This window comes from Rhinolophus hipposideros (assembly GCF_964194185.1).
Source record: "Rhinolophus hipposideros genome assembly, chromosome: 3".
Taxonomy (NCBI): Eukaryota; Metazoa; Chordata; class Mammalia; order Chiroptera; family Rhinolophidae; genus Rhinolophus; species Rhinolophus hipposideros.
In genome coordinates, this window is record NC_138049.1 from 55,644,078 (window position 1) to 55,788,256 (window position 144,179).

The following is a 144,179-nucleotide window of genomic DNA, read 5'->3' on the forward strand; positions in this document are numbered from 1 at the left end:
TGGGTGTTTGTGCTGATGGGGATGATGAGCTAATGTTGGTTACTGATGTTTCTAATATACAAATTGAGGATGAAATGTCAATCATTTTTAAAACAAATCAAAACAAAACAAAACATAGAAAACTTACGAAGTCAGCAAGCTACTGAAGTATGTGAATCAGACATTGAGTAGAACATACTGGATACTGAGAGCACAATTCAGGAGAAATCTGATTTCAAGAATCAACACAATTCAACAAAGACTTTTGAACGTGGCAAGATGAGCGAGAGCTTGTCTTTGCCCCAGGTAGCTTAGAGTCCATTGAGGGAAAATTCACACTGGCAATGGCAAGTCGTGCTGTGGGCATTTACTCTGTAGCAGAATCTTTTGTTTATACTTTGGTAAATTCTTAGAATTCTACCTTTAAAGTGATGAGTAATATAGAAAACACACACACACACACACACACACACAGAGCATTTCGGACACACATGTAATTTTAAGGTGATTTCTAATTTTCAAAAATTATTAGAAAATATATTAGTAAGCAGGTTAGTAAGTGATTGGAAAGAGAAAAGAAATATTAAGCTTACAGGAAATATTACAAAAATGTATGAGAAAAACATAAATTTTGCCAAAGCAAAGGAAGTTTCATTTTGCTTAATTTTTGTAGGAGGAACATCTCAGTATTATTCTGAACTCCCCTTTTGCAATCGTGCTCCATGGAATACTATGTTAAAGGAGGTTTTGAAGGTGCAGTAAGTCTGGAAATACTTGGCTGAGCCAAGCTAAATATCTTTAAGACTTTTTTTTAAATGATCACATGCACTGTGAATCTCTAGGACAGAATGTTTCTGTCACAGAGCATCTCAATGAATGGCAGTTCCATGGAACAAAGCTTGGGCATGGCCACATTTGATGGTAGATGAGAACAAGTGCAGAGTCTTAGGTCCTAGCCATGCAAGGTGGGGTCTTAGAAGCCCAGATTTTTAATACACTCTGTAGGTGATTTCAATGTAACTGCCTGGCATTAGACCTTGGGCTAATATTTGAAACTCTCTGATACTTCCAAATTTACCTTAAAATGTTACAGGTGAATCAAGGTTCACAAGTACTAGTTTCAATATGATAGCAGACATTAAAATATTGTTGCAGAAAGACTCTCGGTGGGCAGCAGGAAGTGAATGCTTTTCATAAATACCCTCTGTTGGAAGAAGGAACATTTTGCATTACTTGCGTTGCGCCCTCCTTTACATCATGACAACGTTAACACTTTGGAGAGAACGAGGAAGAAATTCCTGAATGTCAGTTAGTGTTCAGGAGATCATATTGGTTATACTTAGCACAGTTATAACCTACCTTGCTCACTGCTTCTTTCAGACTAGGGTGAGAGGCACTGGGCCTTTTTATTATTATTTTTTTTTTTTTACAAAGTAAAATCACCTTCTATCTCTGTTCCTCTCCTGTGCTCGTAAAAGAGAAATGAGAGGAGATGTGTCACTGCTTTAGGTAGTACAAGCTGCGAGGTGTCCAAATAGTACTAAACATACCATCCTATGTCACTTTTTCCCACTGAGTTTTGTAACTAAAGATCCAGCAGGAAAAAGCCCATGAAGGTGATAAAGTAAAGCAGTTGGAACTGTCAAAGAAGGCCAAAGGCAAGAAGCAAACGGAAAAATGAGTATTTTCTTAAAAAGTCAAGTCCATAAATTAAATTGTTTTCATCTATATATCTCTTCCTAAAGATGTGATTTGTGGGACCAGCGTTGTCCACAGCACATAAGATGGTACTGACACTGATCTTTTTAAAAGATCAAGAGTAATGCCACTACTATTAATATTAGGATAATTTTATAAAGGAATTTGGGGGACATAGGTGTCATTGTCCTAATAGATGGTCAGAGTTTTCCATTCTACTTCTCACATTCTATATTTTCAAACATTAACAACATTATAATTTCTGTTCAGGGAATTATTGTCCTTAGGAATCAGTGTAATTCAGAGTTAAGGATAAATCATCACAGTTCAAAATCTGGTATTTCACCTCAGTTCTTAAAATGATTTGCAATGGTTTATTAAAGATGCACATTTTAAGCTCAGTTTCCTCATTTGTGAAAATAATTTTGGTAATGCCCATTTCTAAATACATACACACTAGGGAACTAAATCTTTTGTTTATAAAAATTCTTCAGTGTATATAACAAACAAAAATTCTGGCTGATTACATAGCCAAGTGATAAATGGATGAATCAATGAACGAATGAAGACAGCTAATACACACAAATAAAATTCCTCCCTCAATTACTCAGGTTCTAGCTGTGAATATTATCTTGATTGGCCACTGTGATGTAAAAAGTTTAAATTACGCTAATCTGTAGCTTTGTTGTTTTGTTGTTTCATTAGTATGTCTATATAACAAATTATCCTTAGTTTCAGTGGCTTAAAGCCACACCATCTTTCACATTTTTGTGGATCAAATCAACTCAGCTGGGTGATTTTCACTAGGGGTTTCTCATCGCTTTGCAAACAAATGGTGGCTGGTACTGGTGTCATCTGAAGGTTTGATGGACTAGACATTCAAGACGGTGGTCAATTCATGCGGGATGTCATATGGCAGCTTAGCTACAGCTGTTGACCAAAGCATCTATATGTGGCCTCCCCACGTAGCTCTTTCATGTAGCTTCTTACAGGTCTTAGAAGAAGCATCACAAATGCAAGTATACCAAGCAATCAAGGGGAAACTGTGAAGCTTTTTATGACCAGTTTGCACATCCCAGGACATCACTTCCTCATTCTATAGGAAAAGGCAAGTCACTAAATCTAGGCAAGATTTAAGAAGAGGAAAACTAGACTCCATTTCTTGATCTTGAAAGCAGAGTATACATGTGAGGAGGGGGCTCAGGGGAAGAGACTGATGGTATTTAGCTTTGACTATCACAACTTTTTAGTAGTTCTCTGTTCAAAGATATAAACATGTCTCAAAGTTAAAGGGACATCCGTCAGTGAAATCACTTCTTCCTTTTGATATAAAAAGGCTCAACAGCATTCTAACTCTTTCCAGGTTTATCTGTTTTTGAAGCAGAGGAAAAGTAGTAAAACACATAAATGGGAGTTACCTCATTGCAGTATAAACATTGCCAATAATTTATGCCCTGCCATAGATGTGGCAAATATGGCAAATACTCAAAATACTCAATAAACTATGGAGCACCAAGAAAATATCGTTACCCATCCTTTAGCTAGAGTAGCAGACATTTAAACAAATGGGATGAACAATCATATTTCTTATTTCATTTATATCTCCAAGGAACTAATATTAATAATCTTATTTTGCAGATGGCTAAGTGATTTATTTATTTATTCATCTATTTATTTTTGCCTTAAATTACACATTTGATGAGTAATATAATTGAGATTACAGCCTATGGATTGTCCTTTTTTTAGTACATATACTTCTTTGATAAATAGTTAATAAACACTGTGAAAAGTTATGGAAAAATAGGAGGTGGAAGAATGGAGGTAGGGAGGAAGAAGAGACAGTAGGAGTTAGGGAATTTGTACTGAGACACTTTTGTCTTATCCTTACTTGTTCCAACAAGTATTTTCTACAACCCTCCATAGTCACAGTGACAGTCTTATTGCAACCACAGTCTGGGAAAAATTAAAAAACAAAACAAAATTGTAGATGTGGGGAGTGGAGGAAGAGAGAATAATGTCATGGAGGTCATGGCACTGGCAGCCGGGACGAGGCACCCAGTGGCTGGAGATGGTGTGTGGGAAATACATTGACAAGTGATGAACAATGAGATACATGGAGAGATGCGAGAGGTGACCCCTTCCCTCGCTCAGTGCTCCCACCCCTGCTGCTGAATAGTCTTTTGGGTTTGTATAGAGCCTGAGGAAGACTGTGAAAGAAAAGATGAGAACATCCATGCTGCCGGCTGCATGACACTTTCTGATTTTTTTTTCTCTTTTCACTGTTTGAAAACAAAACAAAACAAAACAGCATGCCCATAACAAATGAATTAATTTAAAATTTCAGTTACAGCAAAGAAATATAATGTAATAAATGAAACACGCCACTTAATTCTATACTATGATGCTCCTATTCCAGAATTATGTTTGTAGTTCAATCTTAAAAAAGAGGGAAAACAGTATGAGCACAGCTACTTTATTTGATTCACTTCTATTTCTCTAAACAGTACAAAATTGTTCTAAAATAGTTAATTTTTCTTTAAAAAAGGCACTCTGACAACATTACAAAAAAAAAAGAAATACAATGAAAGTGTTAAACATCACCTATTATGCTATTATTCCTTACAATTGATTTATATGTATTACTAGTAAGAAGACTTATCTAGGCAAAATATTGTTCATAAAGCTTAAAATGTTAGCAAAACTGCTTTTAACCAAAGCAGGCCAAAAAGCAACTGTTCAGTTATATATTTTTTAATAAATTGATTCATATTTTTAGGGGTTCCATGCTCTCAAATTATTTTGATAACATTGATGTACATTTCAATCCATGAAAGAAAATGCATATGTTAAAATGATACCAAATTTAATGTCATTCTTTATTTGCTTCTAATTCTTATGTATGCATTCATCTATATTCATCCCAGCCAATTATGAATAATAATTTCTAGCTATTTATGATCCATGTTTTTTGCCGCAAAATGCACAAAACTAATTAAGCCAAATTGAAACAATTAGGAAATACACTATTCACTAACCAAGTTGCCAAAAAGTTTTACTGTACCCTAAGGAGGCAAAAAATAAATAAATGCCTATACAGCAGTAATATCATTCCACATGTTACATATTCCTGCAAACCAGCCAAGCTCAAATTAATTGTACTGACTAAACTTTTCTTCTTGGAGAAAATTAAAGATATGCTGTTGTCAACACTTGAGCACAACCTTGCCGACACTTAAACGCAGAGAAGGGTGTGACATCCTGCCCCTGCTGCCTTGCGCTAATTAATCACTCTGGTATTTAGGACCATTCAAGCAGACAAATTAATGGGGAATAATTAGTGTATCTTTGTTCCAGCTCAGCTTTGCACACCAGACACTCTCGGGGAGAGAGAGGAGTTTGCAGAGAGCAAGCCATTAGCACGTGCATAGTTTCACTTCTGTTCAGCAAGTTCTTGGGAGATTAAGAGAAAGGCCAAATTAGCAGACGTGTGACTGGGGTTAGGACACCCTTCTGGAAAGAAAGCCCTCTGTTTGGGTATCCGCTTTCAGAAGCAAGTTGTTAATCCAGATCCCGAATTCCATGAAACACAATTAAACCTCAGGAAAAAAATAATTTTGGAAACCGAAAAGAAGTATTTTAAAAAAGTATAGTGAATACATTTATATCATTTATATTTATTTATATATCACAGAGATGAATTGACCCTTAGATATTTCACACTTTGCCTTTATTGTTGGCTTTTATGCATTTTTATCAAAAATGGATTTTTATCAATAAATAGTAGTTATAAGTTTTGTAATTTAATAGTGTACACCATTTAACCTCTCTGCAGTTAGTGAGAACTCTCTGCAGATACTCCCTACGGCCATAAAACTTAATTTGTTTCTTCTGATAGGAATCAGAGAGCAGAAAGTGCAGGCAAAGCCTGCACACAGTACAAACACAGTACGAACAGTACAGGATGGATTAAACTCTGTCCCATTTTAGACCGCTGACTGGTTTCACTGTGCACGTGAACCGAGTTAAGGCACATTTTCTTGCCGAAATACGTTTAAAAACTAAAAAATAAATGTTGATGGTTACCAAATCAGGATAATTTCATGATTTGGTCTCAGTACTAAAAGTGAAACAGAGAGAAAACCAACTGATTCATAAGAGTTCAAATTCTCCTAGCTTAAATTCATCAGTTTTACTTTAATACGGAGAATCCTCCCTTCACCAGACAAAACACCAATTTTTCCACAAATATTACTTACTTGGAACATCAGATTTTATTCTCATGATAAATTATTTTTGAATTTTTCATTGAGTAAGTTTGTTATATAAATAACTTATTTAAACATACTGCTCATATTACATATATATATGTATATATATATTCATATACTCACATTTATTTTAATAGGATATGAGTGATATTTAATTACCTTCTTTTTTCACTTTTCTGTGTTTTATGTAAGGGAGGAGTTTGACTATCTAAAGTATGTTTTCTAGTTTTGTTTCTAGTATGTTGACTATTTTTGTTTCATTCCCTAAATCTCCAGCTTTGTCTCTGAACAATCCAGGCAAGCATGGTGGGGTAGCAACACAGAAAACACTCCTGCAAATCCCATGCCCACTGTAGGAAGGAAGGCTCAAACCCTGATCACCCTTCTCAGAGAGCCAGTTCCCTTGTGGCAGGGCAGGACAGAGAGGGTCGGAACAATATAAAGGAAGACCACACAGTGAGAAAAGAGATCACACTCAGCTTCAGGTTATCAATCGTTTTGTAAAGAAATCCCACCACCCAAAATACAAAGATGAAAATAAGCGTGGAACATCTGTGAATGGGTTTAGTCCTGTTAATAGCACGTCACATAATAATAGAATAAAAGAGATATGTCCCCACCTGGAATATGCCATAATTTGGGATATAGTTTTACCACACCCAGCTTCTAGGTTTCATGAAAACATATTGTTAGGCATAATGCTCTTGAAATTGTGCTGGTGGAGAGGGAGAGAGGAAAAAAGCCAGTCACAAAACCACACATTCTTGCAATTTCTTAGAGGCAAGAAATGAATCTCTCTCTAGTCTCCTCTGAGATACTAAATTACTGCCTACCATAAGCCCAGATGCCATTAGAAAGGCTTCCATCCTGGGAGTGGGTCCTCCTAGATCTTTGAAGGTGCCTAATCCTCATTAAAGGCAAACCCTGCGCGTAGGAGGGGCTGCGCTGGCATCAAGGCACCTGGCGAGGACTAAAAGCGCTGGCCCCATGTGCGGCTGCCACTGAGCAGCAGAATGTAATTTAGTCGCACCAGCGGGAGCAGGGGTCAATGATTTTATATTAATGGGGATCACGACAGTTCTAAGCTGTGGCGTGCTTTGAAATAAGTGTTGTACAAGGCAGCAAAGAGAGCTCGGCTGAGGAAATGAGCTGTGTCACTGTCTCCTCATGCCCAGCAGCAAACACTGGAATGTTTTTAGTTGCTCCACACTCTGTGCCACATAATATTTTATAAACAACAGTTACCTATTTCATTTAAAAAAAAATATCCAAACTCCTAAGGTAATGCTGCTTAAAGACACCACGAAAGATCAGAAAATTCCTCTCTAATCAAATAGAGTCCGCATGTGTGGCCAGAGAATGGACTATTGATGGGACGCTCAGAATGAAAAACTAACTTATGCAAATAAGTCTAGGCATGTTATGAGTAGTTGTTGTAATACTATTGAAAGATGGTATATTATTACATACCTTGACATCTCATCAAAGTATCCACACCTAAAACAAAAGAGATGGAGCGTTAGAGACAGTGATTTTAAATAGTGTTCAGTCTCCAATCTTTGTCTGCAACTAAAAGCACTATTATTACAATTTATCTAACATTTTTCTAAATTATAAAATTATTTCCAAATTTATTTTCAGAAATTCCATGTTTAGACATCACATTAAATTTTCAGCAGATCAATATTAATTTTCTTCCAATTAGCAATTAGATATGGGGGGCAGGGCATTTGTTTTGTCGGCATCTCTGAGAGTAAGAAAAAGAAGCAAAATAAGGGTTCTTCCAGGCCTCAGGGATGGTCAGAGGAGAAGGGGTGTATTGTATGTGAAAAACAATGGAGGTGTCACAAAGAAGATGGTTTCGATCTTCAAAATTTTCAAAATGTTCTTTGAAGTAAACCAATCGGGGTAAACATAGAAGCTGTTTCAAAAATGACTGATTACGGGCAACTCTATTATTAAGTGGATAGCAGCTATCTGATAGTTAGAAACAAATTCAGCCGTGAAAGGTGTACATGTTGATCAGAAAAATTAAATCTATTCTCATAAATTGCCACTTAGTGAAACAATGAATTTTCAATATTTCTCCCATGCACAGGAAAGTCTTGGGATCAGGGAGCCATTACTGGAGAACACAGTGGTGTCACTGAACACTGAATTACACATCATCTGAAAAACACTTTCTCTAAAACAAAAGCTTGAGTAGTGTGTTAGAGATGAGCTTTCCAAAGATGATCTGTGAAACAATAGTGCCATGACAGAGGTCCTATGCTAAAGCTCACACACATTCAGACATACACACAAAGATTCTGCAGTCAGATAATTTTAAGAAACATTGCATTCTATAAATTTTTTAATTATTCCTAAAGTATATTAGCATATTAAATGTTCTGAGAAGTCCTGAAATAAAGATTCTCTTTAGTTTCCTTCAGGTCTTTATCTATCAAACTAATTTGATTATTGTATTTTTTTCCCCTGAAAATATTAACATGCCCTTCTCTGAAACACACTTTGGAAAATGCCAAATAATGCCGAAGTTTTAGAGTTCACTAAGCTGGTGAATATGTATTTTCATAAAGTGCAACTAGTAGATGGGATCACAGCCCCAAACTTATTCCCTTGCACATAGAAACTGGTTAATGGAAGACTTGAGTTTTAATTATAATTTAATTAAAATTTCAGACTTTCAGAAAATGTGCTATAATCTACATGGTATTTATAAATTAATACACTAAAATATTGGAGAGACATTCGATCATTCCCAGGAATAAAAAGGCAGAGGATCATGGGCACATTTCTATCTACAAATGTGAGAAATGAGATGCAACAAAGGTTGGGTTTTGATAAGGGGACTTGGCTAATCCTTCATGCTTATAAATAATTTAAAATATAGAATGATTTGGATATTCTAAGACTGGAGCTATACGTAGTTTTGTTGGAATAATCCAAGCCAGGACCAAGTGAGGTCAATGAAGTACCCTCTGAACCAAAAAGTATAAGAGGCAACAAAAAACTCAGTAATCAAAATACATAATGTTTTCATCAATTTTAAAAAAAATAACATTTATGCAAATAAATCCATGAAAAACAAAGTATCACCATTTTAAATAAAGACTGGATTAGTGTTACAGATTTTTCCTTTTGCCGCAGGCTCCAATATGGCTAAGAAAACACTTGGGATAAAAAATGTACCTGGTGGCAAACGACAGAAAGAAGAAAGAAGAACTTAATCGGGAGTTCAAATTAGTTCTGATCCTTTGTGCTAATAAATAGCCATATAACTTTAGAAAAACCTATCAGTACACCATGTCTCTCTACATTCATCCATAGAGAGAACAGCATTTCTCAAAATGTTCTGAGAAGCATTTGTTCAATGAGATGTTAATAGGTGTTCAGGACAAAAGAAAGATGGGTAGTAATTTTGATATCAAACATGTTTGGAAAAGCTACATTGAATTGATCAGATTTCTTTACTATAGGACTTCCCAGAATTTTTAATGTTCTGATATATTTCATGACTGTCTTATAAGAAAATAAAATATGCAACAAATAAAACATTTATTATCATCTCACAGAGAGTATGCAAAATGCTGAACCAAATAATCTTCCTCCCTGTAAACTTTTAAAATTCTAAAGAGATATTTTAGAGTTCATGTGCATAGAAAGAAACAGGAATTTGGTACAAATTAAAACCTTATAGAAAAATATTTTTAACTATGCTTATAGAAATCTATACTTCTGCAAACATTTATAGCATAACTAAGTGACTTCATATTCAAGATCCCTAAAAATAGAGGATATACATGTTGGCTTCAACAGCCAAAGTAAATGTTAGATTAGGGCTAAAGTTTTCGTATTGAAACCTTACAAAAGACATGCGAAGGATGGAAAATAAACAGAATAGAAAATGAACCACCATAAGCAGATGAGAGTACATGGGAATGGATATTTTATGTAGAAGGAAGCATATATTTTTAAAGATGCTTCAATATATGAATATGAAGTTTGAGAAGGATTATCAATCATTTTATAAATATGTATGTATATACACATATACATAGACATAGATATATGTATATGAACACATGGGTATTCAAGCTTGAAAGGGATACTTTTAAGGCGTATAAAATGAACTCATAATCAGAAATGATAAAATGATGTCACCTTCAAAAAATTATATCAGTGGCTTCCAAAATGCTTGAGAAAAAAATGATGTAAAATAGATTAATAATACATTTAACAGAGGTTTTTTTGTTTTGTTTTGTTTTTTGAGGGGCTTGACATAAAGTAGCACAATTAAATATTGTACAAATTGTCACTTGGAACTAATGTCGAAAACAAACTACTGAATTGGAATTTTCATGAATCTCAGTATAGTTGTTATTTTTATCTTCTCTTCAAACTTTGTGAGAATTCCAATTGTTTTCTCTTATATCCCCATATGAATTTGTCAGTCTGTAACTACAACACATAATGTTTCAGCTCACTCTCTTAAAACTTATTTTCAATAACTCTTGACCCCAGAGGACCTATAATCCATTGATTCTACCAGATTTTCATGGTCCTCATCACCCTTATATCCCCACTTTCGTGCTGACACAGCTAACTTCCTGAGTCACTTATATTTACTCCCTTAAATATACTTGCAACTATTGTTCCTCTTTTGATTCATCCTACCTGATGGCAAACAATCAACATGGTTAAATCCAACTCAGCCTGTTCTGGCATCTACATTTGCACTGAATGAAGCTGAAGAAACACACACACACACACACACACACACACACACACACACACACACGCACGATGCTTTCTGAACTCATTTTACATTTATGATCACAAACTTCAATTTTGTGTTCTGAGCGCTTGATGGTACTATACTGTCATTGACTCTCTCCATCACCCAAAACGATGACTTACATATTCATACCTCATTCTCCTACAGTTCTCCAGTGTTAGTTTCCCCATGTTCATTTTCAGCAATGACTTTGCTTTCTATTTCACCAAGAAACTAGATAGGTGTAGAAGAGAACTTTCACAAGCTTATTCCATTTTCTTTGTAATTCTATTAACCTGCTTTTGTGATTATATATTTTTGCCTTTTCTTCTGTTATTACTATGTAAGGCCAACTTCTCCATTTGCCCATTAAATTGCATCAAATATGGTCTAATCAATTACATTATTCAAACAATTCTTTCATTTACTTCTTATCACTAATTTTCTTTTCTCTCTACAGCTTTTCCATCTCTTGTCCCCATTTCGCCTTCCAGTTTCTGCATAATTTTTCTCCTTTTTACACCAAAATTCCTGCGTTGAAGATATCTCCTCTCACTCTCTCCTCCCATGTCCATTTGAGACCACGCAAATGAAGTTTTTGCCACTATCCACTATACCAAACCTGATTCACCAATGTACTCTATTTTTGCCACATTTATTGGTCAACTCTATTATCCATTATATTTCAGATATAATTAATATTTGACAGTTTTCATATCCATCATTGCCTTAAGACAAATCAGCACTAACTCCCTCCTAGATTATTACAAATGCCTCTCAACAGCTCTCCTTGCTCTCACATTCCCCTTGACAGTCTATGCCTAACTGCAGCCAGAGGAATTCCATGAAAAGGCAAAATATACTATCACACATTCATGCTTCAATTCCCTGTCCTACTCATAGTAAAAGCTCCAAACTTCGTAATGTGGTAAGGCCCTATCTGGTCTGGTCCCTATGACCTTTCTGATCTTACCACCTGATCCTTCCCTCCCCTGCTAGTCCAGCTCATCACACCCGTAGCTACATGCCCTCCTCAAACAAACCGGACGCACTCCCAACTCACTGCCTTCAAACTGGCTCTTTCCTCTGCCTCTAGTACTCTCAACTTTAACAGTCACGTGACTTGTTTTCTCCCTTCCAACAGGTCTGTAGTCATCTGTAGTCATCTGTCACCTTTTCAATGAGAAATTGCCTGGACACCTTACCTAAAATTTTGTATACACACACAGCTCCTATTTCCTATATCACTACTCTGGTTTTTCACCACAGTACTTATCGCTAACATAGTATATATTTTACTTATTATTTTCCTTAACACATGTTTTATTTATTACTTATTATGTATTTCACTGATTGTCTATTCATTTTACTTATTTAGACTGTGAGCTGCAAGAGGACAGTTTTTCCTTCTTTGGTTCTATTCAGGGTTATATCCTTAGCACCTAGAACAGTGTTGGAACATACTAGGTGCCTGAAATATATTTGTTAAATAACTTAAATGAATGAATACTGACTTCATTTGAGTTGAAAGCATTCATCTAATTATAATAATTAAATAATTTATTCAAAGCTAATATATAATATTCTAGTGAGCCTGATTACAAACAATGTAAAATATCCTCACTTCTATTATTCTCTATTTATATTGCCTCTCAAGTTTTGGAAATCTATTGCTACCTAAAGTTTCCATTTTTATATTATTAAACATGCTTATCTATTCTTTTCTGGCAACTGGATTTCCATTCTTGTTTAATAAGGCCTCTCTCAGAAAACTAGGCAGTATGTGTAACCTCTAAGATATTTGCACAGACTCTTTTCAAAACCATCTAGATTTTACTTTGTACATGTTGTATTACAGCAGTCCAATGATTGATTAATTACTCCTATTTATATCCTATTTATTTAGTCCTGTGTATACGGTGTAAGATCATTTTGTCTAATTCCTGTAATAGTTCTGTTTGGGTACTAACTGGAATTTCATTAAATTTAATAATCAATATTTGAAGAATTAACATGTTTGCCATATTAACTAAGACTAATAAATGAGATGACTTCATAGTTTTCTAATTTATACTGTTCTTATCAGGTTTGGGGTAGATTTCTGCTGCTGTTTACAATTTGGAACAATTTTAATCACAATGAAATTGAATGACTTGGGTTTGAATAAAATTCAGCCATAAAACAATATTGTTCTGGTGATTTTTCTCCCCAATTTTATAATTATTAAACACGTCACACATGTAAAAGAATATAAACACCCATGGGTCCATCAGCAAGCTGGGGAAAAAAAAAATTTTCAAAACATTTGAAGACTACATTTCATTATATGCACAATTCCTTTCTTCCAACTCAGAAGTAGCTACTTCCCTGAATTTTGGATTTACTGTTTTATGGTTTTTCTTCATAGTTTTATGATGTTCACTTTTATGTGTAAGATATATTTTTTAACTCGTCATGAACTTATATATTAATTATAAATAATACTCCATGTATTTTTCTGTAACATGGTATTTTCAGTCAATATCATGTTGTGAAAGTCATTTAAATTGCTGTGCATATCTGTAACCTATTGATTTCTCACTGAGTTATATAGTATTGCACTATCATATTTTATTAGTTTCTTTAGGGGCTATTTTGCTTGTGCAAATAATTATTTGAGGCACATTGGTTTATACATATTTTGGTTGACAAATGCATAAATCTATGTAACCACAACCTCAATCAAGTTGTAGAACATTTCCATTTCCTCAAAAAGTTCTCCCGTGATCCTTTCCAGAGACACTCATTGTTCTGGTTTCTACCACCATAAACTAATCTTGTATGTTCCTGAATTTCATATAAATTAAATCATGAGAAAGTACTTTTTATGTCTGGCAATTTGTATGTAGCTTCTTCTCGGCAAAAAATCAAAAAATAAAAAATAATTTTTTTGATATTCATCCATTTTTTAGAATATTTCAGTAATTTGTTGCTTTTACACTGTTGAATAGTAAACCATCATATGAATATATCAGTTTGTTCACAAACTCATATACTATGAGCCATTTGGTTGATTGCAAGTTTTAGATGTCACAAATAAAGTTGCTATGTATATCCTTGCACAAGTGTTTTATGAATGTATGAGGTCTGACAATTAAGTTTGCGAACTTATTGCAACAATGTTGCTAAACTTTTTTGATATCAGAGGGATTATTCATTATGAATTTGTACCAACTGGACAAATAATTAACCAAGTTTACCGTTTGGAAGTGCTGAAAAGGCTGCATGAAATAGATGACCTGACTTTTTCACGAACAATTCATGGCTTTCGCATCATAACAATGCACCAGCTCACGTGGCACTGTCTGTGAGGGAGTTTTTAGCCAGTAAACAAATAACTACATTGGAACACCCTCTTTACTCACCTGATCTGGCCCCCAGTGACTTCTTTTTTAGCCAAAGATAAAGGAAATATTGAAAGGAACACATTTTGATGACATTCAGGACATCAACAGTAATACGACGACAGCTCTGATGGCCATTCCAGAAAAAGAGTTCCAAAATTTCTTTGAAGGGAGGACTACGTGCTGGTGTCGGTGCATAGCTTTCCAAGGGGAGTACTTCAAAGGTGACCGTAGTGATATTCAGAAGTGAGGTATGTAGCACTTTTTCTAGGATGAGTTCGCAAATGTAATTGTCAGACCTCGTATACAAAATGTTAGCAATGCTTCATACTCAAGGATGTTACTAATGCTTTTTAAATTTTTCTCTTTAGGCATTTTTCTATATTAGAAATTTTCTACAACAAAGAACCGTTACTTTGATATAAGAAAAATGTTTAATATCAGTAAAATTGTCAATATGAAGTGAAAATAGTTTAAAATCTAGAACATAATAAAACATTCAATAATTATTTATTGAATGAATAATTAGCTCTCAGTATTAATTCTTTTACATTTTATGTCTTTTCTGTTTTGCTTTCTTATAGTTTATTTCAATATCTTAATTTCTTGGACTTATTTTTTCCAGAGTCTCCCTAAATGCTTTTTATACTTATTCTAGGTTTTGTAAATGATTTAACCAATGACAACAATATAATGAGGGGTTTTATACACTGAGCTCTTCTTATCAAAGTTAAAATTGCAGCCCACTTTTATTTACATATTACTCAGTCTTATTAAAAAATAATCATTAACAGAAATTCCAAAGGAAAAACAGAGGCTGAGGACCAAGTATAATAAAAAAAACTATATTTAGGTATTTGCGAAGTTTTTACTCTCTAAGGAAGATGTGATGAACAGTTGAGATAAGATGTACTGGTTTTCTAAATTCCTGATTTTCAGAAAATAAAGTGATGAAAGAAAAAGCAAGAAAGAGGATACTACAGGTTGAATGCTTGTGTCCCCCTCAAAATTCATATATTAAAACCTAATCCCCAATATGACTGTATTTGAAAGCCGAGCATTTGGGACATAAATTGACCAAGAGGGCAAAGCCCTCATGAATGGGATTAAAGCCCTCATAGAAGACACCCCAGAGATCTCTCTTGCTCCTTTTGCCAGGTAAAGACACAAAGAGAAAATGACTCTATGAAACAGAAAGTGGGTGCTCACCAGACACCAAATTTACTGGCATATTGATCTTGGACTACCCAGTCTCCAGAAGCATGAAAAATAAATTTTTGTTGCTTTAAGCTGCCCAGTCTATAATTGTCTGTTGTAGACTCCCGAACAGACTAAGACAAGTGAGGTTTAATTTTTTCCTATGATCAGTTAGAACTATTTTGCTTTGAGCTCTACTTTGATGAAAAGTTCAAGTACCAGATTCAAAAGGATTATATAAAGGCATGCATTTTTTTTTCTTTTTTATAAAATTTATTGGGGAATACTGGGGAACAGTGTGCCTCTCCAGGGCTCATCAGCTCCAAGTCGTTGTCCTGTCGCAGTTTTCAATCTTAGTTGCAGGGGGCGCAGCCCACCATCCCAGGCGGCAACCAGCAACCTCATTGAGAGTTCGCCCTCTAACCAACAGAGCCATTCGGTTGCCCTAAAGGCATTTTTTGTTTGTTTGTTTGTTTGTTTGTTTTATTTAAGAATGGAAGCTTACCCAACTTTCTGGTTTTAAGTACACTAGATTAAACATATCCATGAAAGCAAGTTCCCTGCCTTGTCAAAATTGAAAGCAGGTTGGGCAAAATAATTTTAAGTTATTTTTAGAAATTTTCTTAAGAGTCTTCAATAAAATCATAGATAAAACATGGACAGTGGAGTTTACTGCAGATAAAAATATTTATCGAATATTTTCTGCCCCACTTACCAAGCAGAGGTAATTGATTTCAGTGCAGATGTGGTACTTGGCATTCCCCAAGCTGCAAATTCTTAATTATGTAGGAAAGTTGAGCCTGAAAAGTAAAACAAAGAAACATGTACAAAATAAATGTCAAATATAAAAGTAAAGCCCGTTTTATGGAAAAATAACTGGTATTTCTCATTTAATTAAAAAAGAAGCAAGCTTACAAATTGTTCTATATAACATTTCCCTATAAATATAACAAAGCACAATCATTGCCTTTAGTTTTTTTCCTTAGCTGTTCAAGCCTTAATCTGACAGATGTGGATTAAATGTGTCTATTTCATTTACAAAAAACAAATTCTTTTCATTGCTAGAATATACCAAAGACATTCATAACATTACCATTCGTCACAGTGTATCATGACATTTCTTTTCACTACCATTTGTATCTTGATACTCTAACAGTTTTTTCATTTGTACTGATACTACTCTAGCAATGTAATGTGGTGTAGTGGTTTTAAACTCAATACTTCGTAAATTAACTCCCTATTATCTACATGAATACTCCAGAGCATTAGTAGAATGCAGACTACATAACTTACAAAAATATTATTAGGATTATCTAGTGAAATATCTACTCTTTATGATATTTTCCAAAAGTATTTAATGTCACTTAATGATTCCTGATGGCATAGTGATAGAGGATTGTTACTTTAAATATATATATATAAAAATACAACGAAAGATAAAAATACTTCAATTTTGTGTGGTAGACATCAGGTAGAAAAATGAATTATAGCTATTTTTCCAGGAATATTTCAAAACGTGGCAACTTCTATTCCTTAAAATGAACATAGGTTTGAAATAATAACCTCAAAACAGTATATAAGACCTTTTCCTTTATTCAGAGGGAAATGTGATTGTGTGTGTGTGTGTGTGTGTGTGTGTATGTGTGTGTGTTAGTGAGCAAGAAAGAGGAGAGGAAAAATAGAAATCAGAAGAAAATAGAGAAAAATAAAAAATGGAAAAATAAAATGTTTGCAGGAAAATAAAAGTCAAAGAATATTAAACCAAAAAATATGTGTTTCATTGTTTCTAATTCATCTGTACACTTTATTTTACTTATACCTCTTGACAGAAGTCAGAATTTATCATCAACTATCCCAAACACTAGCCTAATATTACTTCTCATCGTGTCTTGAAATTTCAAAATTCCACAGGCATTTCTAGACTCGAGTCCTTCTAGGGCCCAGAAGCAACAGTCCTTCCCCATATCATTGAAAAAGAAAAGATTCAATGTGAATTGAAAGGAGATGAATATAAAAGGGAGAGCGAAATATGTCAGGTCACCTTGCCACTTTGTTGGGCTTATTTTCCTTCCTCTGGGTCAGTGGCCTCAGTGCTCTGCTACCATCAACTGAAATCGTCTAAGCAATACCTTTTCCCCCCAAATTTTTGACCCTTCCTCAGCTGGCAGCACTGACATGCCCTCGTCAAGTGCTTAGCAAGGAATCAAGGAAATGGGCGGCTGCCAAGGGAATTTTGCCATCCTTTTTGACTAACCACACACATTGTTTCTCAACTTACTTGTAATGGAGCAAAACACATTTTTAAAATTGAAGAACAATATTGATTAGTTTGAAAAAGCTTTAAATTGGTTTTCAAGATATCACAGCTTTATTTACTGTCAATGCCAGCAATGTGACCTTGTAAAATATTTGAGTCTTTTCTCAAAAACATTCAGGTTTTTGTACCCCAGTGTTAATACATACACCAGAAGGTAACAGTGAGCCAATATTTTTCTCAGAGGTTTTATAAATCTACATAAAAATTCTAAATTTTCAATAAAACACAATTACTGAACTCTGTTCAAAGAAGTAAAAGAATAAACTTTCCATCCTAAATTGAAACATATGTGAATTATTGAGATGCTGTTACTTAATCATTTCAGTTGCTCCAATCATTTTCTTTACTTTTTCAGACTCATCTTTGCAAAAACCAGTCAGGCGGTATATAGGGCATATGGTTTTAGTTCTTATGATGGCTAAACTACCAAGAACACATACCAGTGTAGATATGGATGTAAGTATTGGGTACGACTTATGTAGTAAGGTGCATGACATAATTTCGCTTGCTGATTAGTATTAAAAAGGGAGATTTCAGCCCAGGAAAGTAGTCTTTTAAAATTAAATCACAATATTTTATGTTAAGCAACTGCCCCAAATTATAAAGAAAAAGAACTGGAAATGGAGAAACTAGAAAAATGCCATTCAAAATTAGGAGCATTCCAAGGATTAATGTTCTGGCAGCAATTTGGCAAAGGCAGAATCCTTTTCCAGCTCTGTATCTCCAAACCCGGCTCATTGCGCCCTGCAGACTAAGGGCTGAATCAGTCAGAACAGGCAGGATTAGGGGCCAGCACGGCGCAGTTCTCTAGCTCTGGAGCCGGATCATCAGCCAACACTCTCGCTGCCTTTATTGCCAGCTTGATTAGCAAGCCCTGAAATGTGTTTGGTAAGGCCCAAGACCTGCCCTTGTCAGCAATGGGAAAGTATGACTTCATGAAATATATTCAAAGAGCAATCAACACAAAAAGAGACTGGAGCCTAATGTTTGATGCTGCATTGGGAAAATAAACCAGGGCAGATTAATGTAGAGCAGAGCACCAAGTAAAAAGTGTCAATGCTGTTGTCCTCGTCACAACAGACTAGTTATATGTTCTCTTAGTATCTGTTACTCAGTGAGTTCCAGAGTGGGAAAGAAGTTTTAAAAAGACCAAACTGAATGATAGAAGGCAGTAATAGTAAAACACAGCTGCAGAAGCTACAGTCAAGGCAGAAAGTCTTGAATTTAGAAACTGTACTTAAATAAATGTAGTGGGATGGGAGATGATCTAAAATCAAGATGGTCTTAGATAGGGGACTAACATAACGTTATTTTGAAGAAGAAATACATAAAAACGGCCAGCGTTTTATCTTTCATTGATCATAATGGTACACCATTAAGAGAAATAGTTAAAAAGGAACCATAATTCTTTAAAACACGTTTAAAAATAATGTACTTTGGTTAACTTTTGAAAATTCATATAGAGTGTCATTTGTCTTTTATATCAAGATAAAAGCTTCTGACAAATGAGTAAGAACCTTTAACCTTTTTATGTGTTTTTTTCCCCCACAAATATTCTAGTTCTGAGAATTTATCTTAAAGTTTCTTACAAAATATAAAGATGGTATCACAAATGTGTTCTTCACAATATTGTTTATGACTCATTCATTCATTCAACAAAATTTCTGGAGAACATTTAATGGACTAAGAAATGTGTCTGCTTTTTAGGAAAAAACCCTAAGTGTCATTAAAAGAGTAATCATTAATTATGGTACAAGCATATGATGAGCTATTATGCAGTTATTAAAATGATGTTTATGGAATGTTTAATGACTTGGGAAAATGTTAATGATTTAATATTGAGTTAAAAATGCATTTACAAAATAGCACTTAACATATTATCCGAGATGTAAAAATTGTATTATAAATGAAGGAATACTCCAAAATACAAACAATAATTGTCTTTAGATGGTGGAATGATGGAAGATCTTCTCCCATACTTTGCTTTTTATAAGGAACAGGTGTCAATTTAATAATTATTAACAAATATTCAGATTTGGGGAAATTAGAAATATTGAACCTGATCCAACTGATAATCTGATCAGAATTTTACTCTTGTAGGTGTAAGAAGTTAGTTGAGGCTGTTAGAATGCAAGATATTCAGACAGCTTTTATCAGCGTTTCCCTGGAAAACACGGTGCTTGATTTTGTTAATTGCCTGTACCCATGTTTCACTTTTTAAAAATACTTTATATTCCTAATAGCAAGCACATATGTTTAAGACTTTTTGCTAGTAATGAAAAGAGGTTTGACATGTTTCTTATTATGTCAATTTTATGGATTTATAGTTTACATACAATGAAATGCACCTGTTTTAAGCATACATTTAGATGCATTCTGACAAATACATACACTGAAACAACTATTTGAATAAAAATGCAGAACATTGCCATGATCTTCAAAAGTTCCTTTGTGTTATGCTATTTTGCAGGTGATCCTTAGCACCATTCCTGGCACCAAATACTGATCTGCTTTCTGCCACTATAGAGCAGATTTGCCTTCTAGAATTTCATATAAATGGAATCATACAGTATATACGCTTTTGTACATGATCATTTCACTGAACTAAAATTTTTGATATCTGTCCACGGTGTTGCCTGTGTCAGTATGGGATATCATTATATACACAACAGAATAGCTACAACTGAAAAAAAAAAAAACTGTGATATCAAGGGTTGGTGAGGAAGTAGGAGAATTCAAAACCTCATGCATTTTCAGTAGCGATATAAGATGGTTGAGCCACTTTAGAAAACAATTTGGAGTTTCTTATAAAGTTAAAACAAACAGTAATTCTGCTCCTAGGTATTCATCCAAGAGAAATGAAAATATGTTCACAAAAAGACATGTAAACAAATGATTATGGATGCTGAACTAGAAACATGGCAACATAACAGCCATGACTGGAACCAACCCAAATGTTTATTAACAGGTGAAGGAATAAACAAATTATGATATATGTATGCAATAGAATAATATTCAGTAATGAAAAGTTTTTTTAAAGCATAATTTTTTTGGAAGCTAGTTTAATAAAATGTGTTATCCTGAGAAAAAGGTTTTAACAATGGCAAAATCTTGTATCCTCACTACAATAATATACATACGACTACTAAGAAATAAGAAAAACTTTATTCATTTTTAAATAAGTTGTAATCAATTTTTAAATTAATAAATACTGTTATCAATTTGTCTATTATTCATTTTTACAATGAATAAAATTGTTTATAACATTTGTTATATATTTAAGGGAAAGTATTAAACTTGTTAAACCAATCAGGAACATGACGTGAATAGTTATTACACAAAATCTTGTAATTTTTAAATTAAGTCTCAAACTCCTACATTGCAGTCTTTGACAATCATCTGATAAAAATCTTATTTTTCTTCAAATGAGAAACTCCTACAGTCAGAAATGAAATTGTTTCATTTTTGTTTTCATTTAAAAATCAAGTACTGAACACAGAATTAGACACGGTCCCTGCTCAGTGGGTTTCATAATATACAATGCTATCCTGATTTTCTTTCTGCTCAAACTCTGTATTATAGCACACACTTGACAAGAACTTGTTTACTATTGCTAAGATAGACTCCTGTGCCCTGATATGCTACTGAGAGAAAGTTCACAGTCCTTTGAAAAATCAGGGCCCTGGGCATGCCGGAAGGCTAGGCACAACAACATACACTTTTATCAAATAAAGGCGAGTTCTGCGTCAAGAATGGAATTCTAATCATGACTTGTCGTTTTTTTGTTTTTTGTTTTATGTTTTGTTGTTGTTGTTGTTGTTTTAGTTTACTATTTAACAAAGCCTGTCAGAAATATTTGGAGAGCCAACTTTACTTATGAATGTGTGCAAGTTTGCAAGTCTAGCACAGTGCCTGGAATATGAGTATTTGTTGCATGGTGAAACAAATAAAAATATATATATATATATATTTGAAATATTTCAAAAATATATATATATTTCAAATATATATATATATTCAAAGATATATATATTTGAAATAAAACATTCTATGTCAATAATAATCCTAATATTCAGTCATAATCTAAAATTAAAAGTGATTAAATTCTAAAATAAAACACCCAAAATTACGATCTGTGATTTATCCACATCCAACATTTTCACAACACTGTTCAAATGGCATCAAAAATCTCTGGCCATTATGGAGATTTTTTACACGATTTCCCTGAACGTTTTTCTATCAGGAAACTCATTCTTGGCTTGTACATAGGAAACAATATAATACATAGGAAGAAAATATACTTGCTTGGACTATGGGAGAAAATGAGAGATTTCATATACTGGAACCTATTGTATCTTAAATACTGAGCTAAACAAATTAAGTAATTTGCTCAACAAATATTGTTTAAGTGCCTACTACATGGCAGGCATCATTCTGGTGCTGATGATAGAGCAGTAAACGATTCAGAAATGCCCCTGAGACTCATGAATCTTATATTTCAGTGGAAGGCACATGGGGATGGGGAAGGGGAACAGGAAGAGGGACAATAAACAAATAAGTTAGTATATAATATTATATCAGGTTGAGAACCTGATTTCATTCATTCTCAACACAAGCTTGCAACTTCATTATTTTTTAAATGAGGAAATTACAAGCCAGAGAGGTCATCTAACTTGTTTTTAAGTCATGCTATAGTATGGTAGCAACTTACTCAGGTCCTTCTGATTGGGAATCCCTTGCTGTTTCCACTTATTTTTAATAGGGAAAATAATCAGAAGACAATTGCTAAGTTCATAAATTATAACCAACAAGGAACAAAATGGAGGGAACTGGAAACGGACTTTAGAAGTAAACACTTATCTCTGTGTGAAAGCCATAAGAATATGCTTTGTGTGTTTCCCAGTATGGGAAGTACAATCAACCACGGGACCCAGGTGCTGCACTGTGAATCCACTGTGGCATTTGCACTGAGGCCACACTCCCCTTTGTCTGCTCTCAGCCAATGGTGGAGCACGGTGGGGATATTTAAGTGATGCCTCTTCCTGGGAGACATGGGACTCCTCTGATGGCTGACTTTGGTTTGAAGACTCTATAAAGCCCCTGCTGAAACTTCCTTTAGACAGTATCATTGTCGAGGACATTTCTCCCTGTCTCGTTTTTATTCACATTGCAGTCTGAAGGTGCTCCCAAACTGAAGCTCTTCCCTCACCATTTTATCTCAAAGAGGTGTTGTCTGTAATAAAATACTTGCATGTTCAATCACTTCTTGGAAGAACCATACAAGTGGTACTGAAATTGATCTGAGCAAATGAGCTGTAAGGTGGGGATTTGGGAGTGGCTCATCCACCCCCAGGCAGGTGAAGGTGACCTCATCCTTGTTAGTATGTAGAGCACAGATAGTCCTTGGCACAATGTGGCAGTTGAATTACTAAAGAATGCACCGTAGATGAGCTGGGGAAATGTCCTGATGGAGCAAAATGCTACGGCAGGTGTAATGATGTAGACGTTTAAAAGATAGGGGGAAACAACATTAACAAAGACAGTAGAGTGGAATGCTTTTTGGAAGGATAAAAAGACACTGAGGGTTGTTAACTAGGAATCTATGGCTAAGTGTGTGAACCAGAGAGTCTCAGTTGTAGCTTACAAAGAGGCCCTTATCACCTGTAGTGGAAGGGTAAACACAATTAAGTGACAGACTGAAGAGTTAATTGTTAGTCACAGAGCTTCAGATATGCGTGAATATTCAGCCAAGGCAGGTTTGTTGAAAGATAAGGGCCTTGTTAGGAAAAACCGAAGATTCTGAAAAATGGGGCAAAGAAATTTGAATGGATAATTATTAGGGTGTTGACTATTCAACCTGCTGGCCGCCCCCTGAACCCTCTGTGCTTGCAAAGATAGCTCATCTTTCCTTAGGGAGGGCTAGTAGCTCCCCTGGGCTAAAGGAGGATACAGAAGCTTCTCCCTCACAAGACAATAGGCACCCCCTCAGAAGTTGCCCCCATTCGTCTTCTGGATGCCAATCCAATAAACAGGGTTAAATTCAAGCATAACCTGGCTGGGAGTGTGCTGGGATTAATAAGGGAGGAATGAGATTATTTACTTTAAAAATTGCAAGAACTCGCTGACATATTCTGGAAAGAGTGAAGGGAGGACTCCTTGGATTAAATTTTGAGGGTGTTTGGTGAAGGGCAGCAGAATGTACGGCTGAATAAGCAAGAATTCATTGTCTTAGATGCATTTCTAAAGACAACAAATGTAATATCGTAGCAAGGACTCCAGGCAGTAGGGCAAACTTGCTGCTGGGGGGTTTTTAGAGGTTTGTGAAACATGATGGCCAACTCTCAGCAAAACAAGAGTGTAAATAGTTCCCTGGTGGATAGCATAAGAAGAAATAATGACACTGACAGAAGTGAGCATGCTGAATGACATGTTTTGTGAGCCAAAATACTTAAAAGGACATACCTTTGTCAACACCATCAGGAGTGTGCGGGTAAGAGCAGCACCAGAATAAATAAGAAGCTCAGTGATGATTCTTTATTGGCCAGGAATGATAGTAGGAGGGGAAGTTACAGATCTGGCTCTTTAACATCCACTGTGATAATGCTCTCCTCTTACTTAATAGAAAATAGATGATAGCACCTAACTGTCAGTGAGAGGTGGCTTCCATTACCATGATTATAGGCAAAGTTGGAGAGACAAAGGATTTAACTTGAAGGGACTTGTGGAAATGGTTAACAGAGCTTGTTATTCTTACAGGCAGAAGAGATGGGAATCCAGCAAAGTTGCTGCTTGACATCGAAAATAAAACAACAATAACAACAACAACAAATGGAGGAGGAAGAAAGAGCGCCGTAGGAAGTTCAGGCTGTGATGCAACTAGCCCCAGCGTCTGGGCCATATAGTGGCCCTATATCCTCTGACTCTATAGTGTCAGAGGATTCAACAGACCCTATAGCATTGGAAAAGGTACAATGTGGAACGTATGGTGAGCTCCACTGGAAGAATCACAACACAGGCTCCTGTATTTATAGAATAAGGCGCAGTAGAGAATTGTTCTTTGAGAAACATCTCTGTGTGTCACTGGGCTCTAGTAAGCACAGAAGACCATGCAACACATATTGGACAGGTATCTGAAACTGCCCATCATGATCTGGATTCTGTTGTACCTAACAAGTCACAATATCAGACAGGCAGAGACAGAGTTCACCAGCCATGAGAAAGTAGCTCAGACGAAATGTCACCCAGCACAGTTATACCAATGTCCCTCCTCTGCCTTGTATCTATGGTTGTATGGGAGTTCTTGCGTCACCATCTAAAAGAGCAGGGAAAAGTCTGAGCTTTATTTGTGGATGGGTTGCCTCACTATGTCGGTGCAAGTAAAGTATGGACAGTGCTGCATTGTAGCCACATACAGGGTTGAACGTAAAAAACTAGTGAAAACAAAACAAAACAATACAAAACAATGACACCAATGTTCCCAACGGCAGAGCCATATGAGCAGTGAAATTGGTCATCCATTTTGTGTGGAAAGAGAACCCCAGGAGGGAATACATGTAGGTTTATGGGCAATGATCAATGGCTTCACCATGGTAGTCTGAAAGGAACAAAACAAGAACACCAGAGACAAAGAGGTCTTGGGTAGAGGCCAGTTGATGGGCATATAGGAGTATGCATGGCCTTTCGCTTTCTTCCTCTTTTAAACAAGTACAAAGCCATGGGGGACATTACCTTTATTTGAAGTCATCCAGAGGCCAGACCCTCAGCTTCTCAAACAATCCATTACCATTTTTAACACATTCCAAAGAAGTCCTTTCTAATGATGCTGGTAATACCTTTGATAAGAGTAATCTAGCATTCTATGTCTTAGATTAACTTTTGCTCCAAAAGACACATTAGAGCTGATGGTCTGGCTAGGTCTTATTTTCGGGGAAACATGGTACTGCATCACTCAAGTCAGCCAGCTTCATAGAATGCTAGAATAGCCTTCCAAATGTGCAACGGGGGTACCAGTGCTGAGGAAACACTCTGAAAGTATGGAGTATGTTTATCAAATCAGAGACCTCAATATGGTTTTTGATCCTCAATAGGAAGGATACATGGCTTCAAAAACCAAAGAGTGTCCGTTAATGACTCATTGGAGGATTTCGTGCTTTCTGTCCTACAATCTTAACCTCTATGTCCTTTGGGGCACATCAAGGGTCCAATCAAGCTATAAGTTATGGCTAACATCTGGAAACTTGGGACTTCTGGTGTCCAGCGACCAACAGGAGAAAATAGGAGTCACTGTACCGGCGGGGGTAATTGACTCTGATTAGAAAAATGATGTAAGGCTGTTTGCACAAGAGTGGCAGGCTGGAAAGAATGTTGAACCCTTGTGATCCATTTGGATCCTAGTGCTGTCTTGCCCTCACTGTAAATATGAGCAGTCATATGAAGCAATCTGGACTGTGATGGGTATGATAATCAAGGGTTCAGATATTTCAGGAATGAAGGTTTGCTTCATACCGCCAGGCAAACCACAAAGAATGAAGGTTTGCTTCATACCACCAGGCAAACCAGTGATGCTGAGGGCATCACTGAGGATGAAGGGAATGCAGAATGAAGAGTAGAGCAAGGAGAGGATAAGTACTTGTTACAGCCCAAGTATCAACAGTAGAGATGGATACTATGGGCTGTTCATCTCACTAACCTCCCCCTTCGTAGGTTTCACTCAGGAAAAAGGGCCTATGGAAACCACAGAGGAGCTTTCCCTAGACCTTTGTGGAGGAATAGACCTGAACGGTGCGAGGGGTCATGAGACCGATCTTGTCTGACTGACCACTGCAGGGAGGATGACTGAGCCCTCTGGGGTCCATAGAGGACCCCAGGTGTTGTGCTCTGAAATCCATAGCCTCATAGTGCTCAGGTCACATGTTCTATGGGCTGCTCCGGTGCCTGAGCGTGGCAGGAATACAATGGCAGACCCATTCCTGGGAGACAGGGGACTGCTCTATGTGACAACTTTGGTTGGTTCTAGAGCACTCTCTGACAGCCTTCTGAGCCTCCCTTAGACTGCAGGGCTATGCCAACCAATGTCCCCTCCCTGTTCCCATCACTCAGGGTCAAGTTTGCATTGTGGTTTTAACATCCCACTTTTACCCAGCTTCATTCCTGTTTTCGTTCACACAGATATTTCTCCTAATAAAATCCTTGAACATTTAATTCTGTTTTGTCATCTCCTTTTTGAGGGCCTCAGTGACATCCTTATATATTATTAAGTGAGATTTATGGATAAGTTCTAGGTCCTTATTTAACACCACAAAAAAAAGTGCAACAAACTGGTGAAATGACTATCTTAAAGACACATGGCAAAAATATGACTAGTATAGCCTGCCTGTACAATGCATTTAAAAAAGAAAACAACCTAGGTAGTGATATTTATATTATTACAGTTGTTTAAACCATGGCTGAATGGTATCCCTAATGGATAAAGAGTCTAAGTATTCTTGTCTTTCCATAAAAAAAATAAGCAACCTCAGAAGGAAAGCTGGAGAAGGTGCAGACTGCTGAGTGTTGCAACCAAAAGTTAGTGAAAATTATTTCCCAATCCTTCATATCTTTAAAATATTAATGAAGATGGAGTTCACATTTCATATCAAAACTCGGTAAAACCTCCCACTCTGATGTTTTTGCCACTCCTGCTCCAGTCTCCCTTCCCACACCCCCCCTTCCCGTTGGTCCGCATCTGTCTCACGTGGCTTCCTCCTACCTACTTTCTCCCAGATTTCCCAATTTCTCCTCTGGGAAGAAATTACTTTCGTTATAACAGATGTTGGAAGGTTGAACATGTTTCTAAAAATTAATTTTACTCTTATCAAAGGTATTACTAACATCATTAGAAAGGACTTCTTCGGAATGTGTTAAAAATGGTAATGGATTGTTTGAGAAGCTGAGGGTTCTGGCCTCTGGACGACTTCAAGTAAAGGTAATGTCTCCCATGGCCTTTCACTTTCTTCCTCAATGATTCTAAGTCTTCCCTATGCAATGCGTGTAGGCAATTCTCTCCTTAAAAAGGGGGAATGATTAGTCACAGGTGTTTCTATAACAGTGTAGAGAATTGATTGTTTTTGAAAGTTTTTTAATTGGGTTATCATTTTATTTACATTTCCTTATTTTCTTCTTTTGCAAAAAGCTAAAGATAAACTTCAGTCTGTCAGGATTGTCATAAACTCTGAATCATCACTGTCAAAAATAATCCATTATATTTTTATGCATATAACATTTTTCTCTTTTGGTTATTCTTGTGTTTCCTGAAATGAGACTTTCTCATAATTCAGAATTTTAAAAATTTAGCATAATTTGTTTCAAATTAAATCATCACTATCAAAGATTTCCAATGTTAATATTTTTCTGTCAATCAAGAAATGTAAAGTTTTAGGGAATCATTCATTTTAGGTCTTCGTCAACATGAGCAGAAAACATGAAAAAAGGATACATTGCTTTTTCCTTCTCAAGCCAAACTTTTTATTCATGTTTTCTTTATGTCTGCACTTATCTTTTTAAAGTTCCACTTAAGGCGTAATGAAAAGGTCCCCAAGCAATAAGCTAAGAATTCTGGAACTTAGTCATAATTCATTTCCTTTATCAGATATCTCTTCTCAAGGTAGTTCTAAATAAAAAATAAATTTCATAATACTTTTATGTTTTCTGAAGTTGTTGTGATGACAGAAATTACTCTGAATTATTTTCATCTACAATAAAAATATTACATACCTTTTTCTTTCTTAACCAAACTTAACAACCATTGTCAATGCAGCAAAAGTTAGTACTAAATACTGTATTTTAACACAAATTTCACAGATGACACAAAGATGGTTTTAAACTTACATTTAAATTATTAAAGTTTACAAAAATGTAGTTTCTCAGATCAAGATTAAGTAGTATATATAGGTAATATGTATATGAGTTTTGACAATTAAGTTAGCAAACTTTTTGCCACAATGTTGCTAACCTTTTTTGATATCAGACGGATTATTCATTATGAATTTGGACCAACTGAACAAACAGTTAACCAAGTTTCCTATTTGAAAGTGCTGAAAAAGCTGCGTAAAAAATTAGACGACCTGAACTTTTTGCTAATAATTCATGGTTCTTGCATCACGACAATGCACCAACTTACACGACACTGTCTGTGAGGGAGTTTTTAGCCAGTAAACAAATAACTGCATTGGAACACCCTTCCTACTCACCTGATCTGGACCCCAAATACTTCTTTCTTTACCTGAAGATAAAGGAAATATTGAAAGGAAGACATTTTGATGACATTCAGGACATCAAGCGTAATATAACGACAGCTCTGATGGCCATTCCAGAAAAAGAGTTCCAAAATTGCTTTGAAGAATAGATAGGCGCTGGCATCAGTGCATAGCTTCCCAAGGGGAGTACTTTAAAGGTGACTGTAGTGATATTCAGCAATGAGGTATGTAACACTGTTTCTAGGATGAGTTCGCGAACTTAATTTTCAGTGTGTGTGTATGTGTGTGTGTGTATGTCATATATATATATATATATATATATATATATATATATATATATATATATATATATATATATATATATATATCATTATACAGAGGGTGCCAAAAAAAGTATACACATTTTAAGAAAGGAAAACTATTAAAATTGTAATGCTCAATATACACCGATAACAAAAGATGAACACAAATCACATTTGACTTCTGTAATTACAATAGGAGCTCAAAGTGGTTACCATCAGCCTCCAAACACTTCTGATTATGGCGAACTACTGCTTGAACAACGTTGACCAAAGTGTCCACTTGTAGACATCTTTTTGGCATCCAAGGTATATAGCTATATCTACATATCTATATCCAGACATGATTTTCAGGTGTCAAACTATGACATCCACTACAATATACGGACGTATATTCTGAATTTCTCAGTTGACAAAATAGATTGGACACTTGTATTATTTCCTTCCACTCTTTTTTCAAGAGTCATGTAAATACTTAAGGCAGAGAACTATCTAGCAAAACATCAGTTTCCTTTTTTTTTTTTGATTTGATATATATATATTTTTAATTTATTTATTAGTTTCAGGTGTACAAGACAAGGTAATACTTAGACGTTCATCATTTATATCCCTCACACTGTGAACCCCCCTCCCCCCATCCACTATCCCTCTGACCTCACACCGAGCCATCACATTATATATATAAAATTATAGTTGGCATTCATTAATGTTTAGCTTCTGGTGTACAATGCCATGATCAGGTATCCACAGTATCCCTGAGGTGGTCTCCCAAATAGGACGCATGTCCATCGGATACCCAACAAAATCTTTACAACATTATTGAATACCTTCCCTAAATTAATTTTCAAAAAACCCTGAGGCCATCTTGTGGTTACCAGCTGCTTCCTAATCCCTTCACCTTTCCCCTTATCCCCAACCCCCCCACACACCCATCTAACAACTCTCGGTTTTTTCTTTGTGTCCCCAAAACTGTTTCTGATTAGTTCATTCACATATTCTTTTCTTGAGATTCCACATATAAGTGAGATCATATGGTACTTGTCTTTCTCTTTCTGACTTATTTCGCTTAACATAATGTTCTCTAGATCCATCCATGTTGCTGCAAATGATAAGATTTCTTTCTTCTTTATGGCTGCGTAATACTCCATTGTATAAATGTACCACAGCTTCTTAATCCAGTCATCTACCGATGGGCATTTCGGTTGTTTCCATATCTTGGCTATTGTGTAAAGTGCTGCAATAAACATAGGAGTGCATACAGATTTTTGAATTGGAGTTTTGGATTTCTCTGGGTAGATGCCTAGGTCATCAGTTTCCTTTTGCATCACCTTCTTGATTTCCCCATGAAATGAAAACGTGTTCCTTCTAGATCATCCCTAAGATCCCTTGACATTCCATGTATTGTTTTGATTGTTTCTGAAATAATTCTGGGGATCCATAATATATCAATGCCTCACATCTAAAGATACATTGTACACATTATAGTTCATTTGAACACTTTCCAAGAAAAACTGCAATATGTATGCTTATAAAATGATATTGTAACAGTTTTTATGTTTTACTTATATAAGTCCAAAATTTCGAAAGCAACAGTCTTTAATGAAAAATGATTGATTCAATGTTGTTAAAATTACTTCTGTCTTCCCAAAGCAAATGTCATTATATTTTTAAATAGGACAGTAAAGATCCTAATGTAATAATTCTGTGTTCTCTTCAGTGCCTCCCCCACAAATGGGTACAAATCTTCTGAAAGTGTAAATATATCTATTCATCTCCCCACTTACCTGAGTTCCATTAAAATGAAAAAAAGAAAAAATGATGTAAACTCATAAATGAAGAAACAGGTGAGGGGCCTCAGTAATTAAGAAATTGTAATATATTTCTGGAAGATGTGGAGCAAATAGAGAAATGGAAAAGGGATAATATTTCCAAGGAAAAGTGAAGAGGAGGTAGAGCCAAAAAAAAAAAGGGGGGGGATCCCACTTCCTTTTTAGAATCTTAGATCATTGGAAACAAAGAAATACCAGCTAAGATGTGATCAGATTCAGATGGGAGACTGAGTACTAAAAGTGCATCAATCAGAAGCATACATAAGGAGGGCTCACTGTCTTGAACACAAATTATTCCCCTAATTTGGGTGCAGAATGCCATGCAGATAAAAGTCCACCTATGGATAAATAAGTCAATAAATTAAATCTTGGGAGAAGATTTTTGCAAATAACACCTCCGAGAAGGGGCTAATATCCACAATATATAAGGAACTCATACAACTCAACAACAAAAAATCAAACAATCCAATTAAAAAATGGGCAGAGAACCTGAACAGACATTTCTCCAAAGAGGACATACAAATGGCCAATAGACATATGAAAAAATGTTCAACATCACTAATTATCAGAGAAATGCAAATGAAAACCTCAATGAGATATCACCTCACACCAGTTAGAATGGCTATCATCAATAAGACAATAACAAGTGTTGGAGAGGCTGTGGAGAAAAAGGAACCCTCATACACTGTTGGTGGGAAAGCTGATTGGTGCAGCCGCTATGGAAGGCAGTGTGGAGGTTCCTCAAAAAATTAAGAACAGAATTACCATATGACCCAGCAATCCTTCTCCTGGGTATCTACCCAAAAACCCTGAAAACATTTATCCATAAAGACGAGTGTACTCCAATGTTCATTGCAGCTTTATTTACGGTGGCCAAGACATGGAAATAACCAGTGTCCTTCGATAGATGATTGGATGAAGAAGCTGTGGTGTATATATACATAATAGAATATTATTCTGCCATAAGAAAAAATGAAATAGTACCAATAGCAACAACATGGGTGGATCTTGAGATTATTATGCTAAGCGAAATAAGTCAGACAGGAAAAAAATCAAGAGCCATATGATTTCACTGAGATGTGGTATATAAAACCGAAAACAACAAAAGAACAAAACAAACAAATGAAGAAACAAAAACTCATAGACACAGACAATAGTTTAGTGGTTACCAGAGGGAAAGGGAGGTGGGGGGTGCTAGATGAGGGTATAGGGGATCAAATATATGGTGATGGAAGGAGAACTGACTCTGGGTTGTGAACACACAAAGTGATTTAGAGATGATGTAATACAGTATTGTACCCCTGAAATCTATATAACTTTACTAACAATTTTCACCCCAATAAACTTGAATTAAAAACAAATTAAGTTAAATCTGAAGTATCCTTCTCTTCTAAAAGTGGAAGAATCTGAGTGTCTTACTTCAGGCTTCTGTTTAAAATACCATAGACTCTGTGGCTTATCAACAAGAGAAGTTCATTTCTCACAGTTCTGGTGGCTGGAAGTCTGTGCTCAGGGTTCAAGCATGGTCAGATTGGTGAGGATTCTCTTCTGGCTTGTGGACTACTATCTTCTAGTTCTATTCTCACATGGCAGGAAGAGAGAGAGAGAGCTTTCTGGGGTCTCTTTTATAAAGACACTAATCTGATCCATAAGGGCTCCACCCTTCTGACCTAATTATTTCCCAAATGCCTTACCTCCTACTGAGTTTCCCTGAAAATAAGACCTACCCAGACAATCAGCTCTAATGCATCTTTTGGAGCAAAAATTAATATAATACGTGGTCTTATTTTACTATAAGACCAGGTCTTATATAATATCATAGTATAAGACCGGGTCTTATATTAATTTTTGCTCCAAAAGATGCATTAGAGCTGATTGTCCAGCTAGGTCTTATTTTCGGGAAAACAGGGTGATACCATTTCATTGAAAGTTAGGATTTCAACATATAAACTTTGGGGAAACGCAAACCTTTAGTGTACTTCATTGAGATAAACAATTTTTGCATTTTGGTGACTTCAGAAAATGGGCTAATTCTTTGCATCAACACATAAAGTAAACCTGCTTTTTTAAAAGTAAAAAATTGGGTAGTCTCATTGCTTCCACTTTCTAACTCGTCACCCTCTATGAAACAGATTTTGACAGAGTCACCAAAGACCTCTATATTTTAAAATCTGATGGTCATTGTTCAGTTTTCCTTTTTTCTTATTTTTATTTTTTCTGGGTCTCTTGGGAGCCTTGATAGTTGATCTCTCCTTTTTTCTTGAAACACCTTTTCTACTTGGCTTTCAACACCACATATACACTTTTGCCGGCTAACCTGCTATTTCACTAGACTCTCTCCATAGGTGATCTCATGTGGTCCCACCCAACAAACAAAATTGTGAAAAATTAAATTGTTTTAAGCCACAACATTTTGAGCTGATGTGTTTCACAGTAACACCTAACTGAAATACAGAATTAACTAAGGGATAGGATACATGAGTATTTGTGCATCTATGCCATGTATACAGACTTTTGAAATATAAAACTGCAATATCCTATACAGGTTGTCTTGCCAATTGCACTTTGCCATCTTCACTTTTTATAAATATGTTTTAGGACATTAAATATCCCTCAATATTATTCACAGTGGCTGCAGATTTATTTGGATATGACAACATTTCTCTAAATAATATTTTGTCATTGGATAGCACAGCTGTGTCCGTTTTTTCACTATTCTCAGTGACCATTTAATGAGCACCCTTATAACTAAGTCTTGCACTCCTTGGTAATTTATTCATAATAAACATTTGGAAGCACAGTTGTTAAATCGGTTAAGTTCAATAAATACTTTTGTCAAGTTCCTATAAAGAAAGTCTATAACCATTTACATAACTATCATGTGTAAGAACTGTATCATTAGTTTTTAATGCCTATGTTAATTTTTGGTATCTAGTACTAATATTATATAAGAAAATAAATATATTTGGAAATTGAACTTATAATTGTTAAGAAAAATATCACTAGAAGGCAACAAAATTAATCTTTATGATGAGTGAGAGAATATTCATTAAAAGACAAATTCTTTATCTCAGAATTTAAAGAAAATAGCACTTGAAAATTAGTTCTAACTTAAATTTGAATGGGAAAGAACTCTGTTACAGGAAAAATTCTGACTATATCACTTTAAGTTTATTTAATTTGAATCCTGGATTCTCTTTTTAATGGAAATACGTATATTAAATGGCATTAAAGCTCAGTTTAGCTGCTTTCCTGACATACATTGATTATTTCAGTTATACTGTCAAAGAACATCCTACTTGCTGATCTATCTTTATTAGATGAACAAACAATATTTATAAGACATTTGGCCATTTTTAATACTGATGTTTTAAAAAGTTTTATTGAGGTATAATTTTATACAATAAACCATATACAATTAATATGTACAATTTTATGTGTTGATATTCGTATAAACCTGTGAAAACATTACCAAAATTGAAATAGTGAACATCTCCATTACTCCAAAAATTTTCTTCAGTATTCCTTGTAATGTATCTTTCCCATCCCTTTTAGTACCACCCCTAACTCTCATCTCAGACAGTTACTTATCTGCTGTCACTATAGATTAGTATGTGTTTTCTAGTTTTATATACATGGAATCATAAATTATGTAGTCTTTTTTGTCTGGCTTATTTTACTAGCATAATTATTTTGAAATATCAATGGCTCATTCTGTTAACTAATACAGTTTATCTTCAAGTGACATCATACCACTTCATGTATAAGAACCTGACAATTTTTGTTTTACTTCAATTTACCTTTCCTGCCTTTTATCCTATTGTTGTAATATAGTTTACTGATCCATAGATGTAAACTCCACATGACACTGAAATTGTATCTGTTTATTTATTTATTTATTTTTTATAATATCATTACATTCTTTTTTTTTTTATTAGTTTCAGGTGTACAAGACAAGGTAATACTTAGACGTTCATCATTTATATCCCTCACACTGTGAACCCCCTGACCCCCATCCACTATCCCTCTGACCTCACACCGAGCCATCACATTATATATATAAAATTATAGTTGGCATTCATTAATGTTTAGCTTCTGGTGTACAATGCCATGATCAGGTATCCACAGTATCCCTGAGGTGGTCTCCCAAATAGGACGCATGTCCATCGGATACCCAACAAAATTTTTACAACATTATTGAATACCTTCCCCAAATTAATTTTCAAAAAAACCCTGAGGCCATCTTGTGGTTACCAGCTGCTTCCTAATCCCTTCACCTTTCCCCTTATCCCCAACCCCCCCACACCCATCTAACAACTCTCGGTTTTTTCTTTGTGTCCCCAAAACTGTTTCTGATTAGTTCATTCACATAGTCTTTTCTTTAGATTCCACATAAAAGTGAGATCATATGGTACTTGTCTTTCTCTTTCTGACTTATTTCACTTAACATAATGTTCTCTAGATCCATCCGTGTTGCTGCAAATGATAAGATTTCTTTCTTCTTTATGGCTGCGTAATACTCCATTGTATAAATGTACCACAGCTTCTTAATCCAGTCATCTACCGATGGGCATTTTGGTTGTTTCCATATCTTGGCTATTGTGTAAAGTGCTGCAATAAACATAGGAGTGCATACAGATTTTTGAATTGGAGTTTTGGATTTCTCCGGGTAGATGCCTAGGAGTGGAATTACTGGATCATAGGGTAGTTGAAATTGTATCTGTTTAAACAGTTGGTTATTTTGAAACAATTTTAAAGTAAAAGAAAAAAAGTATTTTATGTTTACACATGTAGTTACCATTTTTGATGTTCTGTATTCCTTTGTGTGGATCAATATTTCTTTCTCATATAATTTTATTCTGCCCCAAACAACTTTTGTTAACATTTCTTGTAATGTAGAAGATTAATACTTTCTGCTTTTGTATGTTCAAGAAAGTCTTTATTTTATCTTCATTTCTGAGAGATATTTCCATTGGGTGTAGAAAGTTAAGTTGCGTTTTTGTTTTTTTTAGTACTTGAAATATTTTGATCCACTGTCTTCTTACATTTTTTCCCCAATAAGAAATATACTGTTCTCTTTGTCTTTGCTTTTCTATGTGTAATGTGTCTTTTTTCTTAAGGCTGCTTTTAAGATTTTCTCATTATCAACATTTTTTACCAATTTAATTATGATATGACTTGGTGTATTTTTCTTTGTTTCTTGTGCTTGGATTTCATTGAGATTTTTGATTTTGTAGGTTTATAGTTTTCATACCCTCTTCACTATAGGTAGTCTAAGCACATATATATCAGGCCATATAAAGTTGTCCTATAGCTTTATTTTTTTCTTTATTATTATTTTTTTCCTATGTTTTGTTCCAAACAGTGTATTTTTAGTGTATATTATTTATGGTTTCACTTTTGCTAATCTTTTCTTCTTCATTGTCTAATCTTTTATTTATCTATGTCAGTGCATTTTTTGTTATGAGTTGTAGTTTTCACTTCTAGAAATTCAATTTAGAATTTTTAATAACATCTTCCATGTTTCTACTTAACTTTTTAAATGTATTAAATATATGAAATACAGTTATAATAACTTTTAATATCTTTGTCTGCTTATTTTGACATCTCTGTCAGTTCTGAATTGGTTTAATTAATTGATTTTTCTCATCATGGGTTGTGATTTCCTGCTCCTTTGATTATTAATTAGATTTGAGACATTGTGTGTTTACCTTGTTGGGTGGTACATAATTTTGTATTCCTAAAAGTATTTGTAAGCTTTGTTTTGGGATGCAGTTAGTTATTAGAAATAGTTTGAACCATCCTGCTCTTGAATTTAAGGTTGCTACTTCAAAACCAGGGAGTGTTTATCTAGGATAAATTATTCCCCACTAGTGAAGCAAGACTCTTCTGAGTACTCTGCCTAATTATGAGTTTTTTTTAATCTAGCTGGTGGGGATGGCACTATTGTAGGTGCTTATGAGTGCTAGGAACCATTTCCTCTCATCCTTTTGAGTGGTTATCTCCCAGGGCTGAGGTATTTTTCTTAAATGCATGCACTGATTGGTACTCTACTGACTACTTGAGAGGGGCCTCTGCAAATCTTGGGAGTTCTCTCCATGTGCATGTCTCTCTGTTCCTGTACCTTGCTCTGTGAACTCTAGCAACCTTGGTCTCCCTGAATTCCTCATTCTCTCTCTTCTTATCAGGGAGGCTGGCAGACTCTGTGTATGTTCTCCTTCTCTGTGCCATCACTTGGAAACTCTCTCAAGGCAGTTAGTTGGGGCAGTCATGGGGCTCACCTTGTTTGTTTCCTGTCACTTAGGAATCAGTGTCTTTCACTGACTGTCGTCCATATTGTTTTCCACATATTTTTGAATTTTTAAATATTTCTGGTAGGAGGTTTATTCCAATCCTTATGAGTCCATCTTGACCAGAATTGAAAGTTCACACTAATTTTTCAAAACTATTGTTTACTTGGCTTAAATGTTTTACTTTCTAGGGCTATTAATTAAATGAAGGTGATTACAGACCCATCTTCATAGTATACTGATTTTATTGTGTCACTCCTTGCTCCAGAACCCCCAAATGGCTCTTCTTGCTCACTAAGTTAAATATAAACACAAACACAAGGCAATAAAAGTAGTTGTATAGTTACATAGTTTCAAGTGTACAATTCTGTAATACATCACCTATACATCACATTGTGTAACTGTACTAACCATTGTCACCCCAATAAACTTTCATTTAAAAAAAGTAGTTGTATAAAGAAGTAAAATAGGGTTTTTATTGTTTACAGATTTCTTATGTTCTATCTTGATCCTAGGATATACTTAATAAGACTGGATAGACTATATAGTCTTTATTCAATCATCCATGACAAACATTACTGTCAAACAAAAGTTTTATAAGGATTGAACAAAAAGTTGTAAGCAGTATTTATAAAAATAACCTGGACTCCAGATAAGCTAAGTGTAAGACAAAAGAATGTTAACTTCATACCTCGTAAATGTAAAACTTAAGGACTCTAGCCAAGACATTTATATAAATATTTGATCACCTCACTTTTATACACAGTAGAGGAGCCTATTTTAATATACTACATATATGAGAACATCTTTCCTTGAGCATATACAATATGAGCTGTGATTTTTTTCCACAATGCTTACATATATTTGTAGAACTGTACCCTCTTTCCAAAACCACATATAAACATTATATAGAGTACCAAACTTCTGGAGTTATCACTTCTCATAACACTTTTCAAAAAGAAGAACTTTAACAGAGTCTTTGCTGGAGGTTTATTAATTATATATTAGAGAATATTAGAATATTAGGGAATGAAACAAATTATGTGGATTAGATTGTTCAGGAAACATTTCACAGAAGATATTTTAGTCTTAAAAATCCGTAGAATTTTAGTAAATAATGAATCATAGTGTTACCACAAAACTAAACTCATCATTATTTAGTTGTTTATTAGTCTATATATTATTCTGGGAGCCAGATTTCAATACACCATAATTGTGTCTTAATGGTGAATGCTTTATATACAGGTACAGAGTTGTTTTAGAATTTTTATAATTTAGGATATGCCCTTTTGATACAGTGGTGGAATCAGCAAAGTCAGTACCTATCAATGTGTCTATGTGGATGAACTGTACTTGATCAGTTCCGCTAAAGATTGCCATGAGCATGTGTATCAGCCAGCTATTTCCACAGTAGTGCTATATATCATACTGCTCCTAAGCTCCTCAGAGTCCATTTTTCCATGCTCACCAATATGCAGGTCGGCTGGAGGGCAAATGACTTAGGCTAGATTTGACTGCGCTTCGTACTAAGCTCAGATTGAGTTCAGGACCATTCTATCTGTCTCTAGTCCTCATCTCTTGCACTCTATTTTTCTCTCTCATTAACAGGGTAATAGAGGCACCACAGATATCTGTTCAGTGGTGAATTACATCATTTTCTCTACCACCAGAAAAAAATTTTTTAGAGACAATGTTGATGAGATAGTCTTCCAAGCTTATGGGAATGTTTGCATAATTTCCCCTGAGAACTTTCCATGCATCTTCACATAACTTTGACTGTGTCCTTCTAAATCTTCTAAGTCTTTGTCAGGAGTCTATGCATAAAGCAAGATGGCCTTTCTTGAACACTTGTTAACTTTATGTGTTGCAGAATTTTGTTTCCTGTGAGCCAAATATCATAATGCCTTCCATGGCCATAGCCAGTTGCCTCCCAAGTTGACTTAACACATGAAACCTTTTTCAAAAAGAAACATTTCAAACTTTATACTCCATAAGAAAATTTACCTTAGAATGTCCCATCTGTAGTCTGCGATTTTCAGTTACCTGTCAGGAACACAAAATGTAGAAAAAATTTATATTTGCATGGGAGAATAATAAACAATAATAAATAATGGCAGAGTTTTAATGGCTTATCAGTACCTGACTGAACTCATTAAGTAGTCTGTCTTTAGTCTTACGTAGTACTTTGAAGTTCCCCAATAGCCATAAACCTGAACACAATGTAAGGGCACTACTGCTCATTTGTTTTTCTCCAGCCACATCATTAGGAAAAAGTTTCTCTCTCTAAGAATCAAGATCATATTTGGATTGTTACTTCATTGAGTTTCTTTGGAAATATTGTCTACTACTAAAGTGTAAGCAGCCAGGTTCGTTATGAACACTGCTATAACAAAGGTAGGGAATTTGGGGGTCTTGTGCATACATGTGAGTTTTGCTAATTTTTTTAAAAGAAATACAGTATGGAAAATAACAATTTTGCAAACTTGCCCAATGTGTGAATTTTCTGCCCCCTGGTGCTGGCCTGTCCATTTTCCAGTTGTTAAGAGATCTTGCCTGGTTTCCATGCAATAAAGTAGACCTACTTACTCCTATAATTAGGCTGCCATTTGAAGGTAATCAAAACTTTCTTAGAATGTGGTAACCTCAGAGTCTTGAATAATGTAGCAATTTGGGAAGGTCTTTGGGAGACAATAAAGAGCACCGCTTTGGCAGGGGACAGCAAAACTCTTCTGCTCCAGTCATCTCATTACCCTACCTGGATCCCAAATTTCATGTCCTTGTTGGGATCCTTTTATAAAATGGTTCCGATTTCCCCTAAAGGTGACTTTTGAAAACGTATTTTTAATTATTCAGGGTCTATCATTCCCTATTGATATTGCTATTTCCTTCTAAGTTTTGTGTCTTCCCAAGGGAAAACCCTATATACTAGCACACTGGATCACTTCGACCACTAGGAAAGTGACTCTCACTTGTTCTAAACAATATCAAATGTTTTTTTATTCAATGTTTTAGCATTGCGGCAACATAGGCAAAATATTAGAGGCTTTTATTTCCTTCTCTCTGATATTGCTACATTTCCCAACAGGTCTCTATATAACGTTATGATTTTATGTGGCAATTGGGAGTATTCCCATTGGATTCTAACAGCCATGAACATTGATGTTTATCTATAATTGTGGTAACGTCTAAGCACTTAAGACTTTCACATACATTTCTTCACTTACAAAACAAATATTAATTGAGTGCAAAGAATGTTTCAGGCATTGGTATTACAGATGATAAATCATATATTTTTAAAAAAGAATATTTCTTGAGTTTTAAGAGGACAATAGAAAGGAAAAGGACAAAAAGGAAGGCAAGAACAGAATGAAATAAGGTAATACTTTGTGACTCACATGGATATGAGATGCAAAGATCCTCCTGGCTTCCAAATCGCTATGACCCTGTTGGTACCTGCTTCATGTCTAGTGTCCTCTACTCTCCCCTGTTAAATTCTTCCTCTATAGCCCATCACAACATACAGCGTTCATCCTGGTAACCCCTGTGACCACAGGTTAAGTCACAGTACAGACCAAGTAACTGAGATCTAGAGTAAAGGAAGTGGGAGGTTCTTTTACTCTACACATCAGCTAAATTGCTGCAGCTGCATGCCTGCTAACACAACGAATGCTCTTGAGTCCTGAACTGTGTCGAAGGCCTGGGAGGAATCAAGGCTATCAGCATTACACTGTGAAGACATTACTGACTACAACAGGCATCGTTTCACATCCTTGGGACACATATCATGCATAAGCATTTAAACAGGGGCCCCAAAGACATATACTTGAAAGAAGGAGTAATAGAGAAACACGGAGGTATTCTTAAGTGATATTTTAAAGTTTATAGACCTTTTTATCCTTTCAGATTGAAAATAAAATATGTACAGATTTCTGTACCACTACTACAAGGAATCAGTAAATTTCAATTACAATAGGAGTATTAACACCAGTCTCAACATTATCTTTAGCTAGAAGAGAAATTACTTCACTCAAATACTAAAAGGTCAAATGATTTCAACTCACAGATGACCTGGAAGAGCTCTCTTAGGGAGTTGAGAAAGGCAGTTAATACACGGGGACTTAGAAGCACTTTCTCAAGAATAAATCACTAATAAGAATTCTCCTTTCTATCACATCGTGTTGCCTCTTACAAGTCAGTCTACATACCGGTGCTTTTTTCTCAGACTTTGGAAAGTATTAGAAATACAGTATTATTCATTTCTGACTGATATCTGTCTTAATCTTAAAAAAGTTTACCTAATCTAAGGTATTACTAATATATTTAAGATAAGTTAATCATAATGATAATAAATAACTGGGGATTTGAAGTAACTTTTTCTATATCAGTTTTGTGAAAGCATCTCTTGGCCTGAGGCTATGTCTGGGACTTCTATACAGTCAGTGTAAAAACAATAGTATATTTCCCCCAAAGAATTTATAGCCCAAATATGTGCCACAAATCCTCAGGAAGAGTTTAAGCCATTCTAGAAATGTTACTAAAATGTTTGTGATGGCAATTGTTAAGATGAAACATATCAATTGTTAAGATGGAACTTTGAAGATTGATTTTTTTTCCCTCCATTATCTGAATGGTCTGGTGTCACACAGAGTTAAAAGAAAAAAATACATAATTCAGAGAAGGTAACATCACAACTATGCACAATGAACACATGTACTTTATCAGGAAACTAAATAATAAAACTTGAAAATTTCTTAAAGCCCTGAAATTAATGATGGGAAAAGAAATAAATGATAATATGTGACTTGAATTTTTACTAACATTTCTACTTTTTGAAAGAATGGCATTTTATCCTTGAATGCTCACTCTCCCTTATAGTCAGAAAATGTATAATAGCATCCTCATTAAAATGTACTTATTGGTTATCAATTTACATATAATGCTACAGTAGTCACTGAGCAAGAAGAACTTAGGCAGAGATTCTACCTTCAGCAGTTTAAAATCAGAACTGATGACATGAACTTGGATAAATTAGTGTTAATTGTATGGCAATAACTGAAAAGAAGTAGATACTAAAATATAATCATACATTTATCCAAAGAGAAGTAGCATATGATAGAGGTCATAAAAAGTTTGAGGGAAATGTGAGCAGAAGTGTGGGACGGGGAACACATCATTTCTCTTCTGATCACTTCACAAAGACTTTCTGGAAGATATGGGGTTTCCAAAGAGATCAGCTTGGGGCAAAGTGTCAAGATGAAGTTCCCTGTGTTCACAGAGTTATGGGACTGGCTGGAACCATGCTGGGCAGTGGAAGTGGGATAACAGAATGGAGGACAGCTAGCTGAAGGGCTGTGACTGAGCTTACTGGAAGGTACATGCAGCAAAATAGATAATAAAGCTGAAAGGGGGACAAAAAACCTGAGTGCACAGAAGCAAAATATAGCTTTCCAGGCTAATGAGGAGTCAATTTCACTTAGTTTTGAATCAAGAAACTGAATTAGAAATAATGGAAATAAATAACAAATCAGAATTATTCATTAAGACATTCCCATGTAGACAGTGTCTATTTCAAAACCACAAAATTCAGTGTGGAAAACATATAAATTAGAGGCAGAACAATGTTTAATATATGAATTATACAGAAATGATTCTAATAATAAAACAAAAATACAAGAGATAAGAAAATGCCAATTTTGAACCCATTATTCAGGACTTCCTCTTAAAAGTGAAGAACACCAATCAGATTTAGTTAAGACAGAAAAATACAAAACGTTTGTTTGTTTTTTGGTGGGTTTTTTATTTATTGCTCTAGTATATTCTTCTCCTTAATAGTTATTATATATACTAAACTAATACAGCACCCAAATCACATAGACTATTCTCCAACAACCCAAACTGAACTGTCCCATTCTGGTTTACCTCATTCTTATCAACATATTCAGCTTGCAGTTGACTTTTCAGTGAATTGACATTTGAGATTTGAAAAATAACCAGTCTTCTATTGTATAGAGATTATTAAAAAGGAAAGAAGAAAATATCAATTCATATTAGATAGATAGAACAGCAAATAATTTTTCTTGGAACATTATGCAACTGTAATTCTCTTTCTCTTGATAGTCTTCTCTCATATATGCATAAACACAAACACACGAAAAACAATAAAAAAACAATAGGTTGGCTTTCCTGAGTTGTAGACCACCCATTACAAAGGGACACACCTGTCCTCTCTTTTATCTCAAGAAAAGAGACCCTAAAATGGCTATTGGTTTGAGTCTTGAGAAAGCAAAACAGCAAAATAGCAAAGAGAGGGAAGGATGGGGGTGGGGGAAGAGAGAGAGAGAGAGAGAGAGAGAGAGAGAGAGAGAGAGAGAGAGAGAGTTCTGATCACTTGAATTTATTTGTATTAAAATTATGTGCATTATAAAGTTGTTTACTTAGGGTACTTATTACGTATTTACTTTTCTGAGGTTTTGTAAATTATATTATAAAGTGTGAATTATATTATAGTTGAGAAATAGTCACTGCTCAAATTAAATATATTTTTATTTTTTATTAGGAAACCAAATGGATTGAACATAGTGTCACATCTGAAAGAGACTAAGATTTGTTTGTTTATATGTATGTATGTCTGTTTGTTTAAATATACAATGAAGCTCAAATGGAGGGTGGATCACATGACCAAGGCAGTGAATCAAGGTGAGCAGTGGTTTGATGAGCCCTTGCAATATTATGACTGCATGGCACTGAATTCAGGAAATATTTCCTCTGCCTTTTTCTATTCCTTTTTCTTTTAGTCTTTGATGGATATATAATAATTATATTTTATAAGAATGCCAGTGGTGACGGAAGTGCTTCTCCTAATGCAGAAGCTGTAAAGCTATCAGAAGGGCTTTAAGCAAATGTTATCTGTTTTACAGAAGAAATCAATTACCCGCAGATTGCTTAAACCAGTGACAGGCATGGTAAGGAATAAAATGTGTTAAGTAGAAAAGTTACAGCCATCAACATGTAAGGAATTACATGATATATGAAAGCAATCACTTGTTCAATTTACCTTCAAAACTAAAACAAGTTCTTCTGCATTGGAAATAAACATGAACCTCACTTAGAAAAGGGAACAATTTCCAACTCAATGGAAAAAGTACTATATAAATTTTAACTAGCAATAGTCCTATTAGGAGCACACAACCAGGTTTTCAGAGATAAAGTATGTGAACTATTTAACATACTTATTTCAAAGTAGGCATCAGTTTGTCTTCATCTTCCTGCAATTCACCATTATGTAATTTTCCAGATATTCCTAGAATAAAAGGAGTCTGCTAAAAAAAATGAAACAGAAACAAAAAACTCTTCACTTTACAGCATTCCTTATATTTATATCAAACTGCAAAGGGTCTGAATTAAAAATACTTTTAGTATATTTAAGTTTTAATATTCGTTATTCTCTATTAATAACACACATTTTATTATCTATGTTAGCAAGAAAAGATTCTGCTTAAAAAAAGAAAAATAAGTGTTTCAAAGAGGCTCTGACAGTTCTTATGGAGGACATCATGGCTCAAAATGCTAATCAAAGCTATTAATTACTCAGGTGGAGTTGGCATCTTGCTTCTGAAACAAGGTCACCATTTTTAGTTCTTTATCCTATCAGTCCATTAGGAATTTTTGCATCGTATAATTTAATTTTTAAAGCAAATTAATTCAAATCACATGTAACATAAAAAGTGATTTCTTAATATTGCAAAACAGAAATCATTTTACCAGATGTGCCATTAGAGACATCACAGTACAACCATCATGTTTCTGCGAGTGTCATTGTCTGCAATGACAGCCATGACAAGAGATACCTGACTAATGAAGTATTTTTCTTTTTCACTTTTTTTTTCTAAACTGGGAAGTGTTTAGAAGAATTTGTTCATATGATATTTTAATAGAATCAGGAGTAATATACCAGCTGGTGCATATCATTCTTTTACAATATTCTGAGGGGGAGCTTTATACTGTTTTAATTTTCTTTGGAATCAAATATGTATATTCAGATTTCATGCAAGTCAATTGTCTTTAATGGACAAATGTTACTGATCAATTCCAAGAACTATATTTTTTGAATATGTGTAAGTGAACATTTTTAAGAAGTTGATACTGGTAGTTTTTTTGTCTACTCTGACACAGAAAACAACAATATTGTGCAAATTCTCAAATGAAAGACAACACTGCTAATGCTTTTTTCTCTGTAAAATTATCAGGTTGATATAATGGTGATGTCCTACTGATTATTCACCACAGATCTTCCAGCAGGATAATGCATTCTCAAAATATGAACTTGAAGCTAAAATATTAAATATGCATTTCCTCCTTCTGTAGGACATGGGGAAATGCCACATGCTGTTGGTGAGAATGACCCATAAGTGTTGGATTTTTCTCCCCCTTGCTCTTCTCTTCCATAAACAGTTAGTGTGGTGTGCAGTGAACCAAAGCAACAATGTGATTCAAGCTGTCTCCATAGCTTCTTGGTAAAAGAAAGGATCAACTATAAAAACTCCCCTCCTACAGCTTTCAGCTCTTGCTTCCCACACTTTAACATCTTCTGTCACCTCTGGCGCTGTTCCTGACCCATGCTAAGCTAAACTAAAGGATGATAAGTTTGCTGCCTTCGCCCTTGTCCTGAGGGGTTGCACATTATCCTATCAAGTATCAGTAGCCATTTCTGTGGGATATTTGTCACCCCACGAAGGCCTTTAGAACAAATGAAATGGGCACCGAATTACAAAAATGTCATTCTCTAAAGGAAATGGATGAAGGCTTTTGTTCTCCAGTAATAAATAGGTGCCATAGGCTTATAACACTATTTTTATATTAAATTTGACAGGGTTACTATTTCTAGTTCATTAAGGGAACAGCTTGAAGACTATTTCTTTCTGTACTTTTTAAAATAATGTTGTTTCCCTGTTTTCTTCCCAGTAATAAATATAAACAATACCTGGCAATAAATCCTGGAAATCACAGATTATTTATTTCAAGTTACTTTTGCTAATGATTATTTTAAGAATGTACAAAAGCCATTTTAGGAAGGGATATTGAGATTATAAATGGATTATGTAAGAGGTACCTATGAATGGATTTTAAAAGCCTGATTTATACCTATTCCTCTTTTCTTTATAAATCACAAATGCATTACTTCCTTTTCTCACACATTATAGTTTTACAGGGCATCATGATAAATATTCCATGGACAAAGGTCAAGCAAAGGATTATAACTCAATTCCTTAAATAAAAGCTTCAAAGTAAATCCTCTGTGTTTAACAACAGTATACAGGGGTCAAGATGACAATGTCCCAGACTAGAGCATAAAATGTGTGTTAATACCTTTCAGCCTCAATACGTTTGTTAAATGGGTATACTTGGACTGACATACTTAGATATTTTTGAAGTGGAGCTTGAGCAAGAGACATAATACGTGATAATACATAGCACCATAAGTTTTTAGATAGACTTGAATCGTGTGGTTTATCAGGTTGAACCGAGCATTTCCGTGGTAGCTAACTATTTCTAACATAAGAGGTATATTTCTTCTATAGGTTCACCTACCCCTACCCTATAATTTTAGAATTGGGCTACCTTTTGCTTAATAAGCTTATTTTGTTAAACAAAATTTGTAAGATAAGGTAGTGAAAATAATTTATGGGAATTTTTATTTGACTCACTAGTATACGGATGAAGACTACTAATAGCTGTGATATACTCTGTGAAAATTATGTAATCATGAAGCAGATTATCTGTGTTTACCTTTAGATTTTCTTATTCGTTTCAAATCATAACTCTTGGGTTGATATATCGTGTTGCATATCTTTTGTCAATATATGTCAATATTTTGACAGAATTGATTAGTAAAAACAGTACAAACTGGGTAAACCAATGCGACTTTTTAATTAGGTTAAAGTCGCCATTTTAGAAGCAAATGGCTAACAAAATTCATCTACATTTTATGCCTCTCAGTGGTCATTGGCCTTGTTTTGTATTTTTTATTTATTTTTGCTTCTCAACAGGAGAATACATGCCTGGTTTTGTGAACTCCCTGACTGTAGAGCTTTGTAAGGGCACCATGGGAGCCAAAAGTTCTTCAAAGAAGACCTAAGTAAGTCAGTCCACATCTATTCATTTAACATGTGCTCAAAGGTATTAATGAACATTTTCAACTCTAGATAGATCACTGTCATTTTGAGCCACCTCATACCGATCCTCTAGTGTCCTTTTTTCTGACAAGTTAGTCTCCATTGCTTGTAACTAAAAATTCTTTATCTTTAATCATTTAAAATCCTTGACTAAATCTAGCAAGTGATTTTTGCACATAAGTAAGGGGAAAGTGTTTGAAAAACACACAAGAAGAAAACCGTAAGAAGTGTTTTTTCTTGGCAAATGAAAAATGATGACTAATATTCATCCTAGTATCACAAATAGAATACGTTAAATAGAAACATAGTAGATAAAAAGAGTTTCATTGATAGAAAAGTTGTTTAAAAATTATAGGAGTTTACTCAAAGAGTCAAGTAATTTGTTTTTCTGTTGATCTTTAAAAAGAGAATAGATTCCACTTCATTTGATTCTATTTTTCCTGTCCCACCCAAATGAATTAAAGTGCAGACTATGTGCAATCTTTTTATCATCCAATACTACTGTTTAAAATTGGACTTCAATCTTTAACTGACTTCTCAAGTAAAGCCATTTCTCAAAGGCCACCAGTTTTCTCTTAATTACCCAATATAAAGACCATTTTAAAATAAATTGATTTTTTAATGTCCTTGACTTGTAGCCTTTAATTTAGTCAACAGTTCTGAAACTGAAGTTATATCCCCAAAATATCTCCCACCTGATTTCCTCATTATTATACCCTAGGAAGCAGTAACTAGAAGCCCAGAGCACATCAGTGCTATTGTGGGATAGGCCCTAGGAAAGAGCGCTATACTTCCTCCTAAGGAGGAAAAAAAAAGGGTGACACACAAAGAGAAATAAATTCTCCCACTTACTGGTGGGACTGAAGATAATTTAGCCACATTTGAGCCAAGGGCTTCAAAGTAGGAAAATCAAATGTAAAGCTATAGGTACCAGCAACAACTTGGCAGCCTATGGGCGCTACAAGGACAGGAGAAGGGCACACAAGTGTGTGGCTGCTTCAAAGCCATGGTAGCCTAATGGGAAGACATTCTATACACACAGCCACTTTAATCTAGGCGAAGAATAATGGGCACTCGGAAACAGAGGTTGACAGAACAAGGTGGGGGTGGGGTGCATGGCAGTGTATTTTAGCAGTTCTTTGATAATTTACTGAATTAATGATATTCCTGTGAATTACATTAATTTATTCTAGGGTAAGTGTATATGTCTCATGTTTTGGAGGACAGAGGGCAGAAAAAGTTACAATATGTCAATCTGGAAATATTTTATAAATCACTTAGGAAATGTACAAAAAACATGCCAAGTCATTTATATTAGAGGCACCTGTGGCACTTGAACATCTAATTCAACTAAACCTAGCTAGTGATTCTTACTATAAGAAAGGGGTACATGCTTGAAAAGCATCTAAAAAGAAAAACAGGAATAATTTAGAGTTTGAAGAAATACATTTTCTAGAATAATCAAATCAAGTCTAAGGAAGAAAATACATTTTTTTTTCCTTTTTCTTTTTTAACAAATGAGAAGCATGGTAGGTAAAAGAAGACTTTCTTTAAGAGAAGAGTGTTAAAACCTTGTAGTAGCTTACTCAAAGAACTTGAGTAATTTTCTTTTGTGTTGATCTTTAAAAAACAGAGTAAAAAAGTTCAATTTCGTCAGTTCTCTTCTGGCTCATTACGTACACTCCTCCCTTCAATTCCTGTCCAGTCAGTTGTCTAGTACTATTGATGAGGACTTGTCCATATTTCTAGCATCCATATATCAGTTTAAATTTATTTGTTTCTGTTCTGGTTTGGGCCCTCATGAGTGCTCTCATTTGTATTGATTGCTACCAAACAAAAAACAAATGTTTTTTTTTTTTTAAATCAGATTTACCTCCATTCTCTCTCCATCTCTATTGTAAATGAATTTAGTAAATCATCTCCTTCCCCCACCCCAACAAGTCAGAAAGCAAGAATTCCACTGCTGTATCTCTCATTAACTGGGTGAACGAGGCCACGTTGCTTTAAGTCTTTAAGACTCAGTTTCCTCATTGAGAAAAGCAGAACTAATAATAGTACCTCTTTCAAACAGTTGGTATTTTGAAATCACTTGAATTTTTTACAAAGTTTTCTGAAGCTATTTGTCATAGTATGTTCCCTTCCAAGACAGAGAGCTTTGTTGGGTTTGGTGGGTGTTTTCTTAAAACATTTAAATAATATGAAATGCAAAATATGCTATTCTTTGAATTTGCTGACATTTAGACATGTATCCAACAATATTTAAAATAGTATTATATTTCCAAAATGACTTATTTTCTTCATAAAAAGTATGGTATCTGCTAATTTTATCACCTCATGTTTATATACATATATGTATAAGTGGTTTATAAGTGAAAGAGCTTTAAAATCATGCGCATTGAAATGGATCTAGGTGATTTTTTTCTCTATAAATCATTTTCTTAGGAGATAGGAATAATTGGTATTTATAAAATCTGGACCAGTTTTGACTAAGACACTCAAGTGTTAGTAAGATATTATAAATCTAGCTACTTTAAAGCCTTTAAAAACATATGTATACATATATATATATATGTACATATGTATATATGTACACATATATATATATATGATGTGTGTGTGTGTGTGTGTGTGTGTATAGCAGCTTTAATGTTATTTTTGTTAAGAACACAATAACCACATTTATTAATTCCTGGGGAATAATCGTGAAGGTTGATTTTGATTGCCATCTTAATTTTCAGCTGATAATATTAAAGTAGAAAACTTGAGCTGTTAACAAAATCTAGTAAAATGAAATGTAATTTAAACCCATAATGCACGATTATAAAAGGGAAGTAAACTACTGCTTTTAAATGGCTCAGCTTGTAGTGATGTAAGTTGGCACTAGTGACTAATCTTTTTAAAGTTTACTTTCCAAATTTAACTTTGAGCTGCCACATAGCAACTATCACTGGTTAAAAATTGCTTTGCAAAATCAGCCATAAAATGTGTATTATATATACATTTAATATAAAGAGAAGTCTTTCAAATCATAATATATTAATTAGCTACATGATATAGCAAGCCACAATCAGATTACTTATTGAACTAATTTAATTTGCACAGTGGCAGCTAATTTAAAGGACGCATTCTCTTTTCAAGCTTGTTTTTAGAAATTGTTAAGCAAAAATTATTAGTCTGGGATTTGCAAACAATTTTTCTCCCTCCTATTCTCTTTTTCAAAGGGAAAGCTGGTGTAATTCTTACCTTTGATGGATAGAGATAGAAACATACATATATAAAAAGACAAGAATAAACTAGATTATGAAAACCCACAGGAAGAAGAAAATGAATTCTAGTTTCTAAGGTTAGCATCAAATTTTCATTGCTTTACGTCCTTTTCAGGATCCTTTTGGAATCAATGGATGATCTATACATTCAGGTGAGATAGAATACACTGTAAGTATGTTGCTGAGCTACTCTCAGGACAAATGGAAACTGAATCCTACTGCCCACAGGCTTACATGCTTGTTTCTGTGCTCATGTATTCTGAAGAAGCAAATATTCTGCCTGCCCCTAAGAAGCAGAATATCAGAGAAAGAACAAAGACAGAAAGGACAGTGATATAAATAAAGTGAACCTTAAACAAGGTATGATGAAGAAAACTGTGATGGAAAAGTTTTTTATATAATTACTCATATTTTGAGACTGATGTAAAAACGTCCATGAAAAGGCTTGTTGAAAAGAGCAAGTGATAAGGAACACAATTTTGTCACACAGTAGAGCCCCAAACTTGTGGAAAATAAAACTATTCCAAATTTTTGCAGGTATATTTTATAAGACATTCTGATTAAATAATGATATCTACAGTCCTAATATACCAATGGTTCAGTAGAGGAAGTGAACAATAAAAATAATGTAAGAAAACAGAAAAACTCAGATTTTTACAAATTTACTTTTGATATACAGAAGGTAAAACATGTCCTACTTCAACTAGCATTATCGCCCTCACCAATCTATAATCATCTGCTATTAGTATGGCTCTCATATTCTAACCACAAATTATTCAGGGATAAACAAATGCAGTGATCATTTAATTAAACAGACATTTGCTAAACTAGAAGATATTTGTCCATGTGAGATATACTGCATAGTTTTCAAATGATGGGAATTTGTGACTGTAGAGGCAAAACTCCGATCAAAATGTCTGTGACCATAGATATATCAATCATTTATTTTGTGTCAGATACTATTTAAAGCACACAAGTATATGTTCTATGTGTTTAATACTCTTCTTAAACCAAAAAATTCACTGAAATTTCCCTATAAACTCAGTTTCTGAAGTCCAGTGATAATTTTAGCCTAAAGTACAAAAACACTCATAACCCAAACCACGTATACATATCCTTGTAATAGAAGAATTCAGGCATTTTTCTCAGACAAATGTTTAATTCCAATTAATCTATTCAGGAATAATGAAATTGATTATTTTATTCTGGTTTAAATTTTTATTCTCTTAAAAACTGTTGTATTATGGCCTTCAATTTAATAGAAACTATGTAAACTTCATACATATATATATGTGTATATATATATATATATATATATATATATATATATATATATATATATATATATGTTTCCTGATTCTTGTATTTTACACTATAATGGACAAAATATTTTAGAATTAATTAAACAAATAAAAGCATAAAGTTTAGAAATGTAGGTAGAATGATTATTAATGAGTTATCTGGTTTTTGTTTTGTTTTTTGTTTTTCTTGCTGGAGTTACTATTTCAAGCTCATATTTTAATATTGGGATATAGAAACTATATTGAAATGAATTAAGTAATTAGTAACAGAGTTGGTAAAATGAATTTAAATATGAAACAGGCTGATTGTCTCATGTGACTTGTAAAATAAAATCACGTTACTTAAAATTTCAAAAGAAGATATTGTAGAATGTTTTGGAAAGTGGCCTTATGATTGAAATAACTGTATATCCATGTAAAATGGTGGCTCTTGTGTACAAGTTTAAATTTAAGGTAGGACATGATTGTCAACCTCACACATATATTTAGGCACTTAATGATTTAAGATGGTGTTGTCTTCCATATTCTTTTAAGAGCACATACCCTGTTTTTGTTTATCTGTTATCTCATATGTATTACGAGGTCAATCATATAAGAAGATACTTATTTCCCCTTCACCTATCATATCTGGAGGAAAATTATATGGTAAAAGCAAGGAAGCAAAATAGGAAGGAAAAAGAAAATATATATGTTATCAATAAAGACACAATCGAAACTATAAACAAAAAGATAAATAAGTATTCATAAATCAAGGATCTTGGTTTGCCTACCCACTTCTCATTTTCCTTTCCTTTCTCTCATTTCTTTTATGGTCAAAATGATTGTGAACAATCCCTAATATCCCTAGTCATCCATATCTCCTACTCTTTATTTTCTGCTTTGACCCAAGATGGGTATTTGCCATGCATTCAACTTTCACAAGTTTCACAACTCTACATGTATAGAACAACCTTTACTTTTCATTTCTGGCAATTCTCAGGTCTGATACTTCACACACACTGATACTTCTCCCCAATTAAATTGAAGTGGAATAATATAAATAATAACACTTCCCAAAAGTAATTACTGAAAGGAATGATGGAATGGGTTTATTTTAAACAGTAACCTCTGATTGTCTCTTATCCCTCTTGAAAAAACACACACAAAGATTTTCCATATGTTTTCCAGCCTCATGAAGTCGTTCAATCAACTAAAAAGGAATCAAATCATGAATGGTGTTGAAAAAAGTACAATGACTCTGTTACGAGGACAGTAGTTCTTACCGTAACAAATAGCAACAAGCAAAGAAGAACATGGAGTTTGCTATTGGTAGCTTCGTCTAGGCCCATTTAAGACAACCTAGGAGGTTTAACATTTTAGACACCAAACCTGGATCCCGAAATGGCTGAAATGGCCATGCTACTGGGAGGTATGGCTGTTTGAGCAGCTAATTTCATCAATGTGGGCTTTGAATAGTGCCTGACATACAATAAATGTTCCATAAATCTCTGATAACAGAAATTCTGATATGAGCTTTGCATACGCAGTTATCAAGTACTAGCTCTGTAGCCAATGATACTTTGCTTGGTGTTGAACAATTCAGTTACCACATTCACCAGCCAGACCATGCCCAGAGCAATTGACGGCCTGCACTGCGAGGTCTGATAACAAAGGAGAACTTTGAGAAACTCGAAGAATGTTTAGTTTCTCTTTATCACACCAGCTTTTTGAATATTAGTAAAAAAAGAAGAAAAAAAAAAGCCTACTTAATGAACAAATTTAGAAAAAATTAAAGATGAAAGCAAACATAAAATGAAGAGAACATATGCCATTTTACATGATATATGCTGATATTTTATAATATGTCTTCTATTATTCATCTTTCTGCCAGATTTACATATTTCCCCATTTATACATGGGGAATTAAGAACTTTGAAACGTTTTCCCATGCCTTTAACAGATGCAATGATGTTTGCAATTGCAGGAGACACCTGATTATTCTTTAATAAGAAATTTATAAGAAGGAATTTTGTTCTCAAAAATGCTTATGAATTTAGAATCATCTTTTGCTCTTCCATCAATAGATCTCCTACTGCTGTTTGCTTAACTTATTGGGAAGAAACTTGACATTATAATGCAAACTTTTCTGTTTCCATGTTTTCCCAAGCATGGACATCCTGAAGGGTGGGAGAGGGACCACAAAAGTTAATGCTAAAGTTACTGTTAAAGTACAAACAAGAAACTTTAAATTCTCCATAATGTTAAGAACACCCAGATTCTATACAGTCATCTTTCTCCCTACGCTCAATACTAGCTGTCCTAAATTTCTGCTTTTCAAGGTCACAGGAATTTTTTAAAATCTCATTTAGTCCATCAACCATTACAACTATTGCTTTTTCAAGATTTGTTTACCCATAAGCTAGGTTACACAGCATGCAAGTAGAATAAGAAGATGCATGTTTTTATTATTAAGACTGAAATAATTTAATAAGAAATTCCTGAAGTAAATGGGTTAGCCTTTTTACACCCTAAAGGATGAGCAGCTAGCAGTTCTGCCCACTAATGAGCTACTTTTGACCTGACTAAAACCATTTCAGGACCACTCCAGGGTCTACTCATTCACAAAGATCTCTCCCACCCCCATACAATTTCCATCCAATGGGCTGTGTGCCTGATCTGCATGCAATATTGTCAGCCAGCATGAACGATTTACAATGGGCACTTTATTTCTGTAATTTAAAAGGAAAAAGAGAGAGAAACAACTACTGATGCAAAATATCATTTTTTTTTTCTTTCTAATGGATGAGTAATAATCAGGAGATTCTGAAAAGCTGTCCAGGGTGCCTGTCAGCACTGGAAAAATTTCTGACCCAGAGAAATATATTCACAAACAGCCCCTGTGATTATGAGTTACAGGCCCTTTGGAGAAAGCTGCTTAGAGAAGCACTGAAGAAATTATAAAACTAGTTTAAATAGTACTTGGCACGCAGATTTCACCATTCATACATACATACCACTTTGCACAGACGAAAATATAGAAAATTATATGTTGTGAATTAAATTTAAAACAACATATAGAGAATATACGTTACACAGAAGTCTACAATGAAACCCTATTTTAATAGATGCCAAAGGGCTGGAAATCAGGAAATGAATGTAAATTAGATCAGATTTTGGCACCTTGCAAATCCATATTCCCATCAGCCCCAATCCTGCGCTCCAATTTAACGTGGTTCTGAAGATCCTCTTTGTGGTCTGATTTGGAACCTATTACCTCTCTTTTGAAAGGAGAACAATGAAGGAGGAGAAAAGGAATATGTGAAGAAAGGTAACAATAATGCACTTGAATTAAGGGATCATTTTGCTTCATGTTCTCTTTCAGTCCCTCCTGCCCTTGCATAGATCTTGGCAACGGTTTCTGTTACTGTGCCAATTTAGTGAAGGCAGTGGGCATCGTGCTGGAGGGAAAAGGAGCTGCGTAATGTCCCCAAACGGAAACTGTTTGCCAAACAAGCCAACAGAGGAAATTAGGGGTTAAAACCACTGTGATGATGTAAATCAGAGCTTTGTTCTACGCGGGATTTCTCTTAACAGGGGCTGTTCAGTAGCAGGCACCTCTGGCCGGTCCCTTGGGAAAATTCTGCAACTTGGGCATAACTTTCCTCTAGGCAGTCTCTCAGAGAGCTGTTCTCTTTGCAAAATGTGAAAAATGTGTCTCCAATAAGTGAAGAACTATGCACTTAGCAAGGTGTATGGGATCTACACATGATTATTTACGTGGACTTGAAATGAAAATGATTAACTCAGTGTTTATTCAATCCCCATACACAGAGTAAGGTTCTTGGATAAAAATCAGTTAAAGTGGCAATTTGGCATCCTGTGGAAGAAACATCTGGTTGGTTGACTGCAATTTCATTTATGAATCAGCAGTTTTGGCAATGTACAGACACAGTTAGAGATTATTTTTATGACGTTATCTGAGTTTATTTGTGCTTCATTTTAAAACTCAGGCAAATGTCCAAGTGTGATGGGGCGTAGGAGGGCTAACACAGTAATAACTTTGTGTAGTGAGTAATTGTGTATATCCTAATGGGATAAATCATATAAATAGTAACATGTCGTATTTATAGTCTGCAGAGTGCTTCATAGGTATTATGTCATTTGATTCTTGTAATAACCCTGGGAAGTAGACAAAGGAGATCTTTTCAATTTCACAGTTGAGGAAACTGAGGCCAAGGAAGTTAATCTGTTCAAGGTAAGAGTTAACCAGAACTTTAATTCAGGTCACCTGACTCCAATTCTAGTGCTAATTTTCAGCTCATTGGACTAGGGAGATATGCTAAGGGTAAGAAAAAGTGCTTTAATGGCTGGTCAGGGTTGATGTTTTGGGTTCAGAAGTGGAAGAGCAAAAGGGAAAGAAGCGCATCCTCACAATTCAGAATCTGTTGTAGAATAGCACTGTGTGTCTGTGAATATTGATAGAGTCTGTGTATATGTAAGTGCGCACACTTTCATTTTGTGTGTGACCAAGCCCTACAGATATTGATCAGTATTCACATGACTTGTAGGGTTGAAATGCATGGGTAAATCCGGGCTTCGTCACTTGTTATATGCTTTACAATAGTAAAGGTACTTCTTAGCTGCCACCATCACCTTGTTATCCTTTAAGAAGCTATAAAGTAGAAAGGAAGAATAGAAAGGTGTTTTTCACGGTAACAAACCACACCACCGTCATTTTCAGAGTGCCCTGGATAAGAGACACTGTCTGTCACTTCTGAATCTAAATTTTTTTTATGGATTCTTAATTTTCAGTTTGAAAAAGAGGCGAACCACCTCTTCATTCAATGTATTTATGAAGGTACCATTTTCAGTTTGAAAAAAATCCAAAATATTCACCTTCCTTTTTATTTTTTTTTTAAGATGCAGTATTTTATGTGGCACTCTGAACATGTTGTGAAACTCAGGGAGAGTGGAAATTTAGTTTTCTATCAGCTAATAACTTTTTCCTAGAAGTCCAGCCAAAAATTCAGGAAACTGACTCTTCGTGCGTGTGCCAGAAGCCCATTAAATAAAGCAATACCTGTGTGTAATGGAAATAAGGAGATCATGGGAAAAACTATAAATGCCACAAAACACGGTTAGTTTCATAGGCTTGGTTTTTAATTTCTGCCATTTATTTTTCCTTCTTCAAAAGTAAAACGAAGAACAACCTAACAGCAAGAGATTAATCCAGAAAATAAAAAGTGGCTCTTCCCCAAACGTTCTGCCTTTTTATCCCCCTGTCTGGAAAATGAATCAAGGTTTTCCAAACTAGCAGTGCTTTTGCATTTTTCTTCATTAGAAAGTATATTTGTAAAACAAGCTCCAAATTTTTGCCATTCATGATTCCTGGTCACAGGGTGATATTCTTCAGTGACACAATCTTCAACGTATATCCCTCAAAGGATCATTTCTCATTCAGGGCTCACGACGTAGTTCAGGCACAGCTGAAACCACCCCTCCTATACTCTCCACTTCAACCACAGCAGCTCATTATCAGAAGCACGTTGCAAAGGGCGGTGCAAGCACAAAAATCAATCTGATTGCCTGTGTAGCTCTGGAAAATCATTCCAGGGGAGAAAAAAGAAATGTCGGAGAGGAAGGAGAAAAAGGGCTGGGAGGGTGGAAAAGGGCTGGAATGAGGACATAAGCCCTCCCAGGCCCATAAGGACTGAAGTTTAATGGCTGAGTGCTTGTTTTGAACTGTGACCTGAGGTTTGGCTGGGCACTAACAGTGGCATGCCTCATCAGCCACTGTCATAGACACCCCAGGGTACACCTCCAGCAGGGAGTCGACTCCGTATCCTGAATTCTCAACTACCAGCTACCCACTGCCTCCTCCGCACGCACTGCTGAGACCCTGCCGAGAAATCAGCATGCAACCCAAGGAAGCATCCTTTCTCTGGAATAAAAATTAATATTACTTGTCATATTTCATGTCTGAGCTCTTTTCATGCTTTATCCTCTGGTAATGAGGGCTAAATTACCAATATTAGTAGATTTTCATGGCTAGCACAGAAAGAGCTGTTACCAGAATAAATGTTTGCCTTGCTTCTGTTGGACACAGGCTCTGCTAATGCAGCTTTGCTAATTATTTCTAAATAGGCAATAATCTGCATCCCCTAGTGCTGGATAGTGGATTGGCCATGTACCTGCTATTTCCCTTATTTACATGTTTTACAACTTTATCAACTACACTAATTACACTCTGAGCACTGTTTAAAATTTTCTGTTAATAGAGATACAATGATGCACCAGAGGATATGTATTTGTGCCATAATTACGCCTCTGTTCCGACGACGCAGTCTCCAATTAGCTGTCTACGGTGGCACAAGCAGCTGCCTGATATTCTAAAGCAGTGAAACATCTGCACGGCGGATGATACGCTCACATGGATTTTTTTTTTTAAGCCTAGAAATTTACACCCAAGGGAGTGCAGACAAATAGGAGCCTGTCATGTGTAGGGATGATTAGAAATCCTCACCATGGCAACATTGGAGCAGCCATGTCACAGAGTGAGGGGACACATGTCTAGATGAAGGCGCTAAAAACATTTGCCATTTTTTTTTTTTTTTAGCGTCAGTCTTCCAAACTTCCCTCCCTCCCCCTTTCTCTTTCTCATATTCTTCTCTTTGCATCTAAAGCCAACCAAAACAGCAGGTGAAAAGGCCAGAGTCTGCAGCCATGCAAGGCTTATGACACATGGGATTTAGTGTTAGGAAAAACAGTGTGCACTCAGAAATGTTAGACCCAGGAGATGCACAGGGCCAGGAAAGGGTGTGTGTGTGTTTTGTTTGGAAAATATTGTAATAATAATAATTATTTTTGTGTGTGGTGAATTGTGTTAAGAGCAAGAGGCAAGATAGAAAGTAAATATTAGACAGAATACAACAGTTGAGGTACCTTATTCAAAAGATGACACCTAATTTAAAATTTCCTTTTAACCCTCATTAACAGTTACAATTTCTGCATGAACAGTTGGCTAGCACACATTAGTGAGAGTAGGGGAAGGCACACAAATGTCTCCTAGTCTGATAGTGAATATATTTCTTAATGCTGCTGCTTTGATAAGCCTGCCTGGAGAAAGACAGAGCATGGATGCGTGTAACTATACTTAAAAAGGGCGTTAAACCCTATAGGCAAATATAGAGGAAATGAAAGAATACATCATCATATTTCCTAGAATTGTGCTCAGTTGTATATTATATGAATTTTAGTTTAGTTAGGAATAACATTATGCTATGCCTATGATTTGACCACAGAGACTTCAAAGGTGCACTCATAGTATTTATTGTTTTGCTCTGTTGTGTAACCTTTATTCCTCTATAAGAATACTAAAATGTAAGTTAGTAATTTAAAATTGGTTTTTCAAATAATTATCTTATCAGATGGTCATGGCAACACTTCACAACTAATAACAAAGACATGTTTAAAGGTATTTAATTAGCAGAGATCTGAGAGGTGAAGGGGGCTACTACTAGAGAAATAATTAGAGAGAAAATGCTTGAATATGAAGAGTAATTATAGGTAGGGGCAAAAACATAACATATGTGCTAAATTATAAGAGTACCATAAGCAATGTGAATTGCATGAAGGAGCAAACCTAATCAGTTAAAATCTGGGCTCGTTCTGTGACTGCAGTTTTGGTGGGAAGGCACTAAGTTGCCCATACTTGTGTTACTTAGCATCATTTTGGATTCTACCTTAGAATTTCTAAGATGTCAGGGGAAGGACCAGATTATTCCATCATAACTGGACTTCTCCTGGGAATAAATCCTGAGTGCACATTAAAAATATATATATTTTCTTTAATTTATTTTTTTGAGAAAGAATACACTATTAGGAAATGCTTTGGTTATTAAAAGTCAAATATAATACCTTTTGGTTAATGAACTAAATATTTGCATATATGCATAATATGCATACATGTATACAAACATACATGCATACATACATACATACATAAAGACTGGCTATGCTTTCAAAATAATTGCATAATACTATATGTCCATAGTAAAAAAAAATTCTCACACTTGAAGTTGTATGTTTTAGAAGCAGGTTTTATAATTCCTCAATGTGTTTAAAATATTTCATGAAATTCTACTCAAAATTTTAAAGAAAAAGTCATTTGAGTTAACAGACTACAATAGCATTATTTTGAGTTAATGGCAGATAAGTTTCCCAAGCCCAATTCTTCTAATTTCCCAACATTCTGATACCATTGGTACACGACAACCAATATTTGTCAGCCCCCTCAGGCTCCTGGCTTTTATCAGGCAACAGCACTAAGACACCTTACAGCATTCACCAAACATGATCTGAAAATATTAACAGTGGAAATGTCTTTCCTCTCCTTAACACATTAGGTAACAGGAATTAGTCACTTATTTAATTCCAGAAGAGAAACTGATAGTCGCCTTCATTTCCCCATGCCCAGCAAGTGAATACTGAGGGAAGTTGGGTAATGGCTACATAAATAATTCTAGTGACGCCTCTGGTCTGTAGGTCTCATCGTCCCTCACAAACCGCATTTTGTACAAGCTTTCTACTAGAGAAGTATGATACTGGAGATCCACCGTCCACCACATCTATCAGCGCTAGGATAGAGTTTATCTGATAAACAAGTCATTTTTGGAAGCTGCAGATGCTCCCACTGTGAAGTATTAAATGTGGCCCTGCTTAGATACATAGAATGGGGTTCCGGTCGACTGAACGCGGGCTGATAAGCTCTGCACAGCTCAAAATGCTGTTTGCCCACATACTAATGTTAAACAAAAGAACCGCAGACTGCAGAGAAAGGATGCGGGTCAGACCAGTAAATTGCTTAAACCCTTAGGCAGCCTTCTGAAAAGAAAAGGCATGAAAGAAGCTGATATGAGCTGTTATGCAGAATTCTTCTGTTTATTATCCCTGTTGAGGAAATGATGGCAAGTGTCTTGTTAAACTCCATATTCCCAATAAGGCAAGAGGACTGACTGACTCCCTCTAAACAAGATGCAATATGCCACTGGTCATCACATGAGAAACCATACATCTCTTCTGTATTATTTCTACATTATGATACAATAAAAAGACACTACTAAAGCCGTACACATGATAACCATAAATGCTGTTAAATTGTGTTCTAGTATTACTGTACCTGATTTGTCACTGTGCAGTCCAAACTAATAACAATCTGTCATGGGAGAAATCCATTTTATATAAAAATTTCACAATCTTCTATTAAAACTTTGTTAGTTTAATTGTGATGACTCAATTTCAAATGAATTGCTGAGACAGTTTAATAACACAATCAGAATAAAATACGTCACTGTGGCAACATGTAACCTTAAACTGAGTAGAGCAGGAATATAATTTTATTAGTAAAATTCTCCAGTGGATAACATGACAGTCACTGTTGAATCTGCCCCATGTTAGGGATTTGAGCTGGGGGAAGGGAAGGGAAGAGTCTTGAGTTTGCCAGACTTTCAATACTTCCCCTCAGGTCTGACCCTTCGAAACAGCATCTTTTCTGAAAGCAGATTTTTCTTTTGCTCAGTCTTGTCTCTTCCCTCTCCTCCCACAGAGACACTCCCATTCAGATTCATGTATTGGGACAAAGGAAATGAGGGAACATCTTCAGGCTTAAGGAAAATCAGATGAGAGAACCCTAACAGATAAGTAATCTATTCACCCAAGTCACAGAACAAGAAAAGATTTGGCAGAGGGCCACTGTCCAGGAGAAAGAAATAAAAGTACTTGTCAGATGGATAGTAGACATGGTGGGGTTATTATCACTTTGTGAGGTGTGTAGATGTCTAATCAGTGTGTTGTTTCGTACACCTGAACTAATAATAATAAAAATAAATAAATAAATAAATAAATAAATAAATAAATAAATAAAAGTACATGCAGAATAAAGAAAAACACACACAGGTTTTTCTATGTACTAACAATAAAAATTGTACTAACAATTGTACTAACAATAAAAAAAATAAAAATTACCCTTTGCTTAAAAGTAGTATAACATGTCATTGAGTACTACTTTGACATTTCCCTGTGGCTTTTCTCAACAGGAAACAGAAGAAAACATTTTTGAAACTGTTGTGCTGAGGGCTCAGTGCAGGAGGCCTGTCCATACGTTGTCATCAGATACTCTTATGATTATAGTCAGGCTTAAAGGCACTGTTACCTATAGCAGCAACAGGTTTTTAGTAGGAAGAACTACAGTTTGGTCCAAATCTTTAAAAAAGGAAACAACAGAAATTAAAGATACACACACACACACACACACACACAGAGACACTGATAGGATTCTCTCATGTTACAAACACCTTTTAAAGAAAATGGAAGTTGATTAGATCTATCCTTTAGGAACGTAGAAGCTGAGAAATATTTGTGAACAGAGTACTGAAGTAGTAACCCTGTGAGCCCAACTTGCAAAAGGGACGTGAATGTGGAGCTGTAGGTTTGCCCACGGACACGTGACTGGAGATTGTATGGACTCATGATGACCAGGAGAGAGCTCAGCTAACTACAGACAACGAAGGGAAAGGGAGAGGTTTACGGACATTCAAAGCAAATTCAGCTCTAGATTAACAAACAAACAAACAAACAAAACAACAGCTACACACACAAGATTCTGTGTGTCACACTGTGACATTGCAACTCTAGTGAACGGTCCATGGAGGGAGCTGTTGACACAAGTTCCTGTGTGGAGATAAAATGACACCATTATATCCATCTGAAAAGAAGACGGAAAAGGAAGAGAGCTTAACTAAATAGCATCTTTGAAACGATTTGGGAGACAAAAACTTTCCTTTAAACTACAAATCTGCTCTCCCAGGGCATCACCTAATGGAAATCCCTCCCAGGCACCTCGACTGGCCTGTCTGTGTGTGGATCAGAGCCCCGGTGTCACAACTTCTGTCTATTCAGAGCAGAGGCAGATATTCTCCAAGTCACACAAATAAATTCACCCCTCCAAAGAGCAAAGCCCAGGCGAAAGTGAGTTAACCCCTGCACTGCCAGCCATATTATTGTGGTACATACTTTACTATAGGCAACACAAGGTTAGGTAAATAGATTGGAGGGGTGCTATCATCCTACATGTTACTCTGACCCCTCAGAAGGGACAGAGGATGTGGGGGGAGTATCTTTCGGCATAACGTCTATCTCCAGAACGCATAATGGGAGCATTACTTCAAATAATGTTCATTTTACACATTTTCTTGTAAAGAAGTTTTGCAGAGTAAGCCTTTCTTTTTCTTCCAATTCCTTGGCAACAGACATTGGCAGGTCTCGGATGATAAAAGTGGAAGATTTATAGATGTGGACTGAGGACCCTAGCTGCTCAAGATTTCTTCCCGAAAACTCTCACGCACCTAATCTGGAGGATCCTTGGGGCACAGAATTCTGCCCTGCAGGGCCCTAAGAGCAGGCGGACTTCAGCCGCCTTCTGCTGCAGCTGAGCTGAGGAAGACCTATAGGCAGCAGCATACCTTCACAGTGCAGTCGGTAATAATGACATTTGTTGATGCTTTCTTTACAAAATTGCTGACTTCCGCCTCCTCCCCTTTAGCTCTTTAGACCTCTTTGTGTAAGATGGTGAAAGGCTCAAATCAACCAATAATATAACGTAACTTCGTAAACTTGAATGACTTTGTATTAATTAATGTTTTGGAAGATACGACTTTTTCTTTTTAACAACACATGCATATTTCCTTTTAGAAAACCTACCACAAAAGCTATTATCTGAGACAGAACCTTTTTAAAAGCACAAATATTGAAATTAGATATTCTTCTATTTTATAATTTCTGTGAAATTTATACTCATATTCAGGTATTATCACAAAGCATTTCATCCTTAGGTCATAAATGTTATATATATTTGAGGTGTGAAATATATATATATATATACATATATATATTTATATATACATATAATATATGTAAATATATAATATATAAACATATATGTGAGGTATGAAAGAGGCTCATGAATAAACATTTACTAAAAATAAAGAATATAAAAATAACGATATTAAAACTAACTTTGGCCCTATGCATATTTGGAATGGCTCTAAGATTTTTTTTGCGTTTGCTAGAGTCTTAATACTTTCCCATAAGTCTGACCCCTTAAGAAACAGCATCAATTCTGAAAGCAAATTTTTCTTTTGCTCAGTCTCCTGATTCATCGTTCCATTGCCTCTGTGTATTCAGCCCCCTCATCATCCAGAGTCTACTTTGTACAAATAGACCAGAGAAGTTCTTTTCCATGGAATTTTAGGAAAAAGTCACAAGATGGTGAGGTCCCTACTTGAGTCCTTCAGGATTATCTTGAATTAAAATGCACCTATGATTATAATATCACATTTATCCTCACAACCAACTTATGGTGTGGGTCGGAAATTATTAATATCAAGATTTTACATGGAGAAACTATGGTAAGAAATTAATATCCATTAATTAGTGATTTAATTAATTAATTAAGAGGAATGCTTTTTATTCTGTTCATAGTTTTTCAGTAGCTTTTGCTTTTTGCAGAGTAACTTCAGGCCTTGGGGTAACTCCCAAAGATTACTTTTGATGTATAATCTAAAGTTGGTTCTCAAAAACATGATGCCTAAGTGTTATTCATTACACAGCATTAAAGATTTACATGTTGATCCGTTAAATTGTGTTTATTTTTTAATAAAGAATCCTTCAATATCTGGCTTTCTTGTATCTGCATTGCTGAGGTGAAGTAAGCTAATTCGTCACTTTGCATTAGCATTAACTATTGCTCTTTTAATTACTTAAATTCAGCCATGCATAAAAACAGATGAGGAAACTTATACAATGAAATAATAAAATAAAAATAGGAAAAAATAAAAGGAAGAAAAGTTACTGATGAAACATGTGGTAACTTGCTGTCAATGTAAACTTGTTGTGACACCAAATATATTTCTAAAAGAGCAACAAAATGAGCAATATGTTTTAGGCTTTACTCACATTTATATATAGGTTGTGTTTACATAGGTTAATACAATATAAAGGTTAGTACTGTGCCTTTTGGAATCAGCAATATTTGTATCTTTAGCATATCCCCCCTTCTTAGCTATGTGCCCTCTTAACCTACTTGACCTCTCTGATCACAGTTTCCTCACGTATAAAATGGTCATGTGATACCTTACCCATAAAGCTGAATGTGAGAATTAATTGATTAGTTAATGTGACTAATACATGTGGCTAAAATTTTATCAATTCAGATAACTAAGGATTTCATACTAAATTAACCTGATACTTTGTTTTTATTTAGGACAGGCTATTGTAGATTAAAAAATTATTGGATCCAAAAAAAAACCAGAATTCATGCCTATATCCTTAACATCCTTGATTATTTTTGGAATGAAAAGTTTTAAAACTGTAATGGGAAAGATACAAAAGAGTTATCTGGCTACTTGGCTTCTGGCCTTAGTTCCTCCTTAGAAGGCTCCTGTTCCTCAGTGGCCTGCTCTGCAGATCCAGTGCTTCTGACATGCTTTCCGGCAATGGGATCTTCCTGCCAAGTAAGATCTTTCCCTTTCTGGCATACTCTGAATATGGGACAGACATATTTAGGAATCCATTATTTTGGTTTGTAGGTTTATCAGACAAATAGGAACCTTTAGGAATAAAAGGGGGCACTGTTGATAACTACGCTCTGATAGCAGGAGTAAATTGAGATTATTCTCTAGCAACAGGGACATGTAGTCCATCTATTTATAGGTATCACTCTATTGGTGTGTCATTTGTTTTAATTAATAGTTGAAATAACATGAAATGTTTTTCCCCTACTCACATGCTTCTCGCTTAAAAGTAATATGGAAATTCTCTTTAAAAATTAGTTTAAGTGGGGGCCACCGGTTAGCTGAGTTGGGTAGAGAGTGGTGCTCTTAACAACAAGGTCACTGGTTCGATACTCACATGGGCCACTGTGAGCTGCGCCCTCCACAACTAGATTGAAACAACTGCTTGACTTGGAGCTGAAGGGTCCTGGAAAAACACACTTAAAATAAATAAAAGTTTTAAAAAATTTATTTTAAGTGAATTTCAAGGAACTACCTAAACTGGTAAGTAAATACTACTTTAGGGTCTGAGGGACATCTTTGTGGTACAGAGATTATTTTCTACAATAGTATTTTTTTAAAGCAGAGACCTGTAAAGGTTTGTCTACATTAATTTGGTAATATTGATACAATTATTCATAGAAAAGGAGTTTGCTGAATTAAACTAAACACGAAAGCATCCTGCCATTTTTAGACAATTTCAAAAGGCCGTAAAAGTCTGACATTAATACTTATTGATTTTTGCCCTAATTTAAAAATGTAAGCCATTATAGAATATCGACAAGGCTTTTATTTTTATCTCTTTGGTGATATCTCCATTGCCTCTACTTACACAGAGATCCCGGACTGATGCTATGAAATTCTGTTGCGTTAGCAGTGATGCAACAACATACATTTCTGGCCAGATGAGGTTAACAGAATCAACTCATGTGAGCTGCAGAAGCTCTTCTAGTTGGGGACAGGATCATCTTGCCATCAAATGTGACCTGACACGCTCAACAACAGTTGATATATGTGCAGTAGTTACTAAGGCTAAACTCTTGATCAATATGTCAGATTTCAAAAGCGATTGCAACAAAGTAGACTCTGGATTATGAGGAAGCTGAATGCACAAAGGCAATGGAAGGACAAATCAGGCAGGGCTGCCTGCATTTTGCATGTCAAAGGACAGAGCTCATGGTGCCAGATCTGCAAATGCTCCCAGTACTTAGGAAGGCAGTAGTCTGTGGATCATTTGGTGGGCTAAAAATGTTAAACATTACAAGTTAATTATTAGAAAGAAGAAGAAAGAGAAGAGGAGCATGAGCACAGAGTTCTGTAAACCCCGGTAATTCTGCCCAGGCCTGTGACTTGCTCAGACCTCACCTAAGCACCCATTAACATGATAATGCGCATTAATCCCGCCAAACACAACTCATCTGTCATCCTCGGTGGCAACCCATCTGTGTGCATGTTGAGGGGGAAATTCACAGTTTTAGCTGTCGAGGGATTAGTTTCAGAGGAATGGCTGATTTTCTGTAATTCTTTGCTAGGAAAGCACTCACTTGTTTGCATTTATTGAAGCACCTATTTACTTTTCAGCTTTCATCATCTCACCACCATCTTAAGCAAAAGCTAAGCCCGGGGTGGATAAATGGCAATAAAAACATTTCAGGACGATCAAGCTGAAGCCTAATTTAGTTTTCTCTCCAAGTTTGATATTATTTATTCTTGTTTCTTTGGCTGATCTCAGATATTCCTTCTGTCAGAGCAAAGGAAAAATACGTGCATATGTTTATATCTGTATGTGTTGTTCATTAACAGGCTATGCTCTTTATTGCTTTTATCTAATTGATATAAAATGGGTGGAGAAAACTGTGTATGTTTTATTATCATACATATGCTCTGTTGTGTGAACAAGAAAGCGAAGTTACCGCTTCCAAAAAGCTAAGAATGAAAAAAAGTCCCCCCCCCCTTACTAATTGTTTAAAAGCAACACAGTGGTTTCTCTCCATGCCATAAAACCTTATCCAGCTGTTAAATGGCCTGTTCTTTGGGCTATATATACTTTGGACAAAACTATACATGTGTAATTAACAAACACAAACTTCCTTCTAATGCAAACCTATGAAAATATAAGAATGCTGACAAGAAAAATACCATTAAAATGTTTTGAGGGTAAACCAACTATTTCATTTCGTGAATTTGGTGGAAAGAAAAATCAGTCAGTCAGAAGGCATCATGACTGATTGGTTGATGTAATTGTTCACTTTTCAATGGGTTATATTGGAATGATCCAGCAATGACCTGTGTTAAGGAAAAGATGCAATTAATGATTCAAAAAATAGACACTATCATGCAACCAGTTTGGCTGATTTTTCATCAAAATGACCTGTCTTTTAAACTAACCAGTAAGTTTATTTTTAAAAAATCATACTATTCTATATTTGGGCACAGCCAGACATTTTGCTGTTGTTAACACTTATAAAGGCAGTTAATCTCATTTATTTTTGTTTTCCTAGTCTACAGTGTCCTAAATTGTGGCCTATGGGATGTTAAAAGATCTTACATGCAAAGTGCTCCATCATATAATAATTTTGGTAAAACTGGTTTAAAGTTAACCAGGTTAATTAATGATACGACCTCTTAGCTAATGACTTTCATGTATCTGTATATGGGAAAATCATGGGGAAGTTATTTTACATTTTAAACTGTTTTCTCATCTGTAAAGTGGGCTAAGAGAACAGAACCTCAAACTAATGAATGTAGGCAAAGCACAGAGTAAGCACTTAATCAGTTAGCTAACATTGTTAGCACATATATTTTTTCCAAACACATCTGACAAAAGTATCTTTTCTCCAAGTAACATTACTTAGAATTAAATTTGTAGAACTCACTCTTGGAAATGTTGCTTTAGACCAACATTGCAGTATTTCTATTGTAAGAAATATCAACTGGAAGATTTTTCCAACTAATAAACCCTTGATGTGAAAAGAGCTAACAGAATGAATGTTTTTAAGTTCCTATTTTAAAAAAAAAAAAAAAAAAAGACAGTTAAAGCGCATACATTCAAGGAAAAAGGATCAAACTACAAAACTTGTTACTTGAGCAACTTTCTTTTAGGTACCTGGTCCTGAACATTCATTACCACCTGTCTATCACACGGTTAAAATGGAACAGATGTTAGAAAGCTGACAAAGTAAAGAAAACACTACTGTTTAGCTTTCTTTTTCTTTTTTTCTTCCTTTCAAGATGCTACTAATGGAAATGACATAGAAATCTGTGTATGGCAGCACTTCTGAAAAAGAACATCTATGTAAATAGAGCATGGAGGAGGCATGAAGGAATCCAGCGAGTTCCATCCTAATAGCCCAAATTTGGCCCTCAGATGTGCGTGCACGCACGAGGTAATACTGAATTTGACAGAAGCTGTGCAAACAGTCCTAAAGCAAAATGAGTCCAATGCTTGATGCCTAAAGACTTGGAACTGCAATTTCCAGATGAGATAGTCATAGAAAAACTACTCGGACACAGAGGAAATGTCCTGTTTCATCCTCAGTTAGACCACAGTGACATTTTATAAGAAAGAAACGTTTAGAATTTTTAAGTTTTTTTTTTTTTTTAAATTTACTATTAGGAAGCTAATGACCAGATTTCAAATTTATGAAAATAGATTAAAAGTAAATTTTGTGAAATAAAGCACACTTCATTTCAATCTGTAAAAATACGTGGGTATTTGTGATCTATCAAAGTCAGGAAAAGATTTAAAACTTGTGTATGTGTACAGAACTTCAGCTCCACCAAAGTGAACTCAGTGCCTTTGCTTGAATATGCAATGGTGCAATCACTAAAATAAATGTACTTGCTGCACTCAATTAAACATTGTATTGTACATGTGTGTTTATTCAATTGTGTGACGATACAGTGATTGAAACACACACACTCGGTGCATTTGTCTCAATCTGTAGTGCATTTATTTAAATGTGAAATCAATCATAGGCCTCTGCTTTTAGTTTTTCCTTTGTATTTTTAGAGAATACTAAATAAAAACCATTGTGTGTATGCTGTGACATGGTGGAGAACTGAAATGCACATTAAATAAAGCAATACAAAATGGGAAATTTCAGGGAAAGAAATTATGCAACTAATATGTGTAAATGGGTAACTGCTGTCAAGTCTATTACATAAGGTCACAGTTTTATGTTCTGAATGCTCCTGTTGATAAACAGCTTGTATGTATGGTGATATTAATACATGTTTAACACTAATTAACAAAAATGATGTAAAATATATTCAAACTATATTCAGATATTCAATTCATTTTGTGTATAGCTTTGTTGAATCTTGTTCTATATCATTAATTATTTTAAGCATGCTTATTATTGTATTTATCAGACTATTCTATTGTCTGAATGTGTTGTGACTCTCTTCCTCTGCTTATGTCCGTGAATTCTTACTCAGAGTACAGTCTGTCACATTTTGTAACTCGCAGAGTAACGTCATCTCCTGTAGGGCTTTGTCTGTGCCTATTGTATGTGGTCTGAGTTGAAGGTTATGTCCCTCCAGGGCAATTTTTCCTGCCTGATGTTCTGGCTTGGGAGCCCAAGTCAAGGGTTTCTTATTCTCACAGAACGGTTTTCTCTCCATCTAATCCTGAGGCAGAGAAAGACCAACTTCCTGCGCATTCCATACTTTTGCGCATGCTGTTTTCCTTACCTAAAAGGTGTTTTCCTCTTGTGCTTGACATGGTCAACTCTTCTCATATTTCATCTCTCAGTTTATATTTCACCTCTTTAAAGAAGCTGTCCCGGAAGACACTTCCACTCTTTCTTTTTTTCATTTATATATTCATTCAATTAATATGCATTGGATGTTCATAATATTCCAGGTATTGGAAATTCAGGTTGAATAGGAGAGATGTAATCACTATATCCATGGAAATGATAATATAGTGTTATCTCCTTATTATATCCCTTATATAGTACACACTGTAATTTGCAATTTTTCTACTCGCTTACATTTTTTCTTTCTTGCTACATGTTTCTTAAGGACCATCACCTTCCTCTCTTGCTCACCTGTGTTCTCCTCAACACTCAGAACAGTGTCTGGAACATAACAAGTGGTTCAAAAAAAGTCAGATTAATTAATTAGTTAAGAGAAGGACACATGAATTTAGTCCTTGAAATGACCCAAAACAACCACTATTGTTGCTAGTTTATAGTTAAAGACACAAAAGCTGAGTGGCACCAATAGCATGTCCAAATTACACTGCTGGTCAGTTATGGGGCCAGAGATTAACATGAAATGCGTGTAACTCGGAGTTTGCACTCTTATTCATAGCGTTCTGAATTATTTCATTGCACATCTGTGAGAAACAGCAAGTAGTTAAGAGAGTAACCTCTGAGAAGAGCCAGGTCCAAACCTTTCTTAACCTTCCTCATCTATATAGTGGAAATAAGAATAATAATAATACCAGACTCATAGATACACTGTAAACATAAAATAAAACAATAGATGTAAAGTGCTTAGCACAGTAATAAATATCACTACTGTTGTAGTGATTATTATTACTTAGGAAAAAAACTACATAATTGTCAGAGGTGTCTTCTGTGTGGAAGTTATTTTAATTACATCCTTTCGATGAAAAGTCTAGAGGTCATTTCTTATATGTTTATTGTACCTAGATTAGCATGTACAATTGCATCATTCCTCAAATGGCATGTTATCTATATGTGTTGGGTAGATGGATAAATGGAGGATGAAGACAAAAGGGAATTCTTTTCCTGAAGAAAGAGGAGACGGCAAAAGATAAGTCCAAGCTTAAACACTATTTTGAAAATTATTAAGCAAGCACAGTGCGTTACAGTACGTTAAACGTACAGCCTTACAGTACGTTTAAATACTAGAGTGCAGTGTGCATACTGAGTCTAGACACACTGTCTATGGATCAGAACAGTCCAAAATTTTAGGCCAGAATCTCCTAACTTTCCTATGTAAGTCTTGTACTACCCAATGCCTATAAAACAGGGCTACCATTACAATCAGAAAATACAATGAGGATACTTAACAATGCATCTGACAAGGCCATTGTCATCACTGAAAGTAGATTTTAAAATGTAAGGCATTTTGAGATTTTAAAATACTATCCACGTTGGAGTTTTAATTGATAGCAAGTCTCTGACTTAAGATAAAGAGAAAAGGACCCAAATGTAGTCATGACTTCACTCCCACTTATTTGAAAATTTCTACTTCCTCTAAATTCAAGGAAGAGGGTAGTTAAACATGGTGGTAGGAAGCTCAAGAGAAGGCCGAGAGGGCACATGAAAGAATGGGACTTCAGTGAGGGTGATCCAGAGAGCTCCGAGGACCAAAAACTCACCTAGTCTCCTAGGAGCTTGAACTACTCCCTGCCATTCACTAAACCTCAAATAGGCATGAGATTATCCTGCCATCATCTGGCATGGGTTCATTATAGGCTCCTGGCAGAAAATACATGCCTTCTTCTGCATGAAGGACAGCTAGCTACCTGACCAACAGGACCCTGGCTGTCAAGCCCAGGAAGACCCTTATAAGTTTAGATAATGTCTGCCTTGCAGCTGGGGAGTCCAGGATAGAAACAGTCATGCTTGGCAGCTTATTTCCATCAGGACAAGAACTCCTAAGTTGACTCTGAGCTCCTTTATTTGTGAATCCTGTTTAGTTTCTGGACACCATCAATTTTACCCTGTACAGATGTTTACTGCTTGACTACATCATTGTTGCCTGATGCTGCCTACATCACACTACACTGGTACCAGAACTGCCTTCCTGAAATGCTTCTGCTCAAGTCTCTGATTACTGGGGTAATTATATCTTCCAAGTGTGTCTGAGACAGTCTCAAATTGCATCTATTGTCCCTGTGTGATACCCACAGCTCTCCTATTTCTCTCAAAAGAGTCCTGATTTGGACCATAAATTATATGATCATACTGCTATATCCTGACTATAAGGCATCTGCTTTCATATTCATTCAGTAGAGAAATGCAGCCATAGCCATGTATGTACATCAATCACTGCTTTAGGCTATCCAGGAAACTACCGATGATTAAAAACAACCACCACCACAACAGGAATTTGACTCCTAATGCTACAGCATTTATCCATAGCTGATATACTATATTTTCCTTGCTTATTTATTATCTATCTTCCCTAACTGAAATATGATTTCCATAAGGGCAGGAACCTTTTCTGTTTTGTATACTGCTGTATCCCCACCACTTAGAAAGTCAGCAATCAATATTTTTTTGGCTAAATAAATGAATGAAAGAAATGCAAGAGCTGAAGTAGCAGAATTTGAATCTTACCATGATCTCAGAATATAATGAGGTCTGTACGTATACTGTATTTTACAGTTCTAACACCAACTCTATAGTGTAAATATTACTTCTCAAGATGAATGAACCAAGGAAGAGCATAGATAAATAATTTGGTCAAGGTCACATGGGCTCAGGATTCTCTTGCGATTATAGTGCCCGAGCGATTAGATACCATTGAAGCTCAGTTGAACCATACATCCTATTTTTTCATTTTCACATATTTTGTATGAACAGAAATAAACGATCCCTTTTGTTTTGTTTTGTTTTGTTTTGTTTTAGCAGATTAGAGAAAGGTGACATTTAGGTAGAATTAAATACTTTGTTTCTGCAGAGATATATTTTGATTTTTTTAAAAATATCAATAAACTGAAAATCTGTCATGCTTCCAATTCTCGCGAGTAGTTAATGAAAAAAGCATATGCCTTATTTCAGTTTTTCTCGACGACGGTTAAAATAGCCAACACTAAATCAGGCAGTGTTGACTGCACTATCACCATCTTGCTGGTAGACAGTGGAAGGAGCTGTTAGTACATGCAGCAGCAAGGTGTGAGCAGCCTATGGCAAAGCGGAGGAAGCAACCAAGCATATACCACACTTGGATCTCTCCTCATTTAAATGTTCTGCCATTTTATTATGAACTTCTCCTACCCTGACAACTACTTCTAGTCAATTCTAAATGATATCTCTCAAAGATTGGTTTTGCATGTCATTCAGATGAAGTTGAAACTACCTGTCCAAGCCCCCAAGGATTTTCCCTACTCCTTTTCTTTTCTCTCTAGTCATTGTCTCTTCTGACCTCTTCGCCTCCTTCTCACAATCTCAGCCATCTGGAACCATTTTATTTTTCTCTGACAAGTGTCATATCTTACTTAAGACTCTCGTTAAAACTCATGTCTTCCGAGGAGACCATTTCAAGCTTACTTTGATAGATGTGTGGGCATTCAGGTCATGACATCTACCACTTCAGAGATAGCCAGGGGCTGATGGCATGAGTGTTCTGTCAATTGATCCTTCCTTTCTCACTACCTGATGTTCCCAACCCTCCAAAAAATACCTGATAAATCAAAGAGAATTATTTTTCCATATAAGGGAAGAATCCTTTTACTAAAGAGTTTAGGTACCATAATAGTCCACTACAAGAAGCATCAAATTTCTCCTTGAATAGTTGAGGAAACAACTATTCTACCTTCAAAGGGAGGCAGCATGTGGCATGAGCTAAATGCATGCCTTACATGTTTGTCTCTCTTTAAGTATCAGGAAAACTATCTCACTGAAATTCTTGAATGTACCATTTGAGTCTGTAAAGTTCCATTGCGCAGATCATTTAACACAGAAAACCAAGGCCTATTACAATTTCAATAAAGAATCTAATATGTATAGTGGGACAGGCACTAAAATAAATAGGTTTCATAAAACCCTGACACCAAAAGATGTAAAGTGAAAGAATTCCACGGCCACATGATAGTAGAAAACTCAATAAACATGTACTCTCCATCTTGGAAATGTAAAATGAACAGTAATAGAATAAAGCCCTGAGAAGTCCTCTCCAAAAAAAACTCTATTACTGTCTTACTCAATGTTTCCTAAATTTGTTCCATCAAAGAATCATTTTTCTTTAATTGACATAGCACCCAATGTTATATAGCAACAATAGCTTTCAACAGAACACACTTTAGGAAATATTGACTAAGAAAAGAAAAGCGGGAAAAGACCTCTAAAATAAATGAAGTCCAGCCCATTGATCTCATCAATAAGAAAACTTAGACATAGAAAGGACGTCTTGCAAATTCATGAAACAGTATACATTTTAGTTTATCAGCTTTCTTGAATCTCCATTCCCCGTGCCAATCAATCCTGCTTGAGTAACTTCTCATTGCCCAGCCCCCGTCATTTTATGTCAAATATCTCAAAATTACCTTATTGACATAGCTTAAAATGCACATTCCTTAGCATGGCATTCTATGGCTTGAGAGAACTGAACACGTAATTTCAGTGTCATCTAAACGTGCCCAATATTCTGACTAAAGTGTAGAGCTGCTTCCCAAAGACACAGTGCTTTCTCACTCCTGGCGATTCTGCTCATCTCCATTACCAAATCTTACCAATCCTTTGAGGCCTTTTTAATGGTATTTTCTTCATAGGGACTTCTAGGATTTCCCTAGCTGGGATTTTATATTCACTTGTTCCTAAAGCCCAACCTATGTGTACTTGAACTTATTAGATTTCATTGTGTGTTTAAGGTCTTGTCTGATATTCTCCGTAAGGGCAGGGTCTGCATTTGGTTCATCCTGGAATCCTGTTGCCTAAAGTAGGTTCATAGTAAATATCTGTAGAGTTAATCATATAGTTTACGGTCACGCAGACATGCAGTGACAGAGTGAAGACTACACCTTTCAGGATTGGTGGTGTTACTGATGAAATCTAGGAAAAGTAATGGGAATGCATATATTGGTATGATACTGTACTATCAGGTTTTCATAGGAATCATAACATACCATCAATATTAACATTGCTATTCACTCTACTTAATTTTGATAACACTTCAGAATGAAAAATAAAGATGTGTGAAATTACTATATAACTTACAAGATGCTATTTTGGGATGGATCTTATAAAAGCAGTAGAACTGTGCAAATTATTGTTTCTATAAATAAGCAATAGTCAAATGATGAAGAGAGTCCAGTGGAAGGCTTGGAGACAGACGTCAAATTTAATCCCTTCTTAGGGTCATTCTATGACCACCATTAACTCTTTAAGCCTCTGTTTCTTTATCTGTAAAATGGCAAACAACATTGATTGAGCATTATCCATGTGCTATGTTTCATGTATTTAACCAAAACTTAGCATATACTGTCTCATATGATTTTCGTAACAAATATATGAGGTAGCTAGTACTCCCATACTCTATGTAAGGAAACTGAGGCTCAGAAATCATTCAAATAACATGACTAACGATACACAGTTAGCTACTATGTATCAGAGGCAGGATTCAAATGCAACATCTCAGAGGTAAAAGCATATTCTGTTTCTGTATTCTCTACATCAAAAGTAGTGGTGAGAAGTAAGTAAAAAGATGCATTTGAAATTCCCTAATACAGTGTGTCTCACACTAGATTTGCTCTACAAATGTTCCTCCCCTTCCCATTTTCTTTTCTGCTCATGGATTAATGAGAATTGCCTCAAAACAAGAATGAGAAGACCTGCATTTGAGGACAGTTCCTATTACCAAGTGGGGATAACAAGACCACAACTATGAAAGAGCTTTATAAAACCAAAAAGCCCTCATGAATGCAAATTTGTGTTGCTCATTACATGAACGATCAATAGAGAATGTACTTGCTTGTTTGGCATTCTAAGATTTGGGTTTCCCAGAGCTAAGTGCCATTTTATGTTGAGGGTGTAGCTCTGCATAATATGCCTTAAATCAACTCATCTCTAGGCAAAAACTACTAAAATTAGAAATCATTATCTTGACTTTTTTCCTTGCCAACAGTTAAGTTCCTAAAGTCTAAACTGATTTTATCCAGGTGGTCTCTGACTAGCCCAGCAAGTTGTATAAGTATCCACTGATATTACTAGTTGAATACCACAAGAAGCTATCCTGTCTTTGACACTTTGTCATTCACATTCAGAAATTTTCTGTAATTTGAACTTAAGCTAATTGGTCCTTGAATCTAGATTTGGATGTTCACAGAAATGTAGAGAAATTCAAAGCTCATTGCTTTATTTTCTGGCTTGTTTTATCTGAGGGGTGGCATCTTTCCTTTACACACACACACACACACACACACACACACACATACACACACACACATGCACACAAACAAACACCACAGATCAATGAAGTGCCAAAGATATTCAGGTGTAATGTGAAAAACCCAGCCTATCATCTAAATGTTTAAAAAATATCCAGATGCTGGATATAATGCAGACAAAGCATCTGGCAGATCAGCTTAGTTTTCTACTTTACATCAGCTCTTGGACACGGAAGGACAGACTAGGGCTATACTTAAAGATGAACAACGAAAATGGTGTCAGAAGTATTGCTAGTCCTCTAGAAAACACTACCAATTCAATAGGTCCCAAGCATTGTTCATGTTCTTGAGGGAGGAAAACAGAAATTCCAGAGAGCAATGATTTTTGTTTGGAACTGCCCACTTTAACACACTTTTCATGGACAACTTTTTTTGTTTGTTTGTTTCCAGACACATATCGTCTTAAACAACACTGAAATTTTAAGTAATTGACTCCTGCTAGCAAAATTTTCGATTCAGATTTAGAGTCAATTATTTAATAGAAAAAAAAGTCAGATCAAAAAGAAGAAAGCAAATTATCTTTGACAGAGTGAAAGCGTGCGGGATCGTCCAGCACCAAATGACAGATCAAACAGTTTCTATGAATACCTGTGTCCCTCTCCCTTCTCCGCTTCCTCTCATGTGATGAGGCACCAGGTCGTATCCAGGAGCACAGGAAGCCCATCAGTCATCAGAAACAAGGCTTGTTTGGAGTCTATTGTGCAAAAAAGTAAATATTTCTAGGCTCAACTATCACTTTAAAAAATGTATAACTGAAAGAAATGAACAAGTCTTTTTCTTGCTAGCTAGTGTATCATTCACATATTACAGCACTGCATTTTAAATATTATTTTTCTTTCAAAACATAACTATATAATACTTTTAAAAATCTAATCAATGTGATAATGCTACTAATACTCCCCTCCTTAATATTCATAAGGCAGATTTGTTTGCACATTTAAAAGTTATAAGTGGTATAAAAATGTCCTATAACAAAGCAGTGAAAGGGACAGTGAAAAAGAATGGATACAGCAAAATATTATTTTGTTAACAATAAAGTATCCACAAAATCACAGTATACATACTAACCTCTGAAAAATTATTAAAGGGTGCCATGAGATAAAGCAGGGAAAATTGGTGAACAGAAAAATCAGACACTCTAGAAAAAGCAAGGAAAAAAAGATGGGCATGAAAATTTATAGACAGTTTGAGGGTAGGTTTTCAAAGTGGCATGTGACAGAGCCAAGCACAAATCCTCTTACTTATTAACGGGATTTGTCCCTGTACCTGTCACACATCGCTTTGAAAATATCTGCCTCTGTGAAAGGTATACTGCTTCTCTCCGTCAGTTTTACTCTTAAGAGACTAATGTATAATCTCTTTAGTTTCATCTTTTGTATTTCTGTGCATATGACAAATTGTTTTGAACACTCTTCATCCATACACATAAGAAGATAGGCACTAAGGGCTTATCACCAAATACTTAAAAATCCCCGAGATACTATTTTCCTCATTGGAAATAATTGTTCTATTAAAATGATCTCTAGATTTATCATTGAAAAATTTCCAACTAATGCATTCATGCCTGGATGCCATAAAGAAATTGTTCTCAACCTTATCAGACTCAATGCCTCTTTTTTTATAACAAATATTTTGTAACCCATTTACAATATACTGAAATAAAATTTGTAGATACTGTAACCACTCTAAGCACATAATTAAAAAAAAATCAAAACAATACCCCAAGTACAAAATAAAAGAGAAATAAAAAGAAGTTCTTCATAATAAATGGAACAAATTTTGAAGTGTAAATACCTGAGCACTGTTACATAATGAAGACTTAAAAAAGCTGAATGCTGATGTCTATGCAGAGAATTTTGTAAATTTATAAATGCATAATCTACCAGTGTCATGCAACACACTAACACAAAGCAACTGACACAATGCGACAAACACCATAAAGAGAGTTGCTATCCTTGACAAACAATGGGTAGAGTTCTCAATTTACATGATAAATTTTTGGAAAAATTGAGTGTATATTTAACAGTGTGAAAAAACCTTTCATAATTACATGAAATAGAATAGAAATTACGTAGAAACAGATTTTAATTGCAGATGATAATGAATGGATTTTTCATCTTCATGAACATATGTTGGATACTCAAAAGTCCAGCCCGCATAGAACTCTCCTGCAAGTTGCAAATGTCTGCCACTCTTCAGTGGTGGTTCTGGCCCCACTCCATCCAATTTTTGTAAAATCCTAATACACCCTCACAAATTACCAAAATGCTCTTTACGGTGTGACATTGTCCCCCAGTGACAACTACTGCTATAGAATTATAGAATTGCTAAAACAAATAATGGCACTCTTTTTGCTTTTATTTTATTTTGCTTTTTCTAAGGTAAAACAAAGCTTGTTTTTTAAAAAAATTCCACCAGACAATTCACATTATGTTTACACATTTTGTGGCAGAAGCACTCAAGAGTCTCCTGATCCTAAGTTTTTGTTAAATAGAATGGGCTTCGCACATTGATCGAATGAAACTTACTTAATGGAGTATCACAAATGATAATGCAGAGTACTTCACTTACAAATAGAATTAATTTTGTTCTTAGGAATTATATTTCATATGCATAAACAATTAATCCAGATAAAAAATGTAATTTATAAATCATAGGGAAAAATAAGATGCAGAAGGAAAGTGGGTGAAAAGAAATAATGGTGCAAGTAGTTGTTTCAATTAAAAAAAAAGCAACAACTTTGCCACATGACGTGATATGGTGCTAGATTTATTATTCCTTTTATCCATTTATCCTTAAAACAAGCCAAGCAGAGACATTTACCTTAGAAATCTAAAGTTGCTTATTTTTGTGCAGTACAGTTCTATAGAACCATGGATTGATGGTTTCATAAGGTATCAGTCACGCTTCCATAGCATTTGCTGATATAAATATAAAAGCTTCATTTTAAAGGATAAATAAAGCCACACTATTATCTAAACAGGGTAAAATTTAACATCCTTGTGGTTTGTGGAAATTTTTGATGTGCCTGCTGGCTTTTCAATAAAAATCAATTATGCCTTAAATGCGAGCGGTAGTCAACATACTACAGACTATAAATTCAATTTCATACTCAGAAATATGGATTAGCTGAACTTGATGCCCTTCCATTGATTTCAGAAAGCAAAAGCTGATAAGGTAAATAATAGTAAGAGGCTTTCTGACACTCCACATCAAGTTCCGGATTTCCATATTATTTTTGTAAGAACTTTGCAGTCACCACAATATCCTTCTTGTGAAATATGTATGATGAATAGATATTGTATGGGTTGCTGATTCATCTCTCCTTACAGAATGGATATTTGGCTTTCATAAGTCAGGAAGAAACTGCATAGGGAAAAGATTACGCTTATTTCCCCCGGCTCAGTGCAAGGTACGTATATGTCAACTGATTGTGAATAAATTTAGTGGGTAATTAGAAAACACACAAATTAAGCACTGAGATTCCACCTATAAATAAAAATAGTATAAACCAAGAACAAATGGATACTTTTCAATTCTTCAATGTCATATATATGTACACACACACATATGTACGTATATACATATACACACATGTGTATATTATATATACATACATATGTGTGTGTGTGTATATATATATGTATATATATATATATATATATATATATATATGTATGAGAGAGAGAAAGGAAAAAAAGGAAAGCATTCTAAAAACTGAAAAACCTCTAGTCCTTCTGTTCACTCAAAAGAGCACCTTAAATTGGCAAGAATCTCACGGAGGGGGATATCATAAAAGGGGAGGAAAATAAATGATTTGGTACTAAGAAATCTAAGGAATAATGATGATGAGAAAGAAATTTAGAATAGTTTTCAGCATAATAAGAAATCCAATCACATCTGCAACAATTTTCTTTTCTCCTCCTTTAATGTGCAGAACATTTAGGTTTTATAGAACTGTTCAAGTCCACGGTTTGAACATTTTATGGCTCCACCATTTTCTTCTGCAGTAAGCCTAGCATATTCAGCTTAAATCCCAGATAGTTCTTAGGAAGGTTTAGTCCACATGGCCTGGTCTCACCTTTTGTCAAGATGAGTTCCTGCTTTCCTGACACAAACAAGGTTTGCTTTGTCACACATTCAGCATGCTAACAGAGAAAAGCTATGGCTGATATTAGTCAAAGATATACGTTCCTTAAAAGAAGAGTTTCCTGTGGGTGGCTTCCCTAGAAGCCAGTACTTTTGAGAGTTCATATAATCATTTGGTAAGAATCCATGGCGTATTGCCTCTGCTCCTCCAAAGAAATTAATTAAACCTGAATTTTTCAAGATAGAGGTTAAAGATCGACTTCATGTTGTTTAATTTACTGACATACAAGTAGTTTTATTAAAAGATGTTAAACATTAAAGTAACATATAAAATGCTATAAATACTAAATGAGACATATCTTAAAGAAAAGCATTTCCAACACTAAATATTTTTTTATATGTTCATCTATATAGTATCTATTACTCATCACTATCGGTTTCTAGAGAAAACATAGAGAAAAATAGCACTGTGGTTATTCTGGGTTCCCTTCATGAATGACAAACTGTTCATACAAGAAAAACATAAAATCACAAAAGAAATGGTACAATCTCATTTCTGACTTTTTCAGTTATTTATTGTCTGTGAAAAAAGTCAACAAGCATTTCTTTCTTGCAACTCTGAGGAATCCATGTGTATGTATGTTTATTTATAAATATATATATATATATATATATATATATATATATATATATTTTTTTTTTTTTTTTTTTTTTCATAACAGGGAATCTAGGGGCAAACATATTTTTCAACAGTGTCTTTTCATGTTATTTAAATTTACGTAAAGAATACAACTAGAAATTTTATTTTTCTTATACCAATATATACTCATAAATCTGTAAAACATGAAGTTTCTGATAAAATATTTACTATGTGAATTATAAAATTTTAAGTTTCAGTGTATGAAATAACACTATCTTTGGAAATAATACAAAAATGCCACTACCAACAATTTTCATCATATGTTGTAACGTGACTGTAGCATATGAAGAAAAAGGCATCGCATTGTTTATGAAAAAACAATTCTTGTAGATACACTTGGAAAACTGCAAACATTCATAAACAGTTACTCTTTGGGGATAGAGAAAAACTGCCATTAAACAGGTGTTAGAATTTAAATGACATCTCATTAGTGACTTCTTTTTGCAGCTCTGAGACAAATAAAACCTTCATTTAAAAGCATTAGTGCTGTTCCTAAGGGTTTCTGGTATCATAATGTTTTGTTTTATGAAGATATTTAGTTTCTTCCAGCATTCTTGCTTATTTATACAAAATGAACCAATTGCATTGCCAAGTTTAGCTGAGGGTGAAGTCAGGGAGTGAATAAGGCCTTAGCAGGGCTAAATACCCTTGCCCCTCCCTGCACTTCGGTGAATCTGGGAGGTTGGAAAACAGTGTGAGAAACAAAGGTATTTTTGAGCATCACTTCCAAATAGTTAGTCTCCGTGTCCTTTGCCCTTTGTTAAAGAACAGTCAAAGAAAACTCACATTTTCTTGATGTCAAAGTCATTCACTATTTCTTCCTCTCAGTGTAAATAACATATGAGACTTTTGTTATAATTAAAGAATTATACCACAGTGGGTAGCTATTGAAAACTTACCTTGCTAATTAGAACGTTTACGCATATTGTCATTTTACACTATTCCCACAGAGACAATTATAGGTCCCTAAATGTGAACCCCCAAAATAGCACACAGAACACCAACCCCAATAATCAAGTGAGGCCTATAAGAATTCACTCATTTCATTGCCTTGAAAAGTTACAAAATTCACAATTTAATTCAGCTGACTGGGAACCTCGGAATGCGATTCATTATAATTCGATACTGTAATGGGGAAAGCATCTGCTAGGACAAACAGCAAGGAGACATAAACTTCATGTAGTTGCTTCCCTTTAAAAATACTAATTATTATTGAGTATTGGATATAGGAAAAGCAGTTACATGTTTTGGAAATGTAAAGACAGTTAGACCAGATCTGGCCCAGAAGGAGCTTAATAATAATTAAATGGGAGCAAACATGGTGGAAAAAGAAGGGATAACATAATCTGCAAGTATCTGTATGATTAGGACCACTGGACAGTTAGCAAATGCAAGGGGTGAAGTCACAGAAAAAAAAGATGACATTGGGCTCAGAGAGTCAGAAGAGGAGATGGCATTTGAAATGGATTTTACCGGGTAAGGAAGTGGATAGGCTCATGGAAATACAGGCTATGCTCAAGGAATTTGCGGGCAATAAAACTGCAAGACCCTAGGGGCCATCCTAAGAACATACCCTGAATTTGTTAGGGAGAAGGAATCTGAAACTTTTGGGAAGGACAGAGATATGAGGTGTAGGAAAATTATTGTAAAGGGGTGCAGCGTGAGAAATTAAAGGTGGGGGAACTCCTTGGAAGGCCGATTTTGGTGGCAAAATCGGAGGCAAGAAGTCTGAAGGCCTGATTCAGCAGATTAATAATGTGAGAGCCAGCAGGGGAGAAGTTATGGACTTTGCAGAGTTATATTCTACTCAAAGTGGCAAATGATTGAAGAGCCAGGAGCTCGTAGGGATTCTGAAGCTCCTTCACTGGGTGGCCTAAAGCAGAAGGGTGTGGTGGTTTATGGGAGATGGAGGAGACGTTTTGGATATATTGAGTACAAGACATTAGCAGAGAATCTAAGTAGATAAGTGTGATGTGACAATGCTGGTAAATTTCCCAATTAAAAGGTAAATGTTCAGTAGCTTTCAATGCCAATATATTAGATTATGAAAAATTATAGTGTCACAGCATACACAGAGGGATTGAGAAATAGGTGATTTCTGATTTAGAGAAAATCTGAGCTTTATGAGACTATTTTTAATCCAATATACAATGACAAAAGCGAGGCTACAGACAGATAATTCTCTGGGCTACACTTGCAAGCATATATTTGTGTAGGAATGAAGCCACAGGAGGCAACAATATCCAGAGGGAGAAAGTATAGAGATGAACAAAAGGAAAAAGGTGGAATCATGGGGACATACGTGTACACAAGCCACACCTGAAAACCTGAATTCAATTTTACAATGGCCTAGGATGTATTCAGTTACTGTTATATATTTGGTGAATAAAAATAACAGTAAGAAACGATGAAATTACTTATGTAGCATTGCTTATTGAAGTAATTGCTAAATATATCCCAGTTGATTTTGACAAGGTTATAACACTGTGATCATTACAAATTATCATCCAATTCTCATTTAATCACAGAGCTTAAGCAAAATAAAGAGGCCAGGAAAAAAGGGGGAAGAACAGAGAACCAAAGGCAGTTTAAACACAGTAAGTGACATTTATTCGAAAAGAACAAGTTGCAGGCTGCAAGAAAAAAGAGATGTTTCAGCTGAAATCAGCTTATATTACAAAATACATGACCCTGTGACCTAAACATTGGAACACTAGTCTAGGATAACTCTAGAACAGCAGAATATAAATATGTGTATGTGTGACATTTAAAACATATTCCCCTTTGAATATAATGAATAGGTATGCTTTCTTGTTCATTGGCTTTATTCTCGTCCTCATCCAGGAAATGAATTAAAAATTTATGGGAAGGATGAAATCCGAGAGAGAGAAGAAAGGTACATAATAAAAATGCTTTGGACACCTATAAACAACAATTTGATCTTTTTATTATGGCTAAACCTTAAAACTACTTCATCTTAGCTACCCTGGGTTTCCTCCTTGCATTTTTCTCACTTCCAGTCTACCTCAGGCGCCTTTACCTTAACACACCCATCCTTCTCTCAACACCAGTGCACACAGGTAATGATGGTCTTCCTTTATTGTTTACATATTTATGTAAATCCAAGTCAACATATAACTAACTTCTAATCCTCATTCACTTCTCTTGTACAGATAAAAGGAAACGTTAATCATTATTATCATGTACTTTAGTGTCTTCCAATCTACCATGACTTTCATATGCATTATCTCATTAGATTTGTAAACTGTGAATTAAAAAAAGAAATGATTCTCTCTGTGGCTATTCTTATTATTTCTTAGGTTTTGCATATGTCTATTGGTGAATAAGAGATTTTTACCCATTTCATAGCAGAATTCGAGGCGTCATGGACCGGATGGAGATGTTTGAGCAATAGGGGAAATAACAGAAACCCCTAACATATCTCAAGCACCACAGGCAACTGGCCAATCTTACCACCACATCTGATCCAAACAGTTCTTGGGAGAGAGGATATGGAGTGGGGAGACCCAGAGCTTTTCAATGGTTGACTGGGAAGACGTTCCCTATCTGGGTCACGGGAAAGGTGGCTCCAGCAATATGAGATTAAGCACCCCATCCCTATTTGTCCTAACCTCTTCCTCCTTTCACCTTCCCTCCATTAGGGAGAAATCTTAATTCTTCAATTTTTCATACTTCATGCTCTTTCTCAATTTACCCCTTTCAATATCTTAGCTGTTTCAGTCATATTCAATTGCAAATAATTGTAGCTCTAATGATTTGCTTAGTTTTGTGTATGCAAAACTCTACTGAGAGCTGGGACCTACTGATCCCCCACCTGGCCTCTAGGCTCTGGGACCCGCCTTACCTAATTGGACATCTGTAGTGAGGCTTGTCTCCTTAAATTTGACAGGCACCACCAAGCTGTCCTTCTGTAGTTCTGCTCTGACCTTGCATCATCTGTGCTTAAACCTCCAATTCCTGTTTCAGGATCTGGGTTCCTTAGTCCTAGCCCTTACACTGGTAATGTTTTCAAGCTAAGACAGTGAGTTACAACTAGTAACCTTGCAGCCATGAAAACTCACTGCCAGGTTGCCTGGTCACCTGTCGCCCAAGCCCCTGATGTCTGCTGCCCTCACCTGTACTCATTGCCCATTCTTCTTCACTCATATTTACAAATGTGAAAGTCAGATATCAAGAGTTTATATAACTTGTTCAAGGTAACACAGTTACCAAGCACGTGGCCAAGATTCAAATCCAAATCTGATTAACTGTAAAGTCCATAACCTTTTGCCATTCCTCCCACTCAAACGAACATGCATACACACACACACACACAAATGATATTTTCCGAAAAGTCTTTTTCCTAAAAAAAACTGCAAGAGTCAGCATCACAGTCCTCAAACAAAAATAAGCATTAAACAGAAGGCAATAAATGTAATAATGTTGCTGAAGAGACATACAAATATAGGGCCCAGCTAGGTGTTTAATTCCTTATTTCTTATTTATATAGCTTGTTCAGAAGCTATTTAAAGTATTCAGAAAGTTTTTTTCCTCACATTTCAAGATAAATATCTACGTTCACAAAGAGAGCCAATATCTGCCATTTTATAGTTCTTGACCTTCAGCCCTTATCATTTTCTTACATATGATCAAGTGTATTTATAAATACATTTTCAGATTTACATTATTCCCATTAAAGGGTTTTTTTTTTCCTCATTGCCATATATATGTCTCAATTTTATAAAGGAAAATCAAGTTTAATTTTTCTGTTTTTCTTATTTACAAGATAAAAAGCATAAAAGACAAGCTTGACCTGAAATAATTACTAGCACATTAAAAATTCTATACACTCTTACATGTAACCTGTTTGCTCCTTTTTGAAAACACTGCCCTGAATGTTTGGCGGCTGAGTGCCCTATCTGAAATGAAATACTGGTGGAAAGAGTGTTTTCCTTATTAAAGAATAAGATTCAGAACAATGCTTTTTAGACTGGGTCAAACTTTTAATTTTTAGACACAATTTTTAATTGCATCAAAGGGAACAAGACATTTTGTCTTTTAAAAGCAAAATTTAGTTTGCTATTTCATTGATTTTCAATAAGTACATCAAATATAATTTTCAATAATGTGTTGTAAATCAAACTAAAACTACAGAAAGCAAGAAAAGCAAGAAATCACTAAATTAAAACATCTTAAGCCAAATTTAACCCAAATTATCTTATTATCTTATACCTTATCATATAGGCAGTCTAATATCCCAAAATATATTTAATCATACATGTGCAGAACTTTAAATTGCTTGTAATAGGAATGGCCAAAATTCTTTTTATTTTTAAACTTCCTATAACAGTGTTAACTCTTCTCATTCACATTACTTAACCATTTACAATTGTTTAGAAATATTATAAGAGAAACTTCCTTAGAACAACTGCCACCACTGGCTTTCCAAGAAGCTAAAATGCTGCGTCACTTTTATTTTAATCGCAAATGCATTCCTCTGGACTAAATGCATTCTGTACCTCTGGTGTATACTCAAGGCCACCAAAGTTCTTACATGGGTCTTGTAGGAATATTGTTTAGTATTATACACAAATCAGAGAAGATCTGTTCCTAGCAGGCTTTTTGTTTTTCCCCCCCTTCCTTTCTTGCTTTTTTTTTAAAAGAGGGAAAAACTGTTTTATATCGACAACCATCTGTGAGCCTGTCTTTCAGGCCATCAAACTCTCCCATCCATTACAGAGCCTTCCTCACCTCCGCTGCATGACAGCACAATAAAGATGACATACTAATTCAATGACTTGTAATTTCAGCTAAACAAAGACAAGGGCTGCAGCTTCTTCTTTTGTGTTAACAGTGCCATATCGGTGAAGCCAGCTATGCAAACATAGCACTGGGAGGGTTTTATGACAGCAGTTGAATGGGGAGACTAGCTTGGTGTGGCTTTTTATGGTTTTTGGCTCCATAATTTTTGGCTCTATGCTGCTGGCCGTGGCTATTGTGTCTCGATTCTGTGTCAGCAGCAGCTAATTGTTCCAATAATGTTTATCATAGGGATCCACCAGGGAGCTGTATATGTGGAGATAAGCTACAGGGCAATGATACACACTATCTTACTGATCTCTATACACAGTGCTTTTGCCTCATGCCCAAAAGCTTTTTAGGATCCTTGTCTTACAAAAAAAAAAAAGAAAAATAACAGCTTAATCATCATGCCAACAATAGTGTCTAAGGGGATGTAATCAGGTTCCTCTGATAATCTTAGCAACACATGAAAGTCATGCGCAAAAGCAGTAATTGAAGCAGTTGGTTCATTCTACCTCCTGCTGTTGAAGTCACAGGTTAATCTAAATGAGGTCCCCTTCCGATGGAGCAGTATGCAAGGCGCTTTTTATATCATAAATGTGCATTACAGAAGCTTTACAAAATAATAAAGTAACAGTTCATTAAATGAACGGCATGAAGTATCCCAGCCTTGTCCAGCTTTTCCCGCTGAGGTCGGATGGCATATCCAAGTGGAAATCCTGTCCTCATATCTATACCCCAATGCACACTTCAGTTTGCATATGGTTCCAGACAATGGGAGTTCCTGAGACAGATGCCCAAATGTAACTAAACGTCAGGCAATCACGGGAATCAGCTGCAGGAAAGTGAAACATTTTTCTTTGTCTGCTTTTGATGCTATTTCCCCCAAGATTACTAAATAGAATGTTGACAGTGTAAAAATAGCCCTAGAATCAACAATTAAACAGCTTGCCATAGTCTGCATTAGCCTATGTATAAGGGATGAATTTTTCTAATTAAACTTTTAACACCTGATTTCCATTTAAAATTTCCCTCAACTGTTTTTCATGAGGTCTTCATCTGACAAACAATACTGAGATTATGTAGTATGCTGCTCTTCTAAGGGGCAATTTCTGGAACGAAAGGGATTCTTTTTTTTTAAATTATGGGAACTGTCAAAATAAGACTTTAATGAAAAATTTTACATATAGAAGAAATGACACCTTCAGATTAAAATATGTGCCTGATTTTATTTCACTGAATAATAATAACTACCATGTACTGAGAACCAACTCAGAATCAGACACTGAACTAGGTAACATTATTTTATTTAAGGTTCACAGCCATTCACTGAAATTGGTGTTATGTCTGGAAAGATGGAGGAAACTAGGGAGGGTGCATAACAATCAAAGTGTCTGGGTAAATAAGTGCTAAAATTGGAAACCAAGTCAGCCTGAGTTCAAAATATGCACTTTTCCCACCAAGATAAACTGATATAATGTATTCAGTATAAAAGAAAGGAAAGAAAACTGTGTTTCTGTAGAGAAAGAAGCCCCATTCTGAATTAAGCACCTATATTAGGGCCATAAGAGAATACATTTGTAAACATAAACTGGCATATTCCTGAATTTAGTAGTGAGTGGGATTGGGAGGAGTGGTAGAGCAGGTATTATTATAGGACCAGGAGCAATATTTTATAAAATAAACAACAGATTATATTAATTTAACCCAATTCAGCAGCATAAGGCAATAATAAGCAGTTAATAGAGTGACTATAATATTGAATGTATGTAATAAATGTTCACCAAATTATAATGGATGAACGAATTCATCCAATAATATTAATAAAGGCAACTGTAGAAGCTGCTGCATTTGAAGGGCTTACTCTATTATGTTCCAGACAGCATCTCAGCAGTTTACATATGTTTTGCCTTGCATCGTCACAACAATACGTGAAATTTAGAATTATTATCCCTATTTTATAGGTGAAAAAATGGAGGCTCTGAAACATTCAATCACTTGTTTGTGGTTACATTAGCAGGGAAGTGTGCGAGTCAATATTTGACTCTAAAGATGAGCTGACTCCTCAAAGCGCTTACCTAGACAAATTAATAATTGAACTTAAAAGTAATAAGAGCATTAACATTGTTTTTGGTTGTCAAACATTCTTCCGTCGCCTTTAAGGAGAGCAGCCCTCTTTCCATGGAAGTACTCAGAAGAATTGCATCAATATCCTAGGAATGATTTGGTTTAGGTCTTTGGTAAACTTTCTTAACAGCAAGGATTTTTAAGATCTGGAATGTGGTAGTCAAGAAAACTGGATAATATACTTTGAATAGTCTAGAGATCTTTGGAAACAAACTTTGTTTACATTTGTCTCAATTATTTTAAGTGGAGACGAGAAGGACAGAATAGGTGACCTTTACAGATATATCTAGGATTACGTTTCTGTAATAGCAGGATGCAAATTCTTCCAGAAATTCTTTCTGTGATAGATAATATATCACTGAAAGTCTATGTACCTGAAAAGCATTGTCTCTAGAAATGTCCATAGCTTTCAGTATCATGTTGAAATGTTTTATGCAACTGCCTATCACAAACGGTGCATTCATGAGCCTTGAGTATTAATTTTCTATTAATTAAGACCTGAAGAGGATTTGTAATGGCATTCTGTTTGGAGAAAGAAAACAAAACAAAACAAAACAAAAAAACAAAAATAAAAGGAAAAGTAAGACACTTTCCCCTAAACAGCTCAAGTTTCTTTCAGAGAGGTTTGTGTTTCTATTTTCCTTTTTGGTGATACAATGTTTTCAACATACAATTTATTTCAATTTATTTGAAACTATTTTAAAGTAATTGAATCATCATTTAAAGTCTACCTACCTATTACAACAGTTGCTGGAATTGATTAAATTGCAACATTCACAGAAATGTTGGATTATCTATAACTAATTCCTATGGATTTTCCCCACACTTTGAGTGGTCTACTCAACTTTAATTTGTAGATGAAAGATATGTTTGACAAAATTTAAGAAATTATATTTTGCCATTTTGAATTCTTCAATTTCTGTTCAGAATTAAACATATTAGCCTTTTACAGTACTACTAAAATCAGGGCGTCTGGTTTCTGGTCCAGGTGTAAGGAGCTTGGAAGTCATCACTCTGTCCTAACAATGAGTAAAAAGCTAAACAAACTTAAAAATCAGCAACTTTCTTTGATCCACAAAAAAAAAAAAAAGGAGGCTATAGGGCAATTCATGGACAGGAAGACTAAATATGGTCATGATCTCAGTTTTTCTAAACTTAATCAATAGATTCAACATAATCCAAATCAAATTCTCACAAGTTGTTTTGTGGATATCAACAAGCCATTGTTAAAGTTTATATACAGAAGCATAAGACCCAGAATAGCCAACTTCACATTGAAGGAGAAGAACAAAGTCAAAGGACTGACAGTACCTGATGTCAAGACTTACTATAAAGATATAATAATCAAGACAGTGTGGTAATAGTGAAAGAACAGACAGATGGATCAATAGAACAGAATAGAGAGCCCAGAAACAGAGACATATACATATTGCCAACTGATCTTTGACAAAAGAGCAAACGTAATACAATAGAGCAAAAATAGTCTTTTCAACAAACAGTATTGGAACTACTTGACATTCACATGCAAAAATGAATCTAGACATAGACCATATACTCTTCACAAAAATTCACTCAAAATTGATCACAGACCTAAGTAAATTCAAAACTATAAAACACCTGGATGATAGCATAGCAGAAAATCTAAGTGACCTTGGGTATGGGGATGACCTTGTAGATACAATACCAAAGGTGTCATCAGTGAAGGTAAGAATTAACAACATGACTTCATTAAAATTAAAAATTTCTAATCTGTCAAAAGAATGAAAAGACAAGCCACAGACTGGGAGCAAATATTTGCGGAAGACACATCTGTTAAATGTCTGTTACTCAAAATATAAATAGATCTCTTAAACTTAATAACAATAAAAAGACAAACAACTTGATTAAAAAATGGGCCAATGATCTGAACAGACACCTCAACAAAGAAGATAAACAGATAGCAAGTAAGCATATAAAAATATGTTCAAAAGCATACATTTTTAGGGAATTGAAAATGAAAACAACAGTAAAAGATACTACTACACAACTGTAAGAATGGTTAAAATCCAAAACATTGGCTACACCAAATGCTAGCAAGGATGTGGAACAACAGGAACTCTCACACAGTGTTGGTAGAAATGCAAAATTATTCAACCACTTTGGAAGACAGTTTGGCTGTTTCTTATAAAACTAAACATTCTTATAAAATTAAACATTCTTATCATATGATCTCGCAATTGCACTCTCTGGTACTTACTCAAAAAGTTTAAAAGTTCTGTTGACAGAAACACCTGTACCCCAATGTTCATAGCAGCTTTTTTCATGATTGCAAAAACTTGAAAGCAATCAAGATGTCTTTCAGTAGGTGAATGGATACATAAACTGTGGTCCATTCAGACAATAAAATATTATTCAGTGCTAAAAAATAAAAGAAATAAACTATTAAGCCATGGATAGATATGGAAAAAAATTAAATGCACATTAGTAAGTGCAAGAAGCCAACCTGTAAAAGCTACCTACTGGGTGGTTCCAACTATATGATATTTTGAAAAAAGGCAAAACTATGCAGACAGTAAAATGATTACTAGTTTCCAGAGATTAATAGGAAGAAGGAATGAATAGGCAGTATACAAGAATTTTTAGGGCAGTGAAACCATTCACTACGATACAAGATAGATACATATAATTTGCAGTTTTCAAAACCCATAGAATATGCAACACCATGAATGAATCCTAATGTAATTTATGGACTTTGGGTGATAATATTGTGTCAATGTAGGTTCATCAATTCCAACAAATGTACCACTTTTGTGGAGGGTAGTGATAGTGGGGGAGATTGTGTGTGTGTGTGTGTGTGTGTGTGTGTGTGTGTGTGTGTGTGTGAAGTGTATACATGGGAACTCTGTACTTTCTGCTTAATTTTTCTGTGAACCTAAAATTGCTCTGAAAAGTAAAATTTATTAATTAAGAAAAAAGTAAGGGGGGTGGAGGTGGGAGATGAGGTTAAGGGGAATCAAATATATGGTGATGGAAGGAGACCTGACTCTGGGTGGTGAACACACAATGGGATTTATAGATGATGTAATACAGAATTGTACACCTGAAATCTATGTAATTTCACTAACAATTGTCACCCCGATAAATTAAAAAAAAAAAGAATTAGAGGAAAAAAAAAGTAAGAGTTAAGAGTTTTGAAAAAAAGTTCATAGGAAAACCTATCCTTCATTTAGTTGTCAAGCAATCTAGTTAAAATGTAACTCCTATACCATTTTCCTGCACAAAACCCTTCAGGACTCCTCACTGCTTACCTGAACAAATATGGTGTGTGTTCCCTTGGTGGTTCCTGGGATGATTTTGAGCAATACATGGATAGCTGTAAAATTTTAACTATAATGCATTTCATGTAGAGTGTATTAGAAAAATAAAACTAGCATAACAACAACAAAAGTAGAAGTTGAATAACAATTTGTCGATTCTGAAAATTGGATTGTTTATATGTATGCAAAGGGATCCTGTACATTGCTGAATAGTCCATGAACAACTAAGTTCCTTCTAAAGTATTCTCTCCCCTCCCCATTATTATCCACTGTAAAATTAGGGGTATTTTCTGCTTTGGGGGGAGAATTTTAACAATTTGAATGTTAAAGCAGTTAATGTTTTCAAATGATCTAACTCATAGCCGAAGTTCCTAACATCAACATAAAATATTTTATAGTACTCAAAATATTTGAAAATGATTTAAAGTAATAATAAAATAAGCATTGCTGCAAGTAAAATATATTAGAGTAATAGAAAATAGAGCTCTCTTAACCTTGGTGAAATCAAATTAAAATTACAACTTTTCACCAGTCCTTTACAACTCAGTGCTTAAAGAAATCATATATAAGGTAATTATTTATATTTACCTTTTTAGCCTTTTTGTAGTTTTATCATATCTTTAATTAATTGGCCTTTTCTAATTGGTTTAACTGCAATACTATACATTATTATATAGTTGTAGCTTGATTTTTGCCCTTGGCATGGAAATTTGGCAGCTGCTAAAAGAAAGGTCTACCATTTCCAGTCTTTGAAATAAAGGTCCTCCACAGTGTCAGGAATGATCAGAAAGGAATAAGAGGAATATTTTTCTTCTTTCCCTGCATGATGGTATTTGCACATAGGAGGAGATTCCACCTATCTAGGACAAGAAAATCATCGGTAACTGAGCCTGGCAAAGTATTGACGGGTCTTGGACAACAAGTGGTTATGGAAAGTTTCGTTAACCACGGTAAGGGTGCCAGGGACTTTGAGCAGAGCTTAAGCTTTAGCTGGAGCGATGGCATCATGTAGAATCTGAGTCCAAGGAGTTGAGTCTTACAAAATGAGTTATCTATTAATTCTTCAAATTTATAACATATTATACAATTTTCACTAATAAGAAAGAGCTGCCTATATTTTACTTTTTACTCAACTTGTGTCTTGAAACCTGTGTCTCTATTTTTTTATGTAGGCATTAGACTGCACCACAGAAAATAAATCAGTGTCCCCTCCTTATCCTCAGCACATAGCCACATCTGCTACATAATAAATAAAAAAGCACAGAAATATAAACTTATTCCAGCTTTAAATATCTGACAATTTTATACATATCTTGTTTTTGTCTTATTGAAGTACAACAATTAGTAAGATGGCTGTATATATACTCGTATTCTTACATACACTCGATGATGTTATCTACTATGCATGTATGTAGTGTTTATGCAATGTAAAAGTCTTGTGAGAGAAATTACAATTGTGACCCAGAATATTTCATTAATGTTTTAAAATTCATGCTTGTAGAAGCAATGAAAAATATACTAGTTCTTGATTTTCCATTTGACTAAATGAATGTGGTACACTTCTCTTGTTTGTCACAGCCCAAAATCTTTTGTAAACTCTGTCCCTGTTTTCATAGTTCTCCAATTGTGCCTCTTTGTTAGTGAGCAGAATCCCAAAACACTATTTCCTGGTATGATAGATTTAAGCATTAGTGCCAGTGCTTCATTCCTCCCTTCAACAACTTCCTTTGCCATGTGATTTTGCAGTCCCTCCCATTATAGGTGGACTGTACTTCATCTTGACTTTGGACTTGGCCATGTGACGTGTATTAGCCAAAGAAATGTAACAGAAGTGAGAATTTGCCCATTCTGACCCAAGGCATAGGGACATTGTGTCCTTCTACTTGCTCTCCTATATTCTGCCATCACCATGAAAAGTGCTTCCCTCGGGTAGATGCTGTCCATCAGCTTGGGCCCCAAAATGAATACAATTGGATCCAGAATGAAGTCAAGCCATATTCAAAGAGCCAAGTCCAGCCAGGGATATACCACAAAGCAGAGACAACCAACCAAGGCCTGCCTACATCAGCTTACCTCAGCCACCTTACAGACGTCTGAGAAAAAATGGAGGAGTATTGCTTTAAGTCACTGCATTTTGAGGTAGTATGAGAATGTTACACTGCAACACTATGCTAGACATAACCCTTGATGCATTCGGTAATCATGCCACAAGCTTACTAGCTTCTATCTAATAAGAACTGTGGGGTTAGAGTGAAGATTGCAGAAGCCTGCACAGTTGTGGAGGCATGGTGTTTCTATAGCTGTTAAAATTGCTAGTCCTGTAGAATTGACATGCAGGCAGCAGCAACAGGTGAATTTCCATGAAACAATCTCCTGGTATGGTTTGGTGTCACTAGCTTGGTGGCATTCAAGCCTGGTACACTGGCATTCCCAGGAATTCTGTAAGCTAATAGATACCCTGAAATAAATATTCTTCCATTAATTAACTAGAGTGGCTTATGTTGCCTGCAACTAAACCTTGAATTGAGACAGTAGGTGTCTTCCTTTTTACAAAATGAGTGAATAAGTCATAATAATAGCAGTAAAATATATTGAGTTGGATCCCATGAATAATAAGAGATATTATTAAGAACCACAAACCAACAAATTTGACAAGTTAAAATCAAAAGTTTACAAAGTTGACGATTAAAATCTAAGTTAAAATTTGATTGGGGGATTTTGTCTTATTTGTCTTATTCCTTTTTAATTTCTTTCTTTTTTGGTAGTGAACTAGCAGTCCGACAGCCAGAATTTAAGGCCAAAGTCTACTTTGATCAATTACTCAGTCTTGGATAGGTCATAGAATTTCCCCAAGCCCCACTTTCTTTATTGGTAAAATATGGAAAATAACTAACACCTGTTTTGAAGAAGCATTATTACTAATAACAAATATTATTTAAAACCTTTTAAACACTTTCAATGGATGAATATATGCATACATATATTTACATATGTACATATACAAATATATGTGTATATAGTTTACTGTCACTACCAGCTCAGATTCACTGAACATAAATGACTCATGGGTTATTTCTATATCACTACTGTTTCCGATTCATATAACTTCCCAGCACAGTTTATGATTTCATCTACCATGTGGTCTATTCTTGCTCTCTGCTTTTAGCCCATGGAAAGGATATTATTGCTAAACATTATATAAAACATAATTAATTCACCAGGAAACAGTTAATTGTCCATGATATTTAATGTCAATCTTTTTCTCAGTTTACCATAACAGGGCATTTAAAAGTGACTGAGCTTTTACATGTGTGATTATATTCACATTTATAAAATAATCTATAAGTGTTTACTTACCAATAGAAAAAAAAATACATGCTTGATTGAGAAGTGAGAAAAAAGTCATGTATAACCAAACACTGTGTGAATGATATTAGATTATGAAAAACAAACCTTAGAGATGCTTTTTGATTTCCTTATTAATATTCACTTTTCTCCCATAGTAAATGTCTGCAAATGGCTGAAATTAATAATTAAACAAAATGTGATATCTTGTGACTACATGTAGGAAAACAGTTTTGAAAACCTGAAAACATAAACTTCTCATATGTAGCCAAAAGAGAATCATATTTTTTCATCTTTAATCTCATTTATATAATTTTCTAGAGGAAAGGGAGCACATTAATGGCAATCATTTTCAGCTTAGTTACTGAAACCCATTTGAAAAGCTCTGCAGCAAAGGAGGGACTAGAAACAAAACATAGTGCTCTCATACCAGGAGAAATGCAACCAAGTGTGAGAGTGATGTCCTCCCTCTGCTAATTGTCAGCCCAGTGATAAGTATCTGGTGCTTACTCATTCAGCCCCAACGTAGTCAGCCTTATGCCATGGCCAGGACCTAAATACTAGGGGAGAAGTGGAGTGAGTAGAGGAGGTTTCTTCTCTGAGATACCTTATACTCTATTAGAGAGAGATCACCGGGAGACATGTAAAGAAGTAAATAATATAAGATTAGATAATGAAAACTATTTTGAAGACAATAGAGTCAACAATTACTATCGAGTAACTGAGCAACAGTAGAGATGATAACCAGGGATATTCTCTTTTGCGAGGGTGATATGTGAGATATTAAAAAAGGAACTATGGAAAATATATAGCACATTTCATTATTTTCTACTGTAGAAAAACTCTCTAGAGGGAAAACTTAAGAACTGATTAAAACCAATTTCACTCAAAAGAAATTTGTCCAAGATTTAGATAGAAGTGTGAGGAAAATGGTCAAAAATGAATCAGAACATTTAAAAAGTATGTTAAAATGTCTAGAATTCTTATATATGGACAAAAATGCTTGGGCTCTGGAGCTTGACAGACCTGAATTTACATCTGTCTAGAGTGCCCTTGGGCAAGTCACTTCATCCCTCTGACAATACCTACTTCATAGACCTGAGTTCTGTTGGAGACATTCTTAGCCTTCTTACAATGTGAAAAACACTTCATCATACAAAATAGCAGTTTGCAAATGCCTGCATCACTAGAAAAAGAATTGGAGCATACGAAGTAGAAAATGCTAAGGTTAATTATGTTTTCAACGAAAGGTAAGGGATGAGCAGGACTTAGATTTTATATGGGAGTCAACAGGAAGCTCATGTAAGCAGAGGCAGGGGAGTGCTCTTTCCCAATAAACCTCCTTTTGTAGCTATTGGAAATACCTTCCAAACATCCTTGTTATTATCTTCTCAAATGGCTATATTGATATCTTTCCACCAGACTGAAACAAAAATTTTCAAAATACAAACTCAACAGTAAGGAATTATTTTGATTCTGTACACATAATTACTGAATAACAATTATGAGCAAAGCAGAGCTCCAGGAGACACAGGGATGAGTAAGCACTCTGAAGGAGTTGACAGTCTAGGTGAGAAAGCAGGAAGATGGTGCAGAAAAAGCAAGCCTACTTAGGATTCCAGAAAGCTGGTTAGGAAATCTATTACCCTCCGCATTTCTTTAGTATTTGCTTCACTCTCTCTGAGGGAGGTGTGACAATGAAATCACCTAAGACTGGACTTTAAAATACCTCAAAGCCCTTAGAGTGAACTCTTGAATGCAAGCTGAAAATTTGAGTCTTTGGACCACTGTGTCTTTCTGAATGCCTTATCTTCAAGGTCTCTCCCTTCTCTGCCTCTCTGGGCAACTTTTCAACAGGTGAGCCTTTAAAATGGCTGTGCACTCTCTAGCACTTAAAACCAGAGAAGTGGCTGCAACGCTTCTTCTCATTTTCTGGATAAACACATACTCTATAAAACCTGGCCTTCTCCACATACTTACAACACTTAACTGCAAAGGCCACAACACATACCTTTTACTGTTTTCTACTCAACACTGTCCCTACATTTTATTGTGCAGTAGGGCTGATGCCAGGACTGTAGCTTAGAGAGAGAGAGAGAGAGAGAGAGAGATAGAGAGAGAGAGAGAGAGAGAGAGAGAAAGAAAGAGAGAAAGAAAAAGTGGTTTCTTACTGACCCTTGAAGGTAAATTTAAATCAATTTTATTCAGATATAATTTACAAAAAAAGGTACCTATTTTAAGTGTACAATTTGATGAATTTTGACAAATTTATACACCTGGTTAACTATCATCACATCAAGATATAACATATTTCCATCTTTGATCACTTTTTTTATTCTTTGCTTAAAATAAATCACTAGTAGTGAAAGGTACATACATTTTTAAAGCTTTCAATATATATTGGCAGTTGCCTTCCAGAAAGTTGTTACAATTAGCTATGCTTTCAATCGTGGATGAGAATGCTAATTTAGGTAAGAAGTCATTGCCCTATTGGCAGCCGTGTTGTCCCTTCCTTTAAGATTTGAATTTTGATTAAAGGGAGAGAAAGAAGCTTTAAAAATGATTTCCTTGCTTTGACAATTAATATTGACAATCATTATAGAAGTGCAATCCTTAGGAGCAAATTAAAAGCATGTAAAGAATATAAACTGTTGATACGTGTTTAAGAAGATTGCAATCTAATATAACTGTTTTAAATTATATATATTTTTTCAAAAAGAGAAAAACTATAAGTGCAATAACATTTCCATGGGAGAATTTTCTCTCACAGCAATGCTATTCCAAAGGTAGTCCCTGGGCCAGTGATGTCAGCCGCACCTGGGAACTAGTGAGAAATGCAAATTCTCAGGCCGCATCACCTGAACTCCTGAATCAGAAACTCTGGGAGTCAGGCCCCTCTATCTGTTTTAACAGGCCCTGTACTTGATTCTGATGCACTGAGTACAAAAAGGAGGGTCTTTGAAGATGTTGTTAAAGGAGAAAAAAAATTAAAACCCTTTCTAGTACTCAGGAGTAAAAACAGCACTCATTAATCACTGAACAGTTTCTTTTCAGCCTTTCTGTTAAACTTTTAGATCTAGGTCTCTTATCTTCAATGTTTGACAGTACTCCTTATGATTGTTTCCAGATTTAAAAATTCATGATTGCCATGTTCAGAAGTCTGAACTTGGGGCTATGGCAGACACAAAGTAGTCATGAGTCATGATCTTTAACTTCAAAGAACTTACATTTGGTTGAGCAGCAATAACATAAGTAAACATACAGGCTCCTTTGCTAACTGTGAAGGGCATGACACAGATAGTAGGCCATACAGGTACCAGAGAAACATGGAGATGGAGATCTCATAGAGGAGATGAGCTTACTGAGGGCTTTGGTGGACAGCATGGGCTTCTTTGTAAAGATGCAACATGAGTTGTGCATAAAAAGTTGTGCAGATTTTGTTTCAGCGGAAGAGGATGAAGGAGGGCATTTATGGGGAGAAGGCAGGCAAATCGAAAACTGTATTTTAGGAAGAGTGGGTAGGTGTTTGACAATATTGGAAACTGCAGGTAGGTGCATAGCTTCAGATGAACCTGTAAAGGAAGGCTGAGTTCGAAGGCTATTGCAAAGTCACATTCTTTTTCTGGATATTTTGTGAAATACACAGTTTTTAAAAGTCGTCCCCTGGTCAGTATAAAATGAGAATCCCTATGTAGGATGCAACTGGCTAAGCAATCAGAATACAAGATCCATATTAAAAGAAAACCAACTCATTTAAGCAATATGCATCAAAATATTTTTGTAGTTGATGAAAAAAATGTAGACTCGAACTATAATTTTATTCTTAAAAACCTTTGAAATTCACCTACTCAGAAAATAAAACTTGAAAATTTGCATATTCTTTACAGAGAGAATTGTAGCTAATGTTTGGCATATTATTTTATAAAAGCTTTGTTATGACCATGTTTTCTTGTGCAACTAAAAAAACTCCAAGTATTTAATGCTAGTTTAATAAATTAAAAAAAAAAACAAACACGTTTTACTCTGCTGTGGGACATTGGGCTAGGCATGTGCAAAAATTAGATTCAATAACCTACACAAACTAGTCTTGGTATATTTATCCCATACAATTCTCAGGACTGTGTTTCTCTTTAGAGAAATTGCAATAAAATTAGAAGTATATGCGGAAAGGTCAATGAGAGTCTAATAAATGAAGAACTTCCCCTTACTAGAAAGTTTTATGCATAGGAATCTGATAAAGATTTGTAACACCATTTCAAATCAATCTCACTGGTCTACTAATTGATAGCTGTAAGTTAGCTGTGGTTTGTTGAAATAACTTACCAGTGTGGAAAATGTTGCATTCAGTGATATCTTTTGCAAACTCTTCACCTCTCCTGAGTATGATATTTGCATCTAAAGGCAAAGGATGACATAAAAGTAGGTGTAACAAAATACAGAGCAGAGGTTTTCACTTTCAAGTATACTGTGTTTATTAAATTGGTCTATAAGGTTTATGATTAAGTATCGACAGTGCCATGAATCATAAATATGTAGTGTATCCCACCACACATTGTAACGATTATTGTGGTGCTGATGATAGAATTTCATATTTAGAGAGTTCTCTTAAACTAAGGGGCCCAAAACATCTATGTAATTTTAACCTATATAGTATTTTCTGGAAGAAAAATTAGACTTGGATCGTGCCAATTGCTACCTTGTAAATTGGGGATTAACTAAAGCAAAGTGTGCAGCTTTGTCTATGCACTGTAGAGGCTTGACTACAAAATGTTCAAGTGAGTACTTGAATGTCTCGACTGATGCTTTATTGAATCGATCATCGTGGAAACACAATTTTGCCTTTAGATAGTCATTTGTTGGCCTCCCCTAGTCAAAATCACTTTGCTTTTAATAGCTCTTTGAACTAATAGAGTTTCTTAAAAGTTTCTTTGAAACCCTCCCTATTACTTATCTCTATAAATAATAACAGTATTTATAACAGCTCTCTCTGAGCTGTTACCTCATTTTCCTGTCTAATAATGTGACATCTGACATATTTATTTGAAAGGAAAAGTGACCAAGAATTAATCCGTGGTAAACCACTAGCACTTGAACAACTTTGCAAATATATGGCATTATGTAACAATTTCCTAATACTCTCCATATAGTACCTATTTGAAGCAGAGAGTAAATAAAACTTAGCTCTCAAATATCCCTCAGATATGTTTATTACAACTTTCACCAAAAGCATTTTCTATTTCACTATGTTATTTCTGGGTTATACATTAAAACTGCAGTAAAATGGAAAATAGTAGATAAGATTTTAGCTTTCACAGACAAAACTAAAAATTAAAACTAAGTTCCTACATTCAAAGATAGAATAACTGTAACAACATTTATAACAATTATGTACAGCAATGTAATTGACACTGCTAGGTCTCTGTATGTCAAGCACAAATAATCACATAATATCCAGGACGAAAATGTGAGAAACTTCCTAAATACCTCTTTCTACAGATAGGTTTTTTTCTATTATGTCACTGTGCAGATTCAAACTTGATGTTCTCATATTGTGACTAAAATAAACTCTAAACTTCAATTCCTTCTTAAATCACATCATTAGTAAGAGAAGTTGTATGTAAATAACAGTTCTGCTATTTGCATCTAATAACTTGCGCACATTTAATAACCTGTTATAAATATAATTTCAGTGATATCTGGGCAAGTAGTATTACAATTTGTATAATACACTGACATATGATCTCACCTGTAACCCTAATTAATTTGAGCCTCTGTGGCTCAGTCAATTCATGAAATCATATTCACAAAACCACAGTTAAACCACCAAATCATAATTGAAAAGAAAATTCAATCTTTGTCTCTTTCAAATAACTTTGAAAAAATCTAATCCATAATTCATATCTACCAACAGATTTAAAGCATACAAACCCAAAAGCTTATTCTCTCATAATTTGTAGGGACTTAAATTTTTTAAAAATAATTTTAATTAGAGACAATTTCAAATCTACAGAAAAATACAAGTAGACTAAAATAATATTTTTGCTGAAATATTTAAGAGTAATTTGTCGAACTGATGCCCCATCACATATGAATTACTATGTACTTCTTACAAATAAGTACATTTTTTCACATAGCTGCAATACAGTCAGGAAATTAACATTGATACATGACTACCATCTAATCCTCAGAACCCTTTGAAGTTTCACCAACTGCCTTACAGCGAAAGGATCTAGTTCAGAATCATGCATTGCATTAGTTGTCATGTCTCATTAGTCACCTTTAGTCTGGTACAGTTCTTCAGTCTTTTCTTGCGACCTTGACACTTTTGAATATCACAGGCTAGTTACTTTGTAGAATATCCCTTGATTTGAGGTTGTCTAATGTTTCCTCATGACTAGATTTAAGTTATGCATTTTTAGCAGAAATATCATATGTGATGTTGTATTCTTCTAACTGAATGCCATACCAAGAGGCACATAATTTTTATTTATCCTGTTACTGATGTTGACCACTTTAGGTTTTCTGCTTGTTTGTTTTTGGCTGAAACAATAAAATTTTATTGTCTCATAGTTCTGGAGGCTAGAAGTCCAAGATTAAAGTGTCAGCAGGGTTGGTTCCTTCTGAGGGCTATGAGAGATAATATGTTCCATCCTCTCTTCTAGCATCTGGAGGCTTGCTGGCAATCTTTGTCATTCCTTGGTTTGTAGAAGCATCGCTCCAATTTCTGCATTCATCTTCACATGGCACTCTCTTTTTATGCATGTCTTTCTGATCAAATTTCCCGATGTTATAAGGATCCCAGTTATGTTGAATTATGTTGAATTAGGGACCCACCATATTTTATTATGACCTCATCTTAACTAATTACGTGAGTAATGACTCTTTTTCCAAATAAAGTCACAGTCTAAGGTAGTGAGGGCTATACTTTACCATATGAATTTTGCAGGGGACACAATTCAACCCATAAGAGAGGCAGAAAAGATTGCTGCTTCCAGTCTACATCCTGTTCCTGTCAGCGCCAGTTGGTTCCAGAAAATAGTTAGTTCCTATTTCTAGGTGTTTTTTTTTCCCTCATATTCCTAGAAATAGCCTCATTGTACGCCCTTAAGTCACCAGTATCAGCTGGCTAAGGACACTCCCTCAGAATCAGTCTCAGCCCTATGGGGATCCTTTTCCAAATATCTAGATTCAACCTTTTCCCCCAGCATAACTGAGGAATAATTAACAAATATAATTGCATATATTCAAAATGCATAACATGATAATTTAATATACATACGCATCGTGGAATAATTATCAAGATCAAGATAATTAACACATACATTAAATTACATAGTTAACTCTTACGTGTGTGTGGTAAAATCACTTACCCGTATCATCTACTCTTAGTCACTTTCAAGTATATAATATCATGTATCATGTTATTAGTTATAGTCACCATGCTATCACTAAATCTCAGAATTTATAACTAAAAGTTTGTACCCTTTGACCTATATCTCCCTATTTCCCTCTCCACCAGACTCTGGCAACCACCATTTTTGTTCTCTGCTTTTGTTAAATTGGCTTTCTTCTCTTTTTCTTTTTTTCTTTCTTTTTTGATTTCACATATAAATGATATCATGCAGTATTTATCTTTCTCTGGCTTATTTCACTTATCATTATGTCCTCCAGCTTCATCTATGTTATCACAATGGCAGGATTTCCTTTTTCTTAAGGCTAAATAATATTCCATTGTGCGTATATACCATGTTTTTAAAATCCATTTATCTGTTCAAGGACATTTAGAGTGTTTCCATATCTTGGCTGTTGGGAATAATGCTACAATGAACATGGGAGTGTGGACATCTCTTTGTGATATTGATTTTATTTCTTTCAGATATATAACCAGGAGTGTGATTGCTGGATCACATGGTAGTATTATTTTTAAGTTTTTGAGGACCCTCCATACTGTTTTCCATAGTGTCTACATGAATTTACATTCCCATCAACAGTGCACAGAGGTCCTTTTCTCTCCACATCCTTGTCAACATTTGTAATCTTTCGTCTTTTTGATAATAGACATCCTAATAAGTGTGAAGTAATATCTCATATGGTTTTGACTTGCATTTCTCTGCCAAATGGAGATGTTGCACACCTTTCATGTACCTCTTAGCCATTGGTATGTCTTTGGAAAAAAAATTCATTCAGGTCTTTTGCCCATTTTTAATTTAATTATTTGCATTTTTGCTATTGAGTTATAGGTGATATAGTTTTACATTCAGAACACCCTAAAGACTCTACCAAGAAACTGATAAATGAATTCAGTGAAGTTGCAGAATGCAAAAATCAACATACAAAAATCACTTGCATTTTCAACACTAATGAACACTCAGAAAGAGAAATTAAGAAGGAAATCCCATTTACAATATCATCAAAAATAATAAAATACTAAAGCATAAATTTAACCATGGAGGTGAATAACCTGTACACTGAAAGAAATTAAAAACACAAATAAAAAGAAAGAAATCCTGTGATATTGGATTGGAAGAATTATCTATTGTTAACATGTCCATACTACCCAAAGTGATCTATAAACTCAGTGCAAGCCCTATACAAATTCTAATGGATTTTTTTTTACAGAAATAGAATAAACAATACTAAAATTCACATGGAACCACAGAAGACCATGAATAGTCAAAACAGTCTTAGAAAGAAGAATACAAATGGAGGTATCACACTTCCTGATTTAAAAGTATATTACAAACCTATAGTAACAAAGAAGTATGGTATTGGTATAAAAACAGGTACATAGACACATGGGACAGAACAAAAAGCCCAGATATAAAACCACCCACATATTGTTACTAATCTTTGACAAAGGCTCCAAGAATATAAAATGAACGAATAGTCTCTTCAATAAATAGAGCTGGGAAAACTTTATATATGCATATATATGCAAAAGAATAAAATTAGACCTCTATCTTTCACTGTTGACCAAAATTAAAGATTTAAATGTAATACCTGAAACCACAATATCCTAGAATAAATCATAGGGAAAGAGATCCTTGACATTGGCTTAGGCAATGATTATTTTGTTTTTGGATAAGACACCAAAAACACTGTCAACAAAAGTTAAAATAAACCGGGAGGAGTACATCAAACTAAAAAGCTTCCTCTCTTAGAGTATTTGGCAATGGATGATTTTTTTTTTTGTAGTCATATGATTTGATTCTTTTTCCTTATCATTTGTTTTTGCTTTGTGATTACCATGAGTCTTTCATAATGCATCTTACAATTATAAGTGCATTTTAAGCAAATAACAACTTAAATTCAATTACACAAAATGTTCTACACTTGCCCCATTCCACATTTTTATGTTGTTAATATCACAATTTACTTATTTTTATACTGTATATCTATTAGCAAAATATTGTAGTTTTAGTTATTTTAACACTTTTGTTTTAACCTGTATGCTAGAGTTCAAAGTGATTTATACACCACAAATGCAATATTAGAGTATTTTGAATTTGACTATATATTTACCTTTTGAAGTGAATTTTGTACTTTCACATACTTTCATGTTACTATTAATGAGTTTTCTTGTTACTAATTAATGTTACTAATTTCAGCTTGAAGAACTCCAATGGCATTTCTTTTTAGGCAGGAAATGTGGTGATAAATTCCCCTGGCTTTTGTCTGTCTGGGAAAGTCTTTATCTCTCCATTTCGGAAGGACAACTTTGCTAAGTAAAGTATTCTTGGTTGGCACTTTTTTTCCTTTGAGTTGAATATATAATCCCTCTCTCTCCTGGCCTTCAATGTTTCTGCTGAGAAATTTGCTGATATCTTTATTGCATTCCTGTATATGTGATGAGTCTTTTATTTTTTCTTTCTGTTTTCAAAATTCTGTCTTTGTCTTTGATTTTTGAGAGTTTGATTATAATGTATCTCAGTGAAAATTCTTTAGATTGAATGCTTTGGGGGATCTTTTTGAGCTTTGTGTGCCTGGGTGGCCATATCTCTCCATAGATTTGTGAAGTAACAGGTACCTTAGGAGTTCTACCTCCAACTCTGTCCCTTACTGTGTTCTCTATCATCCCTCCCTCCTCCATTAGATAGGTTGTTTTAGAGCCTCTCACTAATTTTTCACCCTGTTCCTCAGATTTCTGCAGACCTGCCTCTCTGTATTTAGTTTCCTAATTTTTGCATCATAGAAAATCTGGGAACTAAGCTAGCAGAAACTGTCCTTCAGAATAAAGGATAAAAAAGAGGTACCTTGGGTAAAGATGGATTGAGAAAAGTTCTATTTATTTTCCTTTGGTTTCCTACTTACTCACTTACCTCCAGTCCCAGCCTAGGGAGTATAATAGCTACTTAAAAGACATGTGGTTAAGAGTAGTAATATAGCTCATATAGAGGACAGAACATAATTTCATTTTTGATTTTTAACTGTCATAGCTGTATTTTTACTAATTTAGCTAGCTAGCCAAATCATTATTTTGAAAGCATTTAAAAAATAAACATGATCAATAAAATCTTAAAATCATATACTTATTCTACATGTGCTTTCTTCAATTTTCCCTTTCAAATAAGAGATGATATTGAATGTGTAAAGTCTTAATGTATATGAAAAATCTATATGCCAGTTATATAATTCCATATAGCAATTCCAATTATAATTATGTGAATGAAAGTAATAAATATGTATAAAGAATAAATAAATGCATACAGGAAAACACAGCAGTAGAAACTACTTCAAAATCAAATTCTATAGAATATTTTGAGGAAAAACTAAAGAGTGAATTAAAATTATAGTTGATAGTTAAAATTGATGGCCTTGAAATGAAGTAGAAAAAAATAAATATTTATAAAGTAACTACAAATAATTTTATTTAAAAGACATCATTAGGAAGCTCTTAAAACTTTATGATAGTCTCAGAAGGAGACTATCATAAAGCAAATAACAAATAACATAATATATATTCAGAGGAATGTATATTTCCTCTGAAGTAAACTTTCCTCCATAAAATGTCTCTGACACCACAAATTATGAATTACTGTGGATTTCACTGACGACCTAATAGCTTCAGTGTTTTTCATTTTCTTCTATACTAAATATTTTCAAAGAGAAACAATCTGGTTTGTTCACCAGAAGAACTAACTACTTCACTAGTTTATCTAATTTCTTATTAAACCTGCATGAGGTTTGAGTAAATAAAATGTTCCTTTTTACTGGCTATGTACTGGACTATTACTGTGGAATAATCTGAATATTTAACATAATATATTTAAATTTGAAGACATCATTTAATAAAATCTGAACTAATATATTAAAGAAAGTCCAAATAGAATAGGTGAAATGTAGATCAATTTCATAGTTCATGACAATAAATAGTGGAGTGGACTTTCAATACAATTTTGCTAAATGAATGGAAAAATTAAATACTGAAAAATATTCACTTCAAAACAGATATAGTTTAGTTATTCCCATCCATTATATTTTCTCAAAGCAAATAATCTTACTGAATTTTCCAACTGTAAATAATTATTTTATTTTTCATTTTTTTGGTAATATTGGTGACTATTCTGTCCCATCCCAACCCCCAATTTTTAAAATGAGAATAAAATGCATAGGATATATATTGTTTAACAATGTATCTTTCCTTATTTGGAAATAAGCAAAAAGTGCTCTATTTCCTACAAAGGTTTTTATTCACTCCATCTGTACTCTAAGGACAATCTCAAATTTTAGAAAATGGTTTGTAACCATATTCCCAAAGAGCCAGATACATTTATGAAGAGTCCCAGAATGCATATGGAAATAAAGTTAAATCTACTGGCTGAAGTTGTTTGTTTAACAGACACATACACAGAAAAAAGTCACTGAAATGTCTTATGGTGATTCAAGGAATCAGCTATATAATTGAATATATGTATATGTGCATACATGTGTACACATATTTGTGTATGTGTATATATGTGTATATGCATGTGTGCATGCACACTCACACACATGTGTGTGTGTGACTTAAAATACTCCTGGGTATATAGCAAACATAAAAAAGCATTTGCTAATATTATTTTCCATTGATATTTAAAATATCTTAAGAATGTTGGAAAGAAATGTTAAGTACTGACCATATGGATAATATCTGAACATTTGAAGATATTTTATAAAAACTTTCATTTTAAGAACATAAAGAAATTTAGTTTTATCTTACCTATTTACAAAACTATAAATTCATGAAGAAAATACAGAAATGCAACCTAAGTCACTTCTTAGTTTATATACCAATAATTAGAGTGAACATATTGTATTTATAATACATTCACTTCTGTTCTCATCATTTCCTACATTGATCATTGATATTCTACTTCAGAAACAGTAAAAAGTGGAGTTTTTAGTAGATTTCTAGTTGAGAAATTTAGGAAAGTGTAATCTGATGATAATGAATTTCTTAATACAGCTACCCAATCTAAGTGGCCAGAAGCCTCAATTGTTTTTTGTTTGTTTGTTTTAAATAAGTGCCACAAATTCCTAAAGTAAATAAACCTCATTTAGGACAGAAGGCTCACATTTTGGAGGAACCATATTGGTGTCATAAAAATCCCATATCACTTTAATTTCCAATACTTTTTCAATCAGAGTTCAGGTCTTGATTGAGATGTTTTTCTGCTATAGAAAGATTTCCAGGTAAAATTGACATACCTTAAGACAATTCTTTAATACATTTTGCTATTTGGATACTGTAAAATGAAGAGTAACACAAAAGATAATACAAGAGTACCCCAGCAAACTAAACAATGGGTGATTTTACAAAATATACACCGTATCTCCCCCAAAATAAGACCTAATCGGAACATAAGCCCTAGCATGATTTTTCAGGATGATATCCCCTGAACATAAGCCTTAATGCATCTTTTAGAGCAAAAATTAATATAAGACCTGGTCTTATTTTGGTCTTATTTTGTTTAAGGAATAATAATTTACAGGTAAAGTTGAAGCCCCAAATATTTTCCTCTCAAATTCTATTTATCTTCCTCCCTCTCTAAAAGATACCACTGCTATGAATTTGATCTGTATCTAGTCCACATTTTTATACTTTTACTACACATATGTATACTCATATAAATCTCTCAATAACTACCATATAAATTGCAAGTTCTGATATACAGACAGTCTATCATCAGATTTAAAATATGTCATTCCCATTGCTATTTTTTTAACGATGGGAGTGAGTTATTTTTAACCACAGGAAAATTTTTTGATATTTTTATATGTTTATTTTATTCATGATTTATTTTACAATTATATTTCAGTGAGAAAACTTGGCTTACAGCAATTAATTCCTTGAAATTTGTTGGGAACTACTTTTTGACCTACTAGATGATCACTGCCTTTTGTAACTGTTTTATGCGAACTTAAAAAAAATGTATATTCACTATTTGTTGGGGCTATATGAAATCCAACTTAAGTATTTTTGTGAATTATCCTAAGGCAATTTGGTCATACTCTACTCTTAAGCTGATTTTTGTAGATCTTTGTGCCTCTGAATTGAATTATTTTATTAATACAGATCATTTGCAGCAATCATTTTTACATAGCAATTTTTCTGTAAGTATCTTGAAGTCCAGGTTCTGTTATCTTTGGTGTTCCCAAAATACCTTGCTTGAGAGTTTCACCTGAAGCAAATGTGACAGTATTCCATTGCAAATTCAGCTGAACATATCCTAAAGCTGAACCATCTAATTTAGGGTGGCTTCTAGAAAAAAAGGGTTATTGTGCCGATGTGTGAGGAGTATACCCACGTACGGCAATGCCACTGATTTCATCAATGAGAACCCATTTTTAACATTCACAATGCTATTAGCAAGACTTGCATCATGCATTTCTAATACTCATGATGGTTAGCAAAGTCTCTGGTGTTGATGGGACTCAAAGGTAGCTGAAGCACTTTTAGAAGCCACTTCTCGAGTGTGGGATTTTTAGATTAAATGCTCTTCAACCACCTATGGAGTGTGAATTTCTGATCAAACAACTGATCTGAGCCCATAGAATATATATCATGATGAATACACCCATTTATACTGAACTTTGAATGTTGAAGTAATTTAAATCACAGCTATCAAAACAATCTTAAAGTTTAAATCATCTATATCCTTTTGACTTGAAATCTGACTGATCTATCCTTTTTTGACAGAAGGATATTTAATCTATTATGCTTGTGGATTTGTCCAGTTCCACTTGTAATTTTATCAGTATTTGTGTTACATATTTCAAGGTTATTTGATTAGCTATATACAGATTCAATTTTTTATATCATCTGGGTGGATTGTTACTTTTAGTGGTTTGTAATGTTTCTTATTAATTTAATAATGGTTTTGCTTTAAAAACCTGCACTATCCAATATTAATTTTGCTACAATATCATTGTTTGGGACAGTGTTTTCTCTCTGTCTCTCTCTCTTTATATATATATATACTTAAGTTATGAATGTCATTTCAATTGTATGTTTCATATATAAATATAAATATCACCAATCTTTCACTCTGTCATTTTAGTCAGGTCCTTTATATGTATCTCAATTAGTAATATATAAAATTATGTCCAGTCTCATATTTTTATTTTTGTTTATACTGATTTTTCTTTGCTTCTTCCTTCCTACCTCTTTTCCTTTTCTATTTGTGAACTGATAATGTTTTTCTTTTCCTTCTCTCTTTTGTGTTTTTTTCTGCTACTATGAATGTTACTGGCATTCCTTTTGTTCCCTTTAAAATTTTTAGCAATAATAATATTTTATTTTTGCTAACAATTACAGTCGTTTTATAACATTTTAATGCTATTATCTACACACCTCAACCATTTAATATAGATCAGAATTTCTCAATCTCATCACTATTGACATCTGGGACCGATAATTCTTTGTTGTGGGGTGCTGTCTGTGCATTGTAGGATGTTTAGCTGTATATATGGCCTTTATCCAGTACATACCAAAGTTCCCCAATGGTGACAAAAGTGTCTCCAGACATTACCAAATGTCCTCTGAAGAACAGAATCACCCCCCAATTGACAACCACCGATTTAGAGGCCAAATAAGACGGATAAGGATTCTACTTTGCTATTGTGTAAGGAAAAGAAAAAAAAGGTAAAATTTGTAAGCTGATATATACCTAACCATCTTGTACAATTAGCCTCTTAATTAACCGCTAGAGGAATTAAAAACCAACCACATGTCTAAGTTTTTAGACTTAGTCTTGCAAAGTTGTTTGATCACCACTTATTTTCCTATCTTCATGAAACATCATTTAAAAGCCAAATAAAAGCAAAAAGAGGTTTTTACCTTTAATTTTATTTTCCCCAAAGTATCTGTGTGCCTACAAAGATTTAGACAGCCTCTGGGCTGGATTCCCAAGCCAGGATTCCCATAGTGAGACAATTGACTTGGCATCACATTGACAACATATAAACAACAGTTTGTCAACAGGCCTCACATTAGTGACAGAACATTTTTTGGCAAAATAGAGGCATCCTTCTGGGCACCGTGGCAAAAACAGCTACTCGCTTTCATGTAGGAATCCTCTGTATGGAGTACCAAATTAATTAAAAGATTATAATTCTGACATTTGTTTAGAAAATATTTTTTATGGAAAAAATACAGCATAAGCAGAATTTCTACTGAAAAAATTGCCTCTAGCAATTTTTATTCATAGTCGCTATAGACCTATAAACTCTGGGTAACTGTTAGAAATTTGTATTTGTGTTGTGCTTTATTTTGATTTGATTTGATTATTTTCATAAGTTAAAATTAACACTAGGGAAGTCATTATTTGACCAAATTTGGGGAACATAAGTATTTTCCTATTGTGATGATCACAAAACTGTACTTTATTCTGCTTTCAAAGTTAGTTTACAGAAAATGAAAATGAGAAAGTAAAAGCAAAACTGCACATTTAACATAATTGATTCGAAATAAGTGTAAATAATGTGTTATAGCTGTCAAAGAATAAAGTGAACTGAGAATCATGGGAACCTGCAAATAAATGCTCAAAGTGAAACTAATTCTCCTAAATGTGTAAAGAATCAAAAAAATTCAAACTTGAATAAATAACTATTTCAGCACCCAAATCACTTAAGAAAAGTGAAAGTAGTTTGATCCAGTTGGGCATATGAACCCTGAGCATATATCTGTGACCAGAAATTCCTCAAGATAGACACAAAATAGACTCTGCTTAACCTTCTACACCTAGCTAAGTTCAACATTGTTTAGAGAATTTCGAAAATATTCACTACAGGTGCATGCTTGTGCTGCTTTAACCCAAAGGCAAAAAGTATTGGAAATTGATAGGGTCATTTAGGAAGATCATAAACATAAATATTAGTGAAGCTCGACCTACTAAACCTAAAACTCACTAAAAATTATTCAAAAAGCTATTTTAACATGCGGGCCCAGATTTTGTATGTGCTATTTGACCACATCAATATTTAAAATAATTTTTAAAATTCTAATAGATTATCATTTTCTTGAAGTCATTTTCCAGATAAATGACATCTCTGCCCTGTGAATGTACATTCTAGGTCCCTTAGTTTGATATTCTGTTATATAATCCTTTTTCCACAGTTCTGTGTGCCTAATCTATGCCAGTACTATGCTGAGTATAAAGGTGAGATACACTCTCGCCTCTCCAGGAACACATGGTCTGTAAGAGAATATCAGCACATTGACTGACAGTTACAGAAGTGTCCAGAAAATGATTAACTACCCCACACTTATGTTTGTGATTAGCCTGACAAAGTGTGGAGGGAGTCACTGAAGGCCAGGTCATTGTATCAGAAAGGCCAGAAGTAAAACAAAATGCTCTATGTTGGTACTTGCAAAGAGTAAAAGGAGATGAGGATGGAAAGGAGGTAGGACCTGTGCATGATGATAGAGAGTTTGGACTTTATTCCAAAGTCTTTTGGATGCTTCCGGAGATTTTTGAAGAAAGGAATGATGCGAGTAGTGTTGCATGTTTGAAAGTTCATGGTTATGACAATATGGATGGGGCTATTTGAAAGGGAGGGAATTCTGGGACGGAGACCAGTTAGCAGACTTTCTCTGGAAGAAAACGTAGAGAAAGGCAAAGAACTAGTTCCCATCTAGTAAAATGAAAAATAAGCCAAAAGGTGATTTAATTGAACATGGAAAGTTGAGGGGGAAAATAAAGGCTTCTAACATCAGTAACCATATAGGTTATATATAGTACTATAATTTGAGATAGCATATGTAAGGAAAGAAAAGATTGTAATCAGTTCCGCTGTGGATATTTGATATTTAACAAATATTTATTGAGCATCTATTCTGTTCCAGGAACATTTAGGAGCTACTGATATCACAGTGATCAAAATAGACAAAAATATCTGCACTTATGAAGCTTAAATTTATAGTGGGAAGCAGAAAAAGAAGGTAAATATGTAAAATATTTGGAATGCCAAACATTGATAAATAAGATAAAATAGAAAAGGATATGAACTGTGGATCTTGAAATTTTAGATAATACGAGCAAGGAGAAACTTCACTGAATAAATGACTTTTGAGTAATGGCTTGGGTTGAAGCAATTGTCATCAATATTTATGAAAAGGAAGAAAATTACATGACATGAATGTTTATTTGCTGTTAAAAAAGAGAAATCAGTAAGAATAATAATTACTTTTAAAACTGCAAAAGATATAAATGAACAATACCTATTTTCAAGTATATTTTTCTTTATTTTATTTTCCATTCACTTATTCATTTAGCAAAACTGTACTGAAAGCCTACTATGTATACAACGTGAGGATCTGTGGGATATTTTCCATATTATTGCTTTTACTTTAAAATATTTGTATAATACAATATAAACTTCATGTATTTACCAATATAATTGCTATTTCTGATGTTTTCCATTCCTTAGTATAACCCAAGTTCCATCTAGTATCATTTTCATTCTGCTGGAAAGAATTCCTGAATTATTATTATTATTATTATTTTTTTGGTCCTTTGACCACCTTTACTCATTTCAACCCCTGCCTCTGGCAACAACCTAACTTTTCTTTTAATGAGAAACTGCCCGTGATACATTCTTTTAGCTTTCATATTCTGAAAAAATATTTTGCTGCAGTTTTTGAAATATTTTTATTGGGCATAAAATTCTAAGTTGAAACTTAAAGTGAGTTTCTTATATACAGCATATGGTTGGGTAATGCTTTTTTGTTTGTTTGTTTTATTGTTTCCCATTGTGACAATCTCTTCTCTTTTGATTGGAGTTAATTTAATGTAATTATTGATAGGGTGTGGTTTAAATCTACCATTATTTTGTTTTTTCCTATTTGTTCTCCCTTTTTCTCTGTTTTCCTTTTGCTTCCTGTGAGTTACATGAATTTTTCAGAACTGAATTTTGATTTATCTATGTCATTTTTTAGTGTAGTCCTTTGTATAACTCTTTAGTGTTTTTGCTTTGAGAGGTAATTTACTATAAAATTTTGCTCTGTATAGTTTTTCAGTAGTTACCCTAATATTATAATACATATTCATAATTTATCACAGTCTGTTGGTGTTACCATTTTATCAATTTGAGTGACGGTTAGAAATACCGTGACTCTTTATGTCCTTTCCCTCTCCTTTTATAATTGTTTTACTATTTCCTCTACATACATTTAGAACCACATTGCTATTATAATTTTGCTGCAAAAGCCATTTATTAACAAAAAAACCTAAAAAGAAGAAGAAGGAGAAGGAGAAGGAGAAGGAGAAGGAGAAGGAGAAGAAGGAGAAAATATTTACCCATATTTCTACTCTTCCTTCCTGATGCTACAGGATTTCTTCTTTCTGTTTGGAGCACTATGTTTAATTATTCCTATGGTAGATCTGCTGGTAACAAATGCTCCTTTTTCTTCATCTGAGAATGTTTTGTTTCCCTCCTGTATCTGGAAGCATGTTTTCACTGAGTATAGGTTCTGGATTGACACTTTTTTCTTTCAGTATTTGAAAACTATTGTGCCTCTTTCCCCTGATGTCAATAGTTTCTGATGATAAATCCACTGTTATTTATCTGCTTTTAGGTAAGGTGTCTTTTTTCTCTGACTACATTCAACATTTTTTGTCCTTTAGTTTTAGAAGTTTGATTATGATATGTCCCGGTGTGGCTTTCTTTGCATATATCTTAACTGAGATTCACTCAGCTTCTTGAATCTGATGGTTGGTGACTTTTCCCAAATTTTGGAAATTTTCAGCTGTTATTTTTTAACTATTTTTTCAGTCCTATCTTTTTTCTCTTCTCCTTTGGGACTCAAATCACATACATTTTAGATATATTATGAGGGACCCATCTCACAATTTCCCGAGGCTCTATTTTTTTGTCTAATTTCTCTCTGTTGTTCAGTTTGGGTAATTTCTATGGTTCTATGTCAAGTTCATTGTGCTTCCCGTTCTGCTGCTGGGTCCCTTAAGCTTTCATGTCTCAGTTCTAAAATTTCAGTATTTTTCATATCTTCTCTTTCTTTACTGAGACTTTTTAATTTTTTCAAGTGTTTCAAGCATGTTTGTAATTACTTATTGTTTTAATATGGCTGCTTTAAAATTTTTGTCAGACAATTCCAACATCTTTTGGTGTTGGCTTCTGTTGGCTGTCATTACTTATTCAATTTGAATTGTTCCTTGTTCTTCATTATGATAAGTGATTTTCAGTTAAAATGAGGATCTTTTGTGTATTATGAAACATTGAATGGTATTTAAATTTTATTTTTAGTATCCCTCTGATACTGCTCCAGTGGAAGGAGTAAGTGGATATCCCAGTTCCCCACTAGGTTTCCACAGTTAGACACTGGTTGAGAGGGGTAGTTTGCCTTATTATTGCCCCCACATGGCTTCCACTGATACTATGTGATGGTGACTTTGTGACTGCTGGGTGTTGGTGAAAGTCTCCAGTCTCCAACAGACTTCCTTGGACACCATCTTACTGAGCAAGGTAAAGGAGTCTCCTATTACTCCTGGGTGGAGGTAGAAGTACAAACTTCCCATGTGGTCTCTACTAACTACACAGAAAAAAAGTGCTCCCTACTGCTAGGCAGAGGATGAAAGTCTTCCCTCTCCACTCAGCCTTGCTTGACACCACGTGGAGAGGAAAAGTGTTGGGGACCCTCATTACAGCCTGGTTACAGTATAAGTCTTGGTTCTGAATTTGACCCTGACTGCCAGGAGTGCAGCCATTGTCTTCTTTGATGTTTACCTGGAATATAGCAGTTATTATCTAAAACTTTTCTGTCTTAGTAGGCTGCCCCTTTTCTGACATTTTGACTTGAGTGATCAGCTTTCTCTTGGGGCCTTTCTCCTTCTCCTTCTTTTGTCTTCATCTGTTAGCATTTCCAGGTTGCCAACTTCTCCAGGACCCTGTCTGGAATAAATGCAGCAAACAGGAAAGCCAGGGACCTCACCACCATATTGTTCTTTGGGTTACAATTTCTCTGGGTTCATGTGTTTCCTTTTCACGGCAGCCAAACTCTGTGCTTTGTGTCAGTGATTGATCTTTCATAGGAGTTTCCTGTCCTTTTCCAATGAATGCAAATTTCTGCTTGGTGTCAATAAAGCATCTTGGATTCAAACCAGTTTCTAATCTCTGTCCTGGGAGTAGAGATTCTTTGCTTCTGCCCCTTTTCCAGAAGTACTGGATTTTTGTCTGTGTCTTAGGAAGGTGTGTACTTATTACCCTCCACCTCCTCAAAGATAGTGCACTTTGCTTCTTCTCCCTTCCCAGAAATAATGGAATTTTGCCTGATAACTGGTGACAAGAGTGCTTGCTGCACTTCTCCCAACTTAAAGCATTTACTATGTGCTAGAGAGAGGTTGGAAAGATGTATGGCTTTGGGCCTGTGGCCCAGTATCAGCTGACCATTTCCTGTATGCTTATGCCATTGGGCAGAATTTCCAGTTTCCTGTTCTACCTCCAGTGTTTCTTTGGAACACCCATTGGAAACCTTTAGAGAAGAACTTTTGAGTTAGTAGGAAATCCCATTGTGTCTGTGGCTCCTAGCTATTCTAAACTGGCTTGTTATTTTTCAGTAAGCCTTACGAAATCATTAGCATTTTAGTTGCTTTCTTCTTATCAACTTGAAAAATGACCACCTATTTCTCCTGTACTCTGCAAACTATGAAGCAGTTTATATGTTCTAGTTTTCCTTGGAAAATCTGATCACTATTTGGAACTCAGTTTAATTGGTTGTCTTGCAACCTCAGTTCTCTGATGGGCTAAGGAAAAGTGATTTTGGACATTATCTGTTTTTCTTTCTTTTTCAATTCTAGGGTGGGAATGAAATTATTTTGCAACTTTCTATATACTAATCGTAAGTGAAACCACAAAGGTCTTTGCATGCCAGCTTTCTAAAGACAATGTGTGGATTTTAATAAGAACTGGATCCAAATTACAAAAGAACCATATATACCTTATTATAATTACTGTATGCATATATGCAAATACAATAAATAATCTTAAGGCACAAATGTAATATAACAAAGACATTAATTACCAATGTCCCCTACACAGATTATTAGTTTAATAATAGTGTTTAGGATTGTGCTCTTTTATGGTTGGACTCCAGAGACATTTGCATCTATTGCCCATGTGGGACTATAATATGTCCACAATGGTTAGTTCCTTCTCACAGATGGTATTTTAAATGTTGAAAGTTCTCGGTCCCTTCTAACAATTCCACATATTACTTAGTCTCACAATGGTCAAATAATAAACAATAATTTTACTTGCATATCTAATTGTTACCATATAAAACATTCTAAAACTCTAAAAGATATCATTCTCTGTCAATTTTTTCTTCAAAATTACCACTGCTTAAGATCCTCATGCTCTTTATAGCAGCTGCAACAAGAGAATTGAGGTCTTTTTTCCTTCAGATTTTAACTATGTTTTAGGCTGAGACAATTTTATTCCCATGACTCAAAAGTCCTTTTCTCTACAGATGTTTACTGTGCCTTAATAATTCTATGTATCTCTTGCGTTATATAGTTTGTTATGGTTTTCTTTTATAGATGTTTTTGACTATTGACATATGCAGTACAAACAAAACAAAACAAAACAAAACACTGCTTTTCTACTACATGTCCTACAGATCAATGATTATTTGCTTTAAAGGATCTCCAGATTGAGAAACAGAAATAAAATAACTACTCTACACTATACAATATGATGATTATGATCTTAAGGCAGCGCTATCCCATAGAATTTGTAGTGATGATGAAAATATTTCATCTGTGCCGTGCAGTGCTGCAGTAACTAGTCATATGTGGACACTGAGCATTGAAATGTGATTGACACTACTGAGAAAATGACTTTTCAAACTTTATTTTACTTTAAATTTAATTTAAATAGCTACACGTAGCTAGTGGCTACTACATTGAACAGCACAGTTATAAAGTAAATAAACACATTGGAGGAGATTACTATCCAGAGATTAGTACTACAATGAGTTTTGAATAGCGACTCTATTTAGCCAGACGTACTTAGGGAAGGGACTTAAAAGTCTAGAGAAAGAATAGAAAGTTACAGAGGTGTGAGGGAGCATGCCAAGTTTGGAAAACTGAGTTTTTCCAATATGGATCTGCTAGTAATATATCAGATGTGAAGGCACAGTGGGAGGTTGAAAGAAATGAAGGGGATGAAGGGCTTTTCCTGTCATACAGGCAAATTTAGATTTCATTCTGTTAGCATGAGAGGCTAATAAAGAATTTAAAAGAACGCTGATATATTTGATAGGCATATTAAGAAGACTATCTTTTGAAATCAGATAGACCTAGTTAAAATTAAGTAAGGACTAGAATAATTGTATTATATAATAAATAAAATGATTTAAGGAGATTAAAGGAATGTCCATGCAATATTTATACATCCATGGAATACTTAAAAGAACCAATCAAATAACTGACCACACACACACACACACACACACACACACACTCACACACACACACACACACACACACACACACAAACTAAATCCAAATCAAATGTAGAAATATTAAAGCTTACAGAAATATTAAAGACTACCTGCCATAAATATTCTGACTATAAATGTATTTAAAAATTTAGCAAAAACGGTTTTTAAAAAGTGTTTCATAACATGCCATTAAAAATGTAAACTTATCATATTGAAAACATATGAATACCTCACTTATCATATTGAAAACATATGAATACCTCAGTTGAGCCCTGAATACTTTTTTCTACCTAATATTTTTAAACTCATTTACTTTGACCTTGTGGTCACAAATGTATAGACTGATACTGTGGCAGCTGTAATTGTAAGATTCTTTAGGTAATTACAATAAATAAAGCAATTATTCATGCTACATTAACAACAACAACAACAAAAATAAAACTAAGTACTGTTTACTGTCCATTTCAAAGTCTCCATTTAAATAAAAATAATATTTAATAAATTTCCATCATGCTCTGAAAATAATTCTATTCTTATTTGAGTTTTAATTTGGGTTTAGATTTTAATATCTCTCAAATTCTTTTTTGTATTCCTCTGATTGCCTAAACAGATGCTTAAATCATAGTTACATAATTAACCCACTTACTTTCCTTTTTTTTGATTCTTTCTTATTAATAATTCCTCTGTACAGCTTATGGTTTCTACTAAATCTATTCATTGGCAGGGTGCATAGGATAATCATAGTCTTTGAAAAATGGAGCAACTGTTTTACATTACAAAATAACAAAAATAATTTGATTGATTTTCAGTAGTCAGGTTTTCAAAATACTTCAAAGCCATATTATATGCTTTTAATCAATTCAGTGAAAGGTTAATATTTTGAAATATAAATGCTCCATATATTTCAACTATTATTTTGAATAATAGATACTCATTTCAAACAAAATGCATTTCAAATTTGTAGCATGTGGTAAGTACATTGTGTGCTTTTTAAAGAAATATATTTAGAATTTAGAGTACAGAAACATTTTTAAAATAAAATACTAAACAAACTGAGAAATACACATAAATGTACAAATCAAATAGTCAATTATTTTAAGTAGGTTAATAATTAAAATGGAATACTCCATAATAGTTTTCATGCATGCATTCAAGTATACTAAACTGGCTCTCTCATGACATTATTTTAGAGCAGTATTACTTAGCAGGTGAATACATTTGATAATTAAAGACCTAAAAGCAGTCACTATAAAATAATTTCATGGTATTGTCTCTGGAGAGAGCATTATGTGCAAGTCTGGCTTGTTTACTATGTTCATTCATTCTCAAATACATTTGTTGTACACCCATGATACCTGAAAAGAGACTGGCCAAAAGAATGGTGTTTCAGTGAGTAGCCAGTAGACAGGAATAAACAGGTGAACAAAGCATGCTTCAGGCCCTCAAAGTACAAAGTATTATTATTAATACTTACTGGTGATGAAATAAAGGGGTGGTAAGTGCAAATGTGGTAAATAAAGAATGCAGCCCAAACTGACTTGTTAAATGCATTTCTTACAATATCATCAGAGTAGTTAACTTTTCATAGCAGAGATTTTATAACTTTCTATTAAATTTTTACTATTTCTTTGCTGTGCATTACACTTAAAAAATAGATATTTCTAATTTCCCACAGTAAATAACTTTTATTAAAACAATTCTAATACCTATCTTCACATATCAACTAATAATTCTACTATTATTATTGGCTTCATTTGCCTGAAATTCCATTTTAAATATCAAATAATGATCCCTTTACTTAAAACAAAACAAAACAAAACCAAACCAAAAATAAACCAAAGAACTGAAGGGATAAGAATCAAGCAATAATTGATCTTAAGGAAAATTAAAGAGAGTGATTTCAATTATGTAATCTGACATTAGTTATTCAAAATATTTTTTAAAAGAGAGCTTAATTCTTCTGATGGACAACCATCTACTACAATCAAAACTATCTTTATAACCAGTAGAGAGTTTGTAAGACAGTAAACATTTATTGAGCACATATGTTGGCAGAGTACTCCAGTGTTAACATATTTGTTGACTGATCCCTTTATTATATGTTCACAAGTAGTTTTAAAATAACTAGAAAAATTAAAACCTGTTTTTGAAACACTATAAAAGCTATTTTAGAAAGAAGTATACATTTTATACATGACATAGAAATTGCTTTCCAAGAAGAATTTTGCAGTCTGTGTAGACAATGTCAGTCTTACTCTGAGAAGGTTGGTGAGTTCTTGTGGCTAAGAACTTTTCAAGTGAGATTTTCCAGTGATAATATGTTTTCCATACTGTAAATAGTGAGTGAAAATAGACACAGATTTTTCTGAGAGGTAATTTTACATTTTGCCACATATTTGTCACAACATTCCACCTTAAAATAATATTTCTGATTTCTTACCTTAACTGACCCATTAATAGTCTTCCTCCCAATTTCATGCTTCAGTGTGATCACTAACAAAACAGTCTACATTTCCTAGCTGGGAGATAATAACATTTCTGAATGACCTAAAATCCTTTGGAATCGTACCCTACCTGATTTTCAAGGGTGTTTAATCCATTTGTATGCTCCAAATTTTCTATTTGAATTTGCATCAGGTCATGTAGTATCAGTTTCTTCAGTGTCACCTGATGTAGCAATAACTTTATATAATGTGACACTGTGTAATGCACAGTTTTAAAAGCCCCTTTTCTTCTACAAGAGCGGCATCTATCAAATGCTGCATTTGTCCTACACCACTGACCTACTTAATGGGTGTGAGCACTAAATAAAAAATACCTAGCGAGTTTTGCCTATCTCAGTATAATGCCTACATACTGATCTTCCTAAATACCTGTACCATTTTATTCTATGAATGTATTTTTATTATATATAATTAAGTAGAAGGTAATACATCAAAACAATAAAAAATAAATTACTAAAGTTTTTTTCTCCCCTCTCACCTATGGGAATTGTCAGTTTGGAATGTAAGAAAGCAATATTACTATCATTGAATTTCATTTGTACACTCACTTGAGCAGTTGAATACTGGAGTGGGAAAATTATTCCTGCCTGGAATTTGGTCGGCAAAAGATAGTGAATTCCGTCTTTAAGGCCATACTTCTATATTATTTTCTAGATTAGGGATTGGCAAAGAATGGTTCATGGACGAAATCTGGCCCTCATTCTGGTTTTGCAAGTAAAAGTTTATTGGAACACAGCCACAACATTTTCTTTTTCATATTGTCTATGGTTCCTTTTGGCTGCAAAGGCAGAACTCAGTAGTTGTCACAAAGACTTTATGCCCCAGCATGTCTCTTCCCGCCCATCCTGCCACCCATTTATTCTCTGGCCCTTTACAGAAAATGTTTGCCAACCTCTGTTCTAGATTATTTATGAATTGTGACTTGTTCATTATATGTTGTTAAAACAGACACTATCAATAGAATCATTTGCCAAAATTTAAAAAAGTAAATAAATATGTTGAAACACTGAAACAAGTTTCCATGTAAGCACTAGGAAACAGTCATAGTTCATAGCAGGAGGAGTTTTTGTTTCTTATTTAGTATAACGTCCCATTGCTTCTTATGAGGAAAGCAAGCATTTGGAAAGAACAATCCACCTACTTCTAAGGAAAGTTAGTAAGGCAATTGGGATAGAAGAAACATGCCCTGAGTAATGAGACATGTGTGCTTCTAGTCTAATAAAGAAAGTCTTCAAAAAACAAAACAAAAAATCTTAAAGAGGAGTAAGTTTGACTGTTAGAAAACGATCAAAGACTATGTCTTACACACTGAACTACACACTGTAGTTCCCAAAGATGACTCCCCGATTCAACAAACTGATAGGCTACTCTGCGTTGGACCCTATAACAGAGTCTAGAATTGACTTTATATTGCTATAGCAACATCTTTATGCTCTCTTCCCTAACTACATTGGGTGGGAAATCTCCAGCTTCTTTCTGTCAAAAGAGCATCTCTGAAAAGAGTTATAGACTATGACATGACATTGGGCTAGGTGATAGATGGAAAATCGGTAGAAGGCAGCGAATAAATTTAAGAGCAGCCTACAGTGAGGATTACATATACAACCCACCAATGGATGATGATGAATAGATCCCATGGAATGGACCTTAACCAGCGGAAGTCCAGTGTGTTAAAAGGAAGTAGATACCAACATCTAGAACTGTGTATGGTTTGATGTGGAAACGCACTTTTCTTTCGTTGTTTTCTGATGATGTCTAAATGCCTTTATTTAACATTTCTGTTAGAGAAAGAATATGCTCTATAAGCATCAGTATTTGCTCTCCTGGGAGAAACACTCAGACACAGCTATTAAAGATCTCTAACCATGGCTAACTAGCACCCAATTACAAAAGCCACTTCTAGGTGACACTGGCCAGCTAGTAGAAGGGTGATTGTGACCAATTTGATTATTTTCTGTCTCTTTAAAAAAAACTAAAGTAACCTAGGTGTTCATTTATAGATAGATGAATGGATAAAGAAGATACACACACACATATATAATGGAATATTACTCAGTGATAAAAAAGAATGAAATCCTGCCATTTGTGATAACATGGATAGACGTAGAGAGTATTATGTTAAGTGAAATAAGTCAGACAGAGGAAGACAAATGCTGCATGATTTCACTTGTATGTGGAATCTTTAAAAAAAAATAGAACAAAACAAATGAACAAGTATAACAAAACAAAAACAGACTCAACAGAGAACAAACTGATGGTGGCTAGAGGGGAGGGGGCAGAGGAATGGATGAAAAAAATAAAGGGGAATATAATCAATGATAGTGTGATAACCTGGCACAGAGACAGATGGTTACTACTTAGCTTGGTGATCACATTGTAACCTATGTAAATGTCAAATCACTATGTTCTACATCTGAAACTAATACAATATTGTATACCAATTACATTTTAATAGAAACATATTGTCTTTAAAGAAAACACGCCCTCACAAGAACGTTAGCCAAATCCCCACTTCTATCCATCCCTAACCTTAACAGGCTGAGAGCAGCTATCTTGCTTTCACCTTTTTTGACTACAAACAATTTGCTGAAGATTTTGCCAACTTGCCTGATCCTGCCTGTCCATCCAGGAAACGCCATGCGCTTGAGTGCTGCTTCAAGCTGTTCAGAATCTCCTGGAAACACACAGCTTCCATCGCCTGAAGACTCACCTTTGTGCCTCTGCTAATCTAATTAGGATTCTTGAATTCTGTGTTTTATATCCTCAAAGGAAGCTGGCCTCCACGAGGACTCAGTTGTTGGTTAGGGCTTATCCTCTGGTTTTTTGTTTTGTTTTGTTTTGTTTCCTTTTCTGCAATTACCAATCTATCAACCACTAAGGTTCTGGAAAGATATTTTACTAAACATGTTAGGGTGATGACATTGCATGGAAAAATCCCCTTTTTCGCAGATAATAACCAATTTATCCTGAATGAGCCTTCAAAATAAACTGAATGTCTTGAAATTGTTTTGGAAATTGGAAATATGATTGATGTCTCTCCTCCTTTCTTAGCTTATATTGTACTTAAATTTTGTATGTGTTTTTCCTTGTATCACTTTGTCCTTTTCTGTTTGTTGTGTTTTGTTTTGACCCCTATATTGGTGGGTTTGGGTGTTTCCATTATAGCCATACCAAATGCCTTGGCATAAAATTCACTGGGCTTCACTTATAGTTGCCTGCTTGTATCTTTCCCACTCCTGAGGTTTCTTTCCACTCCCTGAGGCTCTCCAGCTTCATTAGGATTTAGTTATCTCCATTAGAAACTTCCATTGATGCCAGAACCAATAATCAGCCAGGACATGCTGATAACATGGAGTTGGGAACAGGCATCAGTAAGTACTTGACTATCACCTCTGTTACCAACCTAAGACACACTTGGGGTTCTGCCTCTGGCTCACTCTTTCCCTTGAAACACTTTCAGTTTTGTTCTGATGACAATATATGTAATCCACTGTCAATAATATACTTTGTTAGGAGATTAATCAGTTGTTTAAATTGAAATAGAAACTGAAATGCTCACACACTTTCAGAAATTGTTACTTGAGTGTACACAGTTACCTAATGCATTCTGTGATTTTTCATTGTTGAATTAACAAGGCCTGGGGAAAACTTCAGTCATTAAATTTGACTTTGCGTCTGGGACCTTTCAGGACACTACAGAGTCTCAACCTAGATTTGAAGTCAACAAGGAACAGTTTATGCATTAAATTCCCTTTATGTCCTGCTATCCGTTCTATTACTTTAATATGGCTACGGGACTAGGTACGCAACAAAAGTGTTATGTACGTTCATACAATCTTGAGACCAATTTCTTTGTGTACTTTCATCGAATTTAAATGACACACTTAAAAAGAGTGTCTTTTGGGTATCCTACCAGATGTATATAAGGCATTATATCAAAAACAAATAATTAAAGAGTCTATTCAGCGGTGTTCTTCAAGTGTATTCTACTTACATAATATGAAACTGAAAAAGCTCTCAGAAAACTCAGTTGTTTCTGCAGGAAACATCCAGAATTTTAAACCCTCTAAAAGTAGCTTTCTGGAGTAGTAGCTCTCATGGGTAACCTAATCAGTCCTTTTATCTTAAATGCTAGATAACTAGACCTCTGGAATCAGACAGCCTCGGAGACTGCACGCGTTTGTGTGCATGCATTTCCCAGAAACAAAGTTTTTCCTTTTTTAAAAGTGTTTGATTATGAAAGTCTATCAATCCCATCTAACCTTTGTAAAGCCTGTATAATTCATATTGATACTTTTGATCAAAACGGCAAAACGGCAGAATAAAGTGGAGTTGTACTACTAACTACACTCGGTGCTTCAGGGATTTCCCGGGAGTTAGACTGGAGACCGGTAAAAACACTAAAGGAACAAGAGGATTGCTGCCTTCCTTCTGAGGAAGACAATGAAGAGTGCTAGACCTTCTCCCAGTTAGTAGGCACCACAATCCAGACTCCACAGAACATATCTGGTGATGGTTTTGGACTATGTGGGCTTATACATACTGTCGGCAGCAGTCAAGAAAAGACTGTTTTTTCAAGATTACATTTAGTGTGGGCAAAAGAACATGAATGGAGTCACTCACAATCATGCCACAACATGCCCTAGCAGTCTTTAGATAATGAGGTTGCCAACTCTATGAGGTACTTATCAGGGAATCACTTAGGCCTAAAGGAAACTTGAGTCATAATTGTGATTGTTACCAACTATTGACTTGGGATAATGTTCTATTCCTAAATAACATTGATGAAAATGATTAAGTATTTTTAACAAAAATATAATTTAAATTGAAATTATTTTTTAAATGTTAATGACATTGAAATGAGCTTTTTAAAACTATATTTTGCAGTATCTCTACTGTCTGCCAGTAAGATATTTATAAATGAGATAATGCATTTGAAACCATCTTTTAAACTGAAAAGCATTTTAAAGCTATGAGAGTCTTTTAGTCACTTTAAAAAAAAATATTAGACTTCCCATCATACTATGGCTTGGCCTACTGTATATTTACTGGTATGTTTAATGTATTTGATGAGCCCAACATATGACCTAATTGATAGAGTGATTGTGCTATCATGTTGGATTCTTAAAATGGATTACGGGTGAAGGGGGGAGGTGCTTTATTGCATCAGTCATACTCCTGGCCAGAAGCTGGTGGCCCAACAGAATAATTGACAAAAGTTTAAGGAAGGTTATGAACAAGTTTAATGAAACTAGCTATAGGAGATAATGTACTCTCTGGCTAATAGTGGGGAGTTGTTGGCACCCCAGGTCTGAAGGGCAAGGGGAGGAAGCAGGTATTAGACCTAAGGGAGAGAGTTACAGAGAGCTTTGGCAGAGAAATGTATCTACTGTCATGTTTGAAAGGATTTCATGAGAGTAAAGCCAATCTCCCTCGTCTTCTACCCTCCAATCTTTTGCCTGTATTACTATCTGTTACACCCACTCTTAAGCCAGAGAGCAGGAATTAATGAAGTTCATAAATGTCAGCTTCTAGAAGCACTGAGCAGGGTGGATATGGCAGGGGAAAGTAAAGAATATAAAAAACATAGAGAGAACTAAATTCAGAATTAAACGAATTTGTGAAATAAATTTTCTCTGTTAAATATGAAAGTGTGTTTAAAAAATGAACTTCATTGACATGGATGAGGTTCCCCCACTTATTCAGCAAAACTTGTATGAACACCTACTACACACTCTGCTTTGTGCTAGGAACTGAGTAAACTAATTTGATGTGATTCCTCTTCTCACGAATTTTATCATTTCATCTGAAACATACATGTTAAAAATCAACTATTACAACTGTGTGCTATTGAGGAGGAAATCAAAGAGATGACAAAGGAACAGAGTAGGCTTCTAGTAGGAAATACAATATAAGGCAAGTGTCAAGGGAACATAGGAATTAGACAAGTGGACAATGGGCAAGTGGAAGAAGTGACTGCACAGTTAAAGCAAGTAGAACATGAAAAGATACAGCACTTGGATTCAGGAAACTGGAACTTTTCAGCTTTGCTGGAAGGAAGGAAAAACATAGGGCCGACAAGGTTGGCCTGGATCATTGAGGGTACTTTATTTGATAGGTTAACAGTTGTGTTTTATCCTGAAATGAATGAGGAGCCATTTTAAGCTAAGGAAGAATCTTAAGCAAAGGGAAAACCTGACAGATTTGTGTTTGAGAAATATAATTATGGCAAGTATATGGAAGATACCAGGGAAGGGTGAGACACTGACGAGCAATGAAGAGAGTACTACAAAATCCAGGACAAAAGTGCCAAGGGCTTTGTACTAATCCAAGTTCTCCAGAGAAACAGAACCAGTAGAATATAATCTGCAGTTGACAAGCTGGAGACCCAGACGAGTCCAAAGGCCAGTAGACTGGAGACTCAGGAGGAGCCAATGTTTCAGTTTGAGTCCAAAGGCAGGAAAAAACTGGAATTAGTTTAAAGGCAGTCAGGGAGGAGAAACTACCTCTTACTACTGGGAGGATTGATCTTTTTGTTCTAGTCAGGCCTTCAACTGACTGGATGGGGCCCACCCACATCAGGGATAGAAATCTGCTTTATTCAGCCTACTGATCCAATTGTTAATCTCCTCCAGAAACACCCTTACAGACAAACCCAGAATAAAGTTTGACCAAAAGTCCAGGCCCTTCTTTGTCCAGTCAAAGTAACATACAAAACTGACCATCACAGTCTTGAAATCAGAAACAATGACAATAGTGGAAAGAGTATGTGTAATAGAAATTGGAAATCAAATTCTATTTGACCTCTATAGCTCTCTGAGATGAGGGTCAAGCCTGATGCCCAAACACCTATCTTGCATGCCTGAGTAAAATTTGATGTCATTAACCACACATGAGTTACATCCGAGGAAGAGTAAATACAGCAGGAGTTCAGGTTTGGAAAGGTTGAGCTAGCACCTGTGAAGGCAAACCAGTACACGAGAGAGAAGTTTGCACTGCAATAAAAATGGGTTATATGGTCATTACCAACATTCAGATTTACAACTTTCATATAAGTAATTATTACTGTAGCCAAATTATAACCACTTAACACGGGCTTTTTTCACATGATCAAATATAAGAAAATTTAGAGCATTAAGGTGATCTACATTTCCCTTTGAAAAAGAATAAGTAAAATAAAAGGTCCATTTACACTATATATGTAGATTCATTATATCTTCAAGACTAATATGTTGGCATAGAAGAATTTTAGTTCCATATTTTTATTTAATATTTTTATTAGATGTTATGATTTTCTAGTTTTCTGTATCTTTTCAATTTTCTATATATATTTTGAAACAATAGTATTAACATTGTTTACTTTGAAAATAATTAATTCAGGTAAATAGCTGTTCAATAAAGGGTTAGAAATAATCCTTTCATTAAATTGCCTTTGCTCTAAACTTTTTTCTGCATAGATAGCATTTTCATAACTCTGGACTTTGGTACATATAAAATTAACGTATTTTTTAACATATCAAATATGTATTTATTAATGACAATCAAAAATTACCTAGTTAATTGTATGTAGAATTCTATGAGAATTTATGCTGTGTGATTGTATCAAAAAATGTATATGTTCAATGTCATTTACAAAAATATCATTTTCAATATCTGTTGCTTATTCTACACTTAATTTTAAAACATAATGTAACTGTAAGTCTCTACAGCTGCCATCAATTTGTCCTCATTCTTCAACTTCCACTCAAGTTCATCTCCTCTGAGGAGTCTGTTCTGGTTCCTATAGAAGTTGCCAAACATTCTTGTTTCCAAACTTCTCTAGAAGGTGAACCATACAAGAAATTTATCAACTTCACTTATAGTTCCTTGTGTTTGTTTCAATTTTAACCCTGAAAGCAGATGGTAATCTCTTTGAGATAAGGGGCCCATCTCCCACTTTAAGGGTCATAGTCCCTAGCAACCACGTTAATTACACATTTTTTGTCTTTTCTATGTTGGTAGATCTATTTATCCTGAGGTCTACATAGGAAAGACTGAAAGCAAGGAAATAAGATAATATTCCATATAAATTATTGCCAGATAACTTAAAAATGGAGCAGCAAGTTAAACTTATTGGACACCTCACAATTTTATATGAGAAAATAAATAATCTTGGTCAACATCTCAGATCTTAGATTAGCATAATATGTGGCAAAATTTTGAGGAGAATCATGACTTTTAACTTTGGATTATGATTGAAATGCATGTTGTTACTATCAATGTGGAAATCATTTAAAAATATAAATTGTATAAATGAAGTCAATTTCCTTATTGTTGAAAAGTTAAAAAAAATTATTCTCAGTAAAAAAATAATAAGCCCTCTAACCACACCAAATTTGTTCCTATTAAAAAACAATGAATGAGTTTATGTACAACTAATAAACCTATTTTTTCATTCTTTTACTTCCTTTGTAGCTTTTGTAGGATATTTCTGTGCTTACATATTTCCATAGATACTCATTTCTAAACATAAAGCATCTGCGTTCTCCTAAATTCATTACAAAGTAAAGTTCTATAAATTGAATTCCACTTTTTGGTTCTCTTCAGTAGGAAAACAACAAAAACAAAAAATCTGCTTGAAAGGATTTAAAGTTAAGAATTAATCCAGGTCCAGTAAACCAAGGTTACTGCTTCCTGGTGTGTAAACAGCTTCAGCTTTACCAGATTGATACTTTACATCCATAGATATGAATGTCAATCAATGATTTAAATCTCTCTGTGGAACACATCTAAATTCCACTGAAATTTAAGAAAGATAATTTATTTCTCATGTGTTGATATTTTAAAACACAATCTTTCATTTAAAAAATAGGTATTTTACCTTAATTCTTCTAGAATATTCTGGAATTCTGTCTCAGATAAAATTTTAGGGTAAAACACACTTTTATTATTTTTTCATATACAAACTGATTTATTGTTGTTTATTAAAATATTTTACAGAAAGATTATTTTCAAATAGGTTACATAATGCAGTGTAAAATTTAAATACAAATATCTAGATAGAGTTAGGTACCCTATTCCATTTCCACAGTCTCCATTTGTTATTAATCATTAATTCATCTAACTAACCCTTGCTAACTTGCCAAAGTTCAGCAGAAAAAAAAATCAAGCTCACCTTAACTGGAAAGACCCCATTTATCTTTCCAATATTTCCTGCTTTCTTTCCCCCTCCTTACCTACAACAATGATAGAGAGAGAAAAAAAAATCATATCACAGTGTGAAGCTGCTGGTGTGTATAAAAAACCCTTAACAGTCATTTTCCCATCAGTAGTTTCCCTGCTGGCCAGCTTCTAAATCTCCCTACTCCCCTTCTCTTCAGGTAGCTGACTGTTAGATGCTTACTGATTAATTTGCATCAAATGTTCTCCTAGCAACCAAGCTAGGATTGGATTAGGTAAAAGACTTTTCTGTTAAAGAAGCTTAGAATTTCTAAACACCATAAACAGAAACTAACAGTGTTTAAGCAGCTGTAATGTGATTCCCTTAGATGTTTAAAATAAATTTCAGCCAATTGCCTTTAATTGTTGCTTTTACTTAGGAAAATTAGCCATTTTTCCATTTAAAAATTTGCATTTTTGGACACACCCATTTATAACACAGTTATCTTGACAGTAGAGGAATATATATTATTTTAATAAATCCACAAAAAATTCATGTCATTTTGTAATTGTTAGTACATGACGTAGAAAATAAATAGCTCTTGTTCTAATGGCCAGTTTAGTTATATGAAGAACACAGTAAATTTTCTTATAAAATATTGTAATTAATTTTCATGTTCTCAACAAAATAATATGAAATCCAAAAGTTTCAATTATGATATGCTTTACTGGAAAGTTAATGTACATATATTCCTTTACTTCTCAAATACTGTTACTGTGTCATCAATTATGTGTAAATCCCAATAATAATCTTTAATATTAAAGTATTATTTGATGGAAAGAGCAGACATAAGAGAAAAATATAACATATATAATAAATCATCTCTAATAACATTAAACAACCTGGCCAATAGTACACGAATTATCTTAGCAGGTTTTTGAAAAAGAGGAGAAAATATTTTATTATGACCCGTTAAGATCCTAATTTAGTGGAGAACAATACCAGAGAAGAAAGTAAGATTTTTAGTAATATCAATAATAGTTATTAGGTTATTAAGATTAAAAGTGATAATCTTGAGGCAGTGAAACATTTTATGATTTAAAAAAAATAATATTAAAAATATAAACCTGTAGTTTAATCATTTGATAAAGATAATAGAATATTTTCCCTGAGGTAAGAATAAAGCAGCAAATCTTTCATAAGAAAATATATTATCAATTCAGTTATGATGACTATTACACCTAGAATATTGGAAGAGTGCGATTTCTGCAATTTATCTTTTTTACTAATAGTTTATTGTTTTCTATGTAGATACTTCTTAAACTTTACAAGTGCTTTTAAGATATCTGAATTGTAAACACCACCTACTTATTTCAAGACTTTTTAGTTTGGTAGAATATTAAGAATCTAATTCAAACTTTAGAAATTTCAGCTGCAGATACTGTAACTTTCAAGCATCTTGATAGATCATAGCAAAGCAAAGGTATTATTTACTTTAAGGTTGTAGAGAAAGAGGAACTCATATCTATTCCAGGTACACTGCAAGGCTTTTTGATAGAATACCTCACATAATCTTCTCCAAAACAGTTGAGACAGATATTATTATCCCCAAATTATAAATGCTGTGTGAGATTTAGAAATGGTAAATAGCTTGCCACAGATCATAGAGTAAGGCAAAGCTCAGCTGAAACTCATGACTGTGGGGCCCCCAATCTGACACATTTTCACTACATCCATCTGCCTCCTATAATTATGAAGGTGAAATGATTCTTCACCTTTCAAGTACCTGGCACTTTGTGGATGCTCAAGTTTCTCAAACTATTCACCCTAACCTGGCCAGGACTTTAAAATAACTATTTTCTTCTCTCTGATGGCTTATCAAAACTTTTCAGATAGCAGTGACAAAAGACTAAAGTAAACTACACAAATATATGCATGAGGAAAAATCAGCGTTAAGTGGTTACCTTCAGGCAGAAAATAAAATGGAATTTGAGGGGTGATTGATTGTGTGTGTGTGTGTATGTGTGTGTATATAAGAGATTATTCCTTGATAATTCACACACACACACACACACACACACACACACACACACACACGAATGATTTTCTTCTCCATTTTTGCATAGTCTTGTGTAGGAAACTCTTTGCTATCGTGTTTCCCTGAAAATAAGACCTAGCCGGACAATCAGCTCTAATGTATCTTTTGGAATAAAAATTAATATAAGACCCGGTCTTATTTTACTATAAGACCGGGTCTTATATAACATTATAATATAATATAATATAATATAATATAATATAATATAATATAATATAATATAATGTAATATAATATAATCTGGGTCTTATATTAATTTTTGCTTCAAAAGAAGCATTAGAGCTGATTGTCTGGCTAGGTGTTATTTTCAGGGAAACAGGGTAATGAGATTTGAAGGACACGTGTCTTTGATATCCATGCACTAGCCTATCAAAGGGTCCCAGATAAGCCTTTGGGTTAAGCCATTGGTCCTTGTTAAAACCATGGTTATATTTATAAGGAAAGAGAAAATGTAGAAAAATAATAACCTGTCGTTATACTACTGGGTTTTGATCCCCCGTTGAATAGCACTGAACAAGAGATTTACACAGAAGATTTTGGAAAATTTATTATTACAAACACACATGTTCAATGATGTCACCCACATTTTGAAGAGTACATCATTAAAAAATATGAGCTAAGTGTCTACTTTCAAAACATTGGTGAAAAATAATGGCTAAAAGCGCTACAAGAGGATGCAGCCCCGAAGAATGAAATGGTTTTTATATAAGCTTCGCTATCAATAATGAAAGGCAAAATTGAGAGCTAATGCTTTTTCTCCATATGATGCCCTAACTTAAGGTGGAAGAGCAAAATTACACTTAGAGGGAATAGGAAATGGAGAAAAACAACAAATACTAAATTAATTCTGGAAAATATGCTGTAATATCAAGAACTTGAGAATGCTTAAGAATTTGAGAGAGAAAAATAAGCAGAGTGTTGTTTTCATTGTTTATTTATGAACATGCAAAGGGGGGGGGGAGTCCCTCTGCAGTGGCCAGAAGATGTAGGACACCAGTACGCTATAAAACATATTATTTTTGAAAACAAGACATCCTTGCTACCGTCCTCAACTCATCAGCACAACTGTATTTCAGTTTTGTAAGAAAGTGTATAAAATTTAAGCAAATAAGAAAGGCTACAGAATGTCAAGCAAAGTATATTTTGCAAGACATTAAAATGTTTTTGCATTAATTTTTTTTTTCTTATACACTCTAACACTGTGTCTGTACCCAGTGCAGCTGTTATCTAAGGATGACATTGGCTGGTAAAATAGCCCCGACTGGGTTTCCACAGAAGCCACTCTCACTGAATGGTTTTCTCAGACACAAGGAACTGCAGAACTATTTGATCCAGCTTAATGCAGGTCTCTACTCCAACACCCACCTCACCCTCATTTCTCTCCTCGAACTCCTGTGTCATTCTCAGTTCTTCACTACAATTGTTGTCACCATCCCTGGTCCCTTTAGCCCATATTAGTAGTTCATCTGTAATCTAAACTTGTGACTCTTCTTTGAATCTCGCTGTATCTATGGTCATAACAACTTGAGCAAACTCATAAGAACCATCACACCCCAGGCCGAGAAATAGCTCTGTCTGAAATAATAAATTCCAAAATCCTATTATCTGATTGTAATTCTGCACTCTTCTTACTTTTCCTCTGCATCATTTCAGCTCCACCTCATTTCTGGTTCCACACTACCACCCTTTTCTTCCAGTACATTAGCTCCCTTTTGGATTCACTATTCTCTACAACTAGCTGAGACCTCAAGATACTCCAGCCCAACCACTCCTACCCCTCCCAACCAGACCCTGAATCCAAGGAATTCAACATAATACTTTTGCTGTTTCCATACCTGATTTGTGCGTGCGGGGTGCATTGCTTTTACAAATGTATTCCCTAACTTCAGCCCAGCCCAGGTGGCTTTGGTCTGCCTTTATCGGTCAGTAGTCAGCTGTTTCCTGTTGTTCAGAGTGTCCATTCAAAATACTCACTGTCTTCCTTAAAAGCTTTCCCTAATGATGTGCCAGCATATTTTCAATCAACAGCTCTTTGAAAAACAAACAAAAATGCCTTGATTTGTAGCATTTGCTGATTTTCAAACTGCAAATATTCCCACTGTGGCCCATATCAAAGTACCAATGTGACACCAAGGAACATAGCGTAGGGAAGTAATGTGTAGTCAGCAGCAGACCTTTTATGGTATTTCCACCAGATACAACATTGTATCTGTTCTCAGGAGCAACGGATTAAAATAACCTCAAGAGCATAAATAATAAAAGGTAGTAAAATAATTAGGAAGTGATGAATGCTTACTATTTATTACCTTTGTTTTAATAGAATTTACCTGTAAATTTATGTAATTTACATTGTAATAATGGCCAAGTTTAACAACTGACTCATAAAATTCCTAAAAAACTTAGCAATTAGTTCTTACTAGCCTCTGCTAGCTAGTGCCAGCACGTCCTCGCTTCACCCACTGCAAACTTTCATTCCTCTTTGCCCATGAGCCTGCCTCAGACTTTATTAAGAAAACACACTGGACGTGATGTCCTTAATTTTTTGCCCTTATAGCTACAAATTTCTTTGCAGTTTTACTCACTCTGCCCTCATTTACAGCTGCCTGAGAAGTGTCCATTATTCTGTTCAAGATGGATTCTGTCACGTTCGTTATTATAATTTCCTCCCACTAACACCGGAACTGTGTGTCCTTGGCAATCCCTCTCTTTCCTGTATTTCCTAATGCTCTCTCTCTTAGTTCCATCTGTATAAATATATTCAACATCCCCATTAATGAAATTAAAAATACCTCTTGACCCTGAGGCTACCTCTAGCCATCCGCATTTTTTATTTTTGCATATCATTTTAATCAGAAATTCCACAGGAAGTACAGTTCTTATTGTCAATTTCTTTCTTGTAGTCTCTTCCTTGTTCTTTGCTTTTTTTTTCTCTTTCATACTTTTTGTCCCATAGAAATGATGGCATTACCATGGGACAAAAAGTATGAATCACCCTGAAATACTGTGGGGACAAAGCCCCAAAAAGCAGTTTCCAGGCTCTCGACCTCACATAGAAAGGTGCTGGCTCCGGTAGTAAATGGCCATCAACTATAATCAGATGGCCATCAGCTGTGGCTAGTTGGCCGTCAGCTGTAACCTGTAAGCCATTGGCCACTAATATAACTGCTGTGGCTACGCTAGCAGAAAAAAATGGGGGCTAGCAAGAGCGGATTGCAGAGAGGTGAATGCCGCCAGCGATAATATAGCAGTATGACTCCCCTACCTATGGCTCCGTGGGTGTTCCTGTTTGGCCTCACCATGTCCTGCGTTCTTATGTGGGGAGCGGGAGCAGAGACCCCGCCTGACACCCTGCATGACAAATGGCGCAGTGAGCAGGGTCCCCTGCATGCATGACAAATACCAATCGTCAAAGCTATTTTTCCAGTTCTCAGACTGCTTTAAAAAAAATAAATCTTTCAGCATTTGACCCTGCAGTACCTTCCTTCTTAAATTGTCTTTCCCCTGACTGTCGTTTGGCCCTTGGCAATCTGCAAACCTGTAATAGAATGGGCAGGGCATCCTCTATGAGCATCCCTGCAACGACCATCTAATCAACCTGGCTTCCACACACCTGGAAGGATGCTGCCCAAGAACACTAAACATTTGCTGCAACTGAGGTTAGGAGAGCCTTAGCCTTTACAGATGTGTGGAGGAGAGAAGCTTTTTCCTGTTACCTTGAGAAGGATGACCGCTTGGCAAACCAACTGGTCCCTGTTCGTTTATCCTCACTTAAGGGATGCTGCTGCTTGTTGCATTCCAGTGGTTGCACCTGAGACTCAATACCTAGACCAAAGAAAAGAACACCATCCAATGGGATGCAGAAGAAGGGAGAAGATTTTCAAAATACTCAGACAGGCGACTCCTATTGAAATATAACAGAGATGGAGGCAAAAACACAGCTTGGAAACAAATTAAGATCACTCAAACTGATTCAAATGTAATATTTGTGTACACACCCACACGCACAAGATATAATGCATGCTTCCAAAACATTGGTGATTTGAAATTAGCTCATTAGTCCAGTTTTCCTACTCTAAACCAAACGCAGGAGATGTCTCAGAAGGAACAGGGACAGGAGTGGATTCTGGAACTTAATATGAAAACTGTAAAAAACCCTGAGAGAGATAAAAGTTGTTCAGGTTATAGCATCAGAGAAAGCCAGTAACTTCAGGTAAGAGAGGACCACATAACCCAGACTCATATGAATGGCAAACACCAGAAAGATAACGTTAAATGCTGCCCCAAACTACACAATAGGATAGTACTGAGTGTTAGTAGGAGGGCAAATGCTGGTTTAGACACTAATCTAGAAGGTTTTATGAAATCAAGCATTTAAACACCCAATGACTCAATAATCCTGCTTCTGAGTATATCAGGGTCAAAGGATACAGTTGTCACAGCTTGTATGCTGTGAAATTCCAGGGGTATCTTTCACGTGGGTAATGAAAATGTATGGTACGTAGGAAATTACCTGAGTCTTACAGATGTACACAGTTCAAAAAAAAAAAAAAAGTTAAGTTGTTACAATTATAACTAATTAAAAGATAGAATGAAAGTGTGAAAATCTGTTTGATATAAATACATATAATTAACTGAAATAGATGGTTATATGCATTCCTGATAGGGTAAAATACAGAAATACTTTATATCTAACCTGCTTTTCAATAAAAGTCATCTATTATGGTTACAAACTTTAAAAAATGTATGGAGGCAAAAATACATCTTTTTTTTCAAACGTACACATATACATAAAATCCCTTATCTTGTTTCTTAAATTATTTTTCTTGACCTATTAATGAGGATTTTTCCCCTGACCTCTCATAATTCAATACCTTAAAAATGGCTTTTTCCATCTGTTCCACTCAGAGTGATCAATATTTAGTTAAGTTCATGCATAATAATGAATATATATATCTCCCAGAACGTGCTTTGTCAAATTTTGGTTTATAATTTGGTCCAGGAGCAGGACCTTGACAGAAGGGTATCTGCATTTTCATTTTATTTTACAAGGGATGTGGGAATGCTGACTATCTACATTTTACTTTTCCCCTCATATTATTGCTTTGTAAAGGGAAGCATTCTGCCACAGTGAAATAGACATGTGTTTCAGAAAATTCTCCCTTTAGGCCCAAACATGGGCTAACTTCAATAAATGAAAGTGGCATAGTTTATAGAATTGGTTTCTCACTAAGTACTTGACTTGAATCAGCTTTTTAGATGCCTTCAGAATTCTAAGGGAAGCAAAAAAATATATATATTCTTCCGGCATCAAGAAAACACTTTACCACAGATAATTGCCCTATTTAATTTGCATTCCAATGCATACCAAAATGAAAAACAGCAATACTCAGGAGGCCAACCGGATGGAAGACTTTCTATTAAAGTAATAAAGTGATAGGTGAACAAGCAAGAAGCGCTGGGAGGAATGACTTGGCAGAGTCGATGTGTTGGCTGAAAATTCCCAAGTTCAAATTATCAACCTTTATTCCTGCCTTACTACCAGTGTCTCTTCTGCCAGGAAAAAACAAAAAAGAGAAAAAAAAAAATTCCAGACAGCCTAAGAAATCAGCAGACAAACCTCATTATTGATGGCGTCAGGTGGTAGATCAATGCTGGAGGAAAATCAATGGTAAAAATATTTTTCAGTAGTGCATACAGATGAAGAGCCTCAGCAGCATTTCTTGATGAAAACCACAAAAGTCCACATCCACCCCTAAGAGTAATCGCTTCATTACTCAGGCAAGAACTTACCTGGTGCTCTAGAGATACTAATTTGCCCTATATTATTTCCTGTGTTGTAAATTGCATAACTGTTTGCTACGAAAAGAAAAGAAAATGTGGAGATTCCACTGAAAGTAAAATGTAATTTTTCACATAGTGTTTTGCTTTAAAAATATTTACTACATACATGGCTGTTTTAATTAAAGACTGGAAAGTTTAAGAATTGGAAAACGTCAAAACTGAAGAGCATGTCAGTTTTTCATTTGAAGGGAGCGTGTAAAATCGACATTCATTGCGTGGAAAGGTAAAGTGCTAGAGGAAATTCCATGTCAAAGTTTGCTTATTCAAGAATGGGAGAATGATAGAGAAGCAATTTTGAAGAATCATCCTGATTTATAGCCTCTAGTACCAACACACTCTTACACTGTATGATAATTTTCTTTCCAAATCATAGTCCAGATCAGATCATAGTACTCTCCTGCCCCCAAATTTGTGGATCCTATGAAGAAGTTATCAAATCAAGAGTACTCCTGAGTGAAATGGGGAGTTGGTGAAAGTATCACTAGAGTCAGGTTTATTCTGTGGCTAATGAAACATAGGTTCTCATTAATGCAGGTGTCTTCCATGTTTCTGAGAGAAACTCTAAAAATTTCATATTCATAATTGTGAAGCCGTATTCCTAAAGAGGGTCTCCCAAAACTGTGTAAGCTTCAGGAGCTATAGAACTTGAATTTGCCCTTGGGTGTTACCCAGTTGAAGTCCACAGAGATAAAGATTCTCCCTAGTAAATACATGAGTACCTATTATTCTGCAGGATTGTATCCTCATCAGGAGAGAAAAACTATCTTTTTGAGATAGGTTATATGACTCACTGAGGAGAGGGAAAGGAGAGTCCCACTTTAGGGAAAACAGTACAGAATTCATAACAAGTTTTCATTTACCTTCTCAAAGGAAATGAAGTACACTTTACCAAGTATTACTACTGTAAGTAATTTGTAAACTTCATGGTTTTTATTTGTATTATACATAGACTATTTTTACATGTTGATTCAGAGTAAGACACCCACAGTTTTCTTTAAGGCTATGAAGAGCCAGGAAGCCTGTGTGCTTCCCAGAGACAAGAATAGGACTAGAAAAGGCAACGATAGAAACTTGAAGGAGGAAAATAAGCTGATGAAGTCCAGGGGTCTCAGGGAAGATGGAAGCAAGGACAGAAGCAAGATCAGAGTGGCTGAAAACCTTTGAGTCAGCATGAATACTTTCTCTAACACCTCACACTAGTTAGCCCATCAGGAAATCCCATTGGCTCTTACTCTAAATTACCATGTTTCCCTAAAAATAAGACCTAATCGGACAATCAGCTCTAATGTGTCTTTTGGACCAAAAATTAATATAAGACCCCGTCTTATTTTACTATAAGACCAGGTCTTTATACTATACTATACTACACTATACTGTACTGTACTGTACTGTACTGCACTGCACTACAACACAACACAACACAACACAACACAACACAACACAATACAATACAATATATAATAACGGGTCTTATATTAAATTTTGCTCCCAAAGATACATTAGAGCTGATTGTCTGGCTAGTTCTTATTTTCTGGGAAACACGGTATGTCCAGAACATTTTCTCTTGTCACCTCTTCTACCAATGCCATTCTGCTCCAAGCCATTATCCTTTCTTGTCTTATTATTTCATAAGTCTCCTAACTATTTTTCCTAATACTATCCTTCAGCTCCCCACACCTCTGTTTGTTCTCTGCATGGTTGTTAGAGTAATTCTTTTTTTTTTTTGATTCTTTTAAAATAGAAGTCATATCATGCCATTTGCTCAGATTACAATCTAATCCTAACATTGGCCCACAAGTTTCTTTGTGATCTTCATTCCCTACCTCAATCTTCTATCATCTTTCTGCGTTACTTTTTACTTTTTTTCTACCTTGATTACTTTGCTCCAGCAATACTGGTCTCGTTGGTGCTCTTTGACCATATCAGGCCTACTTCTACCTCACGGCCTTTCTACTTGCTATTCTCTCCAGATATTCACATAGGTCATTTCCTTTCTCCTTCAGGTTTGGCTCACGAGATACCTTTTAACCAATACCTTGTTTGGACATCATATCAAAACTTGCAATTTTTCCTTCAACATTGCAAATCTCTCTTACCTGATTTATTCTTCACATTAACATTGATTATCATCTATACCTGTGCAATTTATTTTATTATTTTATTTTATTATTTTATTTGTTCTATAATTTTTTTTTATTTATTATTATTTTTTTTTTGCTCATTGTCTGCTACTCCACACTAGGTTGACATGTCTATGAGGGCAAGGCATTTTGCTTACTGTTTAACTCCCAGTGCCTAGAATGGGAGTAGCACTAAGCAACTCTTCGATAAATACTTGTTGAAGAAATGCATAAGTTAATGAATGACTGAGCAGTAGAACAATATATGTGGGATTCTCTCAATTAGCATATTGTTTTCAGTATAAATTTAAAATCTTTGGCAAAGCAGAAAAGTCCTTCACAATGTGCCCTCAACTGATTTTCCAGACTCATTGCTTGCCATTCCCCTTCTATACTCTGCCAACCATTTAGGAAAAACTATCTATCCATTATTTCCTTAACATGCCAGGCTCTTTCATGCCTCATTCTCTTGCTCACACTGTGCCGTCTGCCTAGAAAGTCTCTTTATATCTTCTCTACATTCTTTCCTTACCTAAACCCTGCACATCTCTAGAGACCTAATTCCAATGGCTTTCCCTCTGTGAAGTCATCTGTGAGTCTCCTAGACAGAATTAATTAATCCCAACACAATGCTCCCTGAGTAGATTTTATGTGTCTCTTTTAAAACAATCAAATTATATCACGGTTATTTATAATCCCAGCATGGAATACAGTGTCTGACACATAATAAATATTTACTGAATAAATCAATATCCAAGAGCTCCATCTTTCTAGGCCCAAGACATCAGGTTTATCCAAAATGTTTTGCTATTAATTTCTAACCAGTCTGGCTGTAACCATACTATTGTGGTTATTAATAATATCCATTAAGCACTTATTATATGCCTTATGCTGTTTCAAACATTTACAAATATGATTTTATATCATCATCACACAGGCTTTCTTTATAAATCCTCCTTTTATTTGTTGTTAGAGTTGAGGAAACTGAGCCATGAAATGGTTAATAAAGGTCTGCTTCCTGAAAATGTGCTCTTAGCCATGAACCTGTAGCATCTCCCATAGGAATGGCTTATCCAAAAGACTGTGCAGAGTAAGAAACTATCCAAATATACAACATCATCCACTTTCTGAGTGTCATTAGTAAAACACGTATCTTCACAAGGCATATAAATCTCATTGGATTAAAGAATATTAGACTAAATAGTGATCCATTGAAAATATTTGACACTTCAAAATGAGTATAAATTCAGGAAGATTTGTGGAATTAACTAATGAAATACTCAATATTTCATAAATGTTAGAAGAATGGAAAAAGAGTTACTCTGATATAAATTTTTATTAAAAAAAAAAATCCATCCTACACAGGAAGCATTAGCTCCAAAGAAAGAATGAGGATTTTATCATTATAAGCATCAAAGCCATCATTACCTAAGTTGCCCTCATTGAACTCAAATAACACTTTAAAAGGCAGGGTTAATAAAAACATGAAAACAAAATCAGCGCGTGAAATGGGGTGATGGATTTATGAAGGTTTACTCTCTTACGGGAGTTGTAGAATGAAAGGGGAACATTATCACTAATATTTAATACCAAAAAACACACTTAGTTCTTAATCCCATTTTAAGGGGTAAGAAAATTAGATTTAAAAAGATAACTCGAAATTCCAGTTTCCAGACATCACTTTGTCCAAACAATAAGTAAAAACTGACCAAACCTGAAAATCAACAACTCTTCTTAGATGTGTCAAAGAAGGAAGCACACAGAGCAAACTTGCTGCCCTCAGAACTGGAAAGACAGAAAAATACTGAGAATCACAGCTTGCTATAGCAGAAACCCAAGAGCAGAAACCTCTGCAGGACACAGTATCAAGATAGGCAAACCAAAAGTTTAATTTACAAGTTGTTGCAGGTACAATGTGAACAACTCTGAGAGTTAAAAAATTCCAGGGGGAGCTAGTCAAAAGGGAGACTGCACTCTTTTGTGAATTTTACCTCCAGAAACTCTATCAGGTCCTCACTGTAAATATCAGAGAAAAATCCCCTCATGTTTCTGGCAGGGAGAAGGGAAAAGAAACAGTTTTGAAATATGTCAGAGCCTTCTGTTCTTCCTAACAAGGCCTGTCTTCAAAAGAAACTTTTTTATGAGGCCCTAAACTATTGAGATTTTTAAAGAACCTAACCAACATAGGGGAAGGAAAATACTCAACTCCAGCCCATTTTAGTTATCCAGTGCCACCTAAGGATGCAGAGAGATTGAAAAGCACTGGTGATGTCCACACTGCAGAGACACAGGCTCACAAAAAGTCTGACCTAATCATAGGGCTATAGAATACATCCTCTCCCCCTGCACTTTACCAGCACATTACTAATGGCCTATTTATTGAAGTTCGTTTTATTTCATGTCCAGCTATCAAGAAAAAAAAAAAAAAAAACAACTACAAGGCATACTAGAAAGTAAAAACATGGTTTGAAAAGACAGAGCAGGCATTAGAACCAGACTCGGATATGGCAGAGATTAGACCGGGAATTTATAACAACTATGATTAATATGTTAAGGGATCAAATAGATAAAGTGGTCAGCACACAAGAACAGATTGTGTAAGCAGAAAGATGAAAATTTTAAAAAAGAACCAAAAATAAATGCCAGAGTTAAAAAAAAAAAAAAAGATAGAAGTAACAAATAACTTTGATGGGCTCATTTGTAGACTGGACATTCTCTGATCTTGAGGATATCTCAATAGAAACTTTCAAAACTGAAGAGTAAAGGAAAAAAGACTTAATAAAAAGAACAGAATATCCAATGACTGTGGGACAACTACAAAAGGTGGGGCAGGAACATATTGGGAATACCAAAAGGAGAAGAAAGAAAAAAAACAAAGAAATATTTGAGGTAATAATTTCCCCAAAGTTAATGTTAGACACCAAACCACAGAACTATGAAGCTAAGAGAATACCAAACAGAATAAATGCCCAATAAATTATACCTAGACATACCATATTCAAACTTTAAAAAATCAATGATTTAAAAAAAAGAATTTGAAAGAAGCTAGAGTGCTAAGACATCTTACCTACAGAAGGGTAAAAATAAGAATTAATTCTGCTCCTCATCAGACACAATACAAGCAATGAGAGTGGAGTGAAATAGTGTTGAGAGAAAAAAAAACACCAAGCTAGAATTCTGCACCCTGAGAAATTATATAGGTGAGAAACTCAGCTCTACAAAAAGAAAGAAAGAGCATTATAGATCCAATACTTGTAAGGGAAAGTAAAATAAAAACATTTATTTCTCAAGTTCTTAATTGGTTTAAAGATAACAGTGTGTTCAAAATAATAATAGCAACAATATATTCAATTAACTATGCTTTGTATATATGTGTTTGTGTGTGTGTGTGCATGTGTGTATATATCAAAAAAGTATACACATTTTAAGAAAGG

General features: G+C 34.8%; 1 long non-coding RNA gene across 1 annotated transcript; it reads right to left on the minus strand.

The window, feature by feature from the left end:
- Positions 1-16,030: 16,030 nt before the first annotated feature.
- On the minus strand, positions 16,031-100,481 carry LOC308494108. Its single transcript, XR_013992867.1, has 3 exons — positions 100,428-100,481; positions 39,276-39,314; positions 16,031-16,102 (listed from the first exon to the last, which is right to left on the minus strand). It is a non-coding gene; the product is annotated as an uncharacterized lncRNA (long non-coding RNA).
- Between the last annotated feature and the right edge of the window lie 43,698 nt (positions 100,482-144,179).